General features: G+C 46.7%; 11 protein-coding genes and 1 long non-coding RNA gene across 13 annotated transcripts; 5 read left to right on the top strand and 7 right to left on the bottom strand.

The window, feature by feature from the left end:
- The first annotated feature begins 2,042 nt into the window (after positions 1-2,042).
- LOC115514845 lies at positions 2,043-4,069 on the top strand. The gene is made up of 2 exons (XR_003969105.1): positions 2,043-3,590; positions 3,713-4,069. It is a non-coding gene; the product is annotated as an uncharacterized LOC115514845 (long non-coding RNA).
- Positions 4,070-4,353: 284 nt separating this feature from the next.
- On the bottom strand, positions 4,354-11,778 carry LOC115514812 (histone H2B type 1-M). The gene is made up of 2 exons (XM_030317001.1): positions 11,290-11,778; positions 4,354-5,765 (listed from the first exon to the last, which is right to left on the bottom strand). Exon 1 carries the CDS (start codon positions 11,677-11,679, stop codon positions 11,299-11,301), a length of 381 nt encoding a protein of 126 aa, XP_030172861.1. The 5' UTR covers positions 11,680-11,778; the 3' UTR covers positions 4,354-5,765; positions 11,290-11,298.
- H1-4 (H1.4 linker histone, cluster member) lies at positions 11,714-13,296 on the bottom strand. Its single transcript, XM_030316965.1, has one exon. It carries the CDS (start codon positions 13,248-13,250, stop codon positions 12,594-12,596), a length of 657 nt encoding a protein of 218 aa, XP_030172825.1. The 5' UTR covers positions 13,251-13,296; the 3' UTR covers positions 11,714-12,593.
- A 10,384-nt stretch (positions 13,297-23,680) lies between these two features.
- LOC115514800 (histone H2A.J) lies at positions 23,681-37,760 on the bottom strand. Its single transcript, XM_030316984.2, is given in 3 exon segments — positions 23,681-25,816; positions 37,116-37,260; positions 37,263-37,760. Coding segments are annotated over 2 exon segments (477 nt in total). The 5' UTR covers positions 37,632-37,760; the 3' UTR covers positions 23,681-25,816; positions 37,116-37,152.
- Positions 37,761-37,931: 171 nt separating this feature from the next.
- On the top strand, positions 37,932-52,088 carry LOC115514814 (histone H2B type 1-C/E/F/G/I). Its single transcript, XM_030317003.2, has 2 exons — positions 37,932-38,359; positions 52,011-52,088. Exon 1 carries the CDS (start codon positions 37,970-37,972, stop codon positions 38,348-38,350), a length of 381 nt encoding a protein of 126 aa, XP_030172863.1. The 5' UTR covers positions 37,932-37,969; the 3' UTR covers positions 38,351-38,359; positions 52,011-52,088.
- A 7,108-nt stretch (positions 52,089-59,196) lies between these two features.
- Positions 59,197-61,519, top strand: H1-6 (H1.6 linker histone, cluster member). Its single transcript, XM_030316968.1, has one exon. The coding sequence runs from the start codon at positions 60,529-60,531 to the stop codon at positions 61,162-61,164; it is 636 nt and encodes a 211-aa protein (XP_030172828.1). The 5' UTR covers positions 59,197-60,528; the 3' UTR covers positions 61,165-61,519.
- Positions 61,520-62,064: 545 nt separating this feature from the next.
- On the bottom strand, positions 62,065-63,826 carry LOC115514795 (histone H4). The gene has a single exon (XM_030316978.1). The coding sequence runs from the start codon at positions 63,801-63,803 to the stop codon at positions 63,492-63,494; it is 312 nt and encodes a 103-aa protein (XP_030172838.1). The 5' UTR covers positions 63,804-63,826; the 3' UTR covers positions 62,065-63,491.
- A 5,666-nt stretch (positions 63,827-69,492) lies between these two features.
- Positions 69,493-77,266, bottom strand: HFE (homeostatic iron regulator). 2 transcript variants are annotated; one of them, XM_030316918.2, is made up of 6 exons: positions 77,151-77,259; positions 74,276-74,539; positions 73,804-74,103; positions 72,730-73,005; positions 72,499-72,612; positions 69,493-71,729 (listed from the first exon to the last, which is right to left on the bottom strand). In XM_030316918.2, the coding sequence occupies exons 1-6, from the start codon at positions 77,242-77,244 to the stop codon at positions 71,689-71,691; spliced, it is 1,089 nt and encodes a 362-aa protein (XP_030172778.1). In that variant the 5' UTR covers positions 77,245-77,259; the 3' UTR covers positions 69,493-71,688. The 2 variants fall into 2 exon arrangements, with proteins under 2 accessions (XP_030172778.1, XP_030172779.1); XM_030316919.1 differs by having other exon boundaries at positions 70,527-71,729; positions 72,730-72,963; positions 77,151-77,266.
- A 16,638-nt stretch (positions 77,267-93,904) lies between these two features.
- Positions 93,905-96,048, top strand: H1-2 (H1.2 linker histone, cluster member). The gene has a single exon (XM_030316967.1). It carries the CDS (start codon positions 93,940-93,942, stop codon positions 94,579-94,581), a length of 642 nt encoding a protein of 213 aa, XP_030172827.1. The 5' UTR covers positions 93,905-93,939; the 3' UTR covers positions 94,582-96,048.
- Positions 96,049-101,892: 5,844 nt separating this feature from the next.
- LOC115514799 (histone H3.1) lies at positions 101,893-102,959 on the bottom strand. Its single transcript, XM_030316983.2, has one exon. The coding sequence runs from the start codon at positions 102,948-102,950 to the stop codon at positions 102,540-102,542; it is 411 nt and encodes a 136-aa protein (XP_030172843.1). The 5' UTR covers positions 102,951-102,959; the 3' UTR covers positions 101,893-102,539.
- A 760-nt stretch (positions 102,960-103,719) lies between these two features.
- LOC115514806 (histone H2A type 1-H-like) lies at positions 103,720-104,289 on the bottom strand. Its single transcript, XM_030316993.1, has one exon. The coding sequence runs from the start codon at positions 104,272-104,274 to the stop codon at positions 103,882-103,884; it is 393 nt and encodes a 130-aa protein (XP_030172853.1). The 5' UTR covers positions 104,275-104,289; the 3' UTR covers positions 103,720-103,881.
- Positions 104,290-104,634: 345 nt separating this feature from the next.
- On the top strand, positions 104,635-105,047 carry LOC115514826 (histone H2B type 1-B). The gene has a single exon (XM_030317017.1). It carries the CDS (start codon positions 104,650-104,652, stop codon positions 105,028-105,030), a length of 381 nt encoding a protein of 126 aa, XP_030172877.1. The 5' UTR covers positions 104,635-104,649; the 3' UTR covers positions 105,031-105,047.
- Positions 105,048-116,682: the final 11,635 nt, after the last annotated feature.

Here is a 116,682-nt window from a genome sequence, read left to right on the forward strand (position 1 = left end):
GTTATTAAGAACCATGAGAATGCTTTGAATAAGTTGAAAGACAGAAAGAAAGAAAGAAGGAAAGAAACAAAGAAAGAAAGAAAGAAAAGAAAGGAGAGAGAGAGGGGCACCTGGGTGTCGCAGTCGGTTAAGCGTCCGACTTCAGCCAGGTCACGATCTCGCAGTCCGTGAGTTCGAGCCCCGCGTCAGGCTCTGGGCTGATGGCTCAGAGCCTGGAGCCTGTTTCCGATTCTGTGTCTCCCTCTCTCTCTGCCCCTCCCCCGTTCATGCTCTGTCTCTCTCTGTCCCAAAAATAAATAAACGTTTGAAAAAAAAATTAAGGAAAAAAAAAAAAAAGAAAGGAGAGAGAGAGAGGAAGGATGGAGGGGGGAATGAAGGAAGGGAGATAAAGAAAGGAAATGTAACAGAAAAGAATGTCTTTCAAGAACAAACATTAAGCAATAAACAAGATGAATAAGCAAGTTATGATTATAAGGGAACAGGAAGGGCAGTTAAAAAAAAATCTCTTCTATGCCCTTCATCCCAAATGGTACTCGGTACTCAGGATAGCTGGGTTATACAGGTTTAAGTGAAATTACAGGAATTGATAATCCCTATTTTACAAAAGCTGTTTCAGTAGAAAAATAGATCTCTCTTATGTGTTTTCTTTTGAAAGTCTATAATCTATTATGAAAACTGAACAGGAACAATTCAAAAAAAGAGAAAATTATGGCTTTGTCTTACTTGTGAACACTTACTTTAAGAAAAGCTCTATTTAAAAAGCAAGAAAATGGAAACGAAGAAGCCATGTTATTTAACAAATAATAGCATTTTGTGCAGGATTTATTCCAAGAACGGAAGAAAAGTTGAACATCCTAAATCTGCCATTGTAAGATATTACTAGTGTTAAAACTGTATGGTCATCTCCACAGACACTGAGAAAATATTTGCTAGAATATAACACTCTTTTTTTTTTTTTTTGAGTTTATTTTGAGACAGAGACAGCACGAAGTGGGGGAGGGTCAGAAAGCGAGGGGTGGGGTGGGGGGCGGGGAAATCCAAGCAGGTGCACCGAGCCCGATGGGGGGCTCAAGCTCATGAAGCTGTGGGCTCATGACCTGAGCGGAACCCGAGTCGGATGCTTAACCGACTGAGCCACCCAGGCGCCCCAACATTCTTTCATCATAAACATTTTCAGCAAACTAGAACAAGAGGGAGTAGCTACTTATTTTATAAAGAGTAGCTACAGTGAGCATGACATATAACGGTACACTTTTAGAAGAATTTCTAGGAAGTAAAAAGAAAAAAACAAAACAAAACAGACAAGAGCTCTGTGGCACGATTCCCATTCAACATGGTGCTAAAGGCCTGGCCAGCACTGGGAGACCAGTGGAGGATGAATAAGTATAGACAAAAATTCAGTAAGAAAAAGCTGTTCTCTTTATTGTTCGAAAATGATGTCATTTAAGAAATCCGCGAGACTCTACAAACAGATCTAAGAGAGCTCGACAGGGTTAGTGGACACATGATCAGCACACAAAATTCATGACCTTTGTATACATTAGCAATGCCTCGGCTGGAACTGAAATTAATAACCAGACGTTATTCACAACAGTACTTTAGATTCTAAGGATTCTAAGTCCAAGAAAAAAAAATTCGAATCTATATGAATAAACTATAAAATGTCATCGAAGGATGTAAAACAAGATTGACTTTAAAGAGTCAGACCTACACTTCACCGTGTTTATGTTTTGTGATGACACCATGCTAAAATGTTCATAAATTCGAGAATACACTAAAAATTTAATGTTATGCCACAAAACGTCGCTGGATTTTTGGTAACATTGTAAAACGCACGTTCGTGAGCTAAAACATTGAAGATGATTCTAAGAAAGAAAGGAAGAGAAAAGGAAAAATAAAGAATGGTGGGTCTTGATTTAGGGCATGCACTTTAAGAAGGGCTAGGGTCATCTTAGGGATATAGCTTTGATCTGCGAAAACGATTTTAATGCTTGTCCAAGCTTTTATAAGTCAAGTTGAGAAGAAGGCTCAGAGGAGCCCGGCTAGAGTTTGGTGTAAATTTTACCTGCTGTTACTTGAATTAATTGCATATGGTTGCCAAGAGATGATGTCTTTACTCTAGGGGGTAAGAGCAGGGACCCTGGACCTAAACTGCCTGGGTTAGAATAAGAATCCCCTCTGCCATTTACTAATGGTAGGACATTGGGTAAACATAATTTTAAGCTTAAGGTGACTCAATATATATGGGGGTAATTAGAATAACAACAGTTCACGTGTGTATTATGAGGAACACCTGAGTTAACATCTGGAAAGTACTCAGAAATGTATCTGGGTGTTTGCAAAAAAAAAAAAAATTAAATAAAGATAGATGAGAAGGATTGTGTGCTATCTGCTCGCAGTTTCACTGATTTTTGTGGGCCCTAGGGACTTTTGCCTTCCTGGGCCTCTCCCTCCACTAAAATAATAAAATTAATAACGTTATTAAAATTACACAAACGTAAATGTATTAACATTACATACTAGAGCCTTTTGGTCAACTTCACAGTTAATATTTATCTTCTGATTTCAGAGAAAATGACAAAATTTTCATGAGCCATTGAAAGTACTGAGGGGCCTGGGCTCTGTGCCGACCGTGCCTAAAGGATTTAGACCTGCGTGCACCCGAATATGAAATTAAAAAGCATGGTTATCCGAGTAGGAAATAAAATTACCCACATACACAGGCATAGGTACACGCAGTGCTCACACGAAATCCCCTACAATTACGAGGACGGTAAACAGGGGCTGGGCAAGCCGGGCGTCCTGCGCGGCCACTGCGAGGGTGTCCTCGGCCACTGGGCAGCGAGGCCGGGCCAGCTCGGAAACCGCCGGAGAGGAGGCCGACCAGGGAAGCTGCTGCCCCGCGGCTCGGTCCGCGCACCGCTCGGTTCCGCGCTGTCATCTGCGGACGGCCCGCTGGATTGTTACGAACGTCCAGCGGCCGCGCGGCGAGGCCGGGTCGCCACGGTTTGCGCACCAGAAAGGGACGAAACGGGAAACAGCCTGCCGGCGGCGACGCCACCAACCGAGAAAACGAACGACCCCACCGCGGAGCCCGAAAAACGAAACGTGGCGCAGGCGCAACGTGAGGCTCGTTGGGGGCGGGACGCGTGCCGCGGAAACGGCCCAATCAGGGGGCGTCATGGACGGGCGTTGCAGGAAGGCCCACTGAGGGAACGAGCGTGGGGGGCGCGGCAGGACAGACCAATGAGAAAGCCGGCGTGTGGGGGCGTCGCAGGACGGGCCAATGAGAGAGCCGGCGTGGGGGCGTGGCTATGAGACTGGCGGTGCGGAGGCGGGGCCTGCCGGGCCACAGGGTCATTTCCATGACTGCGTGGACGCGGAGGATGCAGGACAGTCGCTGCGAATTTTTAGGACTTTCCAGTTCCAGTTTAGACCTGAATGTGACGGGTTTGTGTTGCTGTTTGGCATTCGTAATTCAAGGAAATCCCTTCTTCTGGTTGAAAGCACGGTGTCATTCCCTGGCCTTCCTGCATCAGCATCACCTGGATAATACAACCGGCAAATAACCGGATCCTGCTACAGATCTGGTGAATCAGAAGCTGGGGGGGGGGGGGGGGGCAGTAATCTATGTTTTAAAAATGCTCCAGGTAGTTTTGGTACACGCTGAATTTTGAGACTGCTGCTAAGTATTGTGTTTCCCTTAATTCAGGTGCTGGAAGTGACACCTCAAATGTCAGCTGAGCTAACCCAAGCTGCTTACCTTCAAGGTCGTCACCAGAGCCAAAACAGTGCTTAGGCTTTACCCACTCAGACTTCGATGCCAGAAGATAAAGTGAAAAATATATGTGTGTCTAAAAAGGAGAGATCTCGGGGAATGATTTGGGTCAACAAGGAATGTGGAATTCCATTTCTCCACAAATTTTATTGACCCTAACATCTCATTTACAGACTTTTTGCCCTCCTCATTTAGACTTCTCCAGCAAACATAGTCCATGGTAAATAATGATTCTCTGTAGGCCTGTAACAGCAGTAAATTCTATTTTCATAATTAAAACAACAAATAAAACGAAAATGCTAGAACACTGTTTAGTTTCTTCTTCTTCGCTAAGGCTCTCCTTCTAATGAATCCGTGAACACCAAACCAGGATGGGTTAAATTCGGGCAGAATATTCATACTAATCAATCCTTCTCAGGCAGATCACTTTTCATACTTCATAATTCTATGGCTGATTCACTTTTCAGTTACTGTTTGCATTCATTTTTTCTCTGCATTCATATCTCTCCCCAATTGAAGAAATAAAAAGGGTTTGTTAGGTGCCATTTTGACATCAGCCTTACTATTTGATGTACAAGAAAGATTTTTTTTGTTTTGTTTTGTTTTTTACATGTGGTTGTATAATGAATCTCTGCTCCAATATTACCTACACTTTAGTCATTTTTAGCATGAACACATAATGACTCAAACCAGTAAAGAGAAACCTGGACAATAAGATCTTTGTTCCAAATCCTCCAGTTATCCTTCCACAGGTGGAATTCAAGCAGTTCAAAGGCTTGCATTTTCTTCTTTTAGTTTCTGACCTGAAGAGAATTGGCCCCTCTGATTTCATTTTAATTCAATGACTAAAGAAATCTAATACTTGTTAACATTGGCTAAGCACTTACAAAATTATTTCAAGACTGATTTAAGAGCTTTGCATGAATTATCTTACTTAATCCTTAAAATAGCTCTAAGAAGTAGTATACTATTATTTTTGTTGTGTAGATGTGGAAAGTGAGACTCAGGAATGCTGTCTCTCATTCTTTTGAGCCATTGCAACAACTCACCTCTGGCCCCTGTCCCTGTTGTTATATGTGTACTTTAACTCGTTATGATTGCTGTAAATCCTAATTGAGAGCCTACTGTGTGTCTGGAACAGCCTTAGGCATTGGGGAGTCAGCAGCAAAAAAGACTAACTCTGCCCAATGGACTTTAGAGCCTGGAGAATGGGAAGAGGAAACCAACAATATGCAAATTCATGTCAGTTATGCTAAGGGTAATGAAGAAGAATGAACAGAACAAGTTAAGAGCTGGATTGAAGGGCAACATGTGCATTTGCTGGTCAGAGAGTGTCTCCCAGATGTGGTAACATTGTAACCATCCACTCACCCCCAAACCCAAGAAATGTGAGGCGTATTTGAGGTACGTAAAATGTTCTATTCCCAGCTGGAGGGTCAAACTCATAACAAGGTCTAGCTCTTCATCTCCCTCTTTTCCCTCTGCTTTCTCCAACTATCTTCCTCTGTGCCTTCCCCTTGGTCTTCAGGCTCTGGCGCTCCCTTTCGCAGTAGCCATTTGCTTCTTTCATTCTTCTTCTCAGCTCTCACCTTCTTTCTTCTCCCTATTCCTAAAAAATAGCCACCATTTGGCTGTGATACTTTTATTGTTTTGTATTTATGAAATGCAGCTTAACATTCACAGTTAAACTTTTAGACAAAATTCGAAAACGTTAGTCCTTCACTTTTCTACAATTCCTGTTCCCTTTCCACGGTAGCAATTTCATGGTTGGTGAAAGGAAAGGTCAGTCAAGTGCCGCTGTCCATGTAAAGCAAAGGGAGCGTTTCCTTCTATGTAGCGCTGTGTGCCCATGCCACCAAAATGAAGGTTAAGAACTCTGAACTTTCCCCAGCGTGATCGCCACCTCTCCTAAGTCTTCTTTGCTGCCGCCAGGGTGTGGAGGGCAGTGGGAGTATAAGTCAAGGAGGAGACTGCTGAAGTTGTTCATCTGAATAAAGTACAAAAACATTGCCTTCAATTAGAAATCTCCTTATAACTTTTGGGTCCACAGTTAATCTAAATAAACCCAAACCATTGACAGAATCATCAAAAAAGAAAATAGTTGGAGAATTCAAGTTATGGTCAATCATAGCCATCTAATCAAAACGGTAAACCTATGGTTTTACTTATGACGATGTGTATGGTGAAGAACCAATTTTATCCAAAGAGAGATGTGGCCTTTGCCCTTTGCTGGGAGGGGATCTCTAGGCTCATGGGATGTCCTGCATGATAAGATGATCTTGGTTTACCTAGAAGCCCTGGGCTGCACAGAACAGGGTAATAATGTCACTTATGTTGGGGGCTTTGGGTCATGTGGCATGTGGGCTACCTCCAGAGGGCCTGCTGACTAAAGTTCAGCCATGTGGACAGTCAACCATGTTCATATGACAAATCCCCTAGGTTGGCAATGTCTGTGTTGTGCCAATATTGTGCGGCAGGGCGACATAAATCCTCCCCCAGCCTCCACTGGGAAAGGACCTACCAGAAGCTCTGAGTTGGGAAGCCTGTGCTCCATGCGCCTTTCACCTTGGCTTATGTGTAATCTGTATCCTTTTGATGTAATAAATAACCCCCAACCTTGGGTGTAACAACTTTTAGTGGATTCTGTGGTATAATTCTAGTGAATGATCAAATCCGAGGATGGTTTTGGAGACCCTTCATCTTTGCACTTGGTGTCAGACGTGAGGGGACGCTTATGGGAGTGTACCTGAACTTTGCACTGTGCCACAATGATATTAGTATTACTAGATTCTGTTTAGTACTCAAATATTGGGATGAACATTTTGTCTTAAGGAGCTTTGTAGTTTCCATGGGAGCCCAAGTCTATTCCCCTGCCGGTGGATTTCCAAAGAGTGGTAAACACTTTTTTAGGTCTTAGTGAGTGATAATAATAATAAAAAAAAAAAAATTGAAGATGTAGCTATAAGTTTCACTGATGGTCTACTAACCTGAGAGCTCCAGAAGGTCAAGGACACCCTCACCTCTTTTTGTATTTCCAGTGCCCATGCCTGTGTCTGACTCAAAGATGTTCAATTGACTATCTCTTGAATGAGCTGATTTATAGTAATACTCTGAACTGTCGCCATGCTACAATCTAGTAAGAATTTTGACACATGTCATGGATCTCCTTATAAGCCTTCATGACTAAATTAATCTCTTTAGTTTCTTCTTGTATGTCTCCTACCTCTTAATCTGTTACCTTACACTTGAAACATTGTAGTTTACTTTTAAGTCTGACTCAATCATAAATTCAAATTCCACCTCTTAAATCAACTAATTGAGCTTTTACTTCTTGTCCCACTTTAAATTTTATTAATTTTTATTTTTTATATCATTGATTTTTATATCATTAATTTGTTATATTTGCATAGGCCAAAGTATTTTTCAGATTTTACCTCCCCCCCCCCCCCCCCCAAGGAGTTAGAAGTTTATTGAATACACTGAAAGGGAGTGATAGGACAGCAGAGAAGAGGCTAGCTCTCTGCTTGGGGTTTTATCTTTTTATTGTATTTGTTTTCCCTTTTAATTTATCTTTTCCAAACCTACTAGTTTTGTTGGATATTCCTACAACCATCATGAAGCAGAGATTTGTTGTACAGATGGCTGTTTACGATTTCTCTGTTGAATTCATTCAATTCATTCAACATTTTCTCTATATACTGGCAACGTGCTGGTTTATTTGACTACGGAGACAACTGTTCGGTCCTTACAATCTCAGGGAGAAGTCCATCAGGACATCATGAGGAGTTTCATTGGCTTTTGTCTTTGTGGATTGTGGTCAATTTTAGTCTAACTCCTGGAATTCTTAACGACCTAAAGGAATTAGGTCTAGATGATTTCTGACTACTCCTTAAATAACAAATACTTTTTATAATCGAGTAATTAAAGCATTAAAAAATGATGTGAAAATTTCACAATATGTTCACATCCTTACCTGGAAAGGTGAGCTGGAACCCAGTTCCCCTTCTGATTACATGCCACATTTAAAGTGACTTGCTTCTAATTAGTAGAAAGTGGCAGAAGTGACAGCATGTGACATTCAAAACTAGGTCACAGAGACTTCAAGGGTACGTTCTCTGCCTGACTTCTCTTTCTGCAAGAGAAATGCTACCACATTTTGAAGAGATTTACCCTCCTGAGGGTTCCTGGCAGGGAACTGAGGTGTTACTGTGGTTCTCCTGCCAACAGCCAACAGGAACTCGTGCAGGAGGGCAGCCAGCCAACTCTGGTAAGAAATAAGGAACCTTCCAGCTGTGGTCAAGCCCTCAGGGGACTGCAGCCTGTTTGTACATCTCAACTTCAGCCCCAGGAGGGACCCTGGGCAGAACCACCCAGTTAAGTCACTTGTGGATTCCTGATCCTCAGAAACAAATTGAGAGAAGAAATGTTCATGGATTGAGCTGTTGAGTTTTGGGTAGTTTGTTACACAGCAGTAGATAATAGAGGAGAGTTACCATAATCTTAATGACAAAATCTGATATGGCTAAACCCAAAAGAGAGTGTGACTCGAGTAGGGGAAAAAAAACCACTCTAAAATATTAAAATGTATGCAGCTGATATTTAAGATAATAATATAACATGACCACGTAAGATTTGGGCTGGGGATGCAAGTATAGATTAACATTAGGAAATCTACATATATTCATTGTGGCAGGATAAAGGAGAAAAAGCACATGAGCTCATCAAATGGCAAAAATTCATATATCATTCCTAATAAAAAGACTTAAAATAAATTTAGAAGTAAACTAAGCAACACATACAGATTACACACACACACACAGACACAGACACACACACACACACACACACACACACACTCACGTGCACATGTGAACGAGCAGGGAAACAAATTTTTATGTCATGAACTACCAAAGCCACTTTGATGAAAAAGAGGAAAAAGACCATGATGACTGAGAGCATACCTATATGGCATCCAGTTTGTGATTTTACCTGATACAATAACATGATAATGTAATTAACATGAATAGTTATTGGAAAGAATATTAATTTTTTTAAATTTCCTAATTATAGTATTATATGCACTGAAAAGCAAGACAGTCCATTAAATATCGATTAGAATTACAAAGTTTAGTAATCAGATAGGTATAGAGTGCATGTAAATAATTTCTCAATTATCCTCCCCTCCCCCCCAAGTATTTATAACAGTATTTCAGTCTGATGGCACCTGTCAGAACAGGTCGAAGACACAACCTTGTTGTAATCAGCCTTCTATCTCTTGTGAGAGTTTATGGGGCTTAGGTCACAGTGTGATGCAGTGACCCCCCCTTTTTTATATCAGTTTTCACTCTATTTTATTTATTTTTAATTACACGAGTAATCCATTAACTCTAAAACATCCTCAGCCATGATCTTTGAAAGCTCACATCAGCATCATTCTCTCTGGTTGTCCTTCTGGTACCAAGATTAGATGTATTTCAGACAATTTTGCTACCAATTCCAGATCTCTTGAATTCACTTTTACTTTTCTCTCTCTAGATTTTGGATAATTAAGACCTGCTTACAGAGTTCATGAAAATTCTTCAGCTGGGTCCAATTGGCTATTTAGCCTATCCAGCAAGCTTTTTAAATGTTAATTTTCTTATAATTAATTGTGTGTGTGTGTGTATCTGGAATTTGTATTTGGTTCTTTTTTTCAAATCTTTGTGGTCATTCTTTGCATTCTCTTAGGCTCTCAGCATATTTCAAATAGTCCTTTTTCCCCCTTTGTAAATAATAAATTATTTACTTATTTTGAGAGAGAGAGAGAGAGAGAGAGAGAGAGAGAGAGAGAGAGAGAGAGAACCTCAAGCTAGCTCCACATTCAGCCAGATGGGACTTGATCTCACCAACCCTGGGATCCTGACCTGAGCCCAAATCAAGAGTTGTGCGCTCAACCAACTGAGCCACCCAGGTGTCTCCCCCTTTTTCTTTTAAAAGTTATTAAAGTGAGCCACTTGAAATCTGTATCTGTTAATTTCCTTTTACTCCGTTTATTTCCCTGCTCTTATTCTGGGTCACAGTGTCTTGTTGAATAATGTGCTAATGTCCTGTAGGAAGCCTCTCGTTCCTTTTCTTCCAGGTGTCCTATGGGGGATTTGTTGAGGCCTACAATGAAGCTCATTCCCCCAGAGAGGATTAGCGTTTGCATTATCCAGGTGCTCAGGGGCACAAAGCCAGTTTGGGCTTAATCCCTAAATTAATTCTCAACCTGGGTGTTTGAATCCCTGTGATATTGACGCCAGAAACCAATGGATTGTCCAGATTGCCGGTGGCAGAATCTACCTTGCTCAGCAGCAAGGCTCGGGGCACCCTCTTCCTTGCCATCGTCCGTGGCGAGTGTGGGTCTGTGTGCATGTGTGTGTGTCTGTGTGTGTGCTCGTTTCTAGCTCACCTTCTACCCTGAGGATGTGACCCGGCAGGTGCGTCAGCGTCACCAGGAAAGATTTCTCATCAGGTTTCTTGGCGAATAATAAAGAAAGTCTACATTTTCCTCACTCCCCAGCAGCTGAAACCCTTCAGGCCGGCGAAGCTTGTGCAACAGAAGCCGCTGCCTGCCCGAAAGGCTTTCCTTCCCTTCCAACCTCCACTCCGGCCTCACCTCAAGGGTACGCCAGGGAAGCGGCCAGGGTGCTGAGAAGGGGGCCTCGGTCCCCGGGGGGGGGGGGGGGCATCGCCTCATCACAGTCACACACCTGATGGGACTGAGTAGTGGGCCTCTGTCTCGTGGCCCAGAGGACTTTACAGCTGAACGCTTCCCAAAGACTGTAAGCGAAATAGGACTTCCTAGGACCGAGGCGACGGTAACTGACAGGACTGGAAGGCCTCTCGGAGCCCGGACACGTTCCCTTCCGGTCCCGCTGCGACTTTTGGATACAGTATAGACTCTGCCACCCTCCTCCCCCAGAGAGGCCCCCTCCCTGGCCGGCTGCTCAGAGCAAACAGATATGGGAGCGGCTGCAAAGCAGGCCGACCAGAAAAGCCCACGTACATTTACCGGACGCTCCCACGGCCTTCGGCTGTTTTCAGTATCACCTCCATACGTTAAAAAGGAAAAGAAAAAAAAAAGGTGAGGAGAACAAAGTTTTCAGAGCAGGCTCCTTTGTGCTCCGGGTAAGCTCCTTCCTTATTAACTGCCTGAACAACGTGACGATCAATTTGGAGCCCGGCCCACGGAACCAGGAGTTGTACACTTGCAATGGCGTTTCATTTAAAATTAAGGTCTAGTTTGGTGAAACCGAAGGAATAATGGATGTAGAGAATCGTTGTTTATGGTGAGCACGCAATTTATACTGTAGGTGTTACTGACAGAGTAACTTGAAAATACTTTCTACGCAGCCCTAACCAGAAATTGAGTCGTGCTAGATTACCAGATCCTCGAAAACAGCTTCCGTAATGAAAGGGTTACACCTCATTTGTTGAAAACATGCATGGCTCTGAAAAGAGCCTTTGGGGTTGGGCAAGGGGGCGCTTACTTGGCGAGTCTACTTGGAGCTGGTGTACTTGGTGACGGCCTTGGTGCCCTCGGACACGGCGTGCTTGGCCAGCTCCCCGGGCAGCAGCAGGCGCACGGCCGTCTGGATCTCCCGGGACGTGATGGTCGAGCGCTTGTTGTAATGCGCCAGGCGCGACGCCTCGCCCGCGATGCGCTCGAAGATGTCGTTGACGAACGAGTTCATGATGCCCATGGCCTTGGACGAGATGCCGGTGTCGGGGTGCACCTGCTTCAGGACCTTGTACACGTACACCGAGTAGCTCTCCTTGCGGCTGCGCTTGCGCTTCTTGCCGTCCTTCTTCTGCGCCTTGGTCACCGCCTTCTTGGAGCCCTTCTTCGGCGCCGGGGCGGATTTGGTGGGTTCAGGCATTGCGGCGTGAAGTTAATACGCTATAACTAAGAGCTGGGAAAATAACTCGCGGCACCAAAGCCACGTTTATTTATAGATGCGGTATTCAAATGAGGTTAGTAAGATTTCGTCCGCGATTGGATTAATTTTAGTGTGTCGTCACAAATGCGGATGTAAAAGATACTTGCAGGTCTAGCTTTTCATTGGCTGCTTCCTTACTTAGCTTCGAGCCAATCAGAAGGCTTAGAGTAGGCTGCCTAAAGCTACTATAAATAAGCCTGTTAAAGAACTTGCGCCGTAGATTTCAGTCACTGAAACTTTTACGGAGGACATCCTCGCTTTCGGTTTATAGGTGTAGACCACTCCCTGCTGGCTAGTATGGCTTCGTGCTTGGAATCTGGGGCCTGCACCAGTCGGTATCTGGCGGTTAGGATGCGTCAGGCTTTAGGCGGGGTAGTAAGTGGCCGTTGGACCGAAGCCCATAGTCCTTCCCAGCTCGCCTCATTGATTAGCAACCTGCTCTATTGCGCCGGGCCGGTCAGTAGGTGAAACACCGTACGTACCTGTACTAGCAAATGCCTGGGAAATAACGCTTCCCAGACTTCTGTTCTCACTCTCACCCTGGCCGTCAGTGTGGGGGAAATCTACAACTGACCAGCCTACTCGAGAAATAAGCTCGAGTTTGCGTCGTGGGTAGGCTTCCGGGGCCTTTACTGACACCCCCGCACGTACAAGTTTTTAGGGGGTGCACGCAACTAAGCCTTGCCAAGAGACGCCGCTCCGTGCTCGAGGGACCGCCCTACCGAGGAGGTGTCCTCCCTCCGGCCACGCCCCCAAAGGAACACAGTGCAACAGCTCTTTCCTTGAGGTCTGTGGGTGGCTCTGAAAAGAGCCTTTGGGTTGTGTTGAGCTTCTAAGCAGTAGGCCAAAGAAACTTATTTCTTCTTAGCTGCCTTCTTTGGCTTGGCTGCCTTGGGCTTGGCGGTCTTTGGCTTGGCCGCCTTGGGTTTCACGGCTTTGGCCTTCGCTGGGCTCTTAGGCGCCTTCTTGGCCTTGGCTGCTTTCGCTTTTTTCGGGCTCTTTGCCTTTTTGGCTCCTGCAGCCGCCGCGGGCTTCTTCGCCTTCTTTGGGGTCTTCTTGGCGCTCTTCTTCGGGGTGCTGGCCCCCGTCGCCTTCTTGGGTTTCTTGGCCGCCCCGGCAGCCTTCTTGGGCTTGGCCGCGCCCGCCTTCTTGGCTTTGGGCTTGGCCTCCCCGGACGCCGCCTTCTTGTTGAGCTTGAACGAGCCCGAGGCGCCGGTGCCCTTGGTCTGCACCAGAGTGCCCTTGCTCACCAGGCTCTTGAGGCCCAGTTTGATGCGGCTGTTGTTCTTCTCCACGTCGTAGCCGGCGGCCGCCAGCGCCTTCTTGAGCGCGGCCAGGGACACGCCGCTGCGCTCTTTGGAGGCGGCTACGGCCTTGGTGATGAGCTCGGACACCGGCGGCCCGGACGCCTTGCGCTTGGCGGCGCCTGCGGACTTGCGGGCCTTCTTCTTCACGGGCGTCTTCTCGGCGGGGGCCGGAGCGGCGGGCGCGGCGGGCGCGGTCTCGGACATGTCGAAGGCGGGCGCGGGGAGAGCGACTCGAGCCGGAAGCGGAGGCACTGGCCGGGACTCGGGCCGCGCCGCTGCGCCCTCCCGTTTATATAGGGCGGAGCTGCGCCGTGATTGGTGCGCTGTCCAGCCCGCCTCGCTGGCAGCCGCAGAGTGTCCTCTCGGATCCCGAGTTGTGTTTGTTACACCTCAAAAAATGCCAAAAATATCAAAATTCTCTACATCGAATCGCCCGGTTTTTCTCACAAAATGATCCCTGAAGCCTCAGGCTTCACGCCGGTCTCAAATTATGAAGAAAGCACAAAGCTTTATGCCAGAAACTTACAATATTTCCCGCCGTGCTCTTCAAATTTCAACTCAGAGAAACAAAACTTTCTATTTTCTTCGTAAATTATAAACCGATCTTTAACTGTGGAGTTTTCTGACCTCTCAAATAGGATTCTCCAAGTGGTTAGCTTCTTATATGTCCAAAAACCGTGCCACTGGCACTAAGATTTTTATTACAAATCTGCGCTTAAGTGAGGGAAGTAACACAGGCTCCTCGGAGAGTCCTGCCTATTGAGCCGAGGGCATTTGAGTTCATCAAACTGGTTTAGTTTAATGGCAAACAAATTATTGCCCATTTGGGGTTAGATTTTGGACCCCTGGGACATCAGTCTATGCAGTCATGGTTTTATTTCTGTCGGCTGCATCTGGGTTTTTAAATAATTCTTTAGGATAATTCTTTTCCTTTCTGCTCCCAAGGGTTGGGGGCGGGGCTGTTGCTTCTCTTTTCCCTGGACAACTGCTCCATGAGTTTAGATACCTTGAATTCAGGATTATTTGGGACGGTAAGGGGACCCCAAAACATAGTCAGGGTGGACAGATGCAAAAGGATTAATTTTCAAATAACACAGAGATGAGGTCCATAAAATCATTGGAAGTGGAGGGACACGTTGAGGAATTTGCAGTGTTGCGGGGTTCTTTGGCACATTCTTCAGGATGAAACTGTAAGAAACGAGTTAGAGATGCAATTCAAGCGTTGATCGTATGGGGAAATACGTTCGAAGTGTAAATGATGACATATCTACTCCCATTATTAGAGCAACCCAGACCCTGTCGATAGCTGATGAATGGCTCAATACTCAATACTCAATACTCAATAGCTGATGAATGTCTAGTCCACCTGCGAAATATGGCTTCCGTCATGAAGATTATGGCCCTATGCTTCCCAGACATCCATAAAAAAGAAAACAAGTTACGTGTTGGATTGAATTGCAAGTTCAGATTTGCATCTCAGAGGTGGATCTTTGCGGGACTATGCAAGTTAAGTCATGGTCCTCTGAAGACATCCTTTGCAAGATCTGTGAAAGACGGGTTTGTCTGGGTAATTGCCCAATCAACAGAGAGTCTATGTTAGCAATGACCATCCAACTAAAGAAATCATTCCTGGAAAATGGTCTGGCTGGAATTGTCTTTAAAAACTTGCAAGCCATGTACTTGAGAGACAACGTACCATTTTGGCCAGTGCTATAAAGTGATACGACACCATTCTTTGAGTGTAGCTGGTTGTAACACAGCATTGGGCATCACGGTAATTTTTAGTTTTGTCGCCACAAATCTCCCTGCACAACAGACCTTACTACTGAAATCAAAAGAGAATATATACCTTTGATACAACATTAATTACAAGTTTCAGATTAGTGCTACTTAAGTTAATGCTGGTATAAAATCAACGTAAATAATCTGTATTTTTAAAGCCTTAATGTATAAACATTTCAATGTAATTAGTGCATGCTAGTGAAAAATAAATATGCCCTTTGGTATATATTAATATAAAAAGGGAGAGGATAAGGTTCCAAAACAGACCAGTTGATAGTTACTAGGGAAACTGATTTATGGGCATTCAATCCCAGAACAGTGTGTTATACTCATTTTCAATGACAAACAATAACTTTTGCAAATGGCTGAAATTTGCACAACCCATTGAAGTTTTCTCTTAAATGTCTGGTTTGAGCCTATGTAATCCTTACACTTCTGACGTTGAGGGACTCAATGTCTCCAAATTCTGTGATCTTTCAACTCACCTATGCTTGTCTCCGCTGGTACAGTGTGTTTTCCCATCAATAAAATGAACTGATGGGTTCAAAGAATACACTGAGCATCTCCCACTATGAAAGCAAATGTTTATTTGACACTCTTCTATGATGGCATAAGAGTAACACCAAAGGCTCTACTTTACTATTGATCTATCAGCTTGGCTGGCCCTATTCCAACTACCTAGGGGGTGTGTGTGTGTGTGTGTGTACTTGTATTTTAAGTTTAGATTCCAAAGTCTTTCTTCAGATGATTCTGAACCAGTAACTCCAGGGAGTCTCAGAATATCTAACAAGTCCCTGGTTCCCTCTGATGCCCAGCTGAGTCTGGGAACTACTGCTGTCCCTGGAGGTGACCAACAGGTCAAACCCGTTTTCTGTCATGCGAGGGTTCCTGCAGATTTCTGGACTTGCCTGTGACATGCCAGACGTGACCCCAGGTTGAGAGGGTGTGTTGCAGCAATCCAACCCTGACTCCCCTGGATTCCCACCTGACTGGGCACTCAAGTGGGCTCTGGAAGGGTGAGAAAGTGATGGCAAAGCCTCCCATGCTTCATGATTTTCCATCCACGCGGGGTGGATAAGCCTTGGTTTCCTGTGGACTCCCAGAAGCCCCTAGTATGGCATCTCTGCTCCTCATCCCGTTTTATCATTCTTTTTTTTTTTTTTAATTTTTAAAAATGCTTACTTATTTTGAGAGAGAGAGCGGGCGTGCGCATGCAGGTGGGGGAGGGGCAGAGAGCGAGAGGGAGACAGAGAATCCCAAGCAGGCTCCAGGCTCTGAGCTGTCAGTGCAGACCCTGCAGTGGGGCTCGAACCCACAGACCTTGAGACCATAGCCTGAGCCGAAGTCGGAAGCCTAAGGGACTGAGCCACCAGGTGCCCCTCTCACTTTATCATTCTCAATAAAAGCTACCCTTTCCACTTACTGGTCATTGTACTCTGTGCTACCTACATTCTTACTTGGTCAATGTAACCATCCCTAGCCTGGGCTGTTGTCCCTATTTTACAAAGGAGCATATGGACTTGCACCGGCTAAGGACTTCCGAGCAGGCTGTTGCTGACAGGTACATCTAGGTTTTCAGCTCACATCTGTCTGACTTCAAAGTATGTGCTCTTAATGTGTTTTCCAGACGGTAGGTCTGAATAATCACTAGAGGTTGTGAAATCAATTTAGTAGCACAGGCCACGTGTTTCTTTTTCTTTCTTTCTTTCCTTCATTCTTTCTCTCTCTCTCTCCCTCCCTTCCTCCATCTTTCTTTCTTTCTTTCTTTCTTTCTTTCTTTCTTTCTTTCTTTCATTATTTCTCTCTCTCTCCCTCCCTTCCTCCATCTTTCTTTCTTTCCCTTTCTCTTTTCTTCTTCTTCTTTCTTTCTTCTTCCTGAACTAGACTAGAATATCCAATACCAGTGCCCAATGCCTGTGGCTTCAGTTACGCACTCAGTTCTTGTGAACTGTGTGCTGATGCCTCCCATGTGAACGTATTTTTTGCTGTGTGGGATCATAGGCTAGAGTGGAGGAGTCTTCCTCATGGAATTCTTGAACTCATGAAGTATTCTCAAGTTTTAATCTCCAATGAGGTAAAGAAAAAAAGGGGGGATTATCTGATACGGACTTTTTTTTTAAGCCTCTAAAAAAAAAAAACCCAAGTGATGGACAATGGGGAGCATGTTGGAATGGTGGCCACGATAGCAATGTGGGAAGAGGCACAACAATATGATTTGCAGACAAGTTAAAGGCATAGGAAGCTTGTACTTGGTTCCTTTTACTCCATCGTTCGGGTTCCAAGCACTTGACTCTGCACTTGGCTTATTAATGTTGTCATGAGTGCTTTAGTGAGACAGAGTTGGGGATGAGGTGCTTTTTGCAGGACAAACGAGTCCTTCCCGAGTTTTCCGCACAGGAGGTGATAGTACGCAAAGGACGTGGCACCGTGGACTGTGGTCACTGTGTGGATCACGTTTGGAACTCTGTCTGTTGGGACGACTTCCCCTCTGTGGACGTTTAATAGGTACTCTATCTTAGCTTTTGGTTGTAGAACATTCTGGCAAATTTTTCGTAAAGGACCTATATGTTACCTTACAAATCTCTTTCTTATCTATTCTCCATTCATAACCATGTGTGGATTGCACACCGTTCATCCAAGTGTGGATTGCACCGCCTAGACTATTGGACTTGCAACATTGTCTTGGAACTATAAAACGTCGGGGAGAACTTTATTATCAGCCCATAAGAGAACGTTGAAATGAACTAGGGTACACTTGCAATACTTAAGAATACGAAGCTACAGAAATGGGTAAGAACCATCTCTCGGAAGTAATAAGGAGCAAGTTCTAGGATGTATGGCTACGTTGAAAAGCCAAGTGCAAAGAGTATCCATAGTATGACAACCTCCCTAGGAGAAAGAAGAGGAACATAAGAAAAACACACCTTCTTCTATTGTGCGGAAGATGTACAGGAAGGATAAACCAAAAATAAAGGGAGATGGTTATCTAGGCAGTGGGGGAGGGGTTAGAAAGGAGTAATAAAGAAGGGAGAAAGGGGAACAGAGCGTCAGGGTGAGGAGGAGTACCGGTTTATTGAATACGTCTGTTGGTGTAACTGGACCTCTTCCAACTATAGTAATGTTACATGTACCAGTAAAATAAACTGTTAAAAGCGATAGGGTTGGGAAGGAACCCAGCACATCTGGCCTTTAAGTATCATTCTCCAATAAAAAGAACCAGGGCTCCTTGGATAAGTGGTTGATTCCAAGGAGGGAACAGGCAAAGACAGGATGGGCCTGGAACATCTTTGGGTACCAGAAGACAAGGAAATGTTTTCATAAAGATGGAAACTTTGAAAAAAACATGGCAGCCAGTCTCAAGGAGCTACTAATGACCAAAGCTGCTGCCATTTGAGCAACAAAATAAAAATCGGTGATGTCGGACTTTTTAGCTCCCTAGAATAAAATATGTATCCATAAGTACATAATACTTCACGAGAAAGACAATCTCCCCTCGTTGCGGATACAATCCACATGTGGATGCTAAAATCGCCAGGCGGAAGTTAAAGGAACAGCAGGGTTTTCAGTCTCAGAGTGTCTTCCCCTAAGACACCTATCAACTACGAAGACAAAGGTAATAAGGTTACAGTGGTTCACCCCAGAAGACATCCCTTAACTACGTGAGCAAGGTAAATGTGACAAGTAATAGGACATATGGACATCACGAATTCCTTGCAGTGAGAAACACCTGTTTGGGGATATTTCCTGGCAGAAATAGCATAAGCTCACTCCAATGACAAGGAAACATCACACAAATTCAAATCGAGTGGCATTCCTTTAAAATACATCATCAGTAGTCCTCAAAAGTGTGAAGGTCAGGAGAGATGAGAGGACAGACTAAGGAACTATTATAGACCTGAAAATCCTGAGGAAAACAATAAGTAAACTCAACGCGGGATCCTGAATAAGACCTTGGAACAGAAAAAGGATACCGGTGGAAAGGTTTGTCAAATTTGAAAAAAGTCTAACTTGGTAAATAACATTGTGCCAATGTCCATTTCCTGTTCTTTTGTTCGCTTGTTTGTTTTGTTTTGTCGCATTTCCTGTATTGTCGTTGTTCCTGTATTGTCGTTGTACAACGGTTATGTAAGACATGAGCATTAGGGGAAGCCAGTTGAGCGCTACAAGGGAATTTTTGTACCAGTTTTGTAACTTCTGTGTAATCTAAAAACTAGTTCAAAATAAAAAGTTTTCTAAAAAAAGTTTCTCTTCAATCTCACCATGTTGTAACACCTTTTCACAGAAAGGGAAAACATCCATGTGACATAGCTTCTCCATAGTGGTGAGAAATGTAGATGACTTTTTATTCTTGTGTCCGAGCTTTTATGTTTTTTCCAGTTTCACCATAGCCATGGATCCATGAATTACTTTATATAGCAAACAACATGCTTCCCTTAAAACTATGATAAAGATTTTTTTTTTGTGTTTTGTTGTGGTTTTTTTGTATGCTAAGTTTCCCAGACACCAGGGAGTACAGGCTGAGACACCATTTGATCTTTCTCTGGACTTTCACTGAAATTATTTCTTTGGTTTTTACTCTAAGATTTATTATATACATCCGTGCACGTTCTGGGTTGTAGTTTGTCCTGCTGATTTTGAATGTATATGTGACCCACACCATAGTGTACTCACTCCTCTGTCTTGATTCTTCCCTCAATAAGAACCCCCCTTCTGTATTATTGTAAGAGAGAGCTTCTGTTGTCGAGTTGCACTGTGTTATATTCATTTATAAACGTGGGCCCAATGTATTTCTATCTAGCTTCCTGTGCCTGGACATCCTCCTGGTTAGATGATTAAGCAACTTTTAATTTTCAAAAATGTTTGCCGCAATTTTTCCTGAACCCACTCCCTTCTCCACCGTGTCTTGACTCTTGCGCCCTCATCAAATCTAATTCCTGTCCCCTCGAGGCTGAGTGAACTTGTGACAGCTCACACCAAGAGGGTGGGGGGATTGAGGCTGTGTGACTTCCGAGCCCAGGTCGTACGGAGCAACCAGCTTTTGCCTTATTTGCTGGAGCCCTCAGGCTTGCTCTCTGAGCTATCTGAGAAGAATTTTGGTGATTCTGAGGCCACCAGGCTGTGAGGAAACCAACCTCTGTTGGAGACCGTGTTTGGGCACTCTGGTTGGCTGTCTTAATATTTGAACCATCCTACTTCTAGGACCAGAAATATGAGACGAGGCTCCAGATTATTCCAACTGACAGTGGTAAAGTCTTTTCATCTGAAGTCCCAAACATAATGGCAGAGATCCAAGCCAGCTCTGTTCTGCTCTATCTAAATTCCTGGTCCAAAGTCTGTGGGCATAACAAAATGGCGGTTGTTTTTAGCAATTAAGTTTTGAGATATTTTGTAACTTGAACAGTAATGATTTCAGTTTATTTTCATGTAACTTATTAGCGGATCAGTGGCCTTAAAAACATTTTGGTCATAGCCTGCATCAAGAAACACGTCTTGGGGCACCTGGGTGGCTCAGTCGGTTGAGAGACCGACTTCGGCTCAGGTCGTGATCCCACGGTTTGTGAGTTCGAGCCCCGTGTCGGCTCTGTGCTGACAGCTCGGAGCCTGGAGCCTGCTTCGGATTCTGGGTCTCCCTCTCTCTCTCTGCCCCTCCCCCGCTCATGCTGTCTCTCTCTGTCTCTCAAAAATAAATAAACATTAAAAAAAATTAAAAAGAAACACGTCTTACAACATTATATTCACCCTGGCCTACCCTCATCCTGCGTGTCCTAACTGAAGACAAAACAAAATAATAAGTATGTTTTTTTTGTGCAATTTGCTCTGCTACTTTCTCTTCTTCACTCCCTTCCCCTCCCTCCCCTCCCTTCCCTTTCAGTCCCTTCCCTTCTTTCTCCTCTCTTCTCTATTTAATTCCAACAAAGTTGACTACTGGCAACTAAACTGCTTTTATAAATGATAGGTCTCAATCAGCAGACTGAAGGAAATCTGTGCTAGAGGCTGCAGTTTAAGAGGTGATCTCAAACTCATTTTTACCTTATAGAGTGTGCGTGTATTTCTATATCTATCTTACATATTTACAATCGGTATACATATGTACCTACATGTATTTTAAGTTCAAGTTGTTCTATACGTTGGCCCAGGCTAAATAAATCAGTGAAATAAAGATAAAAAATATGGCAAGAGAAAAATCTAAGAAATCTAAACTTAATTTGGATGTTGAATCACATCGAGTCTCCACAAACCCATCTTGTTTCAAGATGAAAGCCTGAGAGAGGTCAGGGACTTGTCCTCTGGGTTACCAGCAAGGAGATCCCATGGAACCTGGATTGCAGGAAGGATCCTTGAAAAAGGTGGAGGTGGAGAGCGTTTTGGATCTGGGGTGAGTGAAGGATTGGGGTGTCTTTTCTTGGACTGGAAGTGCATAAAAGTATAAAGCATAAGTGTCTACATATATATCTTAAGAGTCCAAACACAGATCCCTTAATCCTGGCAAAATCCCAAACAATACCGTCTTCGGTCTGGAAAGAGAGTGCCTAGAGAAACAATGACTTCAGAGATATCAAACTACCTCTTCGTAACCTTAACCATTGAAATCATAATCATTGTCTGACCTCCAGTATCCTTCGGCATCCATTTCTTCAAAGATGTCGCAGTTGTCTTTAGAAGAGATGGTTCAATGAATAAGAACAGGTTGCATCTGGCCTTCTTGCATATCTCTACTCTGTTCTTCACTTTCCCTCTTTATCCATCATAACTCCGATTGTTATTTCCTCAGGATCCCTTTATTTTTCCTCTTCACTCCCCCTGCATTATATGCATTTGCTGGTTTGTAAATGTAAGATCTATATATTTACACAGATTGTTCATTCATACACGGTGGCAGTTTGGCATAATGGCAGACTCTTTTATAGTTATCTACTGCTGCATAACAAATTTTCCCAACCTTTAATGGCTTAAAATAATAAAAAGGATTTACTATCTCACACAGTTTCCATGGGTCAGAAATTTGGGGATGACTTTACTGGGTTTTTTTTAAGTTTATTTATGTGACAGAGAGAGAGCAGGGGAGCAGCAGAGAGAGAGGGGGAGAGAGAGAATCCCAAGAAGGCTCTGTACTGTCAGGGCAGAGCCCAACTCAAGGTTTGAATTCACGAACCGTGACATGATGACCTGAGCCGAAGTTGAGAGTTGGACGCTCAACTGACTGAGCCACCCGGGCACCGCTTAACTGGGTAGTTTTGACTTGAGATATCTGATGAGACTGGAGTCAAGATATTAGCTGGAAGTGAAGTCATCTGAAGACTTGACTGGGGCTGGAAGACCCAATTCCCAGATGGCTCTCATGGCTGCCAAGTCAGTGCTGGCTATTGGGCAGAAGGCCTCAGTTCTTTGGCCTCTCCGTAGGTCTGCTCCAGGACTCCCTACGTGGCACCTAACTTCCTCAAAAGTGAGTGATCCAAGAGAGCAAAACTGAAGTCACAGTATCTTTTATGACCTAATTCCAGAAGCCACAGTATTATATTACTTACATAGGTCAGTGTATCCAGTTTGGGGAGGGAATGATCCAAGCGTGTGTGTGCATACTGGAAGGTGAGATTACCAGGGCCATCTTGGAATCTGGCTGTCACAGTTCTGAAGGCAGATGCCTCCATTTCAAATTCAAATCCTGTCACTTACTAGATTTATGAGTTTAAGAAATTTACTAACCTCTATTTCTCAGTTGTCTCATGTTCAAAATTTGGATGACGATGGTATGGTAGGTGGTATTACTACTCCCAAATTTTTGCTGCATATTTGGGAGGATTACACATCCCTGCCCATCCATATGGATTTACAATATGCCTCCCCATATGAAGAGTACATTGCTCCTCCACATCAACATCAGTCATTGCCACAGGAGTGGCTTTGGTTGGTAAAGTATTAGAAGTGACGTGTGCCCACTTCCCAGAAAAGTCATTAACAGCAATAAGATCCCTTCATGTCGCATTCAGCCTGGGTCCCTCCGTGAAGAAAACATGGAACAGAGCCATGGCAGATCCACTAAGAAATACAGTGTGAGTCGGAAACAACCTTTGCTGTTGCTACGAACTAAGATGTGGGGGTTGTTTGTTGTAGAATCTGGCAAAAATCCCATAGATACAACTATTATCTACTTTGTAGGAGGGTCGCTAAGATCAGATGAGGTCATTTTTTTGAAGCGATTCAACAGTCTAAGGCCGTATGCACCCTGAATGCACCTGATCTCATCGGAAGTGATTTCACAGTGCTTGACACACAGTAAGTGACCATATATGTTACTTTTTAAAAAATTCTTTTATGTTTTATTTTTTATTTTTGAGAGAGAAAGAGGGACAGTGTGATCGGGGGAGGGGCAGAGAGAGAGGGAGGCACAGAATCTGAAGCCGGCTCCCGGCTCCGAGCTGTCAGCACAGAGCCTGACGTGGGGTTCGAACTCATGAACGGTGAGATCGTGACCTGAGCCGACTGAGCCCAACCGACTGAGCCACCCAGGCACCCTGATATATGTTGCTTTTTAATCCTAAATTCACATGAACTGAGTGTATAAGCCATACCGTTAATTAATGTATAATGAGATACACTTGATATTAAATAAAGTATCAGATGTGTGCTTAATTTCTGGTCAGGAGATCAAGGTACAGATTAGAGGATATATTTTGAGCTGGACTTCCAGCAGCATGAGGACCCGGGAAGATATTTAGGACTCGAAAACGCTGTAAACACTGGTCTGCACGTTAGTTGTTCAAGGAAGATCAGTGTTCGTCAGCTGTGTTTGGTCCCACTGTTTCCCAGTGGATGAGTACAGTCTGGTTAAAAAAGAGAAGGCGCTCTAGGGATTTCATACAGATGGAATTTAATTGAGATAATTATATAAACGGGTGATGAAAGAGTTGAGAAACCAAAAGAGGGGTGGGGAGTAACCAAAAGATACGCGGCAGCAGGAAGTTGTGTGTCTCCCAGGGCTACTGGGACAAAGGGAGGAAGAGGTGTTAACTCCTATTAACTAGGAGCTGGGGCTGGAACCCCCCAGCGTAGCTGGAACAGCACAGGCTGGTAAGGCAGGAGCTCAGAGCACCAAGTGAAGGCCTTCTGATGAGACAGAGCCATAGAGTACCAACTGGGGAGACCCTAGGAAGTGAAGAGGGAAGGGAGAAGTGCCCAGTCTCACCAACATGGCCTACCAGCGTCTCCATTGGTCAAAACTCCTGGAAACCAGAGAGCAAGGGAGCCTGGGAAATGTAGTTTCCAGGGACAGTCAGAAATGTAAATACTTGGGCAACTTTTGATGCCTGAGCACATGACCCAACCTGCACCCAACCAGACCTGTGTGTGTGAGAAGTCAGAGATACTCTTCCATTTCTAAAGACACTGGATCAAGAAGACAGTTTCACCTTGTTTTAAACGGGTCGTGATATATTCCGTGTGGTGGGCATCCTCTAAGGTGACCCTGTGCCTCTGAGGGTTCACACCCTCGGGTTATCCGTTTTCTGTGACTGTGCGCTGCTCTTGGGGACTTGCTAGGAACAAGTAGAATGCATCAGAAGCGATGGCGGGTCCCTTTTCACATTAGGTTCCCAAAGGTTGTGGCCCCTGTCTGGGGCCCTCACTTGCGCCCTCTCTCATGCTCGCTCCCTCAGAAGAAAGTCAAGCTGTAAGCTGTCCGGTTGGAAGGCCCACAAGACAAGAAACAACCAACGAGGACTTGAGCCCCTGAGTCTAACAGTCCTCGAGGGTCTGAATCCTGCCAACAGCCATGTACACGGGTTCGTGAGTGGATTGATCCCACACTGGGCCTTCAGTACACACTGGGCCCCATTACAGCCATCGCTGTAGACCCACCACATCTTCAAAGCAGCCTGTGAGAGAGCTAGAGGGCCCGGCACGGCCAAGTTCCGGTCCTGAAGTGGCCAAGTTTGGGGATCATTGGTGATGTGGTGATAGAGAATGGATACACCTAGAGATGAGCCAAGCTCGTAGATAAGGGGAAAAGAAAGGAGGAGGGGGCATTGTTTTCAGTGTCTACTATGTGCCCCGTACATTATCCCCACTTAACCTTGACATCCATCCCCCGAGGCAGGTGATAGGACTGGTTCCATTTTCCAGACAAAGAAAAACTGAGGATAAAAAGGGGAAATGGTTTGCTCTCGGTCACATAGTGTTGCAAAGGAGGGGCTGACATATGGCCAAACCTGTGTTTTTACTTCCATTATCCCACAGGGTCCCAGAAATCACAGTGTCCAGCCTTCACGGCTGCTGTCCGTCTCCTTTCGGTTGGGCACAAAGAAAAAGAACAAATTGTTCAATATCAGGTATCTTCTTGCTTCCTTAAAGTTGAACGTCTCTCTCAGAAGTTCTCTCTCTCAGAATGACGAAAATCACCAAAAAGTAACAAATGAGTAGGGCCTCATTTCTGGTGTTCCTTGGTTAAAGACTAAGCTACAAGAGGACATTACAAGATGGGAGTGGCAACCAAGTCAAATAAAACGAACCTTCAGAGCGACAGGCAGTTCACAACTCCTTGGGCCAGTAGACCCCGGGTGTCAGCGCGTAACGAAAAATGACGACACGGGCAAGTTCCCTACGTCTCTGTGTCCCTAGGCCTCTGGGATCGTAAGAGCGCCTACCTCATAAACTCCTTATGAAGATAAAAGAAGGTAGCGCTTGGCACGCAGTGAATATTATAATCTACTTCCTGCAATGAGGCAGGGACTACATCCGTCACAGTCTAACGCTAATTTGGAGAGCGGTGAATTTGGGTAGAAGGGCAATTTGTCCGATTCTGAGGCCCAGCTTCTGAGCTACAGGTGAGATCCCGGCAGCGAGGTTCCTGATGATGGAGCCAGAGTACCGCTGTGCACCTGCTGTTCCGCCACAGGGACGCGGGCGCCCGAAGCCGAGCTCAGCCTGGGTCCCCTAGGAGCATCCATAGAGCGCGGTGGTGGCGGGTCTGCACGTATTTCAACACCGACCACCTAGCGTGAAAACAAGAAGTTACTTTCATGGGTTTTTGTAAATGTTTTTAGTTTCATTAAAAAATCTTTTAAGTGTATTTACTTATTTTGAGAGAGACAGAGCTGTGTGAGCAGGGGAAGGGCAGAGAGAGAGAGAGAGAGAGAGAGAGAGAGAGAGAAGTCCCAGGCAGGCTCAGAGCCCGACGTGGGGCTTGAACTCGCAAAACCGTGAGATCATGACCTGAGCTGAAACCGAGAGTCAGACACTTAACTGACTGAGCCATCCAGCTTCCCCCACAAGGATGCTTTCAAAAAGTGTTCCTTGAAAGATAGTTGATGGTACGTGGAGAGGAAAGAGATTGCGGGCAGAGGAGGGACGGTAGAAAGGGGACCTACAGGAGATAAATGGGAAATATAGAAACAGCAATTGGTTTCCAGCTTTCATGAAGGACATTGGAGAAGACAGACACAAGGCAATTTCCATCATGTTCAAAAAGTTGGATCTAGGCCCTTAATGGAAGCTCCTTTCCACTCCTTTCCACTGACTTCAACCTCTAGAGGTCATGCGACTCGGACCAGGCCTTCCTATTTGGGGCCTCCGGTGGTCTTGGCTGTGGCCCCTGGAACTAGGTTGGGGGGCAGAAGTCTGCCAGGGCACTGGCTGTTCTCATGCAACGCTCAGGGCTCATCTCTGGGGAAGGAGGGGCACATCCTGGTGCCCAGAGGGGCGGTGCTCCCCAAGGGCACCCACTGCCTGTGCTGTTCCCTCAGTAGAAAAAACACGAAAGCAGACTTGAATAGGGAGAAGAAACATTTTCTGTGTGGGCGTCAGCTGCGAACGCCAGCCTCCCAGCACTTGGGAACATTGGCTGATCTTCCCACGGGGAAAGAAGCAGCCATTGTTCTCAGTTTATCACCAGGCAACCCCGAGGAAGTCCCTGGGGTCACTGCTTAAACAACCCTGCTGTGCCCTAGTGGCGCCTTGCTCGCCTTGCTCGGGGCATTCGGAGCCCGCTGTGCTCACAGCCCTCACTCCCAGCGTCACCACCTGCCAGGCCATGGCCACTCTCCCCCTCTGGAAGTAGGAGAATGATCAGGGAGCAAAAGCCATGAAGGAAGTTAGGGTTGGGGCAGGTGAGTATCTGTCTGGCTGAAGAGTGTGCTAGGTGTCCTCCTACAATCTGGAAAGTAGGCATGAAAACAATACGAAATATACATGGGAGGTACAGATGGGAAACAATACGAAAATATACATGGGAGGTACAGATTATAGGGATTTATTTATCTTTGAAAACCAATTTTTTAATGTTTATTTTTGAGAGAGAAAGAGAGAGTGTGAGCAGGGGAGGGGCAGAGAGAGGGAGCGAGACAGAAGCCGAAGCAGGCTCCGAGCTGCCATCACAGAGCCCAACAGGGAGCTCAAACTCCTGAACCGCGAGATCATGAGCTGAGCCGACGTCAGACGCTTAGCCAACTGAACCACTCTGGGGGGGGGGGGGGCAGGAGTGTGGGATTTAAATTAGCCCAGAAGCATGGGAAGTGAGACGGGATCTTTCTGGGTAGGAAAATAGTGTGAGCAAACGTGTGTGTCCTCACCGGGGAGGAGCGACGGTTGTTCAAGGCGGCGGTGTGCTGCTCACTGTTTAACAACTGGCTGGCTCTCCAGGAGAAAACCAAACACCCTGATGTGTAGCATTTACTAATCCCCATTAGTAACTACCGGTACCGTAAGCAGCAGCGGTTTTAAGGCTACCAGCCCTACACTGAACACAGAGTAGCAAGAGAGGAAGGAAAGATCCAAAATGGCACGTCCACTGGAGGCGTGAGACAGTCAAGACGTCAAGGGCAGAAATATACCTCAGGGTGTGGACGTGTACAAACCACTGATCTCTTTAGCAACCGTGCACAAGGCCAACTGATTCAGGGCCCTGGTCTCTTCACTCACCACCTGCAGGGACTGAGCCAAAGGAAACAGAAGCTTCCTTCTGTGCTCTACGCTCACTTATTCTGTCCTCCCCCAGGGCCCATCTACCCGGGACCCTTCTTTTTAATAGCCGTCTGCATTTTTCTTTCTTGTGTCAAGGCTGCTCAGATCCCCGGTCGGGGTGAATTCTCCACGTCCAGGGAGCGAACCGAGCCCAAAGTGGAGGGGGCAACGTATGGCGCATCCGTGCCTTGACATCCTCTGCTCTTGGAAAGACAGCTCAGCTGGGTTCGAAAGGCCCACCCGTTCCACTGGGGCTGCTGGTCCCGTACATGGAAGAGACTTGGGGGGAGGTGAGTGGCGGCATCCGCTGCCATTTCAGCGGCGAATGTCTGCTGGGCCCTCTCTTCTAGAAGCTTCCTCCTGCCATGGGCCTAGTTGCCACCAGCAGCAGGTAGTATTCCAGCTTAGCATAAGCCCGGTTACTTCTGTCTCTATGGGTGAAGCCAGCAGATCCCCGAGGGGGATCCCAATATCCTCTCCTGCTTTTGCTTTTCCATATTTGGAAATAGATGAATCGATAGATGATAGATAGACAGACAGACTGGAATGGATCTCTGTCCGCATCGTTTCGCGCATGTTTACATTAAGCTTCACGAGGAACGCTGTGCTTCCTCAGGTACCAGCCCATTGGATTGGTTCTCAAAACTCTGGGAGGCGCTGTCCCATTTTACAGATGGCAAGTCTGATCTTCAGGGATGGCAGGTGACTTACCCCCAGTCAGACACGTGGTAAGGGGCGGACCAGAGCTAGGACACAAACCCCAGCAGTTAACTCCAGGTTCCCATGCCTTCCCGGAAGGTCTCGCTGCGTGTCTGCTGTGCAACTACATGTATTTGTGTGTGTGTGCCCGTGCACAAGCCACTTTGTATAGACTTGGTACATCGATGCCCTCTTCCCACACCTGCCTGCCTGATGGATTCGCCAGCTGTTTCTGGACTGACCAGTGTATGCCAGGCAACGTCAGTCCCCAGGCTCACAGCGGGCAGTGCAACAATGGCCCAGAGGGCCCCCCAGCCCCCAACACACACAGACTTTACAGCTTAGCGGAGACATTCTTAAAACGTGACCTTAAAAACAAAAAAAAAACCAAACAAATAGACAACAGCTGACCTTGGTTGAAGGAAAAAAAGCAATAGGGAGAAGGGTCGGAGGAAATTGGGAGAGGGTATTTTCTGACTCCGGTGGGCAGGACAGGGCCATGTCACCCGGGAGATGTCTCAAGCAGGTAATTGAGAGCCGGCCTTCCTGCCTCCCTGCACCACCTCATGCCCCGGCAGCGGGCTGGACTTTGGAGACTGTTCCTATTACATCGTATCGTCTCTAACTCTCGCAAGCGAAATGGTGTTGAAAGTTACACGATCTTATCCGTGTTGTTCTTTTGAGCTTCAAACAATTCACACGGTCCTCTTTCATTCTTACAGTCACCGTAAGGGAGGCATTGCCTCCATTGTACAGATGAAGAAAGTGAGGTTCAAAATTGCTACCTCGGCTAGGGCTATAGAGTTTCTAAGGCAAAGAACCTCGAGTCTCTCACCCAAGAGTGGCGCGTTTCTGTTCACTTTCCACAACCCCAGCAGAACGGGAGGACTGTCAATCGGACGTGCTGTGAATCCGGGTTTATCATCTCGTTTTATATGCCCCCCGATAGCGGACGGGTTACGTGCACTAAGATGTAGGGACACAGTGCAATCCCACAGGATGGTGTACAGAAAGCTCCCTGTTTTCACATCTGGAAAGTTCTCCAAAATACACTGTTGTAGGAAAAGAGTAAGGGCAGAACAGTGTATACAGTTGGCTGTCTTTCATCAGTGAAGGCGGGAGGGGGTGGCTTGACTCACATCTGCGTGAGTTAACAGTGCGTAGGTATACAAGGGAATTAATGGTTACCTCGTAGAGTAATCCAGTGGAGGGGTGGATTCTCAACACATACCTTGGTAGTTTGATTTGTCTGAACCCTCTGAATCTATGACTAATTCAAACCATTAGACATATTTCCTACGAGAGAGAGCTTCTCTTCGATAATATTTTCCCGCCTTTACTCTCCTCCCCAAGCTGTACGTGTACACACAAAGAAATAAACCCGGAATAAGTTTTCAGGAGGAAAAAAATTGCAGGTGCAGAATCAGTCAGTCATGACTGACCATGGCACCCCATCTATCCATTTATTTCTGAGAACCGATGAGTTTCACAGACACTTTCTGGACCCAGACATCTCTGTAGTGAGAAGCTTTGGAAACCGAAGGAAAGATCTGAAACCAAAGTAAAGGCCGTTAGGAACTTCTTCCTCGGCCTTTCTCAACACAGGCAGAAAGACCCACAGGCCCGTCTCTGGTGTCAGACCTTCTCAGTTGCTCGTATAGAAACTCCCCACGGTCAAGAGGACCCAGGCTCCCCGGGAAGATGCTCTCATTTGTTTTTTAATGTTTATTTATTTTGAGAGAGAGAGAGAAAGAGAGAGAGAGAGAACAGGGGAAGGGCAGAGAGAGAGGGAGACACGGAATCCGAAGTAGGCTCCAGGCTCTGAGCCATCAGCCCAGAGCCCGACGCGTGGCTCGAACCCTCAAACCGTGAGACCGTGACCTGAGCCGAAGTCGGACCTCAACCCACTGAGCCACGCAGGTGCCCCGGAAGATGCTCTCATTTTGTTCTTCAGGCAGCGTTGCCAGATTTGGCGCATAAGAATGCAAGATGCCCGGTGAAATCTGAATTTCAGATAAATAACAATTTTTGTCTTAGCGTAGTACATTTTGTGCAATAGTTTAAAGCATATTTAGTCTTCAACAATTATTTGTTGCTTATCTGACATTCACATGTAACTGAGCATCCTGTATTTGGTCTGGTGACCATACGTTATATACGCAGATGCCACCTGGAGGGCATCGAGTAAGTGCCTGTGAACAATTAGAAGGACAAGGAGTGCCTACCAATAGAACTTTCTGGGATGACCGAGGTGCTCTGTATCTTTCTATCCAAGACCGTAGCCACCAGCAACTTGAACTGTAGCTAGTGCAACTGAAGCCTGAGTTTTCAATTTAATTTCACTCAATTCTTTGATTTAATTATGTTATATTTAAACTGAGAACGTCACATGTGGCCAGTGGCTACCGTGTTGGACACGGCAGCTGTAGAACCGTCACGGATCTCCCTCCAAAGTGAGTAACTGGGATTTAAGCCTGGGTGGAGGCTAAAACGGTACATACCCCAGGGATAAACCTTCAAGGCCCTGCGGCTTGGTGACTATTCCATTTCTGGGCACATCTAAGGTTTGTGGTCAGCACGTTCGTTCGGAGTATTTACTGAAACTCCGCCATGTGGGGAGAATGTAAAGTGCCAGGGTATAGACACGGGTGGGATAGAATCTTCCACAAACAGCCTGGAGAGGAGGGTGCTAACTGGATAATCCGCGCATTGGAATGTAGGAGCCAGGAGCTGCCCTTCTGTGCAGAGCAGACACTGTGAGTGGATGAACAAGTATTGACTTTGTCACACGCACCAGCTGCGTGACTCTTTTCTTTCCAGGATTCCAAGCGAACCCTTAGTAACCACAGACCCAGTAGCACATTAAAGGGGATTCTTTTATGCGGGGGTATCAGCCGGCAGAGAAGAGGCCCTTAAAAGAATGAAGGGCTTCCTGAGGGTTGTCATGAAGACATTAAATCTGGGGAGGTTAGTGCACAAAGCCGAAAAGGGGGAGCGTGGCAGGCAGGCGGGGCGCACTTCCCGATCTCGCTGCACACCTGCTAACGGGGCGAGCTGTGGGTGACGGTTACTGGACAGACCCCTCTCCGCAGACAGCGCAGACAACCACGTGCGGGGCTCAGAGCGGGCTTTCTGGGCCACGCCATCCCCTCCCTGCGCGTTCGGCGGAGCTGAGTGGCCGCCACTTCCCAGACACTCTGCTGGATGCAGGGAAGGCACAGTGAGAACGCAGAGAGGTCCCCATTTCATGGAGCGGAGGCTGGAATGGGGAGACGCCAGAGCTGTGAGACCCAATAGGTAAAATCTGGGACTGTAGTTCAAAGAGTCTACACAGGGTCACGGCCAGAGAGTGACCTGCCGGAGCAGTGAGCAGAGGGAGGCTACTTCTTAACTTTACTCTTGATACTTGAAGTTACCAACTTAATACACGCCCATTTTAACACTTTACACTCAGATGCTTGTAAAGGTGAAAAACCTCTCTTCCTATAACCTTACATCATGGGGGCTTGTTTCTAGAAGGTAGATGTCCTCTTTTTTCAAGGGCCAACTTTTTTTTTTTTCCTGTTTGGTTTCCGTCTTTATTTATCTAGAACTGATTTGTTGTACACAAGGCCAAGGGTCTAATACTACATTTAAATAGATATTTCCAGGAGAATTTTTCAAAAGAGTATAGGCCATGGCAATCCTTCCCCGCCCTCAGTAGTCCTGTTTACTATTTGTTTCCGTGGGTGTCTCTCCATGGATAGGAAAAGGCATCCCATTATTACTGGTATATACAAAGCTTAACTACTAGAAAGGTTGACTTTTTTACCCCTGATATGCATTGGCCACTTGAATTTATTAAAAAAAATTTTTTTTATGTCTTTGATTTTGTTTTTGAGACAGAGAAAGAGAGACAGACCGAGCGGGGGAGGGGCAGAGAGAGAGGGAGACACAGAATCCGAAGCAGGCTCCAGGCTCCGAGCTGTCAGCACAGAGCCCGATGCGGGGCTTGAACTCAGGAACCGTGAGATGGTGACCTGAGCCGACGTGGGACGCTTAACTGACTAAGCCACCCAGGCGCCCCTGGCCACTTGAATTTAATAAAAGATACAAAATATCCTGGTTAGTCATTTTCTTCTATTATATTGTCTAAAATCTCCTTCTGGCCTATGTAGTTTATGTCCTGTCTTCTACGGCTTTCTTTCCCGCCTTGCTTAACAATAACACCTGACCCTCAGTGTTCGCGTGCACACGCACACATATGCACACACACCCCTGAGGTTAAGATGTTTCCTAAAATGTCATCCAGTATTTGTATTTTGTATCCAGATCTTTGATCTGTCTGGGTAGGTCTGTCAGAACAGGACTGTCTGAAGAAAAGCAGAGTCCTGAAGGGTGAGAGAGAGCTTTCCAGAAGACAAGTCAGGGAACAGGTATTTTGGAGAAAAAGAGCAACAGTGAAAATGTCTTGAAACAGGAAAGAGCTTGGCAGGTGGAAAGAGACCAGTGTGGCTGGAACAGAAAGATGGAGATAAGTCCGAGAGAAGGCCAGAGGCCAGAGGCCTGAGGTGGTCATGGGTGGCCCCTCAGGTCATGGCAAGGAGCGTAGAGAATACAGGAAGACACGTGTTGGGGGTATAGGTGACATGACTTATGGATAGTTTGGATTTGTGGAGAGGAAGGGAAGCAAGGAAGGCTCACCCCCTAAAGTTTTGGCTTGAGCCAATGGATTTAGGGTAGTGTCACTTCCTGAGCGGGAAGGAATAGAGGGAGTAACAGGCTTACAACGTCAACTCCTGTGTCTTAGGTGGATTCGGGCTGAAAAGAGAGTTGCACGTGAAGGAGTTGGGGAGAAACGTGCATACACGCATTCACACTTCACAATGGAGGTCGGGGCTGGAGATGTAAAATTGGAAGTTTACTGCGCATAAGACAGCCTCGGAAACTGCAGAATTGATGGAACATCAGGGACATCGGGGAAAGACCGGGAACAAGTACCAAGCGTCAAGGTTCTGAACTTTAGAGCACGTGGTATAGTCTGACCGTGTTGGGATCCATCTTTAACGCAAAGACAATTTGTTGTGGTGCAAAGTCAAGTCCTGTACTTTCGGTTCTGGGTATCACCACCGCCTGGTGTCCCTGAGGCTTAGCACACTCACTTCTTTGGGAAACAGCCTCAACTGTAATGACGCGCGTTAGTCCTAAGCCCGGAGACGGTTCCACCCCCTTGCCCCGGCTGCCACACAGGGAAACTACTGCAGTGTAATCAAGTCCCATGAAGTTCGGATATTTTTTAAGATGCCCACCCTCACTCCATGCCTGTGACTTCACTTTATTTTCAAGTCCGCACTTCTTAGTCTCGATTTCAGTACGCGTGGGGAGTCCTCAGTTAAATTCCTAGCATCTTCTAATAATATACACGCATATTTAACAGGAATATTTACGTTGGTAATTATAACTTAGGATCGTCGACAGATGACAAACCCGTAGGTGGTAATGTAATTGACCTTAATATACGATCTTTCAATTATAAAATGTATCGTGCTTGTAAAAAAAACTAGTAAGTGACTGTATAATGGACGGAATAAAGGAAAGCTGCATAGGTGGTTTCAAAATGTAAAAAGGGGTTTTCTAGTTGGTGATGCTGCATCATCGTGGTCTGCATTGTTGGGAATGCCCTAAATAACCAAATAATGATTCAGCTTAGCCTCACATCTCAGTAAATCCCTGAGATCAACTTTTTGTCCCTGGTGTCCAGGTGCCTCCAGTAATTGGAAGGCCTGGGTTTATCATTCTCATCAACTTGCCCCAACTGAAATGGTCCTCCCCAGGACCCTTGAGGCATGGCGGATGGAGACCTGCTCGATGGCTGGAAACCAACTGAAGCTACTGAGAATTTATTGCTCACTGGAGAATTTTCCAAAGGAGTAGCTAGGGCTTTTGGATATAAACAGTGACGTTTCAAAGAGGAAGGAAAAGAAGCATGCTGGAGAGGGGGAGCTAGGACACATCTCTAAGCAGTGTCCTCTGCTTGGGGAACGGCCTCTTGGCTGTCCTCTTAGGTAAGAGCTGGTCACTTGGCACCTTCTGTGCCTCTCTGAAGCTCCCCAAATAAGATGCCAATGCAAACTAGTTTTTCAGAAGGGATTTTCTACTGCAAAGAGAAGATGTTATTAGCAACCTGTTAGTCTCCTCTGGTGATAAGCAGACCCTCTAGAACAAAGTGCTTCCTGATGGCCCAGCCACTGACTCAGCTCAGCATTTACACACTGCCCAATTTTCGAGTGTTTATCTTATGCAAGGGTCTATGCTGACTGTTAATTTAACAAGATGGGGTCTTTGACTTTAAGGAGGTCTTGCTGAAGAGGAAACAAATAAAATTAACACAATGTATCGTTAACTAAACAATACAGAGTTTTGTTACTGAAGCCCAGAGGGGAGAATTCAAAATCATATCTTCACTAACTCCTTCTTCACTCACAAGAAATTAGTGTATCAAGTCCTGTAACTCTTTACCGAACCACCTCCTGATTTGTCCCCTTGTTTCAAGTCTAGGGGCTTTTCCTCTGGGTTTGCAGTGCTAATACCACGGGTGACCTTCCTCCGTTTGTGTAGATTCCAGGGAGAACACCTCTCCTCTTTCCCTTGAATTCTTCACAGCTGAGGATACAACTGGTGACAGTTGGGTACATGGACAAAGTTAAGCCATTATGTATTGAGTTTTTACCGGTTTCATTATTCCGACAATCACCTATTAAGGGAGCTGTGCTTACAGCAGAACAGCCAGCAGTTAAAGTATTGGCTTCCTGACCTTGGGACTTAGACAAGGTCTAAGTCTGTGTTCTGTTCCTGTTACCGAGGCTTTCAAGTCTGGAGAGTGATAGCACTTACCTGTAGATTGTTGGCTTAAATGAATTTTCTGGAAGCAGGTAGAACTATGCCTGACACAGTAAAGTGCTCAGTGTCAGCTGTTGCCCTTGAGTGCCTGTGTTCTAGTTTCAGAACCCACACTGCTGAGCCTACTTGTTTCACCACTAGGTGAGCGAAGGTGAACAGGAAGAAATGGAGGCAGGGGGGAATTGACCACGAAGCCCAAGGTCACCCACCTGGTCAGTGCTGGAGCTGGGCTCAAAACCAACCTGGGAAGTTCATGAAGAGCATTGCTAGGCTCATATAAAGCAATTCGGACCTAAGGATCCAAGTTCTCCAGCATACAAGAAATTCTGGGTGCAAAGAACCTGGTCCTCTGGGCGGACCCCAGTCTGGACCGCTGCCAGGCCGGAACCTCCCCGTGTGCAATCTCAGCCCGCCCACCCCTTAGAATCCTTACAAACTCAGAAAACTCTAACGTGTTAGAATCAAGGCGCTCACTTGTTCTGCCCCTTTGTCTTCACCAAACTCCCAGACACCCTAGCCCCTTTTTTCCAGGGTGACTATCAGGCTGGGGGAGCGGGAGGCGGGACTCGGGGAAGGAGGGAGGTGGGTGGGAGTGGAGGAGGAGGAAGGCTGGGAGGGTGGAGGCTGCTTCCAGACCATTCCAGAAGCGTCACCATTTAGAAAGTGGGAGGCATGTCCACGGGGAACCAGCTTCTGTTTAGATGATCTCCCCTCCCCTCCCCGTGCATATTCCGATATGAATGCTCCCAACACTGCCACCTGGAAATGCTTCAGTGGGAGCTCCCAGAGCGTGTGCAAGAGGCTGTTTCTCCTTGGGCCGCCAGTCTCGAGTGCAGGGGTGTGGGCAACCCGTGGCCCACTCACCCTTCCTGCCTAAGAACTTTCCAGAGCATTAACCCAGTCACCCCAAAGAATCACTTGGAGACTCAATCCTAGAAAATAAGATTGCAGGAAGTTTTGCACGGTCCCAGATTGCAGCTTTTGGTGTTGGGAGCAGCTAAATGACTAGCTCCTTAGTAGCAACTGCTTTGGAGAGGCCTGTGGCCCGATTCTACCTTTTTTTCAGGCTGCCTTAGGAATCTAGGCATTTGAGCCTCTTGAAATAAAGTGTTAATTGCAGTTGGTTGAAAGTCCAGCACTGCTCTAGGTTTGGGGCTCTAAATGTATTGATTGGCAGAAAGGTCTAATGAAAACACCAATTTTCCACCAGTTTATGGATGACAAGACCGAGTACCAGGAGTTAGAAACTGGTTCCAAAGCCAATTGACTTGTAAACAGAAGCCTCAATTCGAATGTGGATTCAGTCAGTATTGTGAACTATCCCGTTCGGGGAAAGCCACTTTTCAGAGACCCTTTCCCATACTTGAAGTTTCAGATAATACTTTGAAAACTTACAGGAGCAGAGGCTAACTCCTTTATAGATTAGTTAAGACGGGTTGCTCGCAGCCCAAGACGAGGCACCTACGAGACTGGCCAGGGAGTTACCGTGTTACTCGGTTAAGTTTACCTTCAAGGACATCCGAGCGACTTCGCAAGACAGCTTAAGAAATCACTGCGGAGCTGCGCAGTTAGCCGAGTTTTAAGTTAGGCATTACTATCCGAGGTGCCTAGATTCGTCAAGTCAGGAAGTACAAGCAGCTGTCGGACACTCGATTTGCCGTTACCTAGAAGGACCGGGCGACTTTAACACCTGGACACTTTTTTTTCAAAAGCCGAGGAACCGCACTATCCTGGCTTGGGCTAAAATCAACTTACCTTTATCGACTTCCCCGCCTTAACCTAAAGAGTGGTATTAGCTCTTCCTTTGAAGTGGTGGGGGGGCTCTGAAAAGAGCCTTTGGGTATGAAAGCGCTTCCGGGAACTCAGAGGACTGCCAGATCACTTGCCTTTGGCCTTGTGGTGGCTCTCGGTCTTCTTGGGCAGCAGCACGGCCTGGATGTTGGGCAGGACGCCGCCCTGCGCGATGGTGACGCGGCCCAGCAGCTTGTTGAGCTCCTCGTCGTTGCGGATGGCCAGCTGCAGGTGGCGCGGGATGATGCGCGTCTTCTTGTTGTCGCGGGCCGCGTTGCCCGCCAGCTCCAGGATCTCGGCCGTCAGGTACTCCAGCACGGCCGCCAGGTACACCGGCGCGCCGGCCCCCACCCGCTCGGCGTAGTTGCCCTTGCGGAGCAGCCGGTGCACGCGGCCCACCGGGAACTGCAGCCCGGCGCGAGAAGAGCGAGACTTCGCCTTGGCGCGAGCCTTACCTCCCTGCTTGCCACGTCCAGACATCGTAAGCAACGAAAAGAAGTCCCAGGACAAGAGAGCTAATCACTTGCCAAAAGACAGCAAGCCGAGACGTAGGTAAAACATCGCTGCTTTTATAGCCATTTCCTGGGGAGCAAACCCGGTTGCCTGATTGGCTAGTAACGAGTCTCAGTCAAGTGGCCAATAGAAAAGCTTTATTTCCATACCTCATTTGCATAGTTCTGCCCATGGATGACAGCCTCACGGCTGGTCTTCCAATGAACTAAGACGCGGTCTGCATCCTTCATTAGCATAAAAGCCCTATAAGTAGCAGACATTCGCTTCCTGCTTTCACTCCACTTCTGGCGTTCTGAGGTTTTAAGATGCCTGAGCCAGCCAAGTCCGCTCCCGCCCCGAAGAAGGGCTCCAAGAAGGCGGTGACCAAGGCGCAGAAGAAGGACGGCAAGAAGCGCAAGCGCAGCCGCAAGGAGAGCTACTCGGTGTACGTGTACAAGGTGCTGAAGCAGGTGCACCCCGACACCGGCATCTCGTCCAAGGCCATGGGCATCATGAACTCGTTCGTCAACGACATCTTCGAGCGCATCGCGGGCGAGGCGTCGCGCCTGGCGCATTACAACAAGCGCTCGACCATCACGTCCCGGGAGATCCAGACGGCCGTGCGCCTGCTGCTGCCCGGGGAGCTGGCCAAGCACGCCGTGTCCGAGGGCACCAAGGCCGTCACCAAGTACACCAGCTCCAAGTAGACTCGCCAAGTAAGCGCCCTCTTACCCAACCCCAAAGGCTCTTTTCAGGGCCACCCACATGTCCCCTAAGAGAGCTGTAATCAAACACTTGAGTTTGCATGGGGGAGTTAGCAAGATATTTACGTTAAGGTATTCTACTTTAGAAAAAGCCATTGCCCATGTAGGAATAAGTAGGTTCTTTGTTTTTAACGGTACTAACAGACGGAAATGAAGGTGATACTAAGCACTGCCGCATTTTATGTGCCAAATGTTCTATTCCATTACTCTATGCTCCGGGGAGTTTTCAGTGAAAACGCATGCTGTTTCGGGTCCGTGCTGTCTGCCTTATGCGACTCCCAACCTTCATAGGTGGCTGGTGGCTTGTAGTTAGGATCCACATACTGCTGTAGAAGACGCCTGGTCAAAACTGCTAGGTAACTTGCCTCCAAGGAGTCTGAACTGAAGGCAAGCAAGTACTAGGGGCGGAGAAAGGAGGTGGGTCGACGGGAAGGACGCCATTGAACTTGGCATACTCAGTCTCCCAATAGGGAACCTTCCGGTACCAGATACCGCAGGCAGTCTGTGTGTGGGGAAATTCCACTTTAAGCACTTCACTCGTGGACTTTGCTCCAGGCAAAAGTTTTAAGGCGTAAAAAGCGCTTTCTACGTTTGTTTTACTCAAGTCACGTTTTCAGTACCGAGTGGTCAAGTTTGCTTTTTCCATTAAAAACATGGGAGGGTACAGGGAATAAACTTTGTTACAAAAGACACAAAGACCTGTACAATTTCGGATAAAATGCAGGACAGTGGCAGACGCTGGTCACACTAGCTCCTCAGCCAAACGCGAAGGTTTCCTGAGTCCTTCAACTGAAATTGGATTTTTTAAATTCTCCTACGTGCCTATTGAGCCTGCTTAAGGACTGATGGTCCAGTCCAGACTGACCACCTGTCAACGAATCAGGTTACCCCCAAAACGTGCAAGTTCACTATTACCAGGTTGACTACAAGGGGTTGTTTGTTGTTTGTTTGTGTTCTTGTTTTTCTCCGTCGCTTCTCCCCTTTTCGTCTTATATAAATTCTGGTCTGCCTTTGTTGGATGAAATAATTCTATAGTTTGTTCTCCCTTCTATACAAGTGAAGGGGAGGCTACTCATGAACTACCTGACCATTTATTTCTGAAGGTTCCACTAAGATGTTGTTTACCTAAGTCCTACCATAGGAATCAATAGAAACGTGTGACCTGGAAAGGAACCTTGTCCAGCCCTGGGCTGTTGGGAGTCTTATGCTTATCTTCCTTTGGTGCTTGCAGGCTGCAACGTATTCTTGCCCAAAGTTGTTTCTTATTTTGGCTTTTCCTGATTGCCCTTTGCAGATCGGGTACACCCTGCTGGCTTTATGTCAGATCGTGAAGAGATTAGTTGGTGGCAAAGGACAGGGAATCTGAAGTCTAGATCATTTGTTAATTTTTCTGGGGTTGATTGTGTTTATGTACTATTTGTTCTTATAATTCTCTGGCATTTGAGAACACATGAACAGGAAGCTGGTCTTTTCTTTCTGGCCTTTAATGTGATCCCCTGGGTTTGGTGTTTTATGTTTGTATGCTGTGGATTCCTGAAACTAAAGATAAGAGTCTCTTTCCTCCTTTCCAAACGTTCTTTTCTTGTGTTTTCTCCTTACATATCCAAATAGTTGTCGGTATCTGCAAAAACAGCATCCCTGCTTCCAAGATAATGCAAACACACACTGGCAATCCGTAGTAACTTTTGACTTTAAGAAAGCGGTTAGGCCTTACAGGAGACTAATGACAAGAAAGAAAAACAAGTTAACCCAAATCTCCAGCGTGCAAAGGCCTGGTCTCTTGCGAGGCAGAAGCCTCTGAAGTTTATGATTCAGCAACACCAAAATTATGTCGCTTCGGGCTTTTCAAGGTAGAGAGAAGAGAGAAGAAACATGGTATCATAAATCGCGCTACTGAGGTTGGACCAAAGTGAAGGGTTCCGATACCTTTTTTTTGGGAATATTTTCTGTTTTGTGAATACAAATGATTTCGAGCAAGTTGTCTACTCTACCTCAGCAGGGGATCAGTAAATTACAGTGGAAACTTATTTACATTTTCAAGGGCTTATATAAAGAGTGAAAGACACAATTGAACGTAAGAGAAACTAGGAGCTAGAGAGTATAACGCTAGAGGAAATAAGTCAGTCAGAGAAAGACAAATGCCCTATGATTTCACACGTATACGGAATTTGAGAAACAAAAGGAGCAAAGGGGAAAAAGAGAGAGAGGGGCAAGCCAAGAAATGGATTCTTAACTATAGAGAGCATACTGAGGACTGTCAGAGGGGATGTTGGGGGGTGGGGGTGTGTGTGCTAAATGGATGGTGGGGATTAAGGAGGGCACTTGTGAACAGCGCCTGGTGATGCATGAAAATGTTGAATCCCTATTGTGCTCCTGAAACTAATATTACACTGTATGTTAACTAACTGCGACTTAAATAAAAACTTAAAAAAGAGAAACTCAAATCAAATAAACGTTCTCCCGATGTTTAAGTGTGCTGCCCCTTTAAACTATAATTCAGAGAAACAGAAAAGTTTAACTGTGAATTTAGTGGTTTTATTTATTTATTTATTAAAAAATTTTTTTTAATGTTTATTTATTTTTGAGAGAGACAGAGACAGAATGCGAGTGGGTTGGGGCAGAGAGAGAGGGAGGCACGGAATCCAAAGCAGGCTCCGGGCTCTGAGCTGTCGGCACAGAGCCTGACGCGGGGCTTGAACTCACGAACTGGGGGATCGTGACCTGAGCCGAAGTCGGCTGCTTAACCCACTGAGCCAGCCAGGTGCCCCAAATTAGTGGTTTTAGTTAAGAGGTTATAGGATAGGAAACAAAACAGAACTCTATCATTTTTGAACAACTTAACATTTTTAGTTCATGATATGTAATTTTATAGGAAAATAGCACATATTTTTAATCAAGTAACTTTTTGGATACATTCATTGGCTTCACACTTTTGCTTTAGAAATGGCTTTTTGTCTTTTTCTTTGTTATTGTCATGATGTAAAAATAACATTAGCATGATATTCTAGTTCACACAAGTCTAGGGTTTCTTTTCTTTTTTTTTTCATTTTATTTATTTGTTTTTAATAGGAAATTATTGTCAAATTGGTTTCCATACAACACCCAGTGCTCATCCCAACAGGTGCCCTCCTCAATGCCCATCACCACCCTCCCCTCCCTCCCACCCCCCATCAACCCTCAGTTTATTCTCAGTTTTTAAGAGTCTCTTATGGTTGCCTCCCTCCTCTCTTTTTTTTTTCCCTTCCCCTCCCCCATGGTCTTCTGTTAAGTTTCTCGGGATCCACATAAGAGTGAAAACATACGATATTTTCTCTGTATGACTTATTTCACTTAGCATATCACTCTCCAGTTCCATCCACGTTGCTACAAAAGGCCATATTTCATTCTTTCTCCTTGCCACGTAGTATTCCATTCTGTATATAAACCACAACTTCTTTATCCATTCATCAGTTGATGGACATTTAGGCTCTTTCCATAATTTGGCTATTGTTGAAAGTGCTGCTATAAACATTGGGATACAAGTGCCCCTGTGCATCAGCATTCCTGTATCCCTTGGGTAAATTCCTAGCAAGGCTGTTGCTGGGTCATAGGTAGGGTTTATTTTCTAAAAAAAAAAAAAAAAAAAAAGAAAGCAAGCAACCTTAATTAATTTGAACTTATTAAATTTCTTCCAGTAGGTTTACTGGTTAGAAGAGTTAAGATCACTTTATTTAAAATTACACATCTGTAAATTACACACTGAACTAAATTAAATCATAATAGATAATATTTTTTAAAACAGTTAATGTTCATAATGTTGCATAAAATCACAAAAGCTCAGCGTGTCAGCTTAAATGGTGAATTCACAACCTATACATAACTGTAAGAATTTTAAGGCATATTAAATTGAGTATTTAAATGCCTAATCTTTGGATACCTGGACAATTTCTGAATTAGAGGGTACAAAATATGCATCCCTAAAAACAATTTGGTCTATGCAAGGCCCTTATTTTTACACAGTTGAGAATGACCCTAGATTAACAAGTTAGAGAATGTGGAGATGCCTTAGGAGAATGGAAGTAGATATATTCGCTTACTTTTGCCAGGAGAGAACACAATCACGTGGTTCTTTTTTTTTTTTTTTTAAGGTTTATTTATTTTTGAGAGAGAGAGAAAGCAATCAGGGGAGGGGCAGAGAGAGAGAGGGAGGCACAGAATCCAAAGCAGGCTCCTGGCTCTGAGCTGTCGGCACAGAGCCCGATGTGGGCCTTGAATCCACGAACCCTAAGATCATGACCAGAGCTGAAGTCAGACGCTTAACTGACTGAGTCACACCTGCTTCTTTTAAGGGCTGTTATTAACACACAGAGTTCTGATCCTATTAAGTATTACAGCTGTAGAAAGACACAGATATGCACACAAGATCATGGCTGTATTTCGTGTGTTTATTTATTACGGTAACAAATGGAAGTTGTTACCATTTGTTAACGTAGTAAATTCAGCTTAATGTGTGTTTTATGCATGCTGATTAGTTAAATATACTTCAGAAGTGAAGTTAAAGGCTTTTGAATTGATCATTATAGACTTTATCATTATATTTATCTATGGTATGGGTATATCCAAAAACACATGCACAGGAAGGTTTACTAGGATTCGTTAAAACAGAAGCAAAAAAACACTACAAGAAAGAGAAAAATTCAGGATTCAAATGGAACTTTCAATATATTGTGTCTCTGCCAAGTGTGAGATAATTTTCAACAAAAGTGCTTCGTGTCAAAGAACCTGCTCCCATCACTTTATGCTGTGTTTTACAGGGCACTCTAAAATATGACTGCAACCATTTCCCCATTTTTATATACCCATGATTTATGGTTACGTCTTAATGTAATAACCAGTTTGCTCTGACAAGTTTATTTTTCACTGTCCCAGATTCAAGCTCTGACTACAGATCAAAACACCAAAAAGATTTCTTTTACACTGGGCCTTGCTTGACAGCCATTGGGTAACCAACGATTTATTCCCTCCACTTAATGAGAGGAGGGACGATAAAATAATTAGGTGTGTTTGTATTTTTCAAATATTGATTGCCAAATCACTGCTTGGTCTGCTCTTTATAATAATTCCTAAATTTTCTTGTCTTCACATTTTTTTGAATGTTATTTATTTTTGAGAGAGAGAGAGAGAGAGAGAGAGAGAGAGACAGAGTACGAGCGGGGGAGTGGCAGAGAGAGAGGGAGACAGAGTCCAAAGCAGGCTCCAGGCTCTGAGCTGTCAGCACAGAGCCCGATGTGGGGCTTGAACTCACAGCTATGAGATCATGACTCGAGCTGAGGTCAGGCGCTTAACCAACTGAGCCACCTAGGAGCCTTGAATTCCTAAATTTTCCAGTCTAAACCCAGCTTCCCAAGCTCCTGATGAGAGTAAATCATATAACTTTGTAACAACTGTTCTCACACTAAGCTCGTTTTATGCCGGTTTGTCTGATGTCCCACCCTGATTACAATTTTTGACACATTATTTGGTAGTTAATTGTTTCTGAAGAGTAATCCGGGTAGATCTTTACTGTTATGTTTTAACTTAACTGTTCCCTATCATCAATAATTCAGTGGGGGGAGGATAATTACTCATGAGAGGAAAAGGAAGAACTAAAGAAAATCTGAGTAGTTACAATTAAAGGTAATGCTAAAGAAAATACCCCAACTGCAGTGTGAAAAACAGCCCTTAACGTTTTCATCACCATCAATACTATAACAACAATTTTCTAGCTTGATTTCTGAAAATAAAATCAAATATAACCGGCCCCTCAATAAAAATTGACTATCACAGGGGCGCTTGGGTGGCTCAGCCAGTTAAGTGTCCGACTTTGGCTCAGGTCATGACCTCACGGTTCATGGGTTCGAGCCCCGCATCGGACTCTGTGCTGACAGCTCGGAGCCTGGAGCCTGCTTTGGATTCTGTGTCTCCCTCTCTCTCTGCCCTCCCCTGCTTGCACTCTGTCTCTGTGTCTCTCTAGAATAAATTAACACTAAAAAAATATTGAAAATTGACTATCACAAATCTCTCACACTCTTGCATAGCCCAACCATCTCCAGACTTTACAGTCATGTAACAAAAAAATAACTCCCATGACAAGCACAAACCAGTTCAAAATTTACAAATATGTTGATTAGGCCAAAGACGCGACAAGTGATTGAATCTCACCTTATTTATAATTAATATAAATTGCAAAACTATAAAAGTGGGGCAAGGCTGCAACAGCCACCTTAAGAACTACATTAACGAATCAATTTCATGCTATTGTTAAAATTTATGGATTTTTCCCCACATGGTAATGCCTTTACTATTTGTGAATGATAAAAAGATCATAGGTAAAATACCTTCAAAAATCTGTATAAAAGTATTCATATTGGACATCTGTCCATATCATCCCCCATCTACTGAGAAGATAATACGAGAGAATTTAAAGTAAAATTTGCCCCAAACAACTTAAACTTACGGTGCCAAAATTTTAATCTTTCCCCTAATAATAATGATAACGTGTCCACCCCTGAAGATTCTCATAAATTCTTATCATTTGAGATTGTACCAAAAGATCCGTGTGGCTTGGTTTCTCTTCTCTTTTGACACGTTTTGCTTTGGGGTGTTCTGATGTTGTTGTATATTATGAATAACTAATGTTATTCATACACTATCGTAATTGAACAAATGGAAGTTACCTTTGGAAAGATGTCACCACACTCACTTCTACAAAATGTACACTTACAGACTACATTCAAAGAGACTTCAAGAAGTGTCTCGCTGTGACATCTGTCACCCCACTGCTGGCCAGGGTTGATTTGGCTGGTCTGGCTGGCTAGGCTGGCGTCCCCCTTCCTCCCTCACCATTCCATGTGAGTCCCTTCCGGGGCTGTGCTAGGTCGGAGAGGATGACCTTCCCCGATACAGGAGGACCATTCTGTGGTCAAAGGTACAGGAGTAGCTGTGCTCTCCCACCAGAATCTCCCAACACGCTCTCAAGGTCCATTTGTAGGAGGAAGTAGGGGACTCAAGCTTCCAAGATTCCAGATACGTCCATATGAGGCTCTGCACGTGGCAGTACGCTCCAGGACAGAGGGATATTTGATTCTCAGTGCAGACATATGTAGAATCTCACCACTTTGGTATAAATTCCTATTGGAAACACAATCCGAGACTCATTAAAAACTCTCCAGAATTCTGGAAATAGGAAGCTTGCTCTTATGATTCTACAGGTCAAGATGAGATCTAGAGTCGACCGTTTCTTCCTTTTTCTTCCTCTCTGTTTTGCCTTTTTCTCCAGTATCCATCTTTCCAACAATTCGACTTTGGATTTGGTCTTCCTCAGTATTGAATAGAATAGAATAGAATAGAATAGAATAGAATAGAATAGGATTCCTCAGAGCCTAGACCTCCATACCTTGGCTAAAATTTCCTAAACAAGAATGAGTGCTTCCTAGTGTACTTCTGACTGTGGCTCAAATTACAACTGAAATAGTCAAGAAAAATGATACATGTTTAACTAAAATATATCAGAATGATCTTTGAGAACTATTCTAAGTAAGACAAGCCAGTTAAACACTTGGAGACTACCTTGACTTCAAATACTTATATGTGTGTGATTGCTCTCATACCTTTTTTGACCAAAGTCAAAAGTGGGGGAGTTGAGAAATTCCTGTGCCAGAAATGGTGGAGACATGGCCTACCCAAGACGGAGGTGCTGACTGAGGGTTGGAGGAATATTCTATGCAGAGACAGCCTGTCCCGTGCTCCACAGACAATCTTGAGAGTTTCTGAAGAATCGCTAATTATTTTCTTTGAAAGTCCTCCTTGGTCTGTGTAAGAACAGATTGTCCAGGCTAAAAATAATGCACAAACGTAACATCCTGTTCTTACTCTGCAGGCTTTTTCTCCCCCCGTCTCTGTTATAGAATCATCTTTTTTGACTTTGTTGGATGGAATCAATGTATTGCTTTGTACGCAGGAAAACAGCCGGCTAGAATTACCCAAATGTCTTTGAGTTTCTGTTTGACAAACCTACCACTCTGAGCCTCTGGGTGGTAATAATTGCTTACTCATGAAGCTGGGGTGAGGATTAAATGAAACAGGAAATATAAAGCACTCGTCCCAGGGACGGTTTCATGGCAGTAAAATAGCTCCATGGTGAAAAAAGCATAGCGTCTGGAGACAGAACCTCTAGGTTTGACACCCCCAGCTCCCTACTTATTAACTGTGAGACTGAGGCAATATCCTCATCTCATCTGTGTGCCTCAGTGTCCTCATTTGTGTCTTTTTTGTTAATTATTATTTTTTTTAATCTTAAGTAGGCTCCATGCCCAACACGGGGCTTGAACTCATGACCCCGAGATCAAGAGTCACATGATCTACTAACTGAGCCAGCCAGGCACCCCTGGCCTCGCTGGTGTCTTGAGGATGATGGTAATAGCGTCTACCTTCTAGATGTTTGTGGAGATTAAAGATCTTTAATGCACAGAAAGCACTTTTGAAGAGTGCCCGGCACATGGTAGGTGCTCAGTGTCTGCTGATATTTGACAAACTTCATTTATAGCTTTTTTTATACCCCTAAAGGGACCTAAGGCAGATTATGATGATCTTGGTAAAAGCCGGTTTTTCATAAATCGGGAATTTCACAAGTGATCTGATATAAAAAGAATGCCAACCGATTTCACCATGTTTTACCCTGGTCCAATAGGTTGAAAGAAAATGCAGTCCCCCGCCCCCCCCCACCATACCCCATATTTAATGACCTCTCTAGGCCTCTTCCTAAGGGCATAAAGAATGATCCCCGCATTTCTCTTGAGTCTTCCAGATTTGGAAGGGTGTGTAGATTCAGCACTTTGCTAAGTAGTCCCAGACGTCCTAAGTTAAAAGGCATTAAACATTAGTTTTTCCTAACTTTCACCCTGGGCCATCCTGGATGACCAAGCGGAAAAAGAAATGGGGCCGAATACACATCTGCCGGTGACCTTTCCTGCAAGATATTCTAGGCTCAGATGAAAATGTCTAGACTCTGCCAATCAGCTTGACATCTTCAAGCACTGTGGGTTCATTATAATTTAAGGAGAAGAGAGTAAATCTGGAAAACGAGCTACTTTTTGAGTGAGGAAGAGGAAGGCTTTGGTTGGCTCAGTTGAAGACTTAGGTAGCTTTATCATCCGGTAAGCAATTTGCATTGTAGTTGATAGAAAGGCCTGTTTCTTTCTGCTATGGTTTTTTGTGGTGTTAGATGTCCCAGCTGTTGGCTCTGACAGGACAAAGGAACGGCAGTGGCGGGGCTGGTCTCATCGAGGAGCAGACAGACGTACCTAGAGGAGGCAATACTGGCGTGAAACCTTGACCTCATCCCTTAGACTAAACTTGTCTTCTGACCCTCTCAAGTGCTCTAAGTAAAAGACTTGCCTTCAAAAGCCACAAGGATAAACCTTTGTTCTCATTCTTTTCTCCCTCTTCACTTTCTCCTTTATTTTCTTTTCCTTTATTTTTCTTTTCCCTTTTCTCCTCGGTTATTTCTTATTGGCCCAAACTCCACTGTGGGACAGCATATAAAAACACAAAAATACTGAAGATGGAAATGTGCCCCTTTTACTGCTAGACTTGCTTAAATAGCTGTGGCGAGAGATAGTGGGTGCTAGGTTTGAAAACACACACACATTTGGGCTTTAAGGCACTGAAATAAATATAGTTTTTACAGCTGAGAAAAGTCAATGAAATCGTGTATTTAAGAATCGTACCGAGATGGTGCAGGTTCTCAGACCGCGAAGGGAAGGGAAGCTGCTAGGCGGGAGGGTGGGTCAGTGATACCTGGCGGGCGTCAGGGTGAGGGCTTTGGGGAAGGTCTGGGAGAGTGCTCAGGGGTCTTGATTGTCAGGGTTAGAGCTGGAACTTGGCCCAGTCAGTTCTAAACATAAATAAGACTGAATGGATTGCAAATTTTTCCTATATTCTTTTATATATATATGTGTGTGTGTGTGTGTGTGTGTGTGTGTGTGTATTTAGGGCATACATATGCTTTCATATTTATATGTATTTAGAGCTTATATATGCATACACACACACACACACACACATACATATGTTTCAAACATTTTTAGGTGTACAACAAAATTGAGAGGGGGGTACAGATTTCCATATACCCCGAGTCCCCACACGTGCATAGCCTCCCACCCTAGCAACATCATTCACCAAAATGGCACTCTTTTGGATGACCCTACACCGGCATATCACGATCGCGCGGGGACCATAGTTGGCCTTTGCGGTTCCCTCTTCGTCGTGTACATTCTATCTATGGGTTCGGACAAATGTGTCATGACATCCATCCATCATTATAATATCACACAGAGGCTTTTCACTGCCCTAAAATGACCAGAGATTTTAATCAGCAGGAACTGGAGGGAAGGGTCGCGGGGCCTCTGTCTGGTGGGGCGTGTGAACTGGGGCATCGTGAGTGGTCCCCATGTGCCTGAAGGAGATACTTCTCTTGCCTTTAGGATTCTCCAGCGCACTTTGACACACCCTTCCCCTCCACCCTGTGCCAGGGCCCTCCTTCTCCCCTCTCTTTTGTCTTCCGACACCCTGCTTTCCTGGCTCTCTGCCACCCACATACACTGGACCTCCATTTTAAAAAAATTTTTTTTTCCTTCCTTCTTGCCTAGAAAACCCTACTCATCACCATCCCACAGGCATCTTCCGGCCCATCGCTTCCCAGTTGTCCGGTGTGAGCATTGCACAGTTTGTACTTAGTTGTGACCCCTTGTCTACTAGTCTTGTCCAACAGGCTCTGGGCTCTGATTTGGTCACCACAGTATCCCTAGGGGCTGTCGCCGGGCCTGGTGCACAGCCACACACATAAATGACGGAATGAATCAGTTCATTCACTAATTTTTGTGGAATGCCTCCTGTGTCCCAAATTCCCATGTACATATAGCAGTGAACAAAATCACAAAATCCCTTCCCTCGAAGAGCTAGGACTCTAGGGAGGTAACAGAATAAATAGCTAAAATGTCTGATCTTTCAGAAGGCAAGTGTCATCCAAAAAACCAAAAGCCAAACCAAAACAAAACAACAAAGGCGGGCATGAGGACGATGAGGTGGGGGCTGCCGTGATGAACGAGGAATGAAGATCTGAGCAGGGGGCCCCAGGGTGCGTCGGGCTTGACTGGGAGACCAGATCCAGGATCAAGGTGCTACTACGAATAACAATGTTGAGTCCGCTTCAGTAGACAAGCCTCAGGTCAAAACAAGGTGGGTGACACTGTTCTATGAAACAGATCTCCCAAACCTAGGGGCTAACCAGAATAGATAGGTCACTCTGTTACACAATGTTGTATAGTGTCCCGTCACAATGGGGGGATGGGGCTCGACTCCATGGTCCTTCAGGGACAGTTTCCTTCTGCCTGGTGCCTCAGATGTCCCCGGGTCTTAGAGAACTCTGCTGGAGCCCGGACATCCGGCCTGCAGACAGAAGAAGGAGGCTTTCACGGGCCAGGCCCCGAAGCGGCACACGTTATTCCGTCCACAAGATTTTGATCGGAACTCAGTCCCAGCACCCCTAACCTGCCAGGGAAGTGGGAAAATGCGGACCGGCTGCGTGGGTCGGCGCAAAAAAAAGCCGATGGATTCGGAGCAAGCAAGTGCTCGGGAGTCACGAGGTCCAGCTTTCTTCCCAATCCCTCTCCCCCTCACCCTCCGGGCCCTCTTAAAGGTCAAAATGGTTTTTCGTCAGGCAGTGACAACATCCAGCACAGAAAGAATGAGGAGGGAGCCGTGGGGTGACTGAGTTCTTTCTTTTCTCCCCCAGCCCTGAAGGACCACCCTCTCACCATCAGTGACCGTCTCCTTGGAAGGGGACAAAGTCACTGCCGTCCCGGGGCTCACATCGTGGCTGCAGAAGACAGACAATAAACAGTAGTTATTATACACAATTATATAGAATGTGAGAAAGGAAAGGTGGGTCACATGTGGCAGTGCCTGTCATTTTAATATGTTCACTAATGAAAATGCTTCATGTAACCATAGCTGCTAACACTGGGGTCGCACTTAGCCAAGCACCTTTCTGAAGGTTTGCTCTATTAACCCAGTTAATTCCCAAACAATAAAACGGTCACTGGAAAGCACACGGGGAAGAAGAACCAGTGATGAAGAAAAGAAGAGAAATCAAAGTCCACCATTGTCCCTCTGGCGTGTTTCGAGGACCTGTCTGTCCCTCCTTCTCTGGTTCCGCGGTCCGTGTGTTCGTTCGGGTGTGAGCGGGCGAGATTATGTGCGAGCTCACAGAGGGAGAGCCGGGGGATGCCTCCAGTGCGGGCCTTAAATTGGGGCCTCTTTAAGGGGTTTAAAGTCACACGTGGCCCTTGTCATTGTTCAAGACCATGACATTTGAAGGGGCAGTGAGTCCGTGAGATGCACTCTCGGAATATCAGAGGTCACATCTTGAGTCAGCAGAGGTGGGCGGTGGTGTGAGGGGCAGACTGTCCCTCACCAGCTAGAGAGAACTGCCTTCTGTCACCCGCCCCGCAGACCACCAGGCCCTGCTTCAGGCGAATCTCTCCTAAAACTTACCTGAATGTGACCGTGATGGCCCTTTTGTAAGTCCATACAAAACGTGCGGCAAAGTCTCTGTGTCTGTAAAGTGAAATGATCGCCTGGGCGTTAGACGTGTCCAGCACGGGTTATAGTTATGAGTCCTCAGACCCGCCAGGTGTGCGAACACTTGTCACGGAACCCGGATGTCCCCGCCAAAGGGTCGTGTCAGTCCGCATGCATTGAAAGAGGGGGGGGGTTCCCTAACAAGGAAACCCTGCCAATGTCTTCCTGCATGGGGTTCCATCGCCTCCGGGGATAAAATCAGGTTTGCCTCTGCTTGTTTGTCAAGACGACGGGGAAAAAATGCATTTTGTAACATCTCAAGAAACAGACTAGGCATTTATTCGGGCGCATTTCCATTAGATATGTTTCATTTGGCTTATTTCAAAGGCGGTGGGGGTGACTTCATCTGTTAGCAGCGCGATGAACACCCGAGAGAAGGGTGGCTTCCGGGATGGTTTCAACCGCTCCCTGTGGGAATACCGAGCTGGAACTCCAACCCATGGCCGTGCATGGGCCTTCCTCATCCCTCACGGGCAGTCCAACTCACCCCCAAACACCCCACCTTAGACTACCCCCACCACCTGGCCTTTGTCACTGTGGTACCTTTGCGAAAAACCCTGACACGACAAATTCTTACTCGTCCTTCAAGACTTAGCTCAAATGTAACTTAGGAGACACTGACTGGACCATATTCATCCTTTATTTAAGAGTCTACAGAGACTCCAGAGGGTGGGAATCGCCACCCAACAGCCGTGTCACTTGGGAAGCTCAACCTTCGCCTTCTCATCTATCCAGCGAGCAGGTGCCTCATAAGGTTGCTCCAAGATTAAATGCGTTGGCATCAATAAAGCACTTAGAACACACACTGCCTGGCACAGAACGAGCTCCCAGTGAAATTAGCCGTTGCCATTACCGCTGTTGTCTCAGTCAGAGTCAAGTACAGTGTCAGGTATCTGATGAATTATAGAAATGAATTGATCAATCAATCTCTCTCTTTTCATAGGAGCTGATGGGCTGCAGACATCTTTTCCCACCACTGCTCACTGCTAACCACCGCGGCATCTCTCACGTAAAACAACAAGTGACGCTACGAGAAGATAAATGGAAATATTTTTAATGATCATGGAAGGCTCAGTAAGAACCTGGCTAAAATATTTTTTTCTGAGTATAAAAATATTAAATGTTTATTGTAGAAATGTGTAAAAAGAAAAATATATAAAGAAGAAATTAAAATACTCCTGGTATCTCTTTTTTGTTTCAAAAAAAATTTGTTTAATGTTTATTTTTGAGAGAGAGAGAGAGAGCATGAGCGGAAGAGGGGCAGAGAGAGAGGGAGACCCAGAATCTGAAGCAGGTTCCAGGCTCCGAGCTGTCAGCACAGAGCCTGATGTGGGGCTCGAACTCATGAACCGCGAGATCATGACCTGAGCCGAAGTCAGACACTTAACCGACTGAGCCACCCAGGTGCCCTGGTACTTCCTTTTAATATGTATGTGACAAATATGTATAGATGAATATGAATACATAAGGTACACCCATAACATATATCATATATAAAGCAAATTTAGGTACCATGCCATAGATACACATATATAATTTTCTAGGTAATATGCTTAGAAGCACAGTTTTTAAAAATGTCTACTTTTGAGAGAGGGAGAGGGAGGATCCAATGGAGGGACAGAGAGAGAAGGAGACACAGGATCCAAAGCAGGCTCCCTGCTGACAGCAGAGAACCTGATGTGGGGCTCAAATTTACGAACTGTTGGGGCGCCTGGGTGGCTCAGTTGGTTGAGTGTCCAACTTTGGCTCAGGTCATGATCTCACGTCTTGTGAGGTCCAGCCCCATGTGAGGCTCTGTGCTGACAGCTCAGAGCCTGGAGCCTGCTTCGGATTCTGTGTCCCTCTCTCACTCTGCCCCTCCCTCACTCATGCTCTGTCTCTCTCAAGAACAAATAAAAAACATTAAAAAAAAATTATGAACTGTTACCTGAGCTAAAGTCAGATGCTTAACTGACTGAGCCACCCAGGCAGCCCTAGAAACACAATTTTTTATGAATGTATCATTACTTGGGTTATTAGTCCTCTGTTATTGGCTACCTAGATTGAGTTCTATTTTTATGCATTATAGATCATACAGATCACACATCTTTGTTTAAATATGTGATCATCTCCTTAAGATAGACTTCTAGAACTAGAAATACTAAATCACCAGGTCACAGCATTTTTTAAGGCTCTTAATACAAAACATTGCCAAAGCACCATCTAGAAGGACCATGCCAATTTATAATCCCAACATGCTGTTTACACTGAGAATTTTTTAAAGCATTGTTAGCCTGACAGGCCAATAATAATAATAATAATAGAAATGCCAGCTCTTTCGTTATTAGCGAGTGTACTTTCCCCCCACATTTTCATTAGCCGTGATCCCGTAAGAAACGAAGGGCGGCCTAATGATGCCCGTGACCACGATTGTCCCCCGGGGGGCCACCATATGGAGAATAAGCAGGCTGTTCGGTTAAGACCTAAAACTAGTATTTGTCAGTCAGGTGCCTCCTCTGTCCAAGACTGCGCCGGAATAACAAACTGCATTTGGCTGTGTGTAGCTGAAATTACTTTTGCCTACATTGTCTCTTGAAAGCCTCTAACTGTTCCATGAGAAAAGCGTGTACTGTGGATTGAATTATGTCCCCCCAGAATTCATATGTCGAAGCCCTACCTCCCAGGGTGACTGTGTCTGGAGGCGGGGCTTCAGCAAGTATTTAAGGTGAAAGAAGTTGTAAAATGAGGTCCTAGTCCAAAAAGATTGGTGGCCTTATCCGAACAGGAGGAGGAAAAGCTAGCTCTCCCAGCGTGCATGCGCCACAGAAAGGCCGTTTGAGGACAGAGCAAGAAAACGGCCAACGACAGGCTGGGAAAGAGCTGTCACCAGAATTCGGCCACGCTGACAGTCTGATCTCAGATTCCTAGTCTCCAGAGCCATGAGGAAATAAATTTCTATTGTTGAAACTTCCCAATCTACGGCATTTTGTTCTGGTAGCCCGAGCAGACAAAGACGGTGTCATTGCTGTGACACACAGACCAGGAAAGTGAGTAAGCCCAGGAGAAATACAGCTATATTTGGCCAAAATCATTAAGAATCAGAAAGAGGCAAGGTGGGAGAACCCACTTGTCCTCATTCCAAGGCCAGGGCTCCCCCGTGCCACAGGCAGACAGTAGCCTCAGAGGGTCCAGAGTCACGTGTCCCCAGAGCCAGCACTAGACTAAGACCTGTCACCGGAAGAGGAATGTGTAAGCTCGAATAAACATGCTCTGACCACTCGCTTAGGAAAAACATCGCGCTTCATGCAAAACTACAGTGCAAACTGTGTGCAAAACCACTTTCACCTCTGCGGTGGAGAGAGATATAAAGCCTAACGCTATCCTTGCAGCATTGGGGTTTATATGTGCGGCAAGGCAGGCTTTCGCAGGGGTCCTAGAGTAGTGCCTCAGACAGGTAAATAAACTGGAAAGACATCTAGTGTAAAATGTTTATTATTATTTTGCTTAATAAATAAGCCCAGGTACACAGGCTTCTCTAGCACCCTGTGCTGTCAGCTGTTCAGTTTCCACCCTCTTGTAGTTTTCAACCTCACGGCCATCTTTAGCGCCTCTGGAGGGCCAATCTATGCGCCAGCCTGGAAGAAGGGGTGAGATCAAGGGGAACTAGGCAAGGGCCATCTGAGGTCTACTGGATTACTATCGGTAAGTTAAAAGAAAAGGCTTCCTGCTTTTTTGTCTGATGCTTCTGTATTCTGTATTAAAGTGCAACAGAAAATTCACAAGTTCCAATGCTTGTGTCTCCGGACTTTCAAAGACTGGCTCATTGGCATCTATGTGGCTTAGGAGGATCGTTTCGGTCACATTAGCACAAAGGTTTTGGACGGAAGTCTATATACGTGTTATTCACAAATGAAACAGCACGATATGAGCACCTGTCTTTGCTTACATATAAATAGCTAATAAGAGAGGTCGGAACGTCTGGAAGAACAGAAATAAGGTCACCTGAATAGGGGGGCGGGGGAGGTCCCAGTTATGCAAATAGCTTTTCTTCTTGGTCGGGCATTTCTAGTGCTTCCTAATTGGATGGTGGCAGGTTTAGCTCCTCTGTCCTCTGAGAAGTTTCTAGAACTCCTTCTGAAGGTGTTCAGTTTCGTAAGGAGCAGCAGAAACAGGCTGAACAAGTGATTCAGGTCCATCTGACTCAACGGAGGAAGACTTTCCCGCCACCCTCTCAAAGTCCTCCATTGTGAACCACCTGGGCAGGTTACTGGTTTCGACATTGATCTCCGCACCCAAGAATTGTCAGTGCATATACTAAAAATTTTTTAATGGTTATTTATTTTTGAGAGAGAGAGAGAGAGAGAGACAGAGCACAAGCAGGGAAGGGGCAGAGAGGGAGGGAGACACAGAATCTGAAGCAGGCTCCAAGCTGTCAGCACAGAGCCTGACTCAGGGCTTGAACCCACGAACTATGACATCATGACCTGAGCCAAAGTCGGACGCTTAACCGACTGACTCAGCCACCCAGGCCTCTGTCAGTGCCTATGTTTAAATCTTATCTCCCAAATAAAGAAAATGGTAACTTCTTTAGGTTAAAGACCAAGTAATACTTCTTTCTTAATTAAAAAAAAAAAATGTTGTTTTTCTGTCTCTCAGCCCTGGAACAGCATCGTACCTGCATTTGATATTCAATACTTGACGACTTTTATTTATTTATTTTTAAAAAATTTGTTAACATTTATTCATTTTTGAGAGACAGAGACAGAGCACAAGTCAGGGAAGGGCAGAGAGGGAGGGAGACACAGAATCTGAAGCAGGCTCCACGCTCTGAGCTGTCAGCACAGGGCCCGATGCCATGCGAGGCTTGCCCCACAAACTAGGAGATCACGACCGGAGTTGAAGTCAGATGCCTGATCGACTGAGCCACCCAGGTGCCCCGAACACTTGACGACTTTTAGAGACAACCTTCACAAAGCATGAAATTATACACATGCCCTTCCTACAAAACAAACAAAATAGTTACTCAATAGCTGAACAAGCAGTCAATCAAAATAGAATAATTCAAAATGGAAGAAGTCAGTTGAAGAAGAGTTAAGGTTAATTGTGAAATAGTGTTTGTTAAAGATAGTGGGAAGCCAAATATGAAGTTCAAAAATAGCTACTGAAAAAAAGAAGAAACATATGACAAAAGGATAACAGTTTTACAAGGTAGTTCTAAAATTTAGATACCAGGAAAATCCAAGAAATATATAGGGTGGACACGTTAGTAAGTGAAACCCTGTGAATCTCACTGAACACAGTGAAAATCTAGAGAAGCCTTTATTTTATTCACACACACACACACACACACACACACACACACAGAAATATAGGGTAAACATTGTTTTTAAATAACAGACTAGAATGTTAATATTAAGAATGGGTTGCTGGGGCACCTGGGTGGCTCAGTCAGTTAAGCATCTGACTTTGGGTCAGGTCATGATCTCACGGTTTGTGAGTTCGAGCGCCACATCAGGCTCTGTACTGACAGCTCGGAGTCTGGAGCCTGCTTCAGATTCTGTGTCTCCCTCTCTCCCTGCTCCTTCCCCCACTTGTGCTCTGTCTCTCAAAAATAAATAAATGTAAAAAAAAAGAAAAAAAAAAGAATGGGCTGTATAGTTCCCATATCATGAGAAAATAATTTTATTATATTTTTAAAAGAAAACAGTTCTCTTATTTTCTTTGTGATCGCTTCCATTGTTTGACTTCAGAAGAACTGCCATCAGAAGTTGATCTAAGGAAATGTTTACAGCAGGAGTATTGTTTCAGTAATGAGAGTTTGGAAGGGTGACTTTCCCACAATAGAAAGTTTTTCAAGATAAAATTATATTATTGGTCCACGAAGCACAAGTGCTCTAAGGGTGCCTGGGTGGCTCAGTCAGTTAAGCGTCCGACTCTGGCTCCGGTCATGATCTCATGGTTCACGAGTTCCAGCCCCTCGTTGGGCTCTGTGCTGACAGCTCAGAGCTTGGAGCCTGCTTCGGATCCTGTGTCTCCCTCTCTTTCTGTCCCTTCCATGCTCACACTGTTTCTCTTTCTCTCAAAAATAAATAAACATTAAAAAAATTTTAATAAAAAAATAAAAGCTCTAAAATGGAATTACATGAACAGTCCTGACATATTAAGAGGAAAAAAATAATAATAAATGCTCCAACACAGCTGATGTGCATAACTAGCCAGAGCCTTCTGAAGCCAGCCTCCTGCTTCCTAGCTCTAAGACCTTGGGTGAGTTTCATGACTTTTCTGTGACTCAGTTTCTTAACTATAAACTTAGCTTCTACAGTTTTTCCTTTTTTGAAGGGGAAATAATTGGGATGATGACGACACAGCGTAAGCGCTGTGCGTGTGGGTGTTCATGGTAGCGTTTAGATTTCCAGTGCAAGATATGAATCATGGTCCTCTCTCTAGGTTTCAAGTTGCGGAATGTAAGAATTTTTAAAATTCTCCAATTCTTTGTTACTTTTAATGTTTATTTATTTTTGAGAGACAGAGAGCGCGAGAGAGCACGTGCATAAGTGGGGGAGGGGGAGAGAGAGAGAGAGAGAGGGAGACACTGAATGGGAAGCAGGCTCCAGGCTCTGAGCTGTCAGCACAGAGCCCGACGTGGGGCTCGAACCCACAAATGGGGAGATCATGACCTGGGCCGCAGTCGGGCGCTCGATGGACTGAGCCACCCAGGCGCTCCCAATTCTTTGTTACTTGTAAAGCAATGGAATGATATCTTCTGTCAACGTGTAATTAATTACAAGGATCAATCCACTTCACAACCTGACCTCCAAGCACAAGTACTCAGAGGTCACACCGAGGGTCCGGGAAACCAAACACGTGTTGAAACTTAGGGTCCTTGGGCCGCCTGGGTGGCTCCGTCTGTTTAGTGACAGACTTGGGCTCAGGTTCGTGGGTTCCAGGCCCGCATCCGGCTCTGTGCTGACAGCTCGGAGCCTGGAGCCTGCAGCCTGCTTCGGATTCTGCGCCTCCCTCTCTGTCTGCTCCTCCCCCACTCGCACTCTGTCTCTGTCTCTCTCTCTCACAAGTAAATAAACATTGTAAAGAAACCCTGAAATAGGTCCTCAGTAAGATGCTCTTGTAACCTCTTGTAACCTGAACAAAGATTTTTCAAACGGAGGGTCACAGCGCATTAGTGGGTTGTGAAATCAATCCCATAGTTTGCAACCAGCATTTTAAAAAATGAAATAGAGGGGCGCCTGGGTGGCGCAGTCGGTTAAGCGTCCGACTTCAGCCAGGTCACGATCTCGCGGTCCAGGAGTTCGAGCCCCGCGTCAGGCTCTGGGCTGATGGCTCAGAGCCTGGAGCCTGTTTCCGATTCTGTGTCTCCCTCTCTCTCTGCCCCTCCCCCGTTCATGCTCTGTCTCTCTCTGTCCCAAAAATAAATAAACGTTGAAAAAAAAAAATTTTAACAATAAAAAATGAAATAGATTAGGAAGTATCAGAATGCAGACACTTCAGGTGGTTATTGTTTTCTCAATGTTTTTTAAGGTGTATTTACTTTTTGAGATTGAGAGAGAGAAAGAGAGAGAGAAAGAGGCCAATCGGGGGAGGGGCAGAGAGAGAGAGAGGGAAACTGAGGGTCCAAAGTGAGATCCGTGCTGACAGAAGAGAGCCCGACGCGGGGCTTGAACTCATGAACTGCAAGATCATGACCTGAGCTAAGTCGGACACTTAACCGACAGGCCCGCCCAGACGCCCCGTTTCCTGAATTTGTGTTCCCGGTGTGTGTGTGTGTGTAAGCACGTGCCCATGAGCCAGAGAGAGGCGGAGACTTTGCTATCTCACTTTGCACCCGGAAGTTGGAAAGTCTCATGTTTTGATTTTCACTTCAGAAATATTTCACACGTAGACTCTCTCCTTTCCCACAAAGCTGAAGCCCTTGTCTTTCTTAGGCTACAGAAACACACTACCAACCTCTGACATTGGGCCATTTAAAAAAAAAATTTTTTTTAATGTTTATTTTTGAGACAGAGAGAGAGCATGAACGGGGGAGGGTCAGAGAGAGAGGGAGACACAGAATCCGAAGCAGGCTCCAGGCTCCAGGCTCTGAGCTGTCAGCACAGAGCCCGACGTGGGGCTCGAACTCACGGACTGCGAGATCGTGACCCGAGCCGAAGTCCGAGAGGCTTAACCAACTGAGCCACCCAGGCGCCCCTGGGCCATTTTCAATAATGATTGTTTCTGTGAAAACTCTAAAACCAAGACAACTACAGCACCAGGATGCAAATCCTCTCCTTAAAGCCTTCGGGCGGTTCTCCCGCCTGCAGAACAACCAACTTCTCGCGCGAGCATTTGGGGATCTCCACGAGATGGTCCCTATGGGGTTTTCCTCCGCTGAACCCCGGGGAGCTTTGGCCGCACCGCGTTGCTCTCCTCCTGGTAGGTCTGGCCTTGAAGAACAACCCCCCCATCTGGACGTCTTACAGAGGCAAGTCCTAGGACAAGCCCAAAGAAGCCTCCTGAACCTTGTTGCGAGAACTCTCTTCCAGCTTTGCAGGCACATCTGCCAACTCAGTTCTGTTAGAGATCTGGGCCTGTGGTTCCTGCCTCCCGTTTTATAGGCGATGGAGAAAAAGGACTGTCTCTTTTTCCGTGTGTGTGCTTGGCATCAGGCAGGGGGGGTGGGGTGGAGTGGGGTTTGGATGACTGAAAACAGAAGCAAAATTCAGTTGAGGACGTCAGCCACGGAGGTGACAGACCTGATTAGGACTAAGCAGACATCATGTGTTAGAGTCTTAAGGGTCTTCTATCAAACTGCATGGACGGAGGACTGGTTTGGGTCACGTGCCACCCACATACCTTGCAGATTATGGCTTCTTAGATTGTGTTTGCCCAAATAAAGTCGTACTCGGCACTCTTTGGCCGATTCTATAAGCATCGTCTAACTACACAGGGAGCCATTTAAGCGACCTGTGTTATTTCCTTCACATACATAGAGAATTTCCCATAAAAACCAGTGCGTGAATAACTTATTTTCCCCACCGATTGGAAGCCCACCGTTTGGAAAACTACTCAGAAGAGATGAGGTAAGTTTTGCGCTAAAACTTACTTTTACATTACAAGGAAAAGAGCAAGTTTTCTTCTTCTCCTTGAATTTCGCCGAAAATCAAGGGCTTTATCTGATACTTCGGGCATGCAAGGTCATTTCTCATGAAAAGGTGAAAAGGCACGTGAAATCCGGATCTCCACGGATCACTCAGCAGTAAACCCTGGGCGATGCTGCTCAGAGGATTTGTGTGGGATCCAACTTTTGGGGGTAAAAGAAACACAAAGGCTCCTCCCCCGAGGGGCGGGGCGGGGCCTGACGACGCACCAATCACGGCGCGCCGTGCCCTATATAAGGCCTTGAGGCTCCCCCCCTCCCCCTCCACCCCTACCCCACTGCACATTACGCTTTTCCTGGTACGCCGCTTCTGTGTTTCTTTCTCCGTGATATGTCGGAGACGGTTCCTGTGGCCACAGCTGACACGGCCCCGGCCCCCGTGGAGAATCCTCCAGCCAAGAGGAGGGGGAGAAAGCCGGTGGGCATGCCAGGCTCAAGTCGCAAGACCCCGAGCCTTTCTGTGTCCAAGCTGATCACGGAGGCTTTCGCGGTGTCCCAGGAGCGAGCTGGCATGTCCCTGGCCGCGCTCAAGAAGGCGCTGGCGGCCGCCGGCTACGACGTGGGGAAGAACAACAACCGCATCAAGCTGGGCCTCAAGAGCCTGGTGAGCAAGGGCACCCTGGTGCAGATCAAGGGCACCGGCGCCTCGGGCTCCTTCAAGCTCAACAAGAAGGCCATTCCTGAACTCCGCAAGAGCAAGGTCAAAAGGCCCACTTCTGCCAAGGTGAAGAAGCTGATCTCCAAGGATTCGAAGTCCCCGAAGAGTGCCAAGACCACCCAGAAGGCCAAGAAGCCTCGGGCAGCAACAGCCCCGAAAGCACCCCGAGGCAGCAGGAAGGCTAAGGGAGGCCGGGGCAGGCGGCCGGCGCAGAGCCCAGGAAAGGCCCGAGCAGGGGGGCCCAAGGCTGGGAAGGCCAAGGTCACCCAGCAGAAAACCAGCACCAGGAAGGTGGCGTCCAAGAAGTAAACCGAAGGCTGATTATCAAAGAACCCAAAGGCTCTTTTAAGAGCCACCCCAAATACTTTAAAAGGGGCTCGGCACTGGAAGCTTAGAAGTTCGTAAATAGGTCACCGCACGGTCTACTAAGCAAGTTTCATTGTAAGATGTGGAAAGTTTCGTCAGATATGGTGTCGCCCAATAGGGATTCCAGTATTTGAAATTTTTTCCTGCGTTGCCGGGTCCCAAAGAGCTTAAATGTTTCTAGTTACAACACGGCATATGGGGGAGGAGGCTGGGGGGGGGGGGGGCGCAGTCGTTTGTGTCGGACTCGATCCTGGGCTCAGGTCATGATCTCACAGGTTCCTGAGTTCGAGCCCCACATCAGGCTCTGCACCGTCAGTGTGGAGCCTGCTTGGAATTCTCTCCCTCTCTCTGTCCCTCCCCCTGCTTGTACTCCCAGGATCAATAAAAATAAATGGGTACACGGCCTTGTATATCCCCCATCCTTAGCTGGGAATACCTGCGTTTATGTGGAGGAAGGAGTGGAGATCAGCTCCGTGCACAAACATAGGTGACTTCTTTCCAAGCGCCACGGTCCAGTTCACACTTGCACACGGGGACATTGTAAACAGGGTTTCATAACTCACTGCTCACAACTTTGGGGGGGGGGGCGTGTCAATATATACAGGAATCAAATTGTAACAAACTTCTGGGGCGCCTGGGTGGCTCAGTTGGTTAACCGTCTTCGGAACAGGCCATGATCTCCCGGTTTGTGGGTTCCAGCCCCCGCCGTGGGGCTCTGTGCTGACAGCCCAGAGCCTGGGGCCTGCTTTGGATCCTGTCTCCCTCTCTCTGCCCCTCTCTTACGTCTGTCTCTCTCTCTCTACAATAAATATAAAATTTAAAAAAAAATTGTAACAAACCGGATGAGGGGGAAGTTTTTTAATCTGGGCGATTTTTCACTTGATTAGCAGAAATAAGTATTTTCAGTTTACAGTTGTGAGACTATTGCAATAGCGCTTATCCTCAATATTTCCAAATACTATGTTGCCACATTAAGAAATGGCTTCATTTTAGGATTAGTCTAATTATAATTCTATGTATTTTATTTACAAAGAGAGTGTACAGGCTTGTCCAGATTGTGTTCCACAGGCTGAAGAATATTAACTCTAAAACCTGTATGGAAATGGTGGGGTTACAGCTGTTAGGGTCCGAACTGACCTAACAAAAACTGTTATTAGGAAATTCTCAGGGTCTGAGTCAAAGCATTTTTTTTCGTTTTAAGAAAAGTTCGTTTATTCCAGCTCTCAATTTAGGAACTGGCATTCTTATTTAAAGATGATTATAAGTACGAAATTCATACTGCTAATTTATTTGGGGCCTTGGTAGTATTGGGGGCAGCCCCACAAAGCCCAATGCAGAATTACGTAACGCATTCTTTTGCATATAACCATGTATTGAAGAGAACACTAGAGCCTGGCCTTTCTAAATTCATTTCTATAACTGGGCCTCTGACAATTTTGTTAGAACGAATAAACAATGGTTTGAAGTCGAACAGAATCATGCACAGCCCATGTCTTGCTTGCACACGGCGGCGATTCCCTTCCAGGTCGGAGCTGCAGCGCCGAAATACGCTTCACTTGCCGGGCAAGGCCGTGAGTCCCTTGTGTGACTGCCGTGCCCCGCAGTGGACTGACCCCCGGCCTGCGCCTGGCAGCCAGCAGGCCCCCGGCACCGCGCGAATCCGTCTAGAACTGGTCCCGGGAGCCTCTGTGCTTTTTGCTCCTAGTACTGGTGTAGCGCCTGGATTAAAAGCAAAGTTAACCAACCGAGGTTTTTTCTCCGGTTCCGGGGACAGCTATGAAACCCTTTGTGGCCAACAGGAAAATGGCCCCGGAATCTCACCCTCCGCAGCTTCTGCCACACCGAATGCCACCCAATCAGAGCTTGTCCTCAGAGGACCTGCATTTACATAGCCGCGGCTGCGGTCACCGGAGCTTTGTGCCCGGGACGCTTCCGGTCATGCGGATGAATCCGAAGGACGTTGGCCAAGATCTTTTGTTTCCGTTTGTGTAGAACAGCACGCATTTCCCTTCTGGAACCCTCTCATTGGCAGCATTTACTGGCCTATTTACTCCAATGTGTTTCTTTGAAAATCTTAAAGTGTACCCAAGCGTCACAAGACTTGCTACAGTACCGTACACAAAAATATCCTACTGCTCACCAACTTTGCGCCTGCGGAAGTCTTACATGCCCCCGATCCCGTTGCCGCAAGCACGACAGCCCTTTAAGTGACTTTGTGGGCGGCCCTGAAAAGGGCCTTTGTGTTTGGAAATATGGCGGGTCCCGGGCGCTCAGCCCCCGAAGCCGTAGAGGGTGCGGCCCTGGCGCTTGAGCGCGTACACCACGTCCATGGCCGTGACCGTCTTGCGCTTGGCGTGCTCCGTGTAGGTGACGGCGTCCCGGATTACGTTCTCCAGAAACACCTTGAGCACCCCGCGGGTCTCCTCGTAGATGAGGCCGGAGATGCGCTTGACGCCGCCGCGCCGGGCCAGCCGCCGGATGGCGGGCTTGGTGATGCCCTGGATGTTGTCGCGCAGCACCTTGCGGTGGCGCTTGGCGCCCCCCTTGCCCAGACCCTTCCCGCCCTTGCCGCGACCAGACATGGCTGCAACCGAAGTGAGCGTTGTGCCCTCACGCAGTTCCTTAAATAGCATTTCTGCGGACCTGATTGAGAACCAGAGGCACTGAAGAGTTCCCCCCCCCATGAGGGCAGCAAGGGGGTGGGGCAAAGAGAGCTCATTAACATTCCAACGTTGTGATTGGCTAGTGAATCTCGCCCTTCGTCGGCAGTAGGGCGGCCCGGGGCGGGGATGGGGGGTAGGGTCAGCTCTCCTTCCGCCAAAAAGCTTCCGTTTCTCTTTTGTTCTGCGTTTCTTTTTTCCGCGCGCTTTTGCCAGTGGAATGTGTTATGTCAAAGCCGCTGACTAGAGGGGCCGCCCCCTCCACGTTTGTCTGTATTTTCACTTAATAACTAATAAATTATGGAACGATTTTTTGTTGGGAATGTAGAGGTGGTATGTGAAGGACGGTGCGTTTATAGGTCAAAGGACTTTCCCTTCCATTCCTTTTAATATTCCTATTAAACTGACGTTTTTAGGGGCGCCTGGGTGGCGCAGTCGGTTAAGCGTCCGACTTCAGCCAGGTCACGATCTCGCGGTCCGTGAGTTCGAGCCCCGCGTCGGGCTCTGGGCTGATGGCTCGGAGCCTGGAGCCTGTTTCCGATTCTGTGTCTCCCTCTCTCTCTGCCCCTCCCCCGTTCATGCTCTGTCTCTCTCTGTCCCAAAAATAAATTAAAAAAAAAAAAAAAAAAACTGACGTATTTAGATGACCTTCTTTGTGCTGGACAGTGTAAGCCCTGGACCTATGGAAACAAACAAAAAAAATTTTGCAAATTAAAACTTCTTGTTTTCTTTCAAACATTTATTGGGTGACTCTTGTTTCGACAAAAGTCTGTGACAGGGAATGTACAACTAGGCTTGGAAAACGCGTTGCCCTTGGACCTTCTTCCTGGCCCTGCTGGGCCTCTCGGTTCTGCCTGTAATTCCTGACAAGCTCCCCTTTCCTCCTCAGCTGATCCCTTTTCAACCTTCTCCAGGTTTAGAGACAAGAACAAACATTTGGTGTAGCTGGGGGTTAATCGCAGGGCAGGGCTAATACTCGATTAAGGTCATTACAAAGCCTACAAGGCCCTCCCCTGGAGGGCCTTTGATGAGATTATTGGTGTTTTAAACAAGGCTAATCCCATTAAGAAAAAAAAAAACAAAACCAGAATTGGATCTGAATGTGGTTGGAAGAGAGAGCCTTTCAAATCAAAAATTTCCCTTAGCCTCCTGCTGCCGCTTTTGAAAATGTCCAAGATCAGTTATTCCAGTTAAAAGGTGGGGAGGGCACACCCTCTCTCCATCCTGGTTAACAAAAAGGTGCCTATTGCAGATACTTAAAATGAGACTCTGGCCTGAGAGAGACCACCTGTTAGAACCTCATACTTGTTTTAGCAAAGAAAAGAGACCCAGCAGAGGGTAGGAAAGCTCTGAATGGCATATGATTTGTAACACTTGCGAAATAATTAAGGAATTACATTTTTCTGCCCCCATATTGAGCGTTTTGAGGTTCCTGACTTTTACTAACCCCTCCCCACCTCGAACACATACTTTACATGGGGTCACTTAGCTAGGAAGGAATGTCAAACACTATAGAGAAAAAGTGCAAGGTCTGAGATTATAAGTAAAACTGAAATCTCAATATGCTCTTTAATTCATGGAAATAAATAAAAATAGTGTATATAATATGGTAATTTCATGGAAAAAATACATGGTGTGAGCCACCCTTGCTACACAGCCCAGCGGGTTCCATCTGCATTTATATATTTTTGTTTGTTTGTTTTAAGTAGGCTACAAACCCAGCATGGAGCCCAAGGCAGGGCTTGAACTCACAACCTTGAGATCTTGACCTGAGTTGAGATCGCCAAGGCGCTGCTCAACTGATTGAGCCACCCAGGCACCACAGGGCCCAGATTTAAACCAGAAGTCTAGGTCAGCTTTCTCCCAATTTTATTTTGCCCACTCTGTCATTAATAAAACGTCACTTTTATTTTGACGTCTTCTTCCTGTTTTCTATTCCCTTCTCCTAATTTCTTCATTTATAAATTTTTCTCACTGACACTGACTCAGAAGTCATGAATCTTAGGACAGAAAAATTTAAAGCATGCACGTAAAGATATATATTAAACATGGATCCTTCCACTCTCAGAAGAGTACAGGTCTTGGTCGTGTGGCCTGGGAGGGAGTGGCTCGCTCTGGAACCTGTGTGGCTGGCTTTCTTTTCACCTCCCGCTCATCCTCAGAGAGAACCTGATTTCATGGAACCCCATTCCTTCAACATGGGAGCTAAGCCCTTCAGGTAAAAAACCCTGCAAACGAGTTGTGGCTAATAGGTCTCATCACACATTTGAACAAATAAAACTATGAGGTTCATCAAAGGTCTTATAAAAAATATGAAATGCCCACAACCACTCTCTGCAGCAGACTCAGAGTATCAGAGTTGAGAAATGGTGTAATAATATATACTATATATTAAGATATATTTTACAGTCAACAAAAAATTCTGATACTTACCCAAGGTTGAGAATACCAGAACTACCATCACTTTGTATGGTTGTACTTCAGGGAGAAGAAATCCTAGGATAGGAATGCTTTTCACCATATTACAGTTGAGGAAATGTGTAAGTGCAGCCCCGCCCAACCTAGTGTGCCCGGGCTTTCTAACATTAGCTGTCTCCAGGCATTTGGGGACATCGCTCCTGGTCTGGAGCAGAGAGCTGTTCTCGCCACTGGCTGAGGGATCTCACTGTATTCTAAAGCGTCAATGAATTTCTTTTCTAGCCACCTAACCTTTTCTCTGGTATGAATATCCACGGTCTTATTCACGCCCGTAACTTGCACTGTATCTCTCTCCTTCCTCTTCTAGAAAAGTGTTCTTTCTTTCTCCTTTCAGTCCAAACATTTTACTGAAAGTTTTTGTCCCTTGCACTTCCTTGGCCTGCTGTCCTTGGGTGGGCTTGCTCCTATAAACGTTCTTAATTTATTTTGACCTACTAAGAAAAAAAGTTCTTTGGACAGAGAATTTCTAACGTTATCCTTTCCGATACATTTATTTGTTTCGAAGTTTTTATAAATGTCTGTAATTGAATTTGATTTTCCAAATTCCCTTGAATACTCTCTTAATCACACACACGCAAAGCACCAAGAAAGTATTTTGCATTTGTTTTAATGGTGAAACTGCGATTCCAAACATCCACAAAGGAAAGACCATTAGCTGTTACATTCGTACTTAAAACAGACACTTTAGGGGCGCCTGGGGGGCTCAGTCGGTTAAGCTTCTGACTTCTCAGGTCCTGATCTCAAGCCCCGCGTCAGGCTCTGTGTTGACAGCTCGGAGCCTGGAACCTGCTTCGGATTCTGTGTCTCTCTCTCTCTCTGCCCCTCCCCCGTTCATGCTCTGTCTCTCTCTGTCTCAAAAATAAATAAACATTAAAAAAAAACAAAAACAGATGCTTTCTCCTGCACACATTGTCAAGCTCCTTTGGCAATATCAAAGTTGGTTGGTTATTGACTGTTTTATGAAAATGACATTGTAAATTCAGGACATTTAATCAACCCCATGGAGTAAGGTTAACTGATGAGACTGGGGTTTATACAAATATTGGTACTTACCCAACCCACCCCCACCTCACCCCACCTCGCCCCACCAGGAGTACACAGAAGGCTCCAAAATTCTTTTGTAGAATCTTTGGATCAAAAGCTAGACTTTCATGTTTAAAAAATAGCCATACTTTCAAAAAATAAAACAAGCAAAAAACCCCCACTAACAATACTTTCTACCCAAATCTGATGAAAAAAATAGTTCATAGGTGTTTTAAGGCTACTCATCCCCAAATTTCTCCCTTAATGATAAAGAGAATAAACAGAAACGTGAATTCATTAGTTAGAAATTTGTTTATTGACAGAAAAAAAGTCCTTAAGTTAAAAAATACACCCCAAGAAAATACGTCCAAATATTTATGAAACAATTACAGGGATATGGCAAGATCTGAAATATTAAAACAGATTCCGTCCTCACTGCAGGGAACATCAGAGGTTGCTGCCATCAGGAGCACCTCACAAAGTTGGGAACGATGCCCCACCACGTGTTCTCTTGACTCACAAACAGGTACTGTGTAGAGGTTATGAGCTTGACTCTGAGCCAGACTAGCTACGGTAAAAATCCAGCCCAATAATTTTCTAGCTGTGTAACCTTTAGCAAGTTGTTTAACCTCTCTGTGCCTTGGTTTCCATACGGCAAAATAAGGGTAATGAAATAGTCGTTCCTACCTCACCGGCTTCTTCAGAAACGTTAGTATGCAGAACAAGACCTGACGTCTGGTTAGTGTGTAATAATTATTAGCTGAGAGAAAAAAAAAGTTCCGCTTAAAAGACACCGTACGTGTCTCTCCCGCACAAGTGAACACCGGAAAGAATCATGCAGAAAGACAATGCAAGAAATACCAGGATGCACCCAAGCCAAGCAATATACACCTACAGGATGTCAAGCCAAGGAGGCTTTGCAGCGAAATTGTCACCCCCCAAAATTAATATTGAATTGACATTCTTTCTGCCTGTTAACACTGGTTCCAAAAGACAAATGAAAACAATGATAACCCAACGTCTACAGAGGGAAATCAAAACCTCGAAATATCTGTCCATAGATGTGAAAATCTTAAATGTTTAAAGTCATGCATTCTTAGGTTCTAGTCCTTACTAGAGGGTGGTTAGAAAAAATATATAGCTTTAAAATGTTAACTTGTAAGAATTTTCCAGCATTTTAGAGCTGTTACGTTTTTAAACGTGTATCCGTGTGTACATGAAGAATGCTCTGTAGTGCATCAAGTATTCCCAGCACCCTAAGACTATGTTATTAGAACACAGCGAGAGTTTTTGCCCTTGACCTCCCAGCAGGTCTTAACCAGCTGCGGCAGGTTGCCTTGAGAGATTACCAAAGATCCTTTTCTGTTCTGTTCCCAGTTCAGGTAGCTCAACGGTGCCCTGTGGGCAAACACCTGGTGACTAGTTTATTTCCTCAAAATTTCAGGGGCTCTTCTCCACAAACGGGGTCAAGCGCCCACCTCTTCTCCTTGGATCCTGGGCCCTGCGCCCCAATCCCGGCCCCAGCTCTCAACGGTCACATGACCACCGTGACACTTTTGATCACAGCCACCAGGTGGCACCCTTCTCCACACTACCGCGCTTTGGAGGCGGTTTTGGAGGCGATACAAGAGGTGATACAAGATTCAGAATGTAAAATGTTAATCCTGATTTTTCAAATGTAGTCGACCTTAAGACTTGATGAACAAGGGCAGAAAAATTAAGCTAAGACACACGGAGAGGAATCGGAGGTTTATAACCTCCATTATAACAAGAAAAGTAACAGACCGGTCGCCAACGGTCCGCAACACGGGCCACTGTGAAGGCTAGGGTGTTCCTTGTAATCCCAGCCTGTGTGAAATAAAACCAGTCTAAAACAAGCCATTGCCTCATTAATTGTAACATATCCTTCGTGGGCTAGAAAAGCACGGGAAGCTTTTGGGCGGTCTGTTCTGAGTACAGAATGATATCCACAGAGAAAGAATTTGTCAGAGAGAGAATTTTGCATTAAAAAATGCAAAAGCATTGAAAGCAGCATCAACGTCCCACAAATGATTAAGCTGATGAATCCATAAGATAGATAAGCACGTCAGAAAAATCAGGCAGCACACCATGCAATTCACGTATGTTTATTAAAATGCATTTGTTACTTTTATATGTTTTAATATAGCAACACTGAGAGGAAGTACACGGGTCGTTAATTGGCTTTAACACTCGCCAATGGAATGACAGTTTAACCTTTTCTACAGTGAGCGCAAATTATGCGTGCTTTTTATCTACTTAATTTTCGTAACCAGAAAAAAAGAAAAGTTAAAAAAAAATCGAGATCTCTTTGCCCAAATTCAATACCTACCAAACAAACTGTCGAGCTTTATCTGGTCTTTAAATTTTTTTTTTGACGTTTATTTATTTTTGAGACAGAGAGAGACAGAGCACGAGTGGGGGAGGGTCAGGGAGGGGGGGAGACACAGAATCTGAAACAGGCTCCAGGCTCTGAGCTGTCAGCACAGAGCCCGCTGCGGGGCTCAAACTCACGGACCGGGAGATCATGACCTGAGCCCAAGTCGGCCGCTTAACCGACTGAGCCCCCCCGGGCGCCCCAGGTCAGTTTCTTTTTTAACGTGCACAGTTGGGGAGGAGGAAGATGCCAGGGTACCTCCAGGTTGCTTGGTGGTTTCCGTTTTAACATCTTCAAAACAAATTTTTTTTAATGTTTATGTATTTTGAGAAAGACAGCGTGCAAGGGTGGGGGACAGGGAGAGGGGAAGAGAGAGAATCCCAAGCAGGCTCCGTGCTGTCAGCCCCGGGTCCGACGTGGGGCTTGAACTCCCAAACCACAAGAACATGACCTGAGCCGAAACCAAGAGTCAGACACTTAATCCACCGGGCCCCCCATTTTTGCCATCCTTCATGTGACAAGGGTTGCTCCGGTTCTTGGAGGGGAAACGCCACCGGCTTTGTGACTCTGCTGGCCCCGGCAGAGGGCAAACACCGTGAGGTCCAACACGGCGACAGGCTGACACCAGCAATGCCAGCCCTGACCTGGGGGCCCGGGAGCGATGCCAGACAGAGCAGGTAGGGGGTTGGAGTGCTTTCCCCAGAGACTTTGAAAGGAAACGTGGTTGAGATGATTTTCTGCTGTTTCCCCTTCATTTCCATCCAGCTCACTGAGAGTAAAGACACCGAGACAGACAGGAAGAGCCCCCCCCCCCCCCTTCTCCATTTCCTGGGCGCCGTCTAAACCGCCTGAATGCACTGGTGCGGGACAGGGATCAGAATCCGACAGAGGCTGAAACCTGCCTCTCTCCCTGGCAGCCCGGGGATACATTCACTTCATCTAAAAAAATATGAGGACAATAGTACTAACATGAAACAATTATTGTAAGAATTGTATGAGATAACGCGCGTCAGTAGGTCTCAGAACTCAGTCTGGCAGCAAGTAAGTCCCCCACGTTATCCTCTTCCTCCTCCTCCTCCTCCTCCTCCTTATTTTCATTTCCATTATCACTTCATAGCATCTGAGACCAAGTGGGAAATTACCGTGTTCCTTCAACTCCGGCATATCCCAGAGGCATCGTAGACGCCTTCACGTAAATCATTCCTATACAGAAACCTATATGACGCTTTTTTGCCAATTAGAAAAAAGATGCCCCTCGTCAAGACACTTCCCACCCACTTTCCGGAAAACTATCACAGGACACAAACATCCACGCCTGAGAGCCCTTCTGGGAAATGGGCCTCCTTGGGTCGTGCAGTGCACGGCCTTCACGGCTGTACAATGACCCACTTCAACCTCTGGCGGAAAAGACCACAGGGCTTGGTGACAGGTGAATTGCTGGATGACAGAGAGGGCGGGGGGTCAAAAGGAAACTTGGATGGGTCTAGAAAATGCCGGGATGTGTGCGCAAAATTCTGGTAAGGGTATGAGACTCCCACGTCCCAAGGGGAAAGTTCACGGTTTTTCTCAGATGTTGAAAGGAACTGTGAGCCCCCCAAAATTTTAGGAGCCCTATTCCAGAGGTGGGAGAGGAGAGGCCATAGGTATACGGAGTCCGAAGTGGTGCAGAAAATAAGGCAGACCCTAGAGGCGGCCGGAGATTCCTGAGAGCCGGTTCCGGAGAGGCGCAGGAACTCCAACACCTAAATGAGAGAAACTTTTCGAGAATGAAGGGGGAAGGCCGCAAGCAGAAAGTTCCTCGGTGGCTTCCTACTTGTTAGGTCCGACTCAGTCCTGGAAGCAAAGAAGGCCCCAGGGCGCCCTCTCTTTCAGTCTCCGCGTCTCCTCCCACGAGAGGTCCCAGGCTGCCTGTCACTCACATTCGGCCAACACGTAGTCCCCCATGGCTCCTCCTGTAGAGAGGAGAGACAGGAGAGGGGCGTGCTGTCACCTCCCTGGCCCTCACCTCCCTCATCCAGTCACCTCAACGGGGACCACTCCCTGCCGGGAGAGCCCCCCGGGGGTTCACACACCATCAGCTCTCACCGGGAGTTGCTCACCAGCTTTCTAGCCCGTGTCCTCCTTTGCCTTCCCTCTCACCTCCTGACACTCCTCCAACTGTGAGACTGCGGGCCCCCTACCGTCCCTGCACTGACGTCCCCGGGGGTCTCCTTGTAGAACATTCTCAAGGCCCCCAGGGCTCTGCGGCTGCCGTCTGTCTGCCCCTCTTCCCCCCCACGCTGCAGATGCTCCCCAGGAGCTAGGAAGGCACATGTGGTGATGGCCGGGATGAGGCGATGATTCCTCACCTCCCACGAGGCCTCCTGCTCCGGGGGGGGGGGGGGCTGCGTGGCTGCTCCCCCTGTGCAACCCCCCCCCCCACCTTCCTCGTTCTCCGAATGACCACGGTGACGACCTCAGCTCCAGAGCCCCTGCGCTACCTTAAACAGCACCTTGCAAAACAGCCAGTGCTCAAAAGAAGTTTGTGGAACTTGCACCTTCCACTCTGAGGAAAACCACGCATTCCCGCTCCCAAGGAGGCACCAGTGCTCCCAAAGGAAAAAAGGAACAGGCTTCTCGTGGGTGCCAGATCCGCTTGGCCCTCCCAAAGCCCGCTTCCTACAGAATTCGTGTGTCCTGGGGTCCGAGGTGCTAAGAGGCGTCCTCCTTCTTCCTACTCACTCGAAGCCTGCCTTTTCCTGAAGATTCGGAACAGAACTCCAATAACAAAGAGGATGACGCAAACAGCGATCCCACTGATGGCTCCAATGACCAGGGTGCTGGGCACCGACGGCTCTGAAACAGCAAAGGCGAGAGGGAGCTGTGAGGGTCGCCGCAGACCCCTCTCCCCGCGGGCTAGCGCTCGGGTTCCACCCACGACAGAGCCCCTCGGCCCGCCCCTCTCGTCCGTACCCCACGCGGCAGCGAGGGGCTGGTTTAGCCCCGGATGCCCCACCAGGCAGGTGTATCTGTGCTCTTCCCCGGGAGGCACGGCCACGGCCAACCAGCCCTGGTAGGTCCCGTCCCCGTTGGGCAGCACGTCCTGAGGCTCAACGTCCTTGGCCTCCAGTGGCCGCCTGTCCTTCAGCCACCTCATGGTGATGTTCTGGGGGTAGAAGTTCAGAGCCTGACACCGTAGAGTGGTCACTGCAGAGGCCACATGATGAGTCACCTTCAGCAAGGGAGGCACTGGACAGGAAGGAGGAAGGATCTGGAGAGGGGATCTTTCCACCCTTGCCAGGAAGACTGGAGCTTTCACTTCCCTCCTCTACGGGTTAGAGGGACAAGACGCCCTATTCAGACGGGGCGGGCTGCCGGAGAGACGCCATTCTGTGTCCTAGAGCTCGCTGCGGGGCTCGGCCCTGACGTGGCGCTACGGGGACGGCAGCCGAGTCGGTCCGCCTGGCCCGCACACGAGCGTGCACGCCTGCAGCTCGGATCTTCTGCGTGTTACACGGAACCAGGTAAAATTACCCTGGATGTGGCTCAGAGAGGGTTGAACCACCACTCCTGGCAATTCACCTCGCCCAACCCAACAAGAAATCTTGTAAGAAGGGCCTGGAAGATAGCCAGGCTTCAGGGACTATCTCTAGGTTCTGGGGTTCTGTGACCAGATCTGTGACGGTAACCTTTAACCTCCAAAGGATCCTGTTTCTCTGATTGGTGCCCCCCACCACCGGTGGGTACTCTCATGACCTGGCATTCATGTGACAATTGACATCGCTGAGTTCCTAAAAGGTGTAAATATACACAGGGTTCTTGGTTACATCACAGGGTCACAGATACTGCCTCTCCGGCCGCGTGCACGGAGGGAAAAACGCAAGCCGTGACCCTTGGCCGTCAGACACCTTGGTTCTAAGGTGGAGACCTCGGACCTCGGGTCCTTCCCGGAGAGTCACAGGACCCTGGCCACCTCTGAGGCCCGAGCCCCGGACCTCGCCCCGCGTTCCCCTCGGGCATGAGTGGGGGGGGGTGCTCCCGCCATACCTTGCCGGTCCAGAACGCCTGTCCCCAGCGCCAGCAAACTCTGCAGCTGCATGGGACAGTCCCTCTCCAGGTAGGCCCTGTTCTGTTTGGCCCGAATCGCGCTCACTTCCCACTCCAGCTTGGTGGCCCAGGCCCTGGGCTCTGCTGCCCTCCAGTCCAGCGTCTCAGGGCGGAATTCAAGGTAGTTCTGCCCGTCGTAGCCGTACTTCCAGAAGCCCCTGGTGCTGTTGTCCTCTCGCACCTCACAGCCCAGGATCACTTGCAGCGTGTGGGACTCTGACGACACCCCGAGCTTTGTTACTGAAACCACAGGAGTAAGTCCCTCTCTCACCGTCCCCAGGGACCGAACGACCTCACACACGCCCCCTCCTCCCCCCAGGACCCCACACTCCCTGCTCTGGCCCCCAGATGCATCTCTGAGGGAGAGAAACGCTCCACCCACCCCCGGAAAGTGAGGGCCCCGTCCGCGTACCCTTGCTGTGGTTGTGGTTGTCCATGATGGTCCAGAAGTCCACGATGAACATGTGATCCCACCCTTTCAGGCTCTGACTCAGCTGCAGCCACAGCTGGCTGGGGGCCCCATCCTCGAGCCACTGGGCGCGGGGCTCTGCCCGGCGACTCTCGTGATTGTAGGACACGAACAGCTGGTCGTCCACGTAGCCCAAGGCCTCGAACAGGGGCAGCCCAAGGTCTGGCGCTGAGGCGCCCATGAAGAGGTAGCTCAGGGAGTGGGACCCTGGAGAAAAGGTGACGGGACAGCCCCGTGGGCCCCCAGGGGGACTGGGAGGTGCCGTAGCCCCTCTGAATCAACGCCCAGCCCCCGCTGTGTCACGGCCCACCCCATGAGATGTGGCCTGTGATGCCTCTCCTCCCTCCGCGACAGGCCTGTCTGCTCTCCCTGTCCCGCCCCCCGTCCCCGCTCCCCGGCAGACTGCCACTCCTTCCGGCCCCCAGCCTCTGGCCCGCTTCTCACAATTCAGGCAATCGCCCCTGCAGCCTACAGACTCCATAAGATCCCGAAGTGTCTCTAGCCGGGGCAGCTGAGCCCAGGAGTTGATGCTCAGACTGAATCGGACCCAAGTCCAGAGGACTTTGCTGGTGGGTTTTTTCCACACGACTCCCAGCTCGAAACCCTTCCCTGTTACTGAAACCAGCAAACGTTTGCTACCAGATGCTGGGAGGTCTGCTGCTGAACCACCCAGGGCACCTTTTCAGCACTAAGACACTTGCAAAGCAAATAGGGAAGAAGCCCCAGTAAGCACAAGCCCCGTATCCAGCAGGTGAGTTTCCCCGGCAGTGTCCTCAGTCCTGGAACGAGGGGTTCGGCGCTGGGGGCCCCTGCCTGCCCGGCATGAGAGGTGCTCAGCACAGACTTGCTGGATGAATGGGTGAGATGTGCCCTATTTTTATTCTTACGCCCAGCTGCCCACGGGACACCACCCGCGGGGATGACCAACTGGAATCTCAAGTCCAAAACCAGGCTCCGGATTTCTTCTGCCTTCACCGTCGCGGCCATGGCATCACCTGTCGCCTTACTCCTCGAGCCCATAAACGTTTTAAAATAATTGCATAACAGAGTCGCCGTTGACGGTTCTCTTTCTCTCACCCAACACCCAGACCTCCCTCAGCACCTGCCTCCAGACTACATGTGGCCTGTGGCCCCTGCGTGCCCGCTACACCGATGTCCCTGCCCCTCCTGCAGCCCAGGGGTTCCCAGCCCGGGAATGGTCTCTCAGCAGACAGGTTGCAGTGTCTGGAGATGTGTTTGGCCTCCGTAACTGGGGGGAGTGCCACTGACATCCAGTGGGTTAAGGACAGGCATGCTGTAAGCCCTCCCACAAAGCCCGCGAGGGTCCCCATGACAGAAAAGTGTCAGTAGCACCGGGGCCCCGACGCCTGCTCCAATTCAACTTTCAGGGCCCACTCAGAGCTCCGAGTGGCCATGACCTTCGTTTCCTTCGGGTCCCCGCTGTCCCCTGGCCCCAGAGGGCCTGCCCTGGGTGTCTTCACAGCTCCTAGCACTCCCTGGTGCCCTGTGTCCTTTTGTTCATGACCATCCCCCCACTAGAACGCAAAATATCCGGGGGGGGGGGGGCGGCAAGGATGGCTCCCGCCCTCCCCGCGGCCTAGAACAGGGCAACGCTCGCTTGGTACCCTCTTTAGACTTGTGAGCGACGAATATTTCTGTTCGACATCCAATTCATGATTCAGCCTCTGATGGGGCGTGACCTTGAACAGTCAGAGCCACAGAGACACGGGTTCTGCCTCAAAAGCCCAGGGTAACATGGAACAAAATCACCCAGGAGCGGGTCCTGCCTCATCCTCCTCATGGATAAACCGTGGATACACGGACGACGAACCGTCCGTGTTGGTCCCAGGCTGTGTGCAAAGGCACGTAAAGCGTCGCGGTCGACTGAGATTAGAAACCGTGCTGGTACTTCTTTTCCCACCAGAGAGGCGCTGCCTCAATTCTTTGTAACCTGGAGGGGGGAGGTGGGTGGGTATTTAACCCCAGGGCCGGTTTAACCGCCCCTAAAGTCACCCTAAGAATAGCTCCGACCTCCCCAATGCACCGTAGAGTCCAACCTAGACCACAGGACAGCGAGTTCATTACTTAAACGTTAGGTGACATCACGCTGGCGTCCTTTAGTAAAGGCCAGTTAATTACACCGTACGGTTAACACCGCAGATCACCAACCTCCAGCGGCTGGAAATGAGAACCGTGCGGTTCAGTCCAAAAAAGCCCGGAAATCACAGATAGGCTCTTCTTCCAGGGAAAAGCACAAGCGCCGAGAGTCACTAAGGCCCGGGCGGATCTGGCTCGGGGCCTCCCCCGACCCGAGGCCGCAGGGGGGTGCGGGTGGGGGGCGCGGCCAGCCCAGCCCCCGGCTCGCCAGGTGGGGTGCGGTGGGGACCCCGCCGGGCCGCGGCCTCCAGCCCTCCGCGGAGCCCCGCGCGGAAACAGCGGCCCGGTCCTGGGCGTCTCTCGGGAGAAGGACTTCCTGTTTGGGGACGGCCGGGGGACAAGACACGGCCAAAAGCGGAGCAGGAGCACCCAGACCCGAGTCCCAGGATCCTAGCTCGGCCTCAGTGAGAAACGCACAGATTTGTCGTCACGGTCGGCGGGGGGGAGCGGGTGGCTCCGGGCGCCACCCTGGGGAGCTGGGACGGGGGAGGGGGGGTCACAGGTCCCCGACGAGGGGGTCTCACCACCCCGCCCGCGCCCGGCGGCGGCGCCCCCTCCCAGGAGAGGCGGCGCTCGCGGCCCAGCCGCCCCTCCGCACTTAGCGACCCCAGCGGCGCTGCAAAGCGGGTTTGGATCTGGCGCCCCCGCCGCCCGGACTCACGCGGCGGCCGCCGGTGCGCAGCCCCGGTCCGCAGCAGGAACAGCAGGAACGGCAGGAACAGCGGGAGCAGCGCGCGCCGCGCTCGCGGGCCCATCTCCGCGCCGCGCCCGCGCGTCCCCCGGGCTCGGAGCGCGCGTCCCCGCGCCTCACCCGCCTCCGTGCGGCGGCCACGCGGCCATGGGCGGCGAGTCCCCGTGGGGCCGCTGCCGAGGCTGCGGGGACACCGGGCAAAACTTCCTGGCCAGCGCGATCCTTTTCCGGGCCTCCGGCACTTGAACTCCCTTGCGGCCCGGACCACGTGAAGGTCTCGGTGACCCCGCTGTCCCTCCGGTTTTCCGTCCTCTGGGGATGTTGCAGATGCGGGAAACTTTGACAAGTTTCGGGTCTAAGTAGTTCCACTTCTCATCTGCACTATTTAAATAGCCAGTGATTTAAGAATTCGGTGATACAGTTTCAAAACTTTTATCGTCAGCTCAACTTGGGCGCATCTCGTTATTCGACTTAGCAAAACGACTGTGGTGTAAACCTTTCATTTCGTTCCTACATTAGAATTAATGACCTCATGAGGTTGGTAGATGAGACTCCACTGAAACGTCTTTCACAATTTCCATAGTTAAGCTAAATTTCACAAACTTGGTGGCACGTTGGAATCACCTGGAAAATCATTAAAACTATGGATGCCGTTTTTACCCTCAGGAACCGATTTAATTGGTGGGCGACAGGATTTTAAAAGCGGCCACCCGCCCCCCCCAACACCCAACCCCCCCAAAGTTTGGGAACTACTGCTTTAGATATTTCAAAACACACTAACACACTTAATACATCCGATTTTCCTAAAGCCTTTATATACCTAATAAATCAAAGAAGCAACGCTTTTTTAAGTATGGATGCAAAGTTTGACCATCTAAGAAAAAAAAAAAAATCAAACTTGGAAGTTAGGGCCTGACTGTAGGGGGATAGGAAATGCAACTGGGAAAATGTTGGATTCTGGTGACGAGTACATTGGGGGGTGATGGTGATATTCTTTTTTTTTTTTTTTCTTGGCAACAGCTTTATTGTCAAGATTTAATTCACATCCTATACGATCCATCCACTTAAGGTGTAAAATTCAGTGGGTTTTTGTATTTTCACAAAGCCATGTAACCATTACCCCAGGTTTAGAACATATTTTCATCCTCTCTGCAAAGAAACCTTGTACCTTTTAGACATCACCCCCAAATCCCTCTATCCCCCCCCCCACGCCACCCCAGGCAATCACTGATCTACCCTCTCCTTCCAATAGATTTACCTGTTCTGAACATTCCGCACGCACGGAGTCATACAATATGTGGTTCTTCACGACTGGCTTCTTTTATGTATTTATTTATGTATTCGTGTATGTATTTGTGTATTTATTTATTATTTTTTAAAAGTTTATTTATTTTGGGGCGCCTGGGTGGCGCAGTCGGTTAAGCGTCCGACTTCAGCCAGGTCACGATCTCGCGGTCCGTGAGTTCGAGCCCCGCATCAGGCTCTGGGCTGATGGCTCGGAGCCTGGAGCCTGTTTCCAATTCTGTGTCTCCCTCTCTCTCTGCCCCTCCCCCGTTCATGCTCTGTCTCTCTCTGTCCCAAAAATAAAAAAAAAAAAAAAAAAACGTTGAAAAAAAAAGTTTATTTATTTTGAGAGAGACAGAGACAGCATGAGTGGGGGAGGGGCCCAGAGAGAGGGGGAGAGAGAGAATCCCAAGCAGGCTCTGCCTTGCCAGCGAGGAGTCCCACGCGGGGCTCGAACTCATGAAACTGAGCTCGGGACCTAAGCCAAAACCAAGAGACCGACGCTTCACTGACTGAGCCACCCAGGCGCCCCTGGCTTCTCTTACTTAGCATAATGTTTTCGTGCACCTTTTTCATGGGGGAATAATATTCCATTACACCACATTTTATGTATCCATTCGTCGGTTGATGGAAACCTGAATTATTTTAGCTTTTTGTCTGTGAGGAATAATGCTGCTCTGAACATTCGTGTACCAGTGTTTGTGCGCACTTTTGTTTTCGTTTCTTTCGGGCAGACACCTAGGAGTGGAATTACTGGGTCATACGGTGACTCTGTGTTTAGTTAACCTTTTGGGGAACTTCCAGACTGTTTTGCAAAGCGGCTACGAAACTTCACCCCCACCTCCCCATCTGCAGGGAACGAGAGTCCGATTTGAGCACATCTTTGCCAGCACGGCTTCTCGTTCATCTTTCTAATTCTGGCTGTCCCGGTCCGTGAGAAGGGGTGTCCCATTGCGCTCTGGATTTGCCTCTCCCTGATGGCTAGTGACAGCGAACGTCTCTTTTCACCTGCTTATCGGCCATCTGCAAACCTTTGGAAAAATGTCTATTCGGATCCTTTGCCATTTTAGTTTATTTTATTTTTTCAGTTTATTTAGTTATTTGGAGAGCGAGCGAGCACACAAACAGGGGAGGGGGCAAAAAGAGAGAAAGAGGGGAATCCCAAGCAGGCTCCGCACGCATGGGAGCCCCGTCTGGGGCTCGAACCCACAAACCCGTGAGATCACGACCTGAGATGAAACCAAGAGTTGGATGCTTAACCGACTGAGCCGCCCAGGTGCCTCTATCTCTCCTTTGCCATTTCAAAATTTGCTTTTTAAAATTTAAAATCTGCTTTTTATTATTGGATTGCCAACGTCCTTCACACATTCCAGCTGTAAGTTCTGTAGCAGACATATGATTTGGAGACATCCTTTCCAATTCAGTGTGTTGTCTTTTTACTTTTCTTGCTGGTGTGCCTTGAAGCACAGACACTCCTCAGGTTGAGAAAGTGCAATTTATCTATTTTTCCTTTCGTGACTTGTGCTTTTCGTGTCCTATCTGAGACACCATTGCCAAATCCAAGGTCCCAAAGATGTATACCTATGTTTTCTTCTGAGTATTTGTAGTCTTAGTTCTTACGTTTTTGTCTTTGATCCATTTTGAGTTAATTTTTGGATATGGTATGAGGTAGAGGTCCAACTTCATTCTTTTTCATGTGTGTAAAGGTAAAAATCTGAGCTTTTCCTTCATATGCAGCTGTGTCTCCTGTACTACTCACACGAAGCACTTCTGACCCTTCTCCTCACCAAATAGGTAGTTTTGCCCCCAAACAATAAACAACTCTCTGTAACACCTGCTGGGTCTCTTACAATTAAACTCAGTTCTGACACATCTACCTGGAGATAGTGTCAGATCCCACAGTGTAAGGGCCTTGCCCCACAAAACTGTCCCCCATTCAGACGCCAGTCTCAAGCCCAAGTTATCACCTGTGCTTCTGTCCAACGGGCTGTAAGGTTCCAGTGACCCCTTTGTCAGGTTCAGTTAATGGGCTAGAGTGGCTCACGGAACTCAGGGAAACACTTAGGTGTTTATTAAAGGATGTGATAAAGGGCACAGATGAACAGCCAGGTGAAGCAATGCATAAGGTGAGCTCTGGGAAGGTCCTGAGTATCGGAGCTTCTGTCCCCGTGGCGCTGGGCTGTGTCACCCTCCTGGCGTGGATGTGTCCACCAGCCTGGAGGCTCCCTCAAACCCATTCCATTGGGGTTGTATGGGGGCTTCTATTTTTATGGAGGCTTCAATTATCAACTCCATTTCCAGCCCTTCTTCCCTCTCTGGAGCATGGCGGGCAGGGTGGAGGGAGGGAGGGCAAGGTTGAACATTCCAAGCTGCTATTCACGGCTTGGTCTTTCCGGTGACCCTCATCCAAGAGCCACCAGGAGCCCACCCAGAGTTGCCTTATCAGAACAAAAGATGCTCCTATCACCCAGGAAATTACAGGCCCTTCAGGAGCCCTGTGTCAGGAATTACAGGGGAGGCCAATATATATTTTGCATTATCTCCTACTGTGGATCTTCAATGGTCTCAGCACCACTTGCTGAAAAGAGTGTTCTTTCTTCACTGAATTGCTTTGGCACCGCTTGTCAAACATCAACTGCCTGCAGATGTGAGGACTTATTTTTAGACTCTCAGCTCTATCCCACTGATCCGTATTCTGGAAAGTGCTTCTGTCGAAATTAAGGATTTTTGGTCAGTGAAGGACACCACGTATAAAGTTAATAAAGAGCTGACAGAATGGCAGAAAATTATATATGATGTTGGAAACGGACCAAAGGATTAGTACTTATAATAGATAAAGAACGCCTCGAAGTCAAGAAGACCGAGACAGAAACCCCAAATCAGAAATGAGTGAAAAAAGGGAACAGGAAACTTATATATAGAAAATCCAAAGCACTTGGAAGAACGGGTAAGGAAAAGGGGTGTATCATTTTGTGCCTCTTAGAGCATTAACACGTTAGCAAGTTGAATACTGCCCAGTGTCTGCGTGGATATGTGACTGCACAACGGGGCTTCAACTCCCTTCCGGGGCACGTTTCCTAAAGAATTTCTCAAGTGTATTCCATAAAGGGACATGTCTGTGGGTGACCGGGAGGTGCAGACAGACAGGAGACCCTTCACTGAGAGAGTAAAAATGGGCAACTTCCACATGGGAAATCAAGGACATTAGTAAATTAAAAATACATGCAGTGTTGGGGCACCTGGGTGGCTCAGGCGGTTAAGCGTCCGACTTCGGCTCAGGTCATGATCTCGTGGTTCATGGGTTCGAGCCCCACATCGCGCTCTGTGCTGACAGCTCAGAGCCTGGAGCCTGCTTCGGATTCTGTGTCTCCCTCTCTCCCCCTCCCCCGCTCATATTCTGTCTCTTTCTCAAAAATAAATGTTTAAAAAAATACATGCAGTGCAACACAAGGACATTCTCCCCCTGAAGGACATTTGCAACTCAACATGCCCATTGAACTGATTAAAAAGACAGTCTGCAAAGGTGGAATAGGATTGGGATATGGGGGCAGAAAGGAATACGTAAATAGATCAAACCCACACACACACACACACTCCTCCGTGTAGTTTTCTCTGGCAGATATAGGGGGTCCTGGTGGAGTAAAGGCCTTCTCACCCCACCTGCCGGATAGCAAAGGGCCAGGGATGAGCTCTCACTCCATGAAGGGACATCGGAGACAATAAATGCTGTCTGGTCTGGGGCTCCAGGGGCTGGCCACGCAGGAGAGATTGATAGCGAACCCCACCATGCCTCCTCTTACCTTTCCTACCTGATCAGAAGAGCTTTTTCCAAAGAACTCCTATTCCAGCCATGGCCAAAATGGCATCTGAGCAGTGGCAGAGTCTGATGACGGCTCTGAAATGAGACGCGACGTTTGAGGTTCAATGGGCCTGAACTTGTGACTTCTTTTCCCACCTCACCAGGGTGCGAGATTCCGGGTCCTTTGTCCCGGCTGTCTGCTCAGGTGAATACGCCAACACCCCCCCCCCCCCGCCCCAGCTACGAGCCAGGACATCCTAGATCTTTACTCCACGTGCTAATGGTGGCCCCATTCCGGCCTCTGTGTTCAGTGTGGCGGGGGTATGTGGCTTCTTCTCCCCAGGGGACAGGCACCTTCATCTAGCACTGACAGGTTCCATTCGTGCTGGGCAGGGACCCTCTGTGGTCTGAGTGCAGGCCTTCCTGATGCCTGAACAAGCTCAGTATAGAATCAAGAGGAAACAACACAGGGCTGGGCGCCGTGACGCTGTTTCCTGCCCAGAGGTCCCATGGCTGGTTACATATACTGAAGGGGGTTGTGAGGAGCGGGGGTGGGATGAAGAACGGGCCCTCGCACTCCTTGCCGAGATATTGGCTTACTCCACAAGACCCAGGCCACCACCTCCAGGCTGGCCTCCCCGCTTGGCTAGTGCTTCAGCCCCCGTCCTTCACGTCTCTGGAAACCCTTGTGGATGCCCGGTGTTATGGGTTGAAATGTGTCCCCCACTAAAATTGTTCAAGTCCGCCCCCCGCCCCCCGTACCCGTGCATGTGACCTTATTTGAAAAGAGACTTTTTTTTTTTTTGCAAATGATCCAGCTAAGATGAGGCCATTAGGACGGGGCCTAATCCAATAGGACAGATTCTGCCACAGAGAAGCTCACAGAGGGAGAGTGTGAATCCCCGAGGGCAGCTGGCGGGGCCTGGACCAGACTTTCCCTTGCGTTGCTCAGAAGGAATCAACCCCACCGACCCTTTCATTTCAGAACCAAACCCCAGAACAGCGATTTCAGACTGTCCAAGTCCTGCTTGTTACCCAAGGAGAGAAAAGGAAAATGGAATACAGTGTCCTTATAAAGCAGGGGAGAGGAGCCTGGGTGGTTCGGTGGGTTAAGCCTCTAACTCTTGATTTCCACTCAGGTCAGGATCTCTTGCTTCATCAGTTCGAGCCTTGTGTCAGGCTGAGAGCCTGCTAAGGATTCTCTCTGTCTCTAAATAAATAAATAAACAAACAAACAAACATTAAAAAAAAAAAGAACAGGGAATTTGGACAGAGACATCCGTGCATAGAGGGAAGAAGACGGTCCTCTACGAGTCACGGAATGCCTGAGGCTGGAGAAGAGAGACCCAGGGTAGATTCTCATTCTCAGCCCTCAGAAAGAACCAACCCTCTCACCACCTTGGGTCTAGACTTCTAGCCTCCAGAACGTGTGACAGGAAGTACACTTCTGCTGGGTAAGCCAGGCAGCGTGTGGTACTCCGTCCAGCATCAAACTAATACAAGCCAACACATTTATCCTACCTGGCTCAGGGCTTTACCCAGAGTAGACGCTCAAGAGGAAATTGGTTGAAACGAGAAACGATAGGAGATACAAGCCGGGTAGGAGTGTTCCAGGAGACAAAGGGGAAGGAGCTGGGAGAATTGAACTTGGGGTATCCAGATTCTCTCTCAAAGCCTTATTTTCAGTTTTGTGCCTCGGCCACGCGCCCTCTTGTCAGCTATGCCCGAGGCCTCCGCGTCCAGAGTCGTTCTGATTCCGTGCCACCTAAGGAAAACCCTCAGTCTCCTGTTGAGCCAGTGGTTGCCTGGCTATTAACATGGGGAGGTAATCCGGGCATCAAAATGCCTTTTCCACAGGGTTCTAGCAAGTCTGTTTCCAGTCTTGCTCGCAACCCTGACCTCAAAGGCACCTGGCGTCTCAAAGACTTAGATCTTTCTAGAGCACCATGTGAGGAAATGTATTTGTTTCTTATTGCCCCCCCCCCCGCCACCCCAGGCGCTGTACACAGCTTTCTCTGGTCCAACAAGACATTCGTCCGTCTGCTGTCCAGATTCCCAAATTCCGTTTACAGCTTTCACGGATTATTTCATCTCCCATTCTCTTCATTTTGAGGGCTTTGTAAAATCCTTTACCGGAAAAGGGGGGGGGGTTGGGGAAGAAGCAGAAACTGACATGCCCAGTCAGCACAGCTAACTGCAAGTTGGTTCCTATAAATAAAAAAAAAAAAAAAAATGCAATGTACTAGTGGCGGGAGAGAACCCTATTCGCTAGGAACCACGTACGAACCTTCTTTAGACATGATCTCACTTCATTCTCAAAACCATCTTGCTATCTATCGAGAAGTTTATGGTCAGGTTGAAGAGATATGCCCTGATACACTAACTAAGCAAATAGCAGCACCCTGGAATTCTGCTGTATCTGCAACCAGCAGGAGAAACAGGTGAAGGTCCATTCCACAACTGGAGTGACAATTCCGTTTCTTCGCGCAAACTTCATCTAACCACGAGTCCAAAGACCTGGCTGCTTAATCCTGGCCTTTTACTCTGTTTACTGGTTACTTTTACTCTGCTACGGAACCGCCTTACCGCAGCCTCTATGAACCTCGATCTGCTCATCTGTTAAATGGGGGTGATGATTTGTGCTCGTCAAACCATTCTTGATGTGAATGCTCTCTTCCCACTGTGAACAGATATAGACACCAGTAGAAGGTAACAATTACCCCGCAGATTAGGAATGGACTGCATGCGGTACATTTTGGTGGCGAGTGTCGCGAGAACTAATGACATAGCACAGTGGAAAGGGGTCTAGTGCAGCCGGGAAGAGTTTGAGGTCCACGTGGTGACTACTTCTGTTCCTTGTGATCCTTCAGCCCCTTTGGCAGCCCGAGAAACTTCGAGGGAAGAAATGTCCCCGATATTTAATATCTTCCAATGGAAACGGTCCATATATTAGTTTTCATTACGGATGAGAAAAGCGATAGAGCCTACGCTTGCTCACTTTGGTACCACCTGAGTTTTTGTAAACTTCTCTATTGGTTAATGACATTGCTTCTCTGAGGATGTCACTTCCTACCAGGTAACAGGTCAGTCCTCTTACAGATGGTCTATATTGTGGTTATCTCACTCTTATAATCATTTAAAAATTTTTTTTTAACGTTTTATTTATTTTTGAGACAGGGAGAGACAGAGCATGAACAGGGGAGGGTCAGAGAGAGGGAGACACAGAATCCGAAACAGGCTCCAGGCTCTGAGCGGTCAGCACAGAGCCCGACGCGGGGCTCGAACTCACGGACTGTGAAATCATGACCTGAGCCGAAGTCGGCCGCTTAACCGACTGAGCCACCCAGGCGCCCCAATAATAATCATTTTTAAAAGATAAAGCATGTGCAGTCTCCCCAGGTCTCTGGGGTTCTTCTGCTTGACCTGCTACTCACATTTGAGACACAGCTGACATGGCTTCTGTCAGCCTGTTTTCACCCCATCGTTCGGGAAGCTGGGCTCAGTTCCTCCTGGGGCCTGTGCTCAGTGCTGGGCGGAGAGCCCTAACCCCCACCCACCCCACCCTCCCCACCCCTTCCCTTCCCACACGTCTTCTTAATTCTAACCGGAGGCACCGCGACAGTAGTTATCCGTCCGGATTTCTCCTGCTTAGTAATTATTGGACGAGTGAGTGAATCAAGCCACGTGGGTTTCTTGTCCAGGACAATGTATTTCTCTTTAGGAAGAGTAGTGACCAGAGAGGTCCCAGCCGCCAGCCCCTCGACTTGACTGCTCTGGGCCCTTACTCCAGTCTCGCTGCTTCTCAGTACTGTCATCGTCACACGTGAGTAACGTGTCCGGCCGAAGACAGTACAGGGATGAGGCTTAAAACCCTCTGGGTATTACAACGTCAGCCCGAGGTGAATAATTGATGACTTCGCCAGCAGGCAACCCGGGAGTCAAGCCCGCCCGCCGGGGGCCGTTTGGATCTGGAGCGCCATCTCGTGCCTAGTGGCGCAAACAGCATCCTGCCTCAGAAATGCCTTCGGGCAGGAAAGGGTCGAGGCCAAAGCAAACCTGTGCATTGTACTGTTGTCCTTGGACAATTCAGCTAGCCCTGGAAACTTCAAAGGTTAAACACATAACCTTTCTATTCAGTTCTTTATCGACAACTCTTTCTAATTACTGGTCAGCAATTGGGTGTTTTACAATTACTTAATGTTTTGCATTTCACAGACGAGAAAACTAGGTGGCAGGAGGCTCTTCCTTTGGACTTTCATAAACCTACCCTTCAGTGCAGGACACTCTTGGGGGCTCTGTTTGAGGTGTGTGCGTTTCAGCCAAGGTGCCGGATTGATCTTAGGCACATTGCGAGGTCACAACCCCCTACAACACATACTGTTGAATACATTTGTTATTATTCTTATTATGACTACCCCCGTGGCCATAACTGATACACCTAACCAGAAATCTCATAATTTTGTTCCCGACTAAGCAGGAGAAGAGGCAATTTCCGTGTCCCCGTCTTTGCACGATGCTGTGTTCGTTCACCATTCTCCTCTCTGCGATCATTGCACTTGACAAATGAAACGAAGTAACTGAGTACTTTAAAAGTTGTCCTTGTGAGATTCGATGTCTAGCCTCCTCTCCCAGGTAAAATCAACTGTTCCCCCTTTTCAGGCCCTCTCTGACCCCTTTTTCACAAGTACGGTGATCCACTATTTCCTGGTTTCCCCTCCTCCCAACCCCACCATAAGGGGAGAACCTGTCTTACTTACTTTCTTATTCTCCGAGCTGGCCTTATCGAAGGTGCTGACAAATTCTTTGCGCAATGAATGAATTATCCAGCATGATTTTCCTACACCATTTAAACAAGAGCCCAAGTCACTCAATTTGTTCCTCTCATGTTCTTTCTGCCTGTGGACTTCCTGCAGTGTTAGGGCTTCCCAAGACCCCCGGATCGCCATCTGTCAAGCGGGGATAGCAATTTCTGTTCACCAAAAGAGACAGGGAACTGTTAAGTGTATGATTAGATGTTAATACTTACATAAAGGCCTGGACGGATTGGAACATACCAGCCTCTAAAATAAGCGTTGGTTGGTTACGAGCGCCACCTAGTGTCAATCAAAACAAACAGCACGATGGATTGTACTGGATTCCGCTGGGAAGGTGTGAGGTCCAAACAGGAAGTATTCACACGTGTGAAAACGCTTCCTACCTAAAACTCACCGAACAGATTAGTAAGTATTTAATAGCCGGGGTGTATTTTACTTGTATGCACTTCATAGATTAAAAGTAAGTCTTGCCTTCAACTGAAGTTCGATTGGTAGCTGTGTGTGTGTGTTTAGGGATATAGATGGTAATCAGCCTTCAAGGGCTGGCCCAGGAGAAATCTGAACTCTCAATTTCCATTCTTCTTACCGATGCAATGATAATGATTGTAAAGGGTGTGTAGGTCGGTGGTGAAGACGGAACGAGAATAGTGCATACAATGCCTGGTCCGTAGGAAGTGTTCGGTTAACTGTTTATTAGTATTGTTGACACTCTTAAAACCAAAGTTGCGGCATGGTGCCATATTGTGGCTATAATAATACACATATGCTTCTACAACTAATTTTACTGAACATATATATGTAAAATTTTGTACTTATATGGTAGGCACTATTTATTCTAAGAACTACATAAATATTAACTCATTAATTCTCATGATCCTATGAATCAGGTACTATTATCGACGTTTACAGATGAGAAAACTGCAACATAGAGAAAGGAATTAACTCGTCCTGTGGCAAAGTTGAACTTGAACCCAGGCAATCCAGCTTCTGGGACAGTCATTTTGAGAAATGTACTGTGCCACCTCTGTCTTTTCTTGGACTATTTGATAAAGTTAAGAGGAAATATAAGCGCCACTCCCATTAACCATGAAAAGAATACGAAATCTATGTTTTAACTGCAGCATAGCTACAAATCCGTAGGTAAGCTAGGACCAACAAGAATTTGGTCCCAACGAGGATTTCTGTTTAACTTAAGCCCGCTTAGGTGAGTTTGGTAGTAACACACTCAGGGTGACGGAGTACCTTGGTCCCTCTCACGTACTGGCAACACAGTCCTCCCTGACAGCCAGACCTGCCTACCACTGAAAGTGTGCGTGCACCTGACATACAGAAGGCAGGGACTGGGTGACTGTGAGCGTCCTCATAACCGTTCCCCATGGAGTTTCGGGCAAGGAGTGAGCTCCAAGAACAGCAGTGTGGGGATAGATTCTGAGTGACAGTGATGGTCCTGGATTATGCTCACCTACCACTCCCCAACACACACACAACTGCATGCGTGTACACACGCGCACACACACACACACACACACACACACACATCTCCTTTCTCCGATGCCCCAACTTCATCTCGTCTTGTTAGAACCTCTTCTTAAAGTCTCCCTTGGGGTAGTACCCGGGTCGTGTGACCTTTCAGAGGCTTCCAGGGGAAGCACACATAATTGGAAAGAGTGAACAAGCCTGATGGATGGTCTATTCTCACCCCCCCTCCAAATTAAGGAGAGTCCCAGCTTTCTCAGAGTCACCCCCAAAACAGCAGAATCCCACGGTGGGCAGATCTAATGGAAATAAACTTCAGGTAAGAGGCAACTGTGTGTTCAGCACCGTCTCAGGAACTATACGCTTGTTACCTCATTTAATTCTCACTATATTCCTTGGGGGAGGTGCTACTCCATGTTACAGAGGAGGAAATGAAAGTTGGGAAAGCCCGAGAACGTAGCAGGTGGTACCCTATACTGTACATTATATATACAAGCCTATAGTATATAATATAGATGAAAATGCAACATATGCCATCTGTTAATTATGTATAATTCTAAATAAATAAAATTAATTTTTTATTTAATGGATACTACCAAGTGCATTTAGATATACATTATTAGTTTAATCCTCAGTTTTAATTTCTAAAGTGGTTCATATGTCTAATTTCGTGACCTTCACTAATGAGATTTGGGGGGCGCCCTACTAATTTTTAAGAGTGTAAAGGAGTCCTGGAATCTAAAGTTTGAGAACCACCGCTCTAGGCTGAAATCGAATGTCTTGTTTTCCCAGTGGGTTTGGTAAGGATTTGAAGGCGAAGGTGTAACCAGCACAGTAACATTTTAATTTTTTTATTCTTCCGGTTTCTCAGTGGTTTTGGTCTTTCCCACCAGATTCATCACACAGCATGATATTTATGCTTGTCTCTGACTGTCCCACCAGTCACAGCTCTTTGAGAGGAGACACTTTGCTGGGCTGATCTTTGCTTTTATTATCTCTTCCAGTGTCTTTTGCTTAACAAGTGCCCTGTGTGTGGGAAGCTCATGCATGGCATCGTGATGGCAATAACACATCCTAACAAATCTATCAAAACTTGTACGTCCGTGTTTCCTCCAAAACAGTCACCGAGTGAGGCTATACCCTCCTTCCGATTAAGGCTAGTGCCTAAAATATGTCTGCATCTTGTGCATTATCACTGCCTTTATTAGAGACCCAGACTAGGAGGCTGTAAAAATGTATATAATCTCACTGTTGAGAAATCCTCTTGAGGGTAGGTTTGACTTCTGAAACAGCTTACAGTCATTTGAAAACACGCTTAAAGAGTGAGGTGGCAATGAATGAGCTAGTTTCCTGCGTCACTTATGTGGTCCTAAGAGCAATTCCAAAACGTCAGGTGAATATATTCTGGAATGTGTCGTTCCATTGGTGATACTCCCGATGCATTTATTAAGCACCAATGTCTTTTAAGGATGTGTCCGGGAGTAAACATACAGAAACCGTGGTCTCAGCCCTTAAAGTGCCCCACGGGCTGGCGGGGGAAACATTTTGGCTCAGGTCTGATCCCCTAATCGTTGGCCATTTGCCTGCAGAGACTGGGTTATTTGTTTGTGGGGCTAAAAACAAGCAAACAGACTGGAGGGCCTACAATCTTCTTTAGGCCACTCTCCTGAATCTCTTTCCTGCATATTTTTTCTCAGGCTGCCCTCTATTATCAACCTCAAGGTGGACCCAAGCACGAACACTTTACGCCCTTGGGCAGGCAGGCCAGGAGAGCGGCTGGTATTATTAGAGCCCCATCCCTCGGGAGTCAGGAAAGAGCAGGTTTCAATCGCTCCCAGTTGGGGCCTGTAACAAGGTTCATTAATATCAGGTTAGCTACCTTCAAAAGCAGACAGAACCCTATCCTGGCCTGGTAAAGGGAGGGTCCGCGCACCTGCTCCAGCAACCCCCCTCACTGTCCTTATGTATTTCTCGCTGTTCACGTCTCTCCCCCACACCCTCTGTCCAGCTCCCATGACAGCCTTTTGGACTGGACATTCGGCTCTGCGTAATTAGCTCTGTTCACCAGCTTTCCAGACCTGAAGCACATGAATCGAAAGCAGCCAACCTGTACTATCCAGAATGTGTGTAAATGCAAGAATACACAATTGACCGCATTGCAGTATTTCTGTCCTCAGCTTATTGTTGGCCCCCTTAAGGCCATCAATTTTGAGGGGGAAGACCACACCCTTCACCTGAATTTTCCCCTGGAGGTAATTTTAATAGGCTTTTGGTGGCTCACGGGCTTGTCCCATCTTGTTTCAAAGCCCGAGACTCTGTGACCCACCTGCCAGATCTAAGGTCACTGTAAGGTTGACAGTCAAAAAGTTTTGTATCTCCCGAGTTTTAGAATGGTTTCTAAAGGTTCTGTTTTAGAGCGCTTGGAACAAACCGATGAACCGAGCGTCAAAGTATGCTTTTCAAGAGGTTAAAAACACAAGTCTCATACAAGTACTGTTTAGAGTGAGCTCATGCCTGGGTCAAAGAATGTTATGTCATTGACAAGGGAGCAAGCAGTATGGCAAAGGTGGGTCAAAGCAGGACACAGGAGAATGAAATACGCATTTAGGCAGGAGAAGGTAAAAGGCAGGAAGGCGGAAAAATACAAAACTGGTTAATGTTCTATTAAGCAATACAATCATCACTTTTAGGGTTGGCTTTTCTACTGAAAAGAGTTCATGTGCCTCTCTACTGGACAAAACACTTATTAATGTATCAACCCTCTATATGTCACTGTCTAATTTTACATACTTTGGGTGTAATCAAAGAGTAATCATGAAGTCAAAGTTACCTTTGCCAAAGCCGTGCTGTCCAGAATGGTAGCTGTTGGTCTTATGTGGCCAGGGAGCACCTGTAAGGTGGCTGGCCTGAGATGGAATATTCTACGAATGTAAAATATACTAGATTTGGAAGCCTCGCGATGTGAAAAAAAGGGAATATAAACCATCGTATTTTTAAAAATACCGATTACACGTTGAAATGGTGATGGTTTGGATATATTGAGTGAAGCAGAATATATTATTAAAATTAAACTCATGTGTCTTTTTACTTGTGTCATGTGACTCCTAGAAAACGTAAAATTACGTATGTGACCCACATTCTATTTGTGTAGTATTGCCTTAGAGCATCAAATGACCTGCAGGTGAACTTAGACAATTTTCTAATACAGCTTGGAAGGACACAAAGGAACAGTTTTGCCTTATTTTTCATTTTTGGATAGCTTTTCTCAACACGAATTACAAGAATCTGGAGAAGATCAAGAATCTTGGTTCTCTGCCTTCTGGTCTCTACCCTGTGGCCAGAAGGTTGGGAGCAAGACTGAGTGGCTGGTGTCCGAACGACCTGAGATCTGGACGTCAGACTTGCCTGTAGGGAGAGGTGTTTTGATTGATTCGACCAGAGCGATCATATTAGAGACTTGAATCACAGGAATCGAACTTATGTGCCGTTGATGTATAAATCAAGACACCAACTGATGGTGAGGGGAGGTCCAGTGACCTGGCAGTCAAGATTCTACATTGCTATTTTCCTGGTGGGTACAGGACATTTCACTGAATTTCAAATGGCTGTGGGGCGGGGAGGGGGGGGAACTCCTTGCACATAGAATCAGAGCAAAGTGCATGTTCTTATTTGATTTCGTTATTTTGATGCCAAGATACATTAGTGTGATAAAAGTGCTTTAGTTGTTCAGACACTTTCGATAATTTCTTACGATTCCTATATCCAAAATCACGGCGAGGGATGGAAGGTCTAGAGTGGTTTTCTATGGCTGCTAATTCATCCATCACTAATCTCATTAGGCTGTTAATTCTCAGAGGACATGATCAGTAGTAGACACGATTTCCGAATGTTGAACAAATGTTATTCCGTGAAACTTACAATGGAGTTATCCTTAGTCTAAAAATGCCTCATTTTTTTTTTTTTTTTTTTACATCACTGAACTTAAGTTGTATAACCTTTTTTGACCCCGGTCCAAGGCTGGCATCTTTAACACATATTTTCATGTGGCTGTATGTTTGACTGGGAATTTCGGGTAAGTTGTAATACTTCCTTGGTCCCTAAAAGACAAAGCAAACTTTAGAATAGAATCCGAATGACCAGCACCAAAGGGCACGAGAAGGGGTAATCTTACCAACAACAGAAAAGTGGTATAAAAACTTACATGTTCTAGGAATTTTCCTCTATTTCTATTTAAAAATTTGCCATCCATTTTGTTCTACTTCGAATCTCCAGTTCATCTTATAAAAGTGTATCACATTAATGTTAGCTGCTTTCCTTCCATCGAGACCGTCGAATTCCCAGGTAGAGAGTTTCCTTCTATACCATAACATGAGTTAGATGTTGTTACTGGAAGTAATCTAGAATTTTCACGTGCTGAAGTTCATGTCTTTATTGGAACATATAAAAAGAAATAAATAAATGCTTGTTTTCTTTGGAGAGAGATCATCTCAATGTCTATAGCTACCAAGTCTATTGAGGATTCTTTGCAGGCTTAGGGGGTCTCCCTTCTTCCCTTATTATCTCTATTCTTGAGGGTCAGACCCCCTGCCTTGCACAACCCAGAGGGGAACCTGAGATCTTTTTTAAAAACTGCCCAATTTCTCGCCTTTGGAGAAGTGAAGAGTGCCCCGCCCCCATCTACGAAAAGACGGAGTTGATAAAGAATTTCAGTGTCTTCAAATCTAAGATTTAAGTCTCTAACCCCCCACGGTCCAGGACACCCCCCAAGGCCTTTGGACCCCCTTTCATCCAACCCTAACTGCTTTGGACTGGCCCGGGAATCCTTGTCCCAGTCCACGGTTCCTGTGGGTCTGTGCGCAGAATTCACAGAGGACCTGTGTTACTTCCCTCGCGAAGAAAGAGAATTATCGTGAAAATTTAGGTGGAAACCATTTCGTTTTTGTCTCCCAAAGAAGGCAACCATGTGCCCAACCACCCCTGAGAAAAAGAACTTTCAGGGGCAAAGGAGCGAACAGGTAATTTAAGAGAAAAACAGAAAGTGGTCTCCCACCGTCCTGGACTTCCCTCGGAGTTGGGGGAGTTGGGGGCTCCTGGACGCGTCGCCTTTGGGGTTGCGGAAAAAATAAATGGAGAGCCCGGAGCCCGAGGCTTCTCGGATCCTTTTCCGACCAAAGCCGGGAGATTTGGTGCGGGGTATTTTAACATTTTCCCCCTTTTGTGAAGTGGAACAAACACAACTTGGGCGCACGGCGGCGGCTCGGAGCCTGCCAGCCAGGCGGGCGAGCGGAGCACCAATCAGCGCGCGCCTGCGCTCTATATATACGGCGGCCCGGCCCCGGCGCACCCACGGCGCTCTGCCACTTGTCCCCGGTCCTACAGCCTCAGCATGTCGGAGACCGCTCCCGCCGCTCCTGCCGCCGCGCCCCCCGCGGAGAAGGCCCCCGTGAAGAAGAAGGCGGCCAAGAAACCCGCAGGGGTGCGCCGCAAGGCTTCTGGGCCGCCGGTGTCCGAGCTCATCACCAAGGCCGTGGCCGCCTCCAAGGAGCGCAGCGGCGTGTCCCTGGCCGCGCTCAAGAAGGCGCTGGCGGCCGCCGGCTACGACGTGGAGAAGAACAACAGCCGCATCAAGCTGGGCCTCAAGAGCCTGGTGAGCAAGGGCACCCTGGTGCAGACCAAGGGCACCGGCGCCTCGGGCTCGTTCAAGCTCAACAAGAAGGCGGCGTCCGGGGAGGCCAAGCCCAAAGCCAAGAAGGCGGGCGCGGCCAAGCCCAAGAAGGCTGCCGGGGCGGCCAAGAAAGCCAAGAAGGCCACCGGGGCCGGCACTCCCAAGAAGAGCGCCAAGAAGTCCCCGAAGAAGGTGAAGAAGCCGGCGGGGGCTGCTGTCGCCAAGAAAGTGGCCAAGAGTCCGAAGAAAGCGAAGGCTGCCAAGCCGAAGAAGGCCGCCAAGAGCGCAGCTAAGGCCGTGAAGCCCAAGACCGCCAAACCCAAGGTTGCCAAGCCCAAGAAGGCTGCACCCAAAAAGAAGTAGGCTGTTGAAGAACGTCTGCTTCTGAAACCCAAAAAGGCTCTTTTCAGAGCCACCACTGATCTCCAAGAAAGAGCTGAACCTTCTAACCCTGTCCCTTTCCCCCTTTAACCTTTGGTTCTAGGTGTGGTTGGCAGCTACAGTTGACGCCAGCCGAAAAGGGGCGGCGGGGGTCTCTGCGCGGCCCTGGGGCTCGTCCCCTGCCCAGCGGTATCCCGGGTGGCCTCCCCCGCTACCTTGCGGAAGCGCTGTCCCGGAGGCGCGCACTCGCGCGCCAGCCCCGCCCCGCGCCAGGCCATCGAAAACAACCACAAATCAAGTCAGCCAGTTCCTCGGTCTCCAGGAATCCCCCGATTGGGTTGGAAAGCCGTTCAAAAGTCCCGCCCTGCTCGCGGGTTGGCCCACTCCTCCGGCCCACGCTTTTCATCGCGTGTTTTATTGGGTGGAGGCCGGCCTCTTGTGTATTCTGTGTACGTTTCGTTTCCAGTGGATTGATTGTGCCTTTTTCGCCCGGTGTGTCCCTGATACCTCGGACACTTCCCATGGTTTGGAAAGTCCAGCTCGTGTCCGGGGACGGCCGCAGCACCCCGCCGGGGAGGAGACGGTGCGGGCGTCCGTGCCGCGCGCTCCCGTGGGCCAGCCCGCGCGCTGCGGCCGCTGAGGACCGCGTCTGGACCACCGCGCGGCGGTGGCGGCGGCCACCCTGCCACCCGGCGCCGCTGGACCGGCGCCCTTCTGTCCCTCGCGGCATGTAACTTTGCGCAAAAGTGTGATGGGATTGGAGTGCATCACAACAACCCTTCGTCGGCCATCTTGTCCCGGCAGCGGGTCACCGAGCGTCGTTTTAGGTAGACGTCAACATCTAAACGCCGGAGATGCTTTCAACGCATTTTTGCGCGGCCGAAGTCCCAACGGTTTCTACGCGAGTAACGTACGGGTAAACCTGGGAACGTATATGCATGTGTGGGGGTGAAGTGATGTCTCTAACGAAGGCCTTTAGTTTATCTTCACGGCGGTATCTGCGGCTTCTTTCATACTGATGGCGTTTCTTCTGGGCAGAGGAAAGTCCAGCGTCGTGTTTTATATTCTGGTCAACACGGATTTTCCTGAGACAAGTTCCAGGAACCGGGGCTTCTGGAGACCCGAAGCTCAGTTCTTCGCCCATTGCCACAGCGACTGATGTAGTCGTTAAGTAACTTAGATTAATTTCCCCCCATTACCGGTAGTGACCACGGAGTTCATTCCTGCCCGCACCGTCCCTCCCAACGGAATGGGATAGTTTAATGTTCGTTTTCATGTGTAGAAAGACCTCCCTTCTTTGAGAGCACAGCGCACCCGCGCGCGCGCATTCACGCCAAGAAAGTTTTCCCAAGGTTTGTTTCAATAATTTTTGTTGTCAATTTCACTTTAGAAGCAATTGAAACCCCTGTATTTTGTTACAAGGTTTAATAAATGCGTACGACTCTTCCATTTCTGCTTCCTTTCCCCTCCCCACCTCACTCCCGTTGGAGATGCCAACCGTTATCATAGGCTAAATTCCATGGGTACGTGGAGTAATCCTAGGTTTTCTACTTTGTCCCTTTGATCTTTCTGGCCATTTCTCCAGTGAGATCATACTGTTAAGTATTGTTCACAGCACTGTCTTCGATGCTGAGAATACATAACCCATGGTAGGTACTGAAATAAAAATGGAATGTTTGAGAAACTGAGATGTTATAACATGACCGAGGGAGGATAGAGCTCATTCCCTGTCGTTGCTCTTTTTTTTTTTTTTCCAGAATTTCCTGGTTATTCTAGTTTTTGTTTATTTATTTTGTTTTTCGAAATGCACTTTAAGATGCTTCCTCCCTCCCATCTCACCTCTTCACCCCTCCATTACACATAAACACACACACACACACACACACACACACACACACCCTCAATATCCTCGTAGTTTTATTGGGATGATGTGAAATTTACAAATTAATTTGGGGAGAGGATGAGTTTTCCTGTTCAAGAACATTTTATGTTTTCACATCCCTTCCCCACCCCCCAATATTTTGTACCTGTGGAGAATGTTTCAAATTTTCTGCAGACAGATCTTCATGTTATATATTACCCTTTATTCCCAGATATCTTGTCATCTTTGTTGCTGTTGAAAATGACAACCTATGAGGTTTTTGATTCCTTTGGGGCCTGGCACACTGAAGATATCCAGTAATGGAAGGGATCTATGCCTAGTGAATGAACAACCTCTAGAACAGTCCTGTCTATAGCCAAATTAAGTAAGGAAGAAAGAAACAGGTGAATCAGTTTTAATAACATAATTTAGGGGCACCTGAATGGCTCAGTCCGTTAACCATCTGACTTCCGCTGGGGTCATCATCTCTGGTCTGTGAGTTTGAGCCCCACATCAGGCTCTTCAGATCCTCTGTCTCCCTCTCTCTCTGCTGCTCCCCCCCCCCCTCTTTCTCTCTCTCTCTCACACACACACTCAAAAAGAAATATTAAAAAAAACCCACATAATTTATTTAACCTAACATGTCCAAAATATTCTTGCTCAGCACAAAATCAATGTAAAAATATTTATGAGAGATTTTACATTCTTTTTTGTTCCTCGCATTATGTCTTTGGAATCTCCATGTATTTTACACAAACAGCACATCTCAGTTCCTACGTGGCTATTTCAAGAACTCACTCAACTGTACATGGCTCATGGCAGCCTTATGGACAATAAACTCTAGAATGCCCTCTGGTCCCAAATATCCTGCTCTTCTCTAGCCTCATCCTTGGTTTAAAACTTTCATATCAGTGGGTCTTCATATACGCTGTCCTCCGTGGACCTAAACTTTTGACCTTAAAGGGGGTTGACCGGTCCAAAAGTCATTGGGCCAATATGAACCAATCAAAAATTCTCTGTTCAAAAACTGGAACTGAGTTGCAGAAATTGAGGTGACCTGATGTCAGGGGCTGGGAGGTGTCGTCTGTAGGAGACACCGGAAGGTCTGATGAATCAAAAATGCCGAATGGAGCCAAGGGCAGAGCACAGAGGAGAGATGCATAGAGCTTCGTTCTCTGGGTTCCTAACGTGGAGATTCTGGGTCCTCTGAGCCATCCGTACTCCTGTCACTGGGGCAGGAGCCTCCCTTGGCTCAGGTTGGGTCAAGTTGCAGCAACCAGGAGACCCAATTAAGACACTTAAATTTAATCACAGTACTTGTGCTAAGTACTATAAGTACTTGTGCTAAGTATTCATGCTTTCAAGTCCACACACTTTTTAGGTTCATATACTTACAATGGATCCTAACATTGAATGTCTCCTGCAAACATATTTGCATAGGTAAAGGGCACCCTTTTACTATTCAAATGAAATGTATTCCTCAAAAACAAATATTTGCCCTTCTCTAGTAAGGGTGAGGGGAGAGTTCACTCACAGAGAGCTAAAAGTTATCATAAAACCTCTAATTTTGCCTAGACTTTCGATAAGACCTTCAACAATATGTTTCCTTGATTTTGACCCATTCCCTCACGGGTGTCCACAAAGTTGACTGGCTTAGGTCTAATACTGTAAGCCATTCATTAGACTCTACATTGGCTGCTTTAAGAAAAAGGTCCTTGTCTTGATTTTTAGTTTATGAAGTCTATATTTTATTTTGACATTATTAATGTTATCGTTTTCAATAATCTACTTATTATTATAAAATAATATTGACAACGGCAATAATATATTCAAATAATTGCCCAAACATGGCTGACTACCTAAACTTGGCAATGATTACCGCATCAACTAAATTGCTGATTGATAATTCAACATGAAAATTCATGATCTCATGTCCACGTACGATAAAAGTGTAACTCAGAAATTACAGGTTAGGGGCGCCTGGGTGGCTTGGTCGGTTAAGCGTCCGACTTCAGCTCAGGTCATGATCTCACGGTCCGTGAGTTCGAGCCCCGCATCGGGCTCTGTGCTGACAGCTCAGAGCCTGAAGCCTGTTTCCGATTCTGTGTCTCCCTCTCTCTCTGCCCCTCCCCTGTTCATGCTCTGTCTCAAAAATAAATAAACGTTAAAAAAAAAATTAAAAAAAAAGAAGAAAAGAAAAAAAAGAAATTACAGATTATTTTAATGCATTATACCCACGTTTTAAAATTTTCTGTGCATATACAAGTGGTCTCGTGGCTGAAAAATTAAATATCCTATTACTTCTCGTAGGCAAATTTCTAGGTGATTCTACGCCTAAGGGAAATGTAGAGAGTGACTTTGGGTTGAAATCCAGGCCAGAGATGAACAGTTGGTCCAGTAAAAGGCAAGGTGACATCATTAGAGGGTTTCAGAGTAGAGCTGGGATTTAGGGTATAGTGGGAACAACAACACTGCTGTCGAGAGCTAGCATTTCCTGAGTTCTAATTTACAACGTGCCAAGCATTGTCGAGAAGTCTCCATTGCTTTTCTTTTTTTAATGTTTACTTAGTATTTTTGAGACAGAGAGAAACAGAGTGCAAGCAGGGCAGGGGAGGGGCAGAGAGAGAGGGAGACACAGAATCCGAAGCAGGTTCCAGGCTCTGAGCTGTCAGCACAAGAGCCCGATGCGGGGCTCAAACCCACCAACCTTGAGATCGTGACCTGAGCCGAAGTCAGACGTTTAACCGACTGAGCCACCCAGGCGCCCCTCCATTTCTTTTCAAACACCTTCTTATCACAGCACTCTGAGGGAGGTGTCATGATTACTGAGGACTGGTGATATTAAGAACATAGCTAGTTAGTTTCTGCTCAGTGAGCCGGTGTCTTCACCCTTTGCAGAGTAGTGCGTTTCCTCAGAAATACAATAGGAGTCACATAGGTTATTTGAAATTTTCTAGTAGCCACATTTCAAAAAGCGAAAAGGAACAAGAAAAATCTATTTTGATAGTACTTTAACTCACTATTATAGAAATATTATTTCAACAAGTTATCTAATATAAAAAATACTGAGATTTTTTTTTTTTAATTCTATTTTTCAGACAACTCTTTGAAACCTGGTACGTATTTTACACGTAAAGCTCATCTCGGTTTGGACCAGCCACATTTCAAGTGCTTCATAGCCATATATGGCTAGTGGCTACTATCTTGGATGATATAGTTCCACAGTAACTAAATACTGTGATGAAAACACAAGCAAATACCTGTTCTGTAGTAGAATCCAGATGTTTCCAAGGAAATGATTATTCTGAGCTGGTCTTGAAGCCCAGAGAGCATCCCTGAAAGGTGATGTTTCTTCTATGCATCGTATGCATTTCCCCTCGTACTAGGCCACTGACCAGAGGACTCTGATAACAGAACATAGCCCAGGCCAGGCCACTGCATTTCCCACCCATCCACTAATCTGTGAGTCCGAGTGAGCCTTGAGGAGGAACTGGGTCTAACAATCCATTTCCAGGAAGTCTTATTGGTCCGAAGATATTTAGTGTGTGGTTTTGGTGTGAGGTTGCTTGTCAATGCTATCTATTATGAATCTGGCCAATTAAAGTAAACTCTCTTGGGCTAACGTTCTTCCTCTATAAAATGGAGACAGTGAGAGAACCTGATTTTCAGGGTTGTATTAAGAATGTTCTATAATAATGCAGGCCAATCGGTTCATGTGCTACTTGACCCATGGAGAACTGGGAGACAGACTCCAACGAAAATGTGGGGACCTCTTCCATGGAACCTTCTCTAAAGGAAGATGATATTCAGCCCAGGCTAGATCAATACCATCCTGCAATATTGTCCCAGGGAACTCACCGCGATACTGAAAATGTTCAAACTGCTCAGAATTGACTTTATCTCCTCCCCACTAACTTTTGTTCTTCTGGTAACTCTGAGAATGGTACCACAGTTCAAAGCATCATGCAAAGCAAAGCTCTTTCCCAGAGACCTAGAGTCATCCCAAACCAGCGATTCTCAACTCCTAGGGTGCTAGGCTGAGATGTTAGAACAGAGTGGTAGGAGGGCATGGGAAAGCCGTATATAAGTTAGAAAAACGTAGCCAGTGATCAGAAGCAGGTTTACCCAGAAGCTAATGAAACTCAAATATTAGGCGCAAAGGCCTGAGAGGGGCTCTTGGGACTTTGTTCACTGGGTCTCATTTTTTTGCAAAATTTCAATGTTAAAATATTTTCTTCACAGCCGGTTAGACTTGTTGCCTATTGGAAGTTAATCTTCCCTTTCATTACAGTTCACCTTTTGTCTGATTATGGTGAGATACTGAAGAACGAATCTGGATTTGGGTAAGAGAAAATGGAGTTGAATGTATTTGGGTAAGGGTTAATGAGATGAGAAGTGCGATTTGCAGATGTGCTCATATATAGTTCAGTTCTAGCCAATCTGAAGTAAGAATGGGGTCAAGGAGTTTTCTCCTGTCCATGGACAAACTCAGCTGGATTACAGACAAGAAGATGTCGGACTCCTGTCATTATATGACATCTACATTGTCGCAGCAAACGCGCTGGCAGTGAATGTATGGTACAGACGCGTTAAGATTTGAAATGTACAGAACGGGAAGTTAGTCCATGAAGAAATCCTCTAAATTTTACAACTCACGTATGCAAGAAGCTTGACAGGATTTTCTAAATTTGCAAACAGTCTTACACATGACATTACCAATAATGTGCTTTGAAGCTGAAAGTACGAAGCGATCAGGAGAACAAAACAGTTTGTGATCAATCGTGCTGGAGGAAATACTGAATTCTCTTCCTATTGTCTATATAGAAAATAGTACAAAATAACTTTCGAGTGAAGATGAAGTCGGAGTATGCGGTCAAAAAACAGGAAAATAAGCATGATAAGGTTGTATTCGAGAGTTAATAAAATGTGCTATTCTTCTGAACTTTGTGATGGCTATGGTTTTATTTTTGCAAAATTGGAATTTGGCTCATCTTTCCATTATAAATTAATATTCACTGTCTAGTTTTGTATTTGAATTTTTGAATTGTAATTAAGAGTTGCCAAGTTGTGTAAATTTTAGGCCTCAGAAAAAGCTTAACTAGCATCAGTTCGTTATACTTTTTTTTTTTTTAATTTTTTTTCAACGTTTTTTATTTATTTTTGGGACAGAGAGAGACAGAGCATGAACGGGGGAGGGGCAGAGAGAGAGGGAGACACAGAATGGGAAACAGGCTCCAGGCTCCGAGCCATCAGCCCAGAGCCTGACGCGGGGCTCGAACTCCCGGACCGCGAGATCGTGACCTGGCTGAAGTCGGACACTTAATCGACTGCGCCACCCAGGCGCCCCTCATTATACTTTTAAACTTAGGAAGTTAACAAGGAAGTTAACACTTAAGTGGATGGATACTGATCATGCTATTAGATTAACTTCTATTATGCTAAGTGGACCAAGGGCAGGAATTACAGGAGATGGTCAGGAGCTCCTACAAACTCATAACTAAATGTTCTCTTTTATTAAAGCCCAACCAGGTAACAATGAATCCGTGGAAGCTCTTCAGAGAATTGCACTACAGATGAGACGCCCTGGAGCCTGGGTGGTTCTGTCGGTTAAGCTCCGACTTCCGCCCAGGTCAGGATCTCCGGGTTCTCGAGTTCGGGCCCCGGCAGGCCCTGTGCTGACAGCTCGGAGCCAGGAGGAGCCGGTTTCATTCTGGGGTGTCCCTCTGCCTCCCCACCACTCGCCCGGTCTCTCAAAAAATAAACATTAAACAACTCCCTGGAGAACTCAAAGCCAATTAAAAACTTACTTTGTCCTCAATTTCTTGTATGCACGTCAAAGTGGTCTAAGTTGTGAATAACTAGATCTATATTCAACAAACCGCCACTCCAATGACAAATCACTTAATAGAACGGACTGGGAGAAAGGGATATGCAACGCTCAGGTACCTAACATGAAAAACATCCGTAAAAGACTATTTCCATAGCGGCTCAATTACGCCAAGCAATTAAAAGTTACAGGTACTTCTAAGAGAAAGTGTGGGTGGCTCTGAAAAGAGCCTTTTTCAACCAGAAGCCGGCATTACGCCCGCTCCCCGCGGATGCGGCGCGCCAGCTGGATGTCCTTGGGCATGATGGTGACGCGCTTGGCGTGGATGGCGCACAGGTTGGTGTCCTCGAAGAGCCCCACCAGGTAGGCCTCGCACGCCTCCTGCAGCGCCATCACGGCCGAGCTCTGGAAGCGCAGGTCGGTCTTGAAGTCCTGCGCGATCTCGCGCACCAGCCGCTGGAACGGCAGCTTGCGGATGAGCAGCTCGGTGGACTTCTGGTAGCGGCGGATCTCGCGCAGGGCCACCGTGCCGGGCCGGTAGCGGTGCGGCTTCTTGACGCCGCCGGTGGCCGGCGCGCTCTTGCGGGCCGCCTTGGTGGCCAGCTGCTTGCGCGGGGCCTTGCCGCCCGTCGACTTGCGCGCCGTCTGCTTCGTGCGAGCCATCTGAAACAACTAAGAACACACAGAACCTGATGGGCAAGGGCGAAGTTCCCCCTTATATACAGTAAGAAGCATTCTGATTGGTCTTGTCATTTTCAAAAGAACCGCGCGATAAAACCATTGGTCGAAGGGTAGATTAATTACTGGAGAGCCTGATTGGATGAATCACTCCACCTCACCCCTCTTTTCAGCGTCCAGGTTCTGTTTTATCCTTTCACTGAGTACAGCGTGAAAAGCGAGGATTTCACCATGCGAAACGTAACTTTTGGTTCAGTAAACCTAAGTGGGACCTGAGATTCTCAATTCCTGACAGGCTCGAATGTCACCAACCTGCTGGGCTGCACACTTCTCTGAGTGCGATTGTCTTGTCTCCTTCTCCCCTAGACGGCTGGATTAGTTATTTTTAAGTAAACCTCGGGTCTCTTGGACTGCCACTTCCTAGGTCTTTGGTCATTATACCTCCCTTAATACAGTTTCTTGTGTGAAACTACATGGCAGGGTCCCTGAATGGACCTGGAAGATAGCATGTAAAGCACTTGGTCTGGTAATGCTAGATTCACACTACACTGGACAGCAACAAATGACCTCGGACTTAGTTTGATACGATGGGTTTTCCTTAAATTGAAAATTTGAAAATCCCGCGCGGCTTTCTTATTGGCCAAACGCAAATTTCCATTCTGCTTGTTATGCTTACATTTGAGCCCCTTATTTTTTGTAGGTCAGTTCCATCCGGCATATAAAGTTGAGTGGGGGTTTTTTGTTTTGTTTTTTGAACAAGGTTTTGACGTTACCTTGTCTTTTACAGATTCAGGACTGATTCTACCAACGTAACAGGCTGGTTACTAGCCTTTCATGTGAAAATATGGATGGCTCTGAAAAGAGCCTTTGATTAGCTGTAGAAAAGCGGAAGATCCGTGGTGTTCTGGGCTAGACTTTACTTGCTCTTAGCCTTGTGGTGGCTCTCGGTCTTCTTGGGCAGCAGCACTGCCTGGATGTTGGGCAGGACGCCGCCCTGCGCGATGGTGACGCGGCCCAGCAGCTTGTTGAGCTCCTCGTCGTTGCGGATGGCCAGCTGCAGGTGGCGCGGGATGATGCGCGTCTTCTTGTTGTCGCGGGCCGCGTTGCCCGCCAGCTCCAGGATCTCGGCCGTCAGGTACTCCAGCACGGCCGCCAGGTACACCGGCGCGCCGGCCCCCACCCGCTCGGCGTAGTTGCCCTTGCGGAGCAGCCGGTGCACGCGGCCCACCGGGAACTGCAGCCCGGCCCGCGACGAGCGCGTCTTGGCCTTGGCGCGAGCCTTGCCACCCTGTTTACCGCGTCCAGACATATCAAAGGAGACTAATTCACCAGCTAAAGCTCCGCGAAATACAAAGAGACGAACTTGGCAGCTCAGGGAAATTAAAAAAAAAAAAAAAAAAAAAAAGTTCTTTTATAGGCAGAGCGGGGATGAGCCAATACGCCTTCCCATTGGTCAAAGTATGTTTGCCTGTGTATCCAATAGGAAGAGAAACTATGTATCCCTCATTTGCATAAACCCCTCCCCTTGATGAAAGTGTTCTGCTTTTATCCAATCAGAAGTGAAAATTCTTGAACCTTCATTTGCATTGAAGAACTATAAAAGAATGGGCTCTGGACCCCTCACAACACTAACCTTTGTTGTGGTGAGTGCGATTAGCGTTTCTACAGCTCTTAGAAAAAAACCATGCCTGAGCCCTCCAAATCTGCTCCTGCCCCGAAGAAGGGCTCCAAGAAAGCCATCACTAAGGCGCAGAAGAAGGATGGCAAGAAGCGCAAGCGCAGCCGCAAGGAGAGCTATTCCATCTACGTGTACAAGGTACTGAAGCAGGTGCACCCCGACACCGGCATCTCGTCCAAGGCCATGGGCATCATGAACTCGTTCGTCAACGACATCTTCGAGCGCATCGCGGGCGAGGCGTCGCGCCTGGCGCATTACAACAAGCGCTCGACCATCACGTCCCGGGAGATCCAGACGGCCGTGCGCCTGCTGCTGCCCGGGGAGCTGGCCAAGCACGCCGTGTCCGAGGGCACCAAGGCCGTCACCAAGTACACCAGCTCCAAGTGAGTGTGTTTGGAGGCACAATCCAACCCAAAGGCTCTTTTCAGAGCCACCCACTTTATCAAAGGAGAGCTATAACTGCCATTCCGTGGCTGAGCAATTGCAAGCTTGGGCTACAGTCTTAAGGAATCCACTGAAATGGTGATCCGTAGGGGCACTTTTAGAGCCAAGCATGCGTTTGGATGGTCTCTAACTAGGCTCTCAGCGAAATAAACTGTGGCGCAATGGCTGTGCTGCAAAGCACCACTCCACCTGTAAGGTTTTTTTCAGCCCACGTTTCGTTTTCCCCCAAACTCGGAATACTTGGAAGCGCTCACTCCTTTCCCTGTGTCTGCACGTTTCTAAAGGAGACGGGAGTTTCCCTGCTAGGTAAAGAAGTGACTACAGCATTTCAAAATAGGGACCCTCCGTGGATTACTATTCCATGCTGCCCTATTGGGAGGAGGAGAGGTCCAGGTACTAGAAAGAGCCGGTAGGCGCACGTATTCCCGGAGCCTCAACTCCCCAGGACCTAAAGCATTAGGTAAACAGCGGAGTCGCCCGTGGTTCCCGTGGGTATCCATGGGGTATACCTCAAGCTCTCTGCGCACACATTAAATGAAATTACTCTAGTTTCGCGTTAGAATTGTTTACCGATGGCAACGGCCGATCTAAAGCCGTTTCAGTTTTCTTGCAGGTCGGAAACCCGGGCTCCTATTTCCTGTGTCACTGGTTTCTCCGGAATGCCACCAGAAGGGCGGGAAGCACGGCCCTGCAGCTCTAGGAAGGACAAAGAGTTTGAATTTCCCGCGCTTCCCCTTCGCGGCCCCTCGTTGGCTGGCCGGGAGGGCCCCGCAGAGGCTGGTATGCGGGTTGTTCTTAGTAAACCTTTTTCAAAAAACTGGGACTCCAAAAATGATGCTCAAAAGACAGTAATGATCTTGGTGGAGGAAGAGGAGATATTTGGGCAGGTCTGGGTCCCGGTTTGAGGGGGGCGGTGTCAGATTGGGTAGGACTGAGCTGTTGACTGCCTGTGAAAAGGGGAGGGAAAGAATATTTTTCATCGGTTTACGAACACTTTACGTAAGGGCGATCTACAACAGTGTCCTTTGGATGAAGAAGTCAAATTTGAAGTAAGATTTCTTTAATTTCTTTTTTTTTTAAGGACCCCTTTAAAATGAAAAGTTAAATTTAAATTCTCTTTTTCCAGATACCACGTCAGTAGACTGCTGTGTATTTACTGTCTCAGCAGAGGCAACATATAGCTGTGAAAAGACCCCTGTCTTTAAAATTCATTCTTATAAAAAGACATCTCCCTTCACCCCTCCCAGGCCCTTTTTCTTTTCTCTTCTTTTCTCTTCTTTTTGTTTCGTTTCTTTCTGTTTCTTCTCTTTTCTTTTCTTTTCTTCTCTTCTCTTTTCTCTTCCTTTCCTTTCCTTTCCTTTCCTTTTTGTTTCCTTTTGTGTTGTTTTTTTTTTTTTGTTTTTCTTTTTCTAATTATCAAACTCCGGCTACAGTTTAAGAATCACTGACACTTATGTTCTTCCCCTGGAGAGGTGAGATCTGGATGGTAATATTATTTCCTATCCTTTTCAAAATGATCTTTTCAAAATGATCAAACAGATTATTTTCTCCCCATCTTGTCCTTCAAAACTTTTGCCTGCCTGCTTCCTTTGGTCCCTTTCTTCTCTCTCTCCTCCTCTCCCTCCTGCTTCCCTTCCTTCCTGATATTTGATGCTTTACCTAAAACTTTACCCTTAACTGAGGAGTTCAAACTAAACCCCAAGCCTCCTAAACTCAAACCTAGGCCTTTTTGCCATCTCTCCTGGATACTTGGCTGATCTGTAACAAGTGAACAAGAATTTTTTAAAAAATCGATGCCCGGACCCTGTGGTAGGACCCCAGATCTATAGTGGGAGTGCGGAGAAACCAGAAAATTTTTTTTTATAAAATCTCCCCAGTTGTATCTGATAAAGCACCAACTTTGGACACAGCAAGGCCAACAGTCAGGCCATCAAAGTTAAATTCTAGAAGGGTTTATACACCCCCTTGCTTAATAAAACACCCACATTTTCTTCAGAGAGGCAGTCTCTGAGTAACAAAGCAAACGGGCAAAAAATAGCCTCTCTTACCTTCCTGATTCTCCTTTCAGTCATGGAAAGTTCTTCCTACCTTCTGGTCCAACAAAGGTGACCTGGAGATAGGAAGAGCTGAATTTGTAGGGGAGAAACACTTTCTGGACCCCCTGTTATCTGTTTGTGGACCTTTCTTCTCTTTTCCAAATTCTCAGCCTCCCTCCAAATGAAAGGTCTCCCAACCCCCTCTGTCTGCCCATCAACCATTCAAAATAATTTCAAATAGACAAATAAAAATCTACTGTAATTCCATTATCCGGGACATTTTTGCCCTCAATCTTCCGGAAGTTTTACTTTGTGCAAGTCTATATGGACAGGTGTATAAATGTCATACAAGTGAGAGCATACCTTCTGTTATCCTTTTAAATTAATAGAGATCTTGTTGCCGGGTAAACTGGGAAAACTCGGGCCCTGAGGCCTCGACTGAGCCAGTCCCAAAGGAGTCGCCCAAGGTTATTGGTCTCGTCAGGAGAAAGAATCCAAAGACAGACACAGAGCACAGCGGACGAGGGACACAAGTGGGAGAGTTTGTGGAAGTGAAAAGTACACTCTTGAGAGAGGAGAAGGAGAAAGCTCCAGAGAGACAGCCAGCTGCCTCCCTGGGGTTCGGGTTTCTTTCTTTTACCCTAGGTGTTAACTAGGATGTTCACTAGGGATGAAAATTGGGGTTTCAGGCCTTTTTTTCCTAATTTGCTCAGGGGCTTTCTGTCACAGTGCCGCCATTTTGGGCCTGTCTGGTGTGACGGGCCTCTCACTTTCCAGATAGCTGGCCACGACTTTCTCGTTGCTGACCTCCAGGCATCCTGTTGCAATGTAACTAACTGCCTACTCTAACAGTACCAGAAGGAGAGCTATTGTCAGGCATACCTGTTTTTTTTTTTTAATCTGAAAGGTTTTTCTGCCGGGCAGAGCAAACATCTGATTAACCAAACATCTACCCTTACCTTTCTGTGAATTGCCCCCTCCCCTTTGAAGCCCCAGGCCCCTATCCCATTTCTTAGCTCAGGATGGCCTACAAGCCTCAAGTGCCTCAGGGCCTTTGTGAGGACGTTTTGGAGTGAAGGGGGAAGGGGGGTTCGGAGCCAACGGCCAAGCAAGAATTCTTGAAGACCTCTTTGGTGCAAAACGGTGATTTTATTAAAGCGAGGGGGGGGGGGACAGGACGGGTAGGCAGATAGAGCTGCCCTGGGGCTGTGAAGAGTGACTGATTATATACCCTCAGGCTGGGGCGGGGCGGGGTTAGGGGTAGAGTGTATCTCCAAGGAATTTTGGAAGCAAAGTTTCTAGGACCTTGAGGGAGTAGCTGTTGTTAGAAAAATGTCATTTATTACCGTTTAGTGAAACCTCAGTCATGAGACCTTCAGATGTATATCAGGGCCCATAAGCTGAGAATATAATTGCCAACATATACCTGGGGGTTAAAGATAAAGGAGGTTTGCAAAGGAGTTTTTATGTGTTTCAGGAGACTTACAGGATCTTGGGGGGGGCGGGGTAATGTTAAGCTAAGGCTCTCTTTTGCCCCCAGCGAAGTGTGATCATTGAGGCAGCTGAGCTCCCAGAGGGAGGTCACTCTGCCGGTTTCAAGGGCTTGTCAATGGGGTGTAGACAGTAAGGAAATTTAATTTTTCATTTGCCTTAGTTTCCGCCATCACCATGGCAAGCACTTAAACCCCCTTCCATCTTGATGAGGGTGATATTAGGGCTCCAGGAAATGGAGCCTATAGGTGTGTGGGAATTAGGCTGTGGATAAGATTGCCTTTTTCTTGCAGTTTACTAAGCTCTCCATAAACTGAAGGAGACTCCTGTCCCGCAGGACTGTGATCTCCACGAGTCAACCATCTGCTTTCTTTCCTTTCCCCTGTTCTTGGGTGGCCAGGAGTGTCCGAAATATCACACATATCCCACCTGGGGTGGGGAGTGTGGGGGCAGAGGGGTGCTGTTAGCCTGTACTTTGCCCTCAGCTTGCCCCACACCCCCTCATCATTTGAGTCTCCTGTCTTTGTGGGGCTCTCATGCACAAGAAATTACATTTGTTTTTCTCCTGTTAATCTGCCCAGTGTCAGTATAATTATTAAACCAGCCAAAGGGCCTAGAAAGGAAGAAGGGAACGTTTGTCCATCTCTGCATTTTCATTGCTGGTTTACAGATGAAAATGAGTGGCTGTGCCATTTGTTGGGGGTCTATGTATTTGCTAACTTTTTGTCTGGTCGCTCTATCAGTTGTTGATAGGGGTGTTGACCTGTTTACCTCTAACTGTGGATTTGCCTGTTATTCCACTCGGCTCAACCATTTTTTGCCTCATGTATTTTGCGAGGCTGTTATTTGGTGCTTATACATTTAGAATCGTATGGCTTTCTTAGTAGTTTGACCCTTTTATCGGTCTGTAATGTCCCTTTCTATCTCTGGTAACTTTCTTTGCTCTGGTTTACTTACCTGATTAGGAGAGGCAATCCTGATTCCTTTCGTTGATATTTGTACGGTTTCGCTTCTCCTACCCTTTAATTTCAACCTGCGTGTGTAGTTCTATTTCAAGTGAGTTCCTTGTAGACAGTGAAGGGGGACATTATTTGCCACCCTAAAATATACCTCTTTGGTGTGAGGATTACCTTGAGTGGATTCTTTATTTCTTTAAATAGCAGACATTTAAAAAGCTTTGAAACCCCAGTAGAAGTTAGTCATTTGTGAGAGAAGTTTACATTTACCAGGGAAATCTGCATTTGTAAGAGTGTTTCCCTCTCTGTACTGGGAAAAGGATGACTAAAACTAGGGGGACCCATTGGAGAAGGCAAAGATTTAAATCTGCCTAAAGTTTTAAATCTGGTCAAAGATTTAACCATACCCGGTTAAATGTGCTTTGCCTGGTAACTTCCCAGAACTGGCCCCCCACCCCCACCCCCAACATCTTTTGTGTTTAGCTGGAGATCGTATTTAAGGCGGTGGCTTGGGCCATTTGGGGCATTATTCAATACTTCCTGGATCTCTCCCTTGTATACAGGAGGTATACATGTTATTAAACCTCAGTTTGTTTTTTTCCTGGTAATCTTTTATTCCAACAATAAGGGGGGGGTCTCAGCCAACAACCTAGAAGGGTAGAGGGAAAATTATTTTTCCTCCCCTATAACAGCGTACATTTGCAGCACATTTTTATCCACTCATCCAATCTCTGTTTTTTAATGGATGCATTTAGATCATATATATTTAGTGCAATTATTGACATTGATGGGGTTCAGGACCTACTCCCCCAAAAGATGGCACCTTGACATACTGAATATCTTAAGCCAAAGGAGTTTGGGAAAACAGCAAAAGCAAGAAGTTCACTTTGACCTCCTCTTCCCTAAAGACAGGATTAGGGAAACATGCTTATTACCAGAAACAGGGAATTTAGGGCCAAGAAAGCTGTATGAACAAACCTTGTTACTTCTTCACCATTTACTACCCATTGCCCAAACCCCTTTGTCTTTTCAGTCCTTTACAAAGATGTTTCATTGTAAAAGCTTCCTACTCTGGTCACTTTAGGTTTTCATTTTTTTTAGGAAGGCTCCCCAGTACGTGTAAAAGTTCTAATAAAATGTGTATGCTTTTCTCCTGCTAATTTATCTTTGGCAGTTTCGTTATCAGACCTAGCGAAGAGCCCTAAAAGGGTTGAGGAAAAATTTTTCTCTCATACATGTTAGGCCTTAAGTTTGCCATTTTAGTTTTTGTTTTCTGGTGTTTTTTTGTCTGTTTGTTTGTTTGTTTGTTTTCCCCCTCACTGTTACCCACTTTTTGTTTTCTAGGTCTGGCTTTCCTGTGGGCTACTTGAGTATTTTCTTTAGACAATTTGATTCTGATTCATTTATTGTCTTTGGATAGTTTTTTAGTGGTTGCTCTAGGTATCACATACACATAACATCACAGTCCACTGGTATCTACATGTTACCAGGTCAACTGTACCAAGCTTCTCTCCTTTTAAATCATTTACCCTGTTTATAATATAATTATCTGAAATATTTCCTCTCTATATATTGAGAACCACATCAGATAATATTAGAAATTTAGCCTCTAAACATACTGTAGAAGATTCAAGAGAATTGTGTTTACCCATATTTCTTTTTGTTGTTCTTCCTTGTTAATGTTCCAAAAATATTATATCGTTTCTCCTTTTTTCCCCCCCAAAACTCCCTTCTGCCATTCTTCTATGGATAGATAACACTGGCAGCAAATTCTCATGCTTTACTTTACCTGAGAATGACTTTATTTCCCTGCTAATTTCTCAAGGATGTGAAATTCAGAGGGACAGTATCAGTTCTTTCCTTTTAGCTCTTAAAAATATGTGACCCTTCCTTTTGGTATGTGGTTTCTGATGACAAATCTGCTACCATTTGAGTTCATTTTTCCCTTTTACATGGGTTTTGTTTCTCTTGCTGTGTGTGTGTCTGTGTGTGTGTATATTTTTGTCTTTAATTTTCATAGGTTTGATTATGTGTTTGGGTTTATTCCACTTGGGGTTTGTGGAGCTTCCTAAATCTGTAGGTTTATGTCTTTTGTCAAATTTAGAAATTTTTGGTTATTATTTCCTCAAATATACTTTTCCAACACCACCTTCTTTTCTCCTTGGTCCTCTGAAGACAAGAATGCTAGGTCTTTTTCATCGTTCTACATGTCTCTGATGTTCATTTCTCTCCCCAGTCTATTCTCTCTCCATTGTTCAAATTGGGCAATTTCTATTTTTCAATCTTAAGATTCACTGTTTTGTCCCTATCTTCTCCATTCTGCCGTTGACCCCATCCATGACCCCATCCACGGAGCTTATTACTTCAGGCATTGTATTTTTCAGTTCTAAAACTTGAATTGGGTTCTTCTTTTATTTCTATGCTGAGGCTTTCCCATCTTTCACTTGTTTCACGTGTGTCTGTCATTGCTCATTGAAGTATTTTTACGATGGTTGCTTTAAAATCCTAGGTGGATAGTTCCAACATGCCGAGAGGGGAGAAGTGCCCCATCGTGGCCGAGTAAGGGTGGAAGTCCAGGATCCCCATGTGGCCTCTGATGGAGTTTGAAGTGGGGTTCATGAGCAAACGGCCAAGAAAGGATTCTTGAGATGTCTTCAGCACAAAAAGGCGACTTTATGAAAGCACGAGGACAGGACCGGTGGGCAGGAAGAGCTGCACGGGGGGGGGGGGGGGGGGGGGGGGGGGGGGGGGGGGGTTGGGAGGAGCGACTGATTACACACTTGCAAGTTTCACCGTAAGTCTCCAAGGAATTTCTGGATGCTGAAAGCAGGGTCTCACAGGACCATTCAGCTATTGTCCAGACCAGGTTGCTTTTAGTTTTTAAGGAAGTGTAAACAGTAAGGCATCAAGGCAGCCATGAACTTCTTGAGGGGTGTTACACCTGCAGGTGTAACATCTGACATCCAGCAGTGGGCTGCAGGCTATAAGGGAATGGAAGTTAAGCTACATTTTTCTTGCCTTTGTTTCCCTCGTCAGCCTCCACGGAAACCTTATAGGTGGGGAGTGGGGTGGAGGGGAGAGGCAGGATGTTTTCCATGGTGTTTGGCTGGAGGAGAGTAGTTACTTCTTAAGTTCTCCACTTTCTAGGTGGACCTTTGGTCTTTTGGCTAGAGATAACAGGGTTTTCTGGTTTTGTGTCTTTATTGTTGTTGTTTGTTTGCCTTCCTTGGCATTTCTAGATTGCCAGCTTCTTCAGCACCACGCCCAGGATAGATGAGGTAAAAAGAAAACCCAGGGAACACACAATATCTTGTTCCTCAACTTTCAAGGTCACTTAGCCAGCCTACCTTCTCGACACCCTTTGGCGGTCTTATGTTTAACGTACATGGGAGGTCCCGGGTTGCTAGTTGTACTTCACAGAAAGAATAGGGAGAAGTGTGTTTTTACTTCACCTTGGTCCAGAAATAGAAGTTTTTATGCTTTTGAAAAATTTTTATACATTGCTTCTATGTGACATAAGAGAGGTTTCCAGCTACTATTTTCAAACTTATTTCTACAAAGAACACATCCTGTGTATTAAATAGATATTTACACTTAGTAGATTAAAAAAAAATTGAATATAATCATTCTCTTTTTAAAAAGTGGCTTTTGGAGGACTGGAGATGACTGGCTTTATAAGAATTCTGTCAGATGAATACAACGTACAGATCCGGATCAAGTCAACTTGAGCTTTCTTTCAAGATTTCTGGTCATTGTTAGGTTCTTTTTTAAAATGAGGGATCCTTATGCCTCCTGTCTGTAACCAGTGTTCTATAATGTGTGTAATGTAAACAACAGGTGGCCCTCAGAAGAAATTAATGAATTAAAAGCACTTACAGCTGTAACTCTTTCCATGTTCAGGTGAGTGACAGTCTACTCTAGGACATACTCTTGCAAATGCTTCCATTTGTCGGGGAAGAACAACTTGTCTCTACACTCATAGGGTCTCCAACTCGGTCTAGGAATTCAACTGACATAGACAAATTAATGGGATAAAAGCCTACAAGTTATAATTATTACTTTTTGTTTACATGCACATGGGAGTTTTCACAAGAACAACGAAAATCCAAAGAAGCTCTAAGAAGGTAGTGCTTCTATACTGTGTTGGACAAAGAAGGGTAACTTAAGAAATTGTCACCGGCGAAGGGGCTGGGACTAGGGGAGTTAACTGGGAGATGATGTTTGTTTGCACAGATTTCTCTGAGCCTCAACTTCCTGTCCTTTGCGAGAAGAATGACTCTTTGCTTCCGGTAGAGGGAGGACTTCTTTAAGGAAAAGAAGGTAGACAGTGAAACTGTCCTTGCTGTTGCTCTTTTCTTTTAACTCAAACTACTCAATGTGCCAGAGCAGCATATTTTGGGATGGCATGTTCTGGACTTCATCAACAGTAACCTCAATGTCGGCTAGTTTTTCTCAAGGGTATTTAAGGCACATTATACTTTTTTTTAATTTGTATCGAGCAAAGAACAGACATTTACTTCCTTTCATTGTCATACAAAACAATATGCATCAAAGTGTCCTCTCCAGGCAGTAGAGTTGTTACTGAGGACATTACTTTTCTCTCACATTTCTGTGGAAGCGTTTACCCCCACCGTCTCTCTCCCCAACATCTGCCCTGCACGTTATTTTTCAGTCAAATGCCTAGAATTTGCCAATTTTGAGAACGTGCTGATAGGGTTTCATCAAGCTGTTCTACTGTTGCAGACAGTTGTAGTGTTGTGTTTGCTGACTTGCGTGACGCAGGGTCACCTAGATGACCGGAAGCCTTCTTCTCATCCCTGATCTGATGGAGTATGGATTCCTGATGCTGCGAATGTCTGCACGCCAGCTTCTATTCTGCGGTTTCGAAACAGGCCTTAATCTTGCCTCCTATTTTACCTAGCACTCTACATACCCCTTCCTCCATCCAAAGTGACCTACTTTATTCAGGAAATTAGAACAGTCCTACCTCTGGCCCTCGGCTCCTGACATTCCCTTGGCTTTGGATGCACGTGGGCTTTTATGGGAGCATTTACTCTTCCTGCTTGGCTAGCTTCTTCACCGCTTTCAGGTTTGAACTCAAACCTGAAACTCATACCCGAACTCATACCCTCCTGGTGAGGCTCTCCCTGACCATCCCCGTGTGTCTCAGATATGCCCTTTTCCTACTTTGTCTCCATGCCGCTCGTCACTAAAAACCGCACTGTCCTCTTCTGTGCATTTAGCCCATTGGGCACCTCGCCACGCTAGGAGGGCGTCACCACAAGGGTACAGTTTTCCATCTGCCATGGACACTGCCATGTTCCGTGGACCTGGAACTCTCTGGCATTTAGTCGGTATTCAATGAGTATGTGTGGACTGAATGCTGAATACTCACCTCCCTCGTGAACTCTCTTGACCCTTCTGATTCGCAGTGATTACCCCTCTCTGCCACCCATTCTCATATTCCTGATTGCTTACACTTTCATTTTTGGAGGCAGAATACCCTGTACTATTTAATCTTCAGACATACAGTCCTTCTCTTCTCAAAAAGTGTCAAGTCTTTGAGGCAGGATTTGAGACCTTCTATATCTTCATCTTGCAAAGACATTGAGCCAGTGGTTGTTGTTTACTGCTGTCATTGACACTGAAGATAATGATGAAAAAGTAAAAGGAGAGTGAATATTGTCAAGAGAAAGAGTCCTAAGTGTCTGAAGACTTAAGAGAAGGCGAAAAAGAAATGGAAGATGCACATCTTGACTCTCCTGCCTGGTTCCCTTGATCAAAGGATGCTTCTCTGACCGTTGGCTTATGAGTAGATTTTTCTCACAGATAGGTTCGTGTTCCTTTTACCATCCTATTTGGGACTCAGAAGACCTTCAGGCTTGAGTCTGCAAAAATTCCTGAAATTACTGTTCACCTTCCTCTGGGCCCCATCAAGGTCTATCTTCTGGACCAGAAGAGGAAAAACACCAAGATTCCTCCCGGCAATGTCTCTCGATGTTACTATATTCCTTGACATGAGCGCTAAGACCAGGCAAAGACTGCAGTCATATAAACACCGCGTTTATAATACATCATCTTTTTTGTGTATTTCAGTGTTGTGGGGCATTTGTTCCCTCATTTCCTAAAGGTCCCAAGACTTCTTGTGTTTGCGTTTCAATGTTTCGGCCCTCTAACCACGAGGGGTGCAGTACGCTATGGATATGGAGGATGACAGAAGAATTTTCTGAACCAACCAAGTGTTGTAGCCAAGTGAAAAAATGGAGAAGGTAGGAGTTGGGAATGGCAATGGCGGCAATGAGTTTCCCAACCAGGAGTTTGGAGTCCTTGGTCTTGACGCAGTTTTGGAGTGGTGGCGGGGTCCAGAGCTGATGGGCAAAAAAGAATTCTTGAGTCGCCTTTGGTGTAAAAAGGTGGTAGTATTAAAGCACGGGGACAGGACCCGGGGGCAGAAAGAGTTACACTGGGGTTGTGATGGGTGACTGATCATATACCTTCAGGTTGGGAGGGCGTTAGGGATAGCATAAGTCTCTAAGGAGTTTTGGAAGCAGGGTTTCCAGGACCTCGAGAGGCTAACTGCTGTTAGCAAAAGGTCATTTATTACTGTTTAGTAAAACCTCGGTCATGAGACCCTTCAGATGTTTATCAGTGGACCATAAGCTTGGAGTATGAGTGCCAACACGTATCTTGTGATGGTAGAAATAAAGGAAGTTTTCAAAGGAATTCTTATATGTTAAAGTAGACTTACAGGATCCTGAGGGGTAGGGTGAACGTTAAGATAAGATTACCTTTTGCTCTTAGCAAAGTGTCATCATCCAGGCAGCTGAGCTCCTAGAGGAATGTCACCCTGCCTATGGCAAAGGCTGTAGGCAGAAAGGAAAGTTAGTTTTTCATTTGCCTCTGGTTCGCACATCCGTCTCATTAACTCAGTGTGAGCCGGTAAAGACAAAGACACAAAAAACTCACAATCAGGGTCTCTAAGTTTTGCAATCTCTAAAATGAAAACAGTACTCTACCTACCTTCAAGGTGATCCCGTAAGACCTCATGCGTAAGATAATGATTTACACAAAAGACCTACTGTCTTGAGTCAGGGAGAGGATGGGCCAGTTGT

Source organism: Lynx canadensis, chromosome B2, assembly GCF_007474595.2.
Source record: "Lynx canadensis isolate LIC74 chromosome B2, mLynCan4.pri.v2, whole genome shotgun sequence".
In the NCBI taxonomy this organism is placed as follows: domain Eukaryota; kingdom Metazoa; phylum Chordata; class Mammalia; order Carnivora; family Felidae; genus Lynx; species Lynx canadensis.

Coding starts and splice junctions, on each gene's coding strand:
- HFE (XM_030316918.2), bottom strand. CDS start 77,244: ATGGGCCCGCGAGCGCGGCGCGCGCTGCTCCCGCTGTTCCTGCCGTTC. Junction 74,540..77,150: donor TGCGCACCGGCGGCCGCCGC/GTGAGTCCGGGC, acceptor CCTTTTCTCCAG/GGTCCCACTCCCTGAGCTAC. Junction 74,104..74,275: donor CAACCACAACCACAGCAAGG/GTACGCGGACGG, acceptor CTGTGGTTTCAG/TAACAAAGCTCGGGGTGTCG.
- LOC115514812 (XM_030317001.1), bottom strand. CDS start 11,679: ATGCCTGAACCCACCAAATCCGCCCCGGCGCCGAAGAAGGGCTCCAAG.
- H1-2 (XM_030316967.1), top strand. CDS start 93,940: ATGTCGGAGACCGCTCCCGCCGCTCCTGCCGCCGCGCCCCCCGCGGAG.
- LOC115514799 (XM_030316983.2), bottom strand. CDS start 102,950: ATGGCTCGCACGAAGCAGACGGCGCGCAAGTCGACGGGCGGCAAGGCC.
- LOC115514826 (XM_030317017.1), top strand. CDS start 104,650: ATGCCTGAGCCCTCCAAATCTGCTCCTGCCCCGAAGAAGGGCTCCAAG.
- LOC115514814 (XM_030317003.2), top strand. CDS start 37,970: ATGCCTGAGCCAGCCAAGTCCGCTCCCGCCCCGAAGAAGGGCTCCAAG.
- H1-4 (XM_030316965.1), bottom strand. CDS start 13,250: ATGTCCGAGACCGCGCCCGCCGCGCCCGCCGCTCCGGCCCCCGCCGAG.
- H1-6 (XM_030316968.1), top strand. CDS start 60,529: ATGTCGGAGACGGTTCCTGTGGCCACAGCTGACACGGCCCCGGCCCCC.
- LOC115514806 (XM_030316993.1), bottom strand. CDS start 104,274: ATGTCTGGACGCGGTAAACAGGGTGGCAAGGCTCGCGCCAAGGCCAAG.
- LOC115514795 (XM_030316978.1), bottom strand. CDS start 63,803: ATGTCTGGTCGCGGCAAGGGCGGGAAGGGTCTGGGCAAGGGGGGCGCC.